The sequence below is a fragment of the Simochromis diagramma genome, unplaced genomic scaffold (assembly GCF_900408965.1).
Source record: "Simochromis diagramma unplaced genomic scaffold, fSimDia1.1 OVJJ01000802.1, whole genome shotgun sequence".
In the NCBI taxonomy this organism is placed as follows: Eukaryota; Metazoa; Chordata; class Actinopteri; order Cichliformes; family Cichlidae; genus Simochromis; species Simochromis diagramma.
The window spans coordinates 17,546,554-17,663,149 of NW_024387492.1; the positions used below are offsets into that span (position 1 = coordinate 17,546,554).

The 116,596-nt window shown below is 40.5% G+C and overlaps 5 protein-coding genes, 5 non-coding genes and 1 pseudogene across 20 annotated transcripts; all 11 read left to right on the forward strand.

Moving 5' to 3' along the window:
- Positions 1-2,005: 2,005 nt before the first annotated feature.
- Positions 2,006-8,057, forward strand: LOC120725568 (annotated as a pseudogene).
- Positions 8,058-8,122: 65 nt separating this feature from the next.
- On the forward strand, positions 8,123-17,983 carry LOC120724711 (DNA (cytosine-5)-methyltransferase 3A-like). The gene is made up of 4 exons (XM_040017046.1): positions 8,123-8,168; positions 8,705-8,774; positions 8,948-9,066; positions 11,456-17,983. Exons 1-4 carry the CDS (start codon positions 8,161-8,163, stop codon positions 11,640-11,642), a joined length of 384 nt encoding a protein of 127 aa, XP_039872980.1. The 5' UTR covers positions 8,123-8,160; the 3' UTR covers positions 11,643-17,983.
- Positions 17,984-19,893: 1,910 nt separating this feature from the next.
- Positions 19,894-46,961, forward strand: LOC120724709 (dihydropyrimidinase-related protein 5-like). The gene is made up of 14 exons (XM_040017040.1): positions 19,894-20,019; positions 30,168-30,282; positions 32,329-32,478; positions 38,773-38,931; positions 40,619-40,798; positions 40,881-40,949; positions 41,399-41,443; positions 41,527-41,602; positions 41,694-41,850; positions 41,991-42,132; positions 42,893-43,035; positions 43,161-43,368; positions 44,105-44,282; positions 44,374-46,961. The coding sequence occupies exons 2-14, from the start codon at positions 30,172-30,174 to the stop codon at positions 44,457-44,459; spliced, it is 1,704 nt and encodes a 567-aa protein (XP_039872974.1). The 5' UTR covers positions 19,894-20,019; positions 30,168-30,171; the 3' UTR covers positions 44,460-46,961.
- Positions 46,962-50,766: 3,805 nt separating this feature from the next.
- LOC120724707 lies at positions 50,767-64,345 on the forward strand. 8 transcript variants are annotated; one of them, XR_005693977.1, is made up of 8 exons: positions 50,767-52,650; positions 53,658-53,840; positions 54,287-54,365; positions 54,560-58,680; positions 59,938-60,118; positions 60,983-61,059; positions 62,434-62,542; positions 62,645-63,368. XR_005693977.1 is itself a non-coding variant. In XM_040017036.1 (7 exons), the coding sequence occupies exon 7, from the start codon at positions 62,700-62,702 to the stop codon at positions 63,603-63,605; it is 906 nt and encodes a 301-aa protein (XP_039872970.1). In that variant the 5' UTR covers positions 50,767-52,650; positions 53,658-53,840; positions 54,287-54,365; positions 54,560-60,118; positions 60,983-61,059; positions 62,434-62,542; positions 62,645-62,699; the 3' UTR covers positions 63,606-64,345. The 8 variants fall into 8 exon arrangements, 4 of the variants coding, with proteins under 4 accessions (XP_039872970.1, XP_039872973.1, XP_039872971.1 ...); XR_005693976.1 differs by having other exon boundaries at positions 54,560-60,118; XR_005693979.1 differs by having other exon boundaries at positions 54,287-54,321; positions 54,560-60,118.
- Positions 64,346-66,513: 2,168 nt separating this feature from the next.
- On the forward strand, positions 66,514-78,172 carry LOC120724710 (microtubule-associated protein RP/EB family member 3-like). Of its 4 annotated transcripts, none has more exons than XM_040017041.1 (8): positions 66,514-66,634; positions 71,047-71,113; positions 71,478-71,605; positions 71,688-71,833; positions 72,370-72,529; positions 74,071-74,201; positions 74,927-75,073; positions 76,662-78,172. In XM_040017041.1, the coding sequence occupies exons 3-8, from the start codon at positions 71,485-71,487 to the stop codon at positions 76,728-76,730; spliced, it is 774 nt and encodes a 257-aa protein (XP_039872975.1). In that variant the 5' UTR covers positions 66,514-66,634; positions 71,047-71,113; positions 71,478-71,484; the 3' UTR covers positions 76,731-78,172. The 4 variants fall into 4 exon arrangements, with proteins under 4 accessions (XP_039872975.1, XP_039872977.1, XP_039872976.1 ...); XM_040017043.1 differs by having other exon boundaries at positions 71,481-71,605; XM_040017042.1 differs by lacking the exon at positions 66,514-66,634 and adding an exon at positions 66,641-66,760.
- Positions 78,173-80,390: 2,218 nt separating this feature from the next.
- Positions 80,391-94,435, forward strand: tmem214 (transmembrane protein 214). The gene is made up of 17 exons (XM_040017667.1): positions 80,391-80,645; positions 86,981-87,174; positions 87,377-87,527; positions 87,623-87,757; positions 88,646-88,728; positions 88,979-89,084; positions 89,518-89,599; positions 89,761-89,862; positions 90,003-90,144; positions 90,340-90,431; positions 90,554-90,602; positions 90,782-90,889; positions 91,402-91,519; positions 91,602-91,695; positions 92,008-92,176; positions 92,439-92,590; positions 93,403-94,435. Exons 1-17 carry the CDS (start codon positions 80,492-80,494, stop codon positions 93,530-93,532), a joined length of 2,061 nt encoding a protein of 686 aa, XP_039873601.1. The 5' UTR covers positions 80,391-80,491; the 3' UTR covers positions 93,533-94,435.
- Positions 94,436-94,818: 383 nt separating this feature from the next.
- Positions 94,819-94,906, forward strand: trnay-gua. The gene is given in 2 exon segments: positions 94,819-94,855; positions 94,871-94,906. It is a non-coding gene; the product is annotated as a tRNA-Tyr (tRNA).
- Positions 94,907-95,100: 194 nt separating this feature from the next.
- On the forward strand, positions 95,101-95,173 carry trnaa-agc. Its single transcript has one exon. It is a non-coding gene; the product is annotated as a tRNA-Ala (tRNA).
- A 666-nt stretch (positions 95,174-95,839) lies between these two features.
- On the forward strand, positions 95,840-95,912 carry trnaa-agc. The gene has a single exon. It is a non-coding gene; the product is annotated as a tRNA-Ala (tRNA).
- Positions 95,913-97,140: 1,228 nt separating this feature from the next.
- trnaa-agc lies at positions 97,141-97,213 on the forward strand. The gene has a single exon. It is a non-coding gene; the product is annotated as a tRNA-Ala (tRNA).
- A 3,979-nt stretch (positions 97,214-101,192) lies between these two features.
- On the forward strand, positions 101,193-101,265 carry trnaa-agc. Its single transcript has one exon. It is a non-coding gene; the product is annotated as a tRNA-Ala (tRNA).
- The last annotated feature ends 15,331 nt before the right edge of the window (positions 101,266-116,596 follow it).

Consider the following 116,596-nt stretch of genomic DNA (forward strand, 5'->3'; position numbering starts at 1 on the left):
GTGGGGGGAGCCTGAGGCTGCGTACACACCTCCACCTGCAAAGAAACCACGCAAAAACACGCAAGAAAAAGCAAAGATCAGAGAGGTGATCGACGAAGGGACCAGAGGTAAAAATGCAAAAAAAAAATAGAAATTGAAATAAATAAAAAAAACCTTTCTTTTTATTTTGTCCATTTAGCATGTAAAACGAAAACACAGATGTTGTTTAATATTCCGCTTTCTTTTAAACCCACACTAGGCTGATAATATCATACCTTCTATTAAACTTGTATTGTTGTTATCGTTTATATGTATTTGAACTAACTTGTGTTTTGTTTTCCAGAGAGACTTATATTTGAGATCAAAAAGAAGACCAGGAATATAGAAGGTAAAAGCATCTCCAGTTGTTTAACCGTCATTCATATTTAAACCAAAGAAGGGATACTTTATTTTCTTTCTAGTATTTCTTTTGTCTTAGCTTTGGTTAACCTTGGATCCAGAAGATTCAAAGTTGAGTAATAACATGACACAAAATATTAATAAAGGATTAACAAAGATTGACACAATCCTTTAAAAATGCTTTATCTCCTTAAACCGGCATTTGGTTCGTAGTTGTCTCTCAAATTCATCTAATAAAAAAGAATGAAGGACTATTATTAAGCTTTCGCTTGTTAAGCATAAGCAGTAAATAAATCAGTTTTACTAGATCTGTATAACCTGCCTTCAATTGGACCAGCCAACGACTGCATATCACTCCTACTTTTTCTGCTCTTTCCTGTAAAATTTAGAGTTCATTTTTTATTAATTTTAATCACACAAACCCTATACGGCCCCAGATTGTCTTAGCATAGCAGATGTGCTGAGACCTTATTCCAGCAGTCTGTCTCGTTATCTGATTCAGGCCTTTTAACTGTCCCTACATTTTAGACAAATAGCTGATGTGTTTACTGTCTACAAAATGTCAAAGTACATATAAACAGACACTTAAACAAACTAACAAATGCTGTAGATTTAGTTTGTCTGTATTTTCTCTCTGTTTTTGTTCAGATATCTGCATCTCCTGTGGAAGCCTCAATGTCTCCCTGGAGCATCCTCTGTTTGTAGGAGCAATGTGCCAGGGCTGCAAGGTGAGAATCCCTCTTTTTATTATTTATTTTTATATATTATTTTCTTAATTGCTTATCCAGCCTAAGGTCACAGAGGGGCTGTAGTCTATCCAAACTGTACAGGCGGCGTGCACTCAGACAGACAGACAACCGTTCGCACCCACATGTACAGCCAATTTAGAATCACCAATTAACCTAACAAGCATGTCTCTGGACTGTGAGAGGAGGCCAAAGCACAGGTTGGTCATGAAAGGTTAAACATGAAAGGTTTCTCAGTGTGGTCAAATCTGACTGTCCCATAGGTGGATGAAGGAGTTAGTTTGTGAAATTAGTTTGACTATATTCATACATTTTTCAGCATCACAAGTTTTCCCAATAATGCTACGTACAATTGCACTGCTGTAGCTTTTACTGCAGAGCTTTATTCAGTGGTGTTAAGCTACAGCTTTAAAGGTCTCATATATAAAACATAATGCTTTAACTCTATAACACTTATAAAACAAACAATGAATATTTGGCACTTCCAGGTGATTTTAAACTGAACTTACTACTGAGTTCAGGTAATCAGGTAGCATGTGATTGGTCAAAAGAACTCACACGATATGAGCATAAACAGACCCCAGACAGCCCCAGAATACCCCAAATCTCAGCTGTTATGCTCAGATTCTGCATGTTCAACATGAAGGTTCCTGTGTGTACAGTTCTCCAAGGCTGCAACTAATCACTCTTATTATTATTATTAACTGAGTATTTTTGCCTGTCAACATGCAAAAGTGAATGAAAAAACAATCCAGACCACAAAGATATTAAGAACAATACTAAATAATACAAAGAGTCTCAAATTCTCACATTTGGGAAGCTGGAACCAGAAAATGTTTTTCCATGATAAATTTCTTCCAGCAACAAATATCTCACCCAGTATGTGTGGAAGCTGCATTTCCCCAGGGGAAAAATCCAAGCAGCTAGGTGTTTTGGAAGCAGTGACAATATTGTTGGAACATCGGTTACATATTGGTAATCTGTTGTAGTTCACAGGCATGTAAAAATAAACTCAATGAACAGAAGGAGAAACAAAAAAAAATTGTGTTTTGCTCCTCGGCAGAACTCGTTCCTGGAGTGCGCCTACCAGTATGACGATGATGGCTACCAGTCCTACTGCACCATCTGCTGTGGAGGCAGGGAAGTGCTCATGTGTGGCAACAACAACTGCTGTAGGTCAGTATCAGGGGTTTGCAAACAGCAGCTTCTTTCAGCACATTCAGGTCCTGCTAAGGTTTTCAATTTCACATGTACAGAAACAGTTTACACCTAAATGTCCAAACGTGATAAATCACTTTCTTTATTGGCACAAAGCTCATGTGGATTTGTTTATTTCAAAAGAGAGTACACAGTTGATTTTGGCATCTCGGCTCTATTCCTTTCACTGCAAACAGAGCAGAGATCAGACATGAAAATAATGAGCTTCAGTCCAAAGTGTTTTTTTCAAAGAACTCTCTGCAGTCCTGTAAAAAGCCAGGTACACCTCTGTATGACTTAATGAGATCCTCATCCTAGTAAAGGAATTTTGGTTCACTGTTCCTTACAATGTTATTCACGTTCACTGAAGTTTCAGCCATTCTGTTGTAGAGCTGCAAGAATGGGCAAGGATTTCAGTCTCTAGATGTGCAAAGCTGGTAGAGACATACCCTAAAAGACTGGCAGCTGTAATTGCAGCAGGTTTGGGGTGTTTATGCTGATATGCTAAATTGAGTGTTGTGCATTATGGCCAGTTATCTCCACTTTGGTCTTGAATGTCCAAAGGACTTTGTTCCAGAAGTCTGTTGTTTCTTCAGATTTAATTTGTAAACCTAAGCCATGCTGCCATGTTCTTTTTAGAGAAAAGAGGCTTTTTCCCAGCAACCCTTACAAACAGGTCATACTTTTTCAGTCTTCTTCTAATTGTACTGTCAGTAGAGTTCAAGACGAAGCCTACGAGTCTTTTTTATTTTTGGAATTTCTCTGAGACTTGCACTGTTCAAAGGCTGAACTTTATTTGTTACTTGACAAAGACATATTAGCGAGTGGGTAAATAGACATGAGACATGATGAATTGCTGTGTGTGCATTTAGGTGTTTCTGTGTGGAGTGCGTGGATCTCCTGGTCGGGGCTGGCTCGGCAGCGGCAGCCATCAAAGAAGACCCCTGGAACTGCTACATGTGTGGACCCCGCAACACCTACGGCCTACTGCGACGGCGGGATGACTGGCCCTGCAGACTACAGCATTTCTTTGCCAACAACCACGAGCAGGAATTTGTAAGTTTGAATGCTCTCTTCCTACAAAACAATTTCCCTTACTCGGTGGGCTTGAATTGCCTTGTTGGTTGTTAAGAGTGTCAGAGGTGATAAATTAGTAATCTTTTATTATCACATCTTGTAATTGATTTGTGTGGATTGTTAAAGAGCAAAAAAGTTTGTCCAGATCTGTTTTTAACACTGTTTTCATAATGTAGGAGAGTCCTTCTAGAAAAAAGTGGCACCATATTTGATGAATGAAGAGAGATCCATATAGATATCATACATGCATACAGACAGTCAAACACATGGGTCTTTCACTCCTGCATACACACTCCTATACAGACATATCAGAAGAACAAAAGGCCAAAAATAATGGGTGAAAGATTAAGCAAAAGCTAACCCAGAGAACTTAGCTTTTAGTGATTGTTTAAAACAAACCAGTGATTTGGCTGACCTGATAGGCCGAGGAAGGCTGTTCTAACATTTGGTAGCTACAACCTCAAAAGCATGATTGCCTCTTTTTTAAAATAAAAGTGTGGAACAGTTAGGAGATGCTCGTGCTTCTTGTAGCTCGCTGCAGATTCTCAAATCTGCTTTGGATCACAGACCTGTTGTAGAAGCCAGATTTATTTCTGTTTCACTTTGCTGACCGGCTGCCAGACATCTGTTTCGAGAATTCCTGACACTTGGTGCTACACAGCTTCAAGTCCAAAAATTTTCCTCCAAATCAGCTCTATCCTGTCCAGATGCTGCCCTTCATATGATGTCATATCATATCACATGATACGCCATTCATATGTGATGCCTATAGTTTCTTCCAGATCTCGAGTGTCAAAGTTCCCTTTAACTGCCATCTGTCAAAGGGTGGAAACACCAGGCAGGAAGCACTTTGATATCTTGCTTTTGTTCTGCGTTACCATGAAGGCTGAAGGACCAGAGAATTTATCAACTGTGAAAGTCTTAATGAAGATTAAAGACCTCCATCATAACATCTAACACGTTAATGAAGTCCTGATTGTTTCAGAAGTAAGGGGATTCCCAGATATTTACACATGCCAGTGTGAGAAAACAAAAGCAGACATATTTTCTTACTTTCACTTCAGAAATCAGCAAATTCACCAGAGAATTCTGCATATGACTGTAGATAATATGACAGTAGATATACCTTCTTATGTGCTGTGATTACAATTTGCAAGTTTAATAATTAGCCACGTCACGACCGAGGATCAACAGGTAGGAAAGAATTACCACACATAACTAATGCAGCGAGTTCATCAGTTATAAGCCACGAGCAAGTAAAACAATAAATAAAGCAACCAAAGTTCCAGCGAACCGAATGACCCGGTGGAAGAGAGAGGCTGCGAGTTCGAGCCCACATTTATAGACGAGCAATAAATCTGTTCCCATATCCAAACAACAACACGAAGAGGGCGTCTGTGATTCCCGCCAGTTAACAGATGTTTAAACATTTACAGGTGTCTCACCTCATTAGCATCCGTCCAGATCATTACCAGGTAAAGCACATTAAAGCCTCCTCCAGGCTAAGGGGTAGAGGGGGTGCCTCAGAATTCCTGTCAGGATTCATTAACCTGCAGTTCAACAGCAATTTATGGATCAACGCTAGCCATCATAACCACAATACTAATGAAAAACTAATTAAGGCTGCATAAATACGGAGTCTGGAGAATAATACTCGTTTTCAAATGTTTGTAGCTGAAGTTTCATTCTTTCAGTCCCTACCATAGCCCATTTTTAAAAATGCAGTTTGAGAATAGCTGTTATGAAGCATGGGGGGGCTATGACACCGAAGTGTCACTGTGTAAGTGGTAACATCAAATTCAGACGGCTCATTAAGCTGCTTTTATATTGTATTAATAAACATCCTGCTCTTCGGTACTGTATTTCTTCTTACAGCAGCCTGTGAATATCAGGCATCTTATTTAAGCTCACATTGCATGCTGTAAGTCAATGGATTGTGCTAAATTTAATGTATCTGCCACTTTACATCTTATCTCCTGTCATAACCTTTATAGAACTTTGAAGTGTGAATCATTACAGTTAGCTGGAAACATAATTATCTCTGGAGATCAGTGTGGGTTACGCCTCCAGGGCTCGTCAGCTCTCAATATCCCCGAAGGTTAAGCACATCAAAACAGATCATGATCACCTTTAATTATTGATATTCTCTCCTTCTTCTTCTTCTTGACTTTTTTCTTTAGTAAAGAGCAGATCATTATCAGGAGAAGCTCTCTGCCTTTGCGTACCTGTAGAGTTTGATATCTCATTTGATCTCCTCTTCCTCTTAAACCCTCTCTCAGGAGCGGCCAAGTTGTATCCTCCAGGTTGCAGCAGAGAAGAGGCAACCAATCAGAGTCCTCTCTTTATTCGATGGCATTGCCACAGGTTGTGTAAGTGCTGAGCGGCAATTAACCACTATTCTCATCATCAATAAATTATTGATTAACAGGTTAATATGATCCTTTATCCTTACGACTAGTGCCATCATAATCAGGGTGTGTTGCTTTAAATAAGAACAAAAAGAAATATAAAGATATCTGTCACATCCTTATTCCATGCAGTTTAAGTCGCAGAAAACAAGTTTGGTGCAGCTCACGATATTCTCAGATTAAAATCTCTTCTTCATTGAAGAGCTTGCATTGAAAATGAAATAAAAAATAATACAGATACACATAAGACAAAAATAAAGCACAGTGAATTTAATGGTACACTGAGAAAAAAGTGGTTAAGTGGAAAGTATAAAACAGAAATGTGAAGACAAAGTAAGATTTACTCATCCATCCCAAAGTTGTCAAAGCAGTTTAAAAATGAACACGACAAACATGAACAGCTGGTATTGGCTCAGCCTGGTGTTCTGGACTGTGCGGGTTTAAGTATTTGTTATAAATGCTGTATGTTATAAATGTTGTTTCACCACATTCTGTTAGAAGCTTTGGGTATTTTGGAAGGATTTATATCTATTTTAATTCAGCAGAAAGCAGGCCACTCTGCTGCCTAATGTTGTCCCATTAAAGACAAATCCCTTAAAATAGTCCAATGACAATAAAAAAAAACAAAAAAAACATTGGCGAGTACTATTCTGCCGGTAGTCACTCTGAAGTTAAATCCCAGCTTTAAAAGATAAAAATTTATAATAAGATTCAAGATTGTTTATTTTTCACATGCATAGTTATACAAGTACAAGACGCAGTGAAATGTGACCTGATACGCTCCTCGACTGTGCAAAGAGAGAGAGAGAACATTATATACAGTGAGTGAATATATACAAAAGAGGACATTATGTGCATGCAGTAAGTGAGTGAGTTATATACATTATTATAAATAAATAAAATAAATAAATCTGAGAACGTACATTGTGTGAGTGGGGTGTTAAAAGTGTCTTGTGCCGTAGTGAAGCAGAAGGATCAGGAATGATATGCGAATGTGGTAACAATGACTCCTGTTCACTCGCTTCTCTTGAGCCTCTCTGTTTTTGCTCGGATGGGCGCGGATGCCTTCTGCCTGATTGCAGAAGTGGAACAGTTTGTTGCTGGGATGGGACGGGTCCTTCAATATCTGAGCTGCTCTGGACCAGCATCTCCTGTTGTAAATGTCCTGTAGGGAGGCGAGAGCAGCCCTGCAGCAGCGTTCTGCTGTACGGATCACTCTCTGAAGACCTTTTTGTCCTTAACAAAGCTCTTCCCATACCAGGATGCAATGTTCTGTGTGAGGATGCTCTCCACAGCGCCTTTATTGAAAGTCCTGAGTTGAAAGTCCTCATCAGTTGTAAGGCAGTAGTTATGCATTAGGTAACAAGCAATAAATAAGTAAACAACTAAAAAGGTGCATAGTCTGCGCGGAGCAGTCAGGAAGGCGTCTGGACGTGGCCGCGCCATCTTAAAACCTAAACCCTTAAAGAGTTTTTAGCATGATGTTTGTGTGTCTGTCAGGTCTTCTGGTGCTGAAAGATTTGGGCATCCAGGTCGAAAAGTATGTTGCATCAGAAGTGTGTGAAGACTCCATCACTGTCGGCATGGTTCGACACGAGGGACGCATCATGTACGTGGAGACGTACGCACCGTAACTCGCAAACATGTAAGAGAAATCATTATTGCTCCTCAAACCACACGTAACCAGAAAAATTTCCTCACATTATGTTAAAGGCAGTAAACTTTAACGCGCTGTGTTTCCACCGGCAGATCGATAAATGGGGACCATTTGACCTGGTGATAGGAGGAAGCCCCTGCAACGACCTTTCCATAGTCAACCCTGCAAGGAAAGGACTTTATGGTAGGAAGCGCTCGTATAATCATTTACTTTTTGCTCGTTGTGCTAAATGAAATAAGGAGGCTGAACTTTCCCTGTCTTCCTTCAGAGGGGACCGGACGGTTGTTTTTTTGAGTTTTACCGTCTGCTGCATGAGGCGCGGCCAAAACCCGGCGACGAGAGGCCGTTCTTCTGGCTGTTTGAGAACGTGGTCGCTATGGAGTCAGCGACAAACGGGACATCTCCCGCTTTCTAGAGGTACGGCACACAAACCCACCGCAGTTATTCTGTAAGTGAAATTTAAAAAAAAGCTACTACAACTACATCCCCACAGGACATTCTCAGTTGTGGTACAGAAGGTTGCTAGGATCCATTTATCAATCCATCCATTAGTTAGGACAAAAGTAAGTCTTCAGGGCCGTGGTGCAGTATGACATAACATTCATATTCCTCTTCAGTGTAACCCAGTGATGATCGACGCCAAGGAGGTTTCTCTGCTGCCCACCGCGCTCGCTATTTCTGGGAAAACCTGCCCGGCATGTCCAGGTGATACAAACAACACAGACACCACAGGTTTGTTCACTTTATTTCAGTAGGAGAGATCATTTGGAAGAACTGAACATGATTTATTGAGATACAGAATTCAATACAGTTGTCTGGCATTAGTCTCCGATGACCCATCGTAGCAGAACAAAATCTCAGTAGTAGCAGGAATTAGAGGACAGGACCCCCCAGAGTCTAGACACTGGTGGTGGTGGTGAAGATGGAGGCTTGCACGGAGCTCTGAGTCACCAGGATGAGGCGGAGATGGGGAGGAGGTGGGTTGCACTAATGTGCATCTGAGAGGCAAAAAGGCAGAAGTGCAGTGTGAAGGGTGATTGACTTGGAGAAGGTGTACAAGAACATGATTGGATTAGAGCAATGATGTCAGTATTGAGTTTGAAAGCATAAGAAAACGAAGCAATTAAAGAACAGACAGCAGCCGGACACCTGGGAAAGCCAGCTGCAGGGTGATTACAAGTTTTCCTTACTGAATTGAAAATTGCAACTCTTCTTTAGGTGTGCTTTTCTAAATACTGCAGGCCACTGACACCGATGGCAAACGACAAGCTGGACCTACAGGAGTGCCTGGAGCATGGCCGCACAGCCAAGGTATCCACTGTGTGTAGTGTGTGTGTTTGTGTGAGAGAGTGTGTATTTGTGTGTCTGAATCACAGAAAGCTGCTGTTGAAATGAGAGTAGGCTGTAGGATTAAAAGGGATGCGTGTGTTGGTTTGTTTGTTTGTGTCTGTCTGTGCGTGTTTGGTTCTGGATGCTAATTCCAGTTTGAGAAGTTGCGTACGATAACGACACGCTCCAACTCTGTGAAGCAGGGGAAAGACGAGCATTTCCCCGTCTACATGGACAACAAGGAGGACATACTGTGGTGCACCGAGATGGAAAGGTACAGGAGCCGCGTGTTTGTGTGTGTGTGTGGTGTGTGGTTTTTTTATTACCTCTTAACATCCAGCAGGTGACTGCAGACCTCTAAGGGTAACGGTTTAGATTTCATTTTGACCATATGGGTCTTCTGTATTTACATTTAGGCTTACCTAAAAAAACTAAAATCCATATATACATACCTGTACAGGTGGATGTTAAGAGGTTAATTGTTTTAAGCATGTTCTTGCATGAAAGTGAACTTGTTTGAATTATTAAAAGAAGCTATATCCTGTCAAATGGTCACATGGTGACATAGTAGGGTTGAGATTGTAATTCAAGCATGTTAGACCTGAGATCATGTACGTGTCTCGCCTCACCCTCAAACGGTCGCATCAAATGGCCGGCCCTCCCTGAGCTTAGTTCTGCCGTAGGTTTCTTCCTGTTAAAAGGGAGTTTTTCCTTCCCACCTGTTGCCAAGTGCTTGCTTATAGGAAGTCATTTGATTAGTGGGGTTTTCTTTCTCTTATTGTAACATCTTTGTCTTACAATACAAAGCTCAATATGAGATTAATGGGGCTAAAAACTTATGATGTAGTTGTGCCACATGTTTAACTAACAAGATTTCCCATTTCCTGAAATGAAATTGTGTCTCTGCTTTTACTATTTGGTAATGAGGGACTACTATTTGAGAATTTCAATATATGTAAATTGTAAAATGAGAAGTGGGGTTCATATAAAAAGAGGGTGATTACTAAATGAGACACAGGTGGAAGCAGTCAAATTCAAGGGTAAATGAATAATTTGACCGCGTTTCAATGGAGGAAAGAAACAAAAGCAGGAAGTAAAACATTAAACAAAAAAGAATCAAAGCAAATGAAAAGCAAACATTTAAGACACATAAACATTCACATACACACACTGTAAAGGACTACTTCCTGAGATCCCTTTTAGACCACTGGCTGACCTTAGTCAAGACCACAACCATCATCCCTCTTCCCAAGAAAAGCCAAACCACCTGCCAAAATGACTATAGACCAGTTGCAATCCAATCATCACAAAGTGCTTCAAGTGAGTGGTGCTGGCCTACATTCAGAGCAACATCACAGACACTCTGGATCCCCTGCAGTATGCCTACTGGCCCAATAGGTCCACATCAGACGCCATCGCTGCTGCCATTCACTATTTCCTCTCCATCTGGGAAACAAATACTCATACATCAGGGGTACTTTTTGTTGATTACAGCTCCTCCTTCAATCCCACACAAACTCACTCACAAGCTGGCAACACTCGGCCTGCACCCCACCCTATATGACTAGCTACTGGACGTTTTGACTGGTAGGGCCCAGTCCGACGACACTGCAGTGATCGGTCGCATCACTGGAGGGGATGAAGCAGCTTACAGGAGAGAGTTGGCCGGTCTGGTGTCATGGTGTGAGGACAACAACCTCACCCTCAACACTGACAAGACAAAATAGATGATAGTAGACACGAGGAAGAAGAGGAGCCATCACCAGCCGCAGTTTATCCGGGGCCTTGAAGTGGAGAGGGTGAGCAGCTTTAGATACCTGGGCGTCTACATCTCTGAGGACCCTCACCTGGACACTGAACACCAAACAGGTGTCAAGAAGGCTCAGCAGCAGCTGTATTTCCTGAGGAGGCTGAGGAAATTTGGTATGTCGGCCAAGATCCTCAGCAAGTTCTACAGCTGCATTGTGGAGAGCACGCTGACCAGCTGCATCACTGCAGCAAACGCCTGCAGAGAGTATAACAGCTGCTGAGAAGATCATCAGGACTCTGCTGCCCTCTCTGCAGAGCATCTACCATCACAGAGTCCAGAGGAGAGCTTTATTCCATCCTCAAAGACCCCACACACCCCCAACATCGGACTGTTCACACTTCTGCCGTCGGGACGAAGGTTTAGAAGTGTGAAATCCAGAACATCCCGACTCAACAACTCCTTCTTCCCCACTGCTGTCAGACTCTTGAACAGCTGAACTATTTTAACAGTAATAATTTTGCACATCAGATCATCTTACATATTAAACCAGCATTAAGCTCAAAGCTCTTTTGCACACCAATCTATTTAACACTTCAGTTTTTGTCTCCATTTATTTATTTATACTATTTGCATTTTATCTGTTCCAATTTTATTTGCACATATTAACCAGCATCTGTGTGCTGGACAGCATTGCATTGCACAGAGAAATGCTTTTCTTTGTCCTCATGACAATAAACATTTTTGAATCTTTGAACGACAAAAAACTAACAACTATAACAAATCAAATTCAAATGAAAAAAAAATCTTCTTTTAAGTTTAGGATCACTAAGTGATTTGAAATATTTCTTGGCTTTGCTTCACAGACCTTTTTCTATTTAAAGTCTGAAGTAATGATCTGTGTGGTCTGTTTCAGGGTGTTTGGTTTCCCCGTCCACTACACCGACGTGTCCAACATGAGTCGTCTGGCCAGACAAAGGCTTCTGGGGGCGTTCGTGGAGCGTCCCTGTCATCAGGCACCTTTTTGCTCCTCTGAAGGAGTACTTTGCCTGCAACTAGTCACACACACCAACTCCCTCCCACGTACAGACACACACATATAAACAGAAAACAGACACTGATAACCATACACAGTGTACAGTCAGTACATGAAGGTTGGCTGACGCAAAATGAAACAGATGACCGGACATAGACACACAAACACTCACATACACACTCTGTAAAGGACTGCTTCCTGAGATCCCTTGTAGACCACTGGCTGACCTTAGTCCCCTGGTGCTACCGTGCTACCACACACACATACACACACACACACACACACACACACACACAGGTACAGTTTTCTGTCATACACAAACTTCCTGTCCGACCTTGAAACTGATGTCTTCTGGCTTTACTGTGTCGTATCAGCTGGAGTTCAAACCTCCAGGGGGCGCCAAACTAACACAGATGCCCTGCCTTTTTTCTGTCTTTAAGATCTCTATGAATACGTACAAACAGACCAATGAGTCCCGCAACACTTTACTGTATTCATGTGTTGTGAAAACAGAAAGACACACAAACACACGTAACATTCGTGGTGCTGGTCAGGCAGTGATACAATCGAAATGGTGCCACTTTAATACAACACTTTTACAGATTTTGGTGCTCTTGGAGACTGAATGGTCTCTGCTTGTTTCAGTCGCTGCCAGTTTGAGTTCAAATAGACGAGCAGGTGGAGGCAACAGCAGGCAAAACAGGTAGCTGTGAGGTTTAAGGATTGAATGAGGGTGCAGGAGAGTGTCCAAAAGGAAGATAACGCAGCTTAGATTTCTTGATGCATGCTCCAGGTAAGGAAATCCCAAAAAGTTGATTCTGGACATAGTGCTTTCAATGGGAGGAACGTTTCGTTCGAGTGAACAGCGGAAGTGGAAGAACATTGTACCACAAAGAATCCAGTAAAGCTGGGAAGACACCTAAAGGAAGCTCCAGGTGATCCTGGAAAGAAGGACAACTGCTACCTAAGCAAAAATGTTTATTGATCTTTATTTTTCAGGAGTAATAGAACAGCTGAGACGTGTTTTTTGTAAACACCACGTCTCGGTAGCTTTCAAACCCTAAAACACCCAGCGCCAAAAATTGCTCCCCCCAAAGGATCAGGTCCCCCAGCACAAACAGAGTAATATAGTGCACGCTGTTAAATGCCAGAAGGATTGCCATGATTCATACATTGGGGAAACCAAACAACCTCTGGCTAAGCGGATGGCATCTCTGAATTGAGGAGGAGGCCTAAGAGTTCATCTTTTCACTTTCATGCTGTGATTGCAGTCATTCCCCAACTCTCTGTGAATGGTATGGCAATTTGCATGTTTATGATCATGAAACTGACCTCACAGTCCATTGTTACTCACTGGTGCTAGTTTTAGTCATTATGCAAAGGTACTGTTTATAAAGTTGGGGAAACCTGCAGTCAGGTGAGACTGAGGAAGTCACTGAAAATGCTACGTCCAGATGAACAGAATCAACTTTTTTGGACCAGCTCAGATTAATATATAGAGCATTTTTCTTAGTGTGACTACAGCTTAATAAGACTATAACCTTTAAATGTTTCTTAAAGGAGGAGGATGCTCTTGTGCTACAAATAATCCTTGCAGGTGAATTTATACCTCAGTGCAAAAAAGAAAAAGAAAAAGAGATCCACTTTTATCTAAAGCAATATGAAGTAATAAAATAAAACAGAATTTTATTGGGATGCAGCTGTGGTTTGAGGAGTTTATTTTACTTGTTAATGTTTGATTTTTGTATTTTTCAGTAGTTTCTTGTGTCTCCAGGGTGGACTTACTATTATCACTTTAGTTTCAGTGTTAGTTTTACTTCTCCTTATTATGAAATGTATGGTAGTTTTTATCATGATGGAATAATACAATACAACAAAACAAACACAGAGATGAAGACATCCTGGTGTCCTCAACCTGGTTGACAAATTGACTAAAACCGAAGACAGTTGCTGTATAGTTTAATATTTTATATAGTTTTGTAAGTGTTTTGGTTAGTTTTCTTTTTTATTTCAGTGACCTAATTTGTGGTTTAGTTTCAGTTAACTTTAACAGCCTTATTGTAAGATCAAAATGCTGACATATATAAAAGCAAAAAACCCTCTGAATGTAAACAAAAGTTGTGAAATTTAACAGAACTAGTACAGTAGAAACATCCTTGCTGCTGTCTGCATCCTCAGTGTTTAGAGTGCCCTCTAGTGGGAGACAACCATACTTCATACTGCAAATGTACTCTATACACCGTATATAAAACACAAGCTACTTCTGCTTTCCTCACAACAAGCAAACCATCTCTGTACTGTACTGATTACTTCCTGGTGGTTTTCAGACACTAGGTTCACGAATGCTTTTAATAATGAAAATATTTCCTCGTGTTTCACTTACGCTGGGATGACAACTGTTAAATGACTTTGGTGCTCATTTTAAATGTAATATTACTCTGATGTCACTCAGCTGATGATCATCAGGAACAAGTAGATGTCATCATATTATACCAAAGTTTGCCTCGTTAACATTATTGAAGGCAGAAGACGACGTTCATTGGATGTTAGGTTGATAGATTTGAAGTTAAATTCAAGTAATCTCAAATTTAACTTGATTATCTTTTGACTTCCTCTATTTCTTCAAGGTAATGTTTAGGGCTAATGGGAAATTTCTGTAAAATGTTATGCTAACAACTCTCCAGCATCATAAATTCCAAACATTAAGTAAATAATTTAGTGTTTGAGTGGATTTGAGATCATGAAATGCAAATATATTTATTGTTTAGGACTTGGCACAGTATCCTCCAAATGTGTACTAACTGCACTAACGCCAATGCTTTTGTTGTCTGTTTTTGAACTGGCATTTGAACATAAGATCCAAATACTGCCAAGACACCAAAGTAGAAACTGGATTTAGCTTTTGTTTCATTCTATTCATATTTTATTTTTTATATGTACAGTGAACTCAAATGTATACTAACAGTATTCTGAGTTTCATATGAAAATCTCACCTCAAAATAGAAGTGAACAGTTTTAATCAAACTTTTTTTTCTTTAAATTCACATCAACTTAGCAGAAGAAGGTCTAGATCAGCTGATTTTGGCAATTCCTTAAATGTGTTAGAGAGAAATCAGCCGTTGGTGAAGTAGGACCATGTAATACCACTTTGTACCACAAGATAGCACATCAGGTTTATGTATTATTACTTAGGCTGGCAGTCTGGCAAATGAAAGGAGTAAATGAATGAAAGGCCTCTTGAGGAATAAAAGCAAATATCAGAGGGTAAAACCATATCAACAGAGCCACATGGAAAACACTGCCCCCTGATGGTGAAGGATTTAGTTAAAAGCTGCAAACAGCTGGAAAAAGCACCTTTAAAGAGAAAGCCCCTTGAGGCATTTAGTTGGACAGTTTTGAAATACTATCTAAATTAGCTTTAATTTCAAAGGTCACTGGGACATAAAAAACAGAAATAAGAAAAAGAAAGAAGGTATTTTTCCCCTGGAAGTTAAACTTCTATCAACATAGCAAAATTCCCAGGATCTCAGTTCAGGATGTCTGTGTCTCTGTTTATGTGCTTTCAATCTCCAACTCCAACCATAGGGAATATAAAGGACAGGATTTTATCCATCAACTTAAAATAACCAGTAGTCTTTTCTTGCATTGCCCCCTGCTGGTCATTCAAAAAAAAAAAATCCAGGTTTAAGGCACTTCTGTCTTTTACAGAATGAGGTTAAACTCATTCTGCAGGATTATTTCTGCCTGCAGAGCACCATCGCCTCCGAGAAGCATTAACCTAAAACATTAGTGGTTAGAAGTAGAAGACATTCAGCATCCTCTTCTCAGCAGCATTTTACGCTCCCTCCTCTTACAATGCAGCTTCTTTCTGTGCCTCAGCTCCACTGTCAGTTAAGTGACTAGTCTGCCATCCCCCTGGCACTCGTTCTCCCCCTGTGCTTCACAGGGATCCAAAACGTCCTACAGTCACCGTTCTGCATCGGCGTCGGCTGAAAGCAGAGGCCGACTTTACTCTGTGGACAATATGCTGGCTTTCTACTTCCTGTGACTGAAACAGATAGCCCTGTATAAATAAAAAGAAGCTTCCTTATGTAACACAGGTTCAGCTGTGTGAGCCTTCTTGGGTGTTTCATCTGCCTTTCACCCAATGCATGCTGGGATGAACTCAGCTGCTCTGTGAAGAGGAAATGTCATCCAGTGTGGTGGCTGTATTTATTACACACACACACACACACACACTATGAGAAACAAGTTCATATGTATGTTTTATTTAGACAGGGCTGCCTTTAGAGAAAACACTTCAGTCTGGTGCTTTTGGTCCTCGGACGACCATCTTTTCCAGGAAGCCTTCCGATCCTCAGACCTTCCTCAGATACCAGCTAACAACTGGACACATGCAGTCTATGCCGTCTCACACACACAAACACACACACAGACCTTCACACAAACATGCACAACCTCTCATAGCCACAGTAAGCCAGCAGGTTCAAAGATTTTGTTCCATCGTGTTTACTCTCCGTTTCTACAACCAACCTTCAGGTGCTTTTTAAACTCTGCTCTTTTTTACAGTGCTCTTCCTGCAGGTCTCACACACACTCACACTCTCATTTGCTGGAAACAACCTTCACGCTTCTCCTTTCGCTACAGAACACCCAACACCGCTACACTCACACATGCATACACACTGTGTTCTTGCCGGCTGCCTGTCCGCCATCAGGCTTTCCGCAGCGCTGCTGGCTGTGACATCATCATGGCCCCACGACGCTTGGTGCTCCCAAATCCTGCCCACCCTTACCCTAATCCCTCCCTCACTCCAATAACCCCACCTCGCCCTGCCCTGCCCCTCCCCAGGTGCTGCATGTCAGTCAGTCAGTGTAATCTCCGATTCCATGTTAGATTAGGGAGTAACGATAATAATAATATGGTAATAATAATTACAGTAATAATCTGTTATTGTGTGTGTGTACTGTTCCAGGTTGGTGCTCAGTTCAGTTCAGTCTCAGCCTAGAGTGGAGAGAGAGAGGCTAGAGAAAGCATATATTACAGTTAGTATAGTGACTTGTTCTATTTTAAATTGTTGAAGCTATGAGCCGCACGATGCTCTCAAACAGAGACGGGTTGAGTTAAAGCTGTCTGTAAAAGCTGAATTTCCACTGGCACAAGGCAGTTCCCAGTCTGGAGGTCCTGAGACTTAAGAAATGTATTAATAAAATACATGAGCTTCACAGAATTTTATCATTTCAGATTTATTTAAGGCCGTGTGCAGATCTGATCCATGCCAAAACATTTAAATCAAATTTAATAACTTAGTTCCTAAAGTTTTGGTCATCCTCTGAACCAGAAATCTGAGCTTCTTCGGAAGCTGTCAAACAGTTAAATAACTTCACAACTTTTAGATGGGGATATTTATATCTAGATGTATATACACGCCAAAGTAGCAATAAGATTAAAGTACCTGCCTAATATTGTATAGGCCCCCCTCAATCTGGGAAGTTTAGAGGCCACATCCAAACATCAGGCTTGTTGTTGCGTTCCTCGAGCCATATTTGTGGTGTGCTGAGGGAGACCACTGCCATTGGGGAGTGCCCTTGCCATAAAATGTGTGAGCTTGACATGTAAGCCATTGCTTGGTGGGTGTTTTGTGACAAAGTGACACCTGACTGAATGCCAGGATCCAAATTTCTCAGCAGAGCTTCGCATTAAAAGCGTGATCACTCACTGCAGCTGCCAGCGGTTTAAGTCTTGGGGCTCACCGGCGTTTGTTATATTTGCTCTGGAGGCTGCTGGTTCAGCACAGGCATGATGATTTTCAGCCTGTTTACAGTTTCCAGCTGTTTATTTTCCTTTTCTCCAACACGTCTCTGTGTGAGAGCTCCATGAGGGGGAAAAGTGTGAGGAAAGGAGCTGACGTTTTTAAGTGATGGGTGATACGGTGATGATGTTTCTGTTCGCCTATCGACAGCTTTTAGGCTGAGTGATGCGCTGTTTTAAACACTGATACACTTTCAAACACACACATACATACACAGACAAACACACACTGCTATGACACAGAGCAACCGACGCTCACACGCAGAGATACATGCACAACACCTACAAATACAATGCTGTGGCGCATGCAGACACTCATCTCATGGACTAAATGTAAGATGAGCTTTTAGGAAAAGGAGGACCTGTTGGTGTTTCAAAAGGTGCTAAAATTTTATCTGAAAACAAGAAAAATTTATTGTTAGGAGTATAAATCAAGTTTGTCTTTACATTTACTGTATTTATGTTTGCGGTAGTGAAGAAAGGCACTATTATTATTTTACTCTTGTATGAATATGAACTAATTAAAAAGGCATTTTAACTTTGTACTTGAACAGTGTAAGAAATGAACCGTGAATAAACAAGAACTGTTTATTGTGACTATCTGCTTAGTGTGTCTACCTATGTGGCATTTGGGGGTGCTATGTCTTAAAAATCTAGATGTAAAACTACAGAATATGTTCTGGATTTTCATGGCCAAAACTGCCCTGTAATTATAAAATATAAAGTTTTCATTAATTCACAGAAAATGTGCTTTGTTCTGTGAAACCACCCAAAAAACAAACAAACATACATTTCTATAGCAGATAATGAAAAAACAGGAACTTTCTGTTGTTTATCTTGTTTACTTTGGTGTAGCATAAATGACAATTACATTTTCCAAAGCTGTCCAGTGGGCTCGATTGCTCGGCCGATTCTGGTCACCGGGGCCTACGTTTGACACCCCTGGTCTAGCAGCTTATTTTACTTCTCTGATGTCAGTTTTCCACATCGAATCAAACCAAAACTGCTGACCACATTTTTCTCATCACATGTTGGAGAGGAAACCATCAAGAATGAGTCTGCAAATTAATCACACTGGTCCACAGCCAAAAGGTTTGTGAAATTATAAAATATTTTCCCAGTTTTGGGTCTGAAAGTGAAGAATCTGCAAGTACTCCAGCTCCTCCAGAATGATAAACATAACCTACAACAAAGTAGCTTAAAGAGAAAAGCTCAAAACAAATTAGACCAACAAAAGATAAAAGGGAAAGTAACTCAGTTGAATCTAAAAAGTGAGGTAAAATAAAATCTAATAGAATACTATATGTAAAGCATATAAAAATCTATGTAAAAAATAGAAATGGCTCTCTAGTTTCAATAAAGTGAACGATTACTTCAAATGTTATGAACAGATTAGTGGGAAATCTATTGATCTGGATCCATTTACTATTTTTCTTCACATCTATCTGCACAACTGACGCTGGCTATTATTTACAGTTTTGTTATAATGACAACAACCAAAAAATGCCCATAAATAAATAACAGCAAAGAGCTTAATGAAATATAAAGAACACACATTATTGACTGGAAAGGTCTCGTGAACCACAAGTATTTTTGTTCTGTGTTGGGGTTTTTTTTTGTTTGTTTGTTTCTTGTTTGTTTTTTTGTTTGGTTTTTTTTTTTGAGGGGGGGGGGGGGGGGGTTGTTTCTCCCAAACTAGAGCCCCAATAATCATTAAAGTACAGATATCACTTACATGAATACTATGAGGTATTAAAGTTCACTATTAATTATCACATGAGCCAATTTGGACATAATTTTGTGCTTTGGAAAGACTTGTGAATGCCTGACCTGTGAATCAGCTGTTCGTTTCCTGCAGGTTGATATTGCAGGTGTATTCAGTATATATGTGCAGGTCACAGGCTTGTGGTTCGACTGCTGTTAATTAATTCTTCTGAATTCCCACCACAGCGGCTGCAGCCAGCCAAGCTGCCAAAGAGGGCATCCCTGTCTCCACACTGTGGCACTTCAGCTCCATATTGTTGCATTCAAGTGCTCAAAGTAACCTCTCAACGCTGTAACTGCCCCGTTCGAGTGCACTGGGTCAAAAGCAACAATCACACAAAGAGCCCGTGTCAGCCAGGGTTTATCTTTTCAGAGATCATGTCTAAAGATTAAGCAGCAGAAGATAAATAAATCAAAAATAAAATGTATTTCTGCTATTATTTTGTTAATATATAATCAACATTTCAGAAATATAATCAACGAAAACAAATTTAAACTCATGTTGTAACTAAAGTGGCCTAAGATAGTAATAATAGTCAATGTTTCGCTCAAATTATTTTATTTTATAAAATAAAATCGGATGCTAATTTTACATTTCTGACCGCAAGTGAAGGTATCACGACTACAGCCGCAGAAGACACGCCCCTTTCCCAAGAGGAAGAGGAAACGCCTTCCACAGACTAAACTCCCCTCCCATTGGTCGGTTTTCCGGTTTCTCTCATTCGAACGGCCCCTGATTGGCTGCTGCCGGACGGTCGCCGAAGAAGCGTCTGCTGCTCGCGTTGTGCCGGCTGTCCTCGCGCACTCGGCCAGTGCTGGGCATCGGAGACAGGCTCCTGCTGAGTAGGATCACGGAATCTGCGAACCGGGTAAGAAGACAGAAAATCCCACAAATGAGAGGACGTCAGGCTGTAGAGCTGTTGACCAATCGGTAGATTTTATCACCTATATCATAATTAGAGGCGTTAAAATCCCTCTTTATGCCATTTACATTGGTAACGGCATGGTTATAACGAACATGAATCAGTCTCTGTAAACGAAAATTAGGCAAATTTGGCAGATTTTCTATATTTTGTTACATTTTTGCAAATCAGTGACGTGTTTCTGCGTCTAAATTAAAATGTGAATGAATTAACTCAACGTTTTTCCTTCCAGTAAATGAATGAAAAAACATTAGTTTCGCTTAAATGCTGTGAAAAAATGGAAAATTGGCGGTGATGTCGTGAAAATGGTATCGTGTGGTTTGGGGCGATGAAATATGGGTGAGATGTGAGTCTGTGTGTGTGTGTGTGTGTGTGTGGCGTGCCATCAGTGCTGCAAGGCTGTGTGTTTGTTATGTAAGTCCCTTTTACGTTATTCTCTCTTCTCCCAAATTTATTGAGTCACGGTAATGATGATGATGATGATAATGAAGGGGTCTGTCTGTAGCCGTGGACACTCGCTTGTATGCACGATGTGTGAGCGCGCATGTGCGTGTGCCAGGAGTCCTTGGTGTGTGTGTGGCTGGGTACAAAACGTGAACAGGTGATTTAAAATCCAGGTTGTGCACATTATTTGGTTGGAGGGTATTCCTGGGTGCTGCAAATCCTTCAGGTACACCACATTGATCTGAATAAATCAGAGGGCGTCCTGATTAGATGATTTAACTGCTGCCCTACACATGGTCTGTTTCCATTAGGAATGCAATGGTTGTCTTCTAGTGTTAATTAGGGTGGTGGTGTAGCCTTGCCTCAGCTAGGTTTCTGAGTTTGCATGTTCTCCCGGTGTATATAACAGCCCTGTTTTCATGTAGTGGTTTACTTTTCTCTTATTGTGTATGCAGGCAGACTTATACAAACGTCACGCCTACAGGGCTGATATGAAGATGCCAACAGTGATTTATGTACCAGATGGTAAACATCCCTTTTAATGCTCTAATTTTGGGTATTCCTAACATGTAAGGGATTTCCTTGGAGGTTGCTGCTTGGTTCTTATAGGCCCTTATAGTCAGAGCTGTTGGTGTAGTCTTTGGGTTTCGGCTGGTCATGCATTTTCTAATTTTTGTATCCTTGATTGAGGCACAAATGTGCAATTCTGTCAGTTTTTACCACCATTTCAATGTGCAGGAGCTCAAAGTTTTACCACGTTAGAGAGGACGACTAGACCACTTCATGGACTAGTGGTCAGGTTTCCCGGTTTTCACCCAGGTGGCCTGGATTGACTCCCAGTATAAGAACTTATATTTTATGAACAAACATTTTAATAAGAGGACATAAAGAGCACAGGTTGGTGCATAGGAGTGGAGGAAGGTGCACACAGGTGTACTCCATATTATGCAGAAGGTCTTGATAATCTAAGATCAACTGCAGAATGTAGCAGCATTGCACCTCTAAGATGACTCTTGACATCACGGGGTTCATGGAAGAGTTAAGCCATTGCTAGATGACTGTGAAGATACTCTCTGTTGATGAGGGTGTATCCTCTGGACAGAGAAAAGAGGTCAAGGTGACTTGGTGAAGACGCATAGGAAAGTATTCAAGGTAAAAGGTTTGTATTCAGTGGCCAGACATGGAGTTGGAAAGGATGTACTGTGGGTTAGGTTGGCTAAGGATAGAGATGGAAATGTATTAATAAGTGAAGAGAGTGTGCTGAGAAGACTTTAAGCAGCTGACGAATGAAGAAATTCAGAGAGAGAAGAGGACTGTTAGTGAAAATGGGGGGCAGAGCATTAGTAAGGAGGAAGTGAGGGCAAATATGATGACATTGTTATCTGTAGGTGTAAGAGAGGTGGAGGTATGCTCTGGAGAGTGGAGGAAGGGAAGACAGTAGAAGCAAGACAGAATACGTGTGTGTGAATGAGAAGGAGACAGGTGTAACAGTGAAAAGGTAGATGAGTTTAAATACCCGAGTTCAACCATCTAAAGCAATGGACAGCTGGGAAGAGAGTGAAAGGCAGGGTGGAGTGGGTGGCGATGAGTGTGAGAGCTGATTTGTGACAGATAGAAAGCTGCAAGCGTGAAAGGGAAGGTTTACAAGATGGTAGTTAGACCTGCTGTGATGTAGGGTTTGAGGTGGGACAATGGAAGATGATAAGCTTTTTATTGGGCGGGAACACGATGGAAAGGATTAGAGATGAAGACATCAGAGCGACAGCTCAGGTTAAGTGTTGTGGAGACAAAGTCAGAGAGTGAGGCTGAGATGGTTTGGGCATGTGCAGAGGCGGGGTGAGCTGCCAGGAAGGTGGAGAGGAAGACCACGGAAAATGTAAACAATTTCACCTTCAAATGAGAAGAGGAAAAACTCGAAGAGTAGGTCAGACCGAAGGTCAAAGGTCAGACAGAAAAAATACTGGCAAAATAAATTTTATGTACAGCTCTTGGCGTTGAGTTTTTTCTAAATGTATAGTGTGATTAGGGGGCGTGTAGAGACAGAGATGCCCCTAATCCTCAGAGTGATGCCCCAGTTACCTTATTGTCTGTTTATCTGTGTGTGATTCAGTAATGCTTATTCATGCATGAACCTGCAGCAGTACACACAATTCTTCTGTGTGTGTGTGTGTGTGTGTGTGTGTTTAGTATCTATCCCTATTCCTAAGTGGCTGTAAATTTGCTGCATGTTGGTTGGCTTTTTAAATAGCTCTAGTTTTCACACATGCACATATGCAAGGTAATCCAGACATACACACACATGCACCCACACACACACACACACACACACACACACACACACACACACACACACACACACACACACACACACAGAGGGAGACAGAGAGAGAGATACTCCTCCCTGTGGCAAATATCAAGCAAGAGTCATCAGCTGTCTGGTCCTTTCTTCTCACTTACAGCACACACACACACACACACACACACACACACACACACACACACACACACACACACACACACACACACACACACACACACACACACACAAACAGACATGTGAGCATGTCAGCAGCTACCATGTGAAATGTAACAATTTATAAACATTTTTAAACAACTTTTTTCATCCTTCCTCTTTTCAGCCGTTTAAACCAAGTTTGAACTTATTTAGGAAAATGCTAAGTTTAAATTTTTTTATTGGTTATTAATTATTTTAAAGCTCTCACCACACCATTTTTATCAATCAATAAGAAAAAAATTAAAAGAATCCAGACGACATTTTATGGAATTTAAAATCAAGACAAACTCCCTGTTTACATATTTTCCATTAAAAAACAGTACATTTCCGTACAAAAGAAAGTAAATCATCATAGCATCTCTCCTCATTTTCATCCCTCCTGCTCATCCAACTGCAGTAGAAACACTGGTTTAGCTTTTGTACATTTTTATCCAATAAATAATTTGCTTTCTAAATGGTGCCTCCAGTATAAGAGTTCAGGTTTTATTCATGCTGTGAGGTAGTTGTGTCTTTGTATTACCATGGTGTCGTGAATCTGTGTGCCACACACAGTCCCAACTCACTCAGCCTGCTGCTCCTCATTTATTATTAATTAAGTCCCCCATTAAAAAAGTTTGGATGGAGAGGGGAGGAAACTAGGGTGTGTCTCGCTGTGTTAGACTGTGTGCAGCTGATGTTAGTGTTTATCTGTGTGTGTGTGTGTGTGTGTGTGTGTGTGTGTGTGTGTGTGTGTGTGTGTGTGTGTGTGTGTGTGTGTGTGTGCAGAAGCAGCTGGTCCCAGGGTGCGTGAGAAATGCTGCCTGGTGTGTGTGTGTCTGTTATACCTGCTGTGACACAGCAGAAAGTGAACACACACACACGCACACACACGCACGCACAAACACACATTGAAGATGTCTAAAATAGATGCTTTTTTTCCTTTGAATGCAGTTAGCGAGGAGCATTAGAGGCGACCTCAGTTTCTCCTGACGATTTTGACTTTCTGTGCACACAAGGCCTGAATTTCAGATCTCCCGTACTGATGTAAAAGCACAAGTCTCGTGTTTTTGTGTGAAATGGAAATCAGCTTTTGAGAGCAGATAGTGTTAAAATGGGCCAGTGGCTGCTTCCCGTCATTACCCCTCACATTGCATCATGTCACATCGCAGCTCCTGACTGTGCGTTAAGTCTCATCTCCTCGATCACCTCATGTTGCATCACATCTCTTCAAGCTGCTTCATGTTCTCCATAAAAGTCTGTTTCATACATAGAAAAACATCCTTTGTGGCAGCACATGGAGCAGATAGGACAGGGCTGGGCAATTTATTTTCCCAAGGGAACATGTGAGAAACTGGGACTGTTGTTTCAGTAAGGCCTGGTTATAGCTTCTCGTTGCCTTTACAGCTTTACAGGTAAAGATTCAGATGTCTGTTCCTGCTCTGCATCGGTCATGATATTATCATTATCTCAGAGGGCGATTCAAATTTCAGTCCTTAAAAACAGTATTCGGCTCTCCACAAACTGAGCTTTACCTCTGATTTCAGTAAATAAATTCTTGGAAGTCTATGTCTTGTTAGAAAACATACATCTTGCACAAACATTGGTTCCAGTGTATTTGCAAAGTGGCTGCATTTGCTTGCAAAACCCCTCCACAAAACCGCTGTCCAGTCAGGGACAGACCTGAGCTAGAAGGAGTTCTGCCAGACAAACAGTGATGAAACCGCAGCCCGAGCGTCTCTTTGTAAATATCGCAATCAGTTAAAATGCCACCAACAGCAGATCTATGATCAGTCACTTGTTTTATTGTACAACAGTTATCATCATGCTTCTTCAACTTTGATATTTAATAAGCAAATAGAGAAATAAACCTGTAAACATAAACTTAAGAATCCACTAAAATAACTACTACTATTACTAAATTTAGTTTAATTTTTACAAATTATGTCCTATAAGTCTCTGGGAATTTGGACAGTTATTTAAGTATTGTCTAAATTAACTTTAATTTTAATGCTCATCAGGACAGAAACGCCATATACTGACCCCCACCAGAAAAAAAAGGCTTTTTTTCTCTACACAGTGTACTTTAAACATCGGCCCAGAATTTCTCAGGTGTTGCATCCTGACTAAACCTGAAACTAAACCTTTCACAAAATCTATCATTATTATTATTATAACTATTATTATTATTATAAATCAGGCCAAATATTTAAAGAGTAAAAAAGTTGTTATTCCCATATGTAACATAAAAATAACAAAACCATGAAGTAAAGTGGACACTCAGGACCAATTAACAAAATTACACATATATAAATATTTTTTTCTTAGTTTTAAGAATTGAATGTTTATATTTCAGCTGAGCTTTTAGCTTTTTAGTCAAAGTAACACTTTTTGCAGCCACCGTTTGAACTATATGGCAGGAATATGGCAGAACTGTATTAATATAGTAAAGTAAGCTATTGTCAGTTAGGGTTGCAGCTAAAGTAGGCTTCGTCAACTCTGTTACAGGTCAGATAAAGCAGCCAGCCAGTATTTTTTTTATATATACTCCATTCCTTGAACCTTTGGTGAACTTACTTTTAATTAAAGGCGTTATTTTCATTTTTGGAAGTTTAATTTCCTTTGTCCTCATATTCCTACAAACACACAAAGCCACACAAAGCCTCCAGTGTCCGATGCAGAAGTCAGCGTTCCCAGTCCCACACCCAGTCCGAGTCTGCAGTCTGTGTGGGTTTGGACTGAGCTGACTAGAAAATAGTGACAACAGCAGCACCAAGTTAAGACATGTAGACATCACTGTCTTTTTCTCTGACAGCTTAACTATTTCTTTTCCTCACCAAGTCATTTTCTGAAGTTTGGGGACTGGTGTTTTGATGGTTTGTCCTTTCCAAAACAGATGGGACACTGTCTAAAATCGAAATTAAAAAAAAAAGAACTGAAGCATCTGTGAATCATCTGAACCCGTGTATTTAATTAGAGGCACCACACTGTCAATAATTTCCTTTTTTTTAATTCATATGTTCTGACACATATATGAAACAAGCATTTTTAGTATTTTAGAAGTAACTCTTTGAACCACTGTATGGGAAACATTTTTTAAAAATTACAAATATTTTTTCTCAGTGAAAAGTAACATAATACTTGAAAATATTATTGAAGATTCAAAGAATTTGTTTGATGATGTAATGCACCTTTAGCACCAGGTAGCTAATCATATTTCGACTAGTCCAACTTCATTAACCTTCTAAATGTGTCGTTTCCTGTCTTTGTTAATGTCCAGAGTTGCTGCAGTGGGGTTTACTTTCGTTTTTTAGAAACACTTCAGTCAGGGATAAATGGTGTATCGTCTTTAGATGTCATCTAGCCTAATGAATTTCTAAATCCAGTTTTTCATTAATTCCTGAATGTTCAGCTTCCTTGTAACACTCTGACAGCCACATTGATCATATTAGTACTTTATTCGAACCAGCGCTGCCTCACTAAAGGATGGCTAATGATGCCAGACTTAACAAGCCAGTGCCAAGCTCCAGTCTATACATATTACACAATAGGACAGCTCTGTAGTAAAAAAGGGGCCAAGAACCATTTAGTAGCTAAAATCTTGAACGAAAAAACTATGATAAAACACGAGGCAGACGTAAAGTTTCTGTGTGAAATACTGCAAAGTATGCGTGTATGTGAGCGTTGACTTTGTACCAAGTGGAATTCAAATGATAAATCAGTCTTGATGCTTTAGTATGCCTCACCATACCGTGTGTGTGTTTGTGCGTGTGTGTGTGTGTGTGCGTGTGTGTGTGTGTGTGTGTGTGTGTGTGTATGGACGCCTTTTTTCCGCTGAAGGATCTCCAGTTCCCGTCTCCCGGGAAACCACTCTTTTAATCAGGCTGCCAGGGCTTTAGGGCACTGCTTTCCATACCGCACAGCGCTCCACCATCGTGTTTACCACTTTATCTTTCATCTCAGCACAATAAGCTACTTCTACTCTTCTTCTCTTTCTTTGGCCATTGTTGTAAATCTCTAGTTTCTTTTTTTTGTTTTGGACTCCATCTTCTCTGTACTCAACTGGACTATGATCTGATCCCAGATGATTTCTGCTCAGCGCTGCTACAGTAAAGCCAGACAGTATGAATGAATATTTTTCATAGAAACAACAATATATTTCAGAAACTTTCCTTAAATCTATGTTTAAAGCTTCTTGTTACCCCCGGGCTTCATTATTAGCAAGCTGGCAAAACCAAAGCATTTCTCTTTCCCATTGGTCCAAATTTCTCCTCATCCAGTGGGGGTACAAATTTCTCTCCTCATTATTCTGTTCACTGTTCTCTTCCTTCCCCTCTTCTCCCCTCTCTCCTTCCTCTCTCTATTCTCCTCCATCTCTTTGAGTTGATTCTGTGTGACTGGGGCTCTATTGTGTCTGGCCATCAAACACATTGCATACAGCCACCCATGCAGAATACACACATACACACAAAGACATGCTTATTGGAGAACCTCTCAGTTTGTTGATCCTATTAGGTTTACTCAATCTACTTTTTATTTCAATGATCATCTGAAAGAAGAACATAGTGGACCACAGATTGCAAAAGCTAATAGTTAACCACACTGTTTTGATGTGCAGTGTAATTTTAAATATGTAGTGAGTGTTGCAAAGGGGGAAAATATATTTAAAACAAAATAAACAAAGAAGTTGTGATTTGTAGAAAGCGGATATAAAACCAAGTCAAGTTTAAAAGCCAAAGAATAAAACATGGTTTTAAAAATGTTGGTGGTGATGAAGCCAGCTGTTTCAATTTTTTAGGCTCAAAGAAACAATCTCCCCTATGCTTTAAATATGTTTAATTTAATTCAGAAAAGGTCAGATTTGGTGTAGTTTGGAGGAGAGGCAATTTTAATGATTAGAATTATTGAGTGGTGTAATATATTATTATATATCTTCATTTTCTATATAAAAAAGAGTTCATCTGAGAAATCTTCATCAATATTGGGCATCAAGTGTTGCTTTAGGGCTTCTGCGGCAGTAAAAGACAAGCAATCAAAATGACTGGCAGGTGGTGTAGAACAGCGGTCCCCAACCCCCGGGCCTCGGACCGGTACCGGTTTGTGAGTCGTTTGGTACCGGGCCGCGAGAGTTGAGGCTCAGGTGTGAAATTTATGGTTTTCAGGGTTTTTATTGGTTTTTATCTTTATTTTTTTTTAAATAGTTTTTATCATAACCCGGTTTCCCTTTTCCCGTGTGTTATGAATATATCTTCTGTTTTTTGGTACCAGTACTGGTTTTATTTTGTTGTATTCATCCGCAACACCTTAAAGGCCGGTCCGTGAAAATATTGTTGGGCATAAACCGGTCCGTGGCGCAAAAAGGTTTGGGGACCGCAGGTGCAGAACATGTAATATTCAGTATAACCTGCTGATATGTTTTGAAGCTTCAACAGTTTTTAAACCCAGGGGTACACATGGTCACATGAACATTAAGATTTGTTTGTAGTCCATCTTCAGCACATCGTAGTTTCACCACAACTGCGCTTCCACTTGGCTCAGTAATTTGAGCCAAGTGGAAGTTCGATCCTCTGAGCGCTGTGTTTGTCTTTTCCTCCTTAATATCTTTCCCATCCTCCCTGTGACGTTTTCCATTGAGATCAAGGAAAAGTGGTTTGGAAAAGGTATAGGAGGTAATTTTGGGTCTGTTCAGCCATAGCCTTGGTTTGTTAGCCATGGCTCATTGCAGAAAATTACAATGTGGTGATTACAAGTGGAAAGTTACAATAAAGCCAAAGCCAGTAATTTTAAAGAACATGCATTATATATTTTTCTATGGTGATAAAGAACTCCACACTGCTTTCCATTTCCCTCACTTAACTAATATAAAATAAATCAATCAAAGGATAAGTAAATAAAAAGACACTTTAAAACCTCACAGAGGATCAACTTTACTGCTGTAACTGGAAAAGACTTGGAAAGGAAACACCAGGATCCCACCCTGAATAGGATTAGATGAAAAACACAAACTGGGTGTACTGGGTCTGTGTAATGTAACACAACCTAGAAATTATCATAGCCACAAGTAATCATTATGCACACAAGGACCACCGGGCATTCATTTTGTAAACTGCTCATACAGCACAAATGCCTGAAATTAGGTGAGTTACATGTCTGCTAACCACAAGTCTGGATCATTAAAATTCACTTTGCTGTAAAGGGAATATTTGAAGAACGAAGCGCAGGAACGTACTGTAACCCTTGTAAAATTACCGATTAATATACTCATTTCCTTTTATAATGCAACATCAGAAAATAGTGAAAAATGTGTTTAAGTTTTCCTGAAATACTAGTACCTTTATTTTATTAACTACTGTACTATGAAGGTCTCATACTATGAATAAATTGTTATAAATCATAATAAATTGTAATAGTAACAGACCTGCTGTTCTCTACCGGTTGTTAGTTGTTAGTTCCTGATCCTTGAAGATCCTTGAAGAAACATCTGCTTTCCATCTGTCCTTGCAAAGTGCTGATAATCTGTTATTCCTGCAGATACTGTAATAGATTTATAAATTATAGATCCACTCCTAAATATTTTATAGACTGAGCTGACACACTTTAAAGACGGGAGGAAATGCTTCCCAGAAACTGTAACGTGTAACTCAGCACAAAATACAGAACACAAACTTTCATTTGTTGACTTTGGTTTTACGAGTAGCGGTTGGTTGCAGAAGGACTCCACACTGGATTCCTGAAGTTGAATAGACCAGTACAATGCCAGGGTTTAAGTATTGCTGTGTAAAGCAAATTAAACACTGGATAAAAGCAGTAGTTCCAGCTGAGAGCTGCAAGATTTCAGTTAGTTTTGTTCAAATCAAGCAACTTTTTCTATTTAGAACAATTAAGTTCGCACTGCAGAATTTAATTTAAACTGTTACCACCAAAAGGTAGCACTCGACTGGTGGGTGTGTTAAGATATTTTAGATCTGAGCTTCTGTTTCACTTCTGATATTTATTTTTAGTCCTACTCATATTTCCTTGAGTATTTAGTAGTTTAGTTAAATACAAAACAAACATTACTCACTGCACCACCTTATGGTAAGGACTGGTATTGCGCAACGTTGTTAACATGCTAAATATCGTGTACTTGAATTTACTTGAATACCTTTTTATCTTGTAGGACTATGGCTGCTAACATGGGGTCCATGCGTATCCTCATCAAGGGGGGAAAGGTGGTCAATGATGACTTCACCCAGGAAGCAGATGTCTACATCGAGAACGGCATCATACAGCAGGTAAATCACTGTTATGTACACATGTTAAATGTGCACGTGTGCAAATGTATTTTTACTTGCAAGCACATTTTTCCACGTGTCATACAGTAAAAACTTTTCATCGCTTTCACACTTTCGCTGTCCAGTATATCTCCAGCTGTTAGCATGACTCATTTCACAGTAATAGCATGAAGAGAACCACTCGGTCAACTCTGTGGCTCCAAACCATGGTACTATAATTATCTCACACAGTGTTGTCATGGAGATAAGCATCGGTTTATGTGGCGAGGACGCCTTTGAATCAGCTGTACTGAAACGTTCCAGTGTTGCTGCAGCTGTTGAGCATTTACACACTCTCTGTCAGTGCTTACTTCCATCACCACAGACAACAACAGCTATTTTTTTGCAGTATTTAAAGTGTCGAAGCTGAGCGAGTCATACTGTAACCAACACGTTCTCAGTCCCAAAGCGTAACACTTTACGCTAACAGTTCTAATATTAAAAATGGGCAAAGTTTTGAATAGTGAGGTCAGCGTGTGTAAGCATGCAGCCTGATCTAAGCTGTCATACAAAAGGGGAACATCTCAGGCTGTGAGACCTTTTTGTGAGTTTGTGCCAATCAGAAGAAAACCACCTAGAAGTTGAGTTAAACTGCAAATATGCACAGCTCCTCTGGTAAGAAGAAAAGATTACCAGGTGTATTAATGTTCATGTCAGCCTGTTTAATTGTCAGCATTATCACAAAAACAGTTACCAAAGTAATTAATAGTCATTCTCTATGGACTGTGAAAGTATGTATTTCAGTATGGATGAAAATGTCAGATTGGCTAACAAGCAATAGATGACACATTCATGCTTAGAGCTATAAAGTCAATGTCAATTTTATTTATATATCACATTTCACACAGTTATAAATGACCTCAATTCAGCAGGCAGCTTGTTCCAAAGAACAGGACCACAGTAATTGAAAACACCCTCAGCAGCACATCTAATTCTGCACCTGATTACCTAAAAAATAAAAATCTGAAATTAGTTTGGTTTAATATACCAAACAAAATCCCTAAGAAAAAGAACCTTGAATAACCTTAAATTTAATGTATTAAACAATAATTAATGGATTGTATTAAAAGTAAATGTTTGTTTCCTTACATCTTGGCCTGATATAGGCCCAGAGTTTGGTGGTAACGCAGGTTGCAATTAAAAAATATGGAAAATAGCTACTTGAGGTTGCTAGGTGAAACTAATTATAAAGAGGTATAGAGTGATGTAATGAAAACCTCATTGTGATTGCTTTCCTCACTAGTAGATTGCCACAGTTGCAGTCTGCATGGAAGACTTTCTCTGCAAACACTCGTCATTTATGGCCCTTTTATGGTCGCCGTTCTCGCACGAACTGTACTGTACAGCAAAAGTGAAGTCGCATTCCCTGGCACAAGCTGCGTGATTTCTTTGCTTCCTGGTTTTCACTTCTTCTCGTCCTGTCCAGCGCTGATGTCATCCCGTCTGAGTGACTGTTTGTGTGCGAAGTGACTAATATGGCAAGCATAAATGGGTCCTTACGCTCCTTAACAAGAAAAACAAAACAAAAATATTCTTCTGAAAATGGTTAGGCACAAGACGATCCTGAAAGTCAGTGAAAATGCAGATAATGTCCAAAGAAACACTTAGAAAGGTTGGCTGTGGCTCAGGAGGTCGAGCAGGTCATCTGCTAATCGGAAGGTTGGTGTTTTGATCATTGGCTGCTCCGGTCTGCATGCTAAAGCAAGCAAGAAACTAAACCCCGAGTTGCTTCTGATGTGTTCATCGGAGTGTATGATCAAAGGCTTTTAGACATAGAGTAATAGTAGCTCAAAAGCACTATAAAAGAACCAGTGCTTCAGAAAACCTACTTAAAAAAGTCTGGCCTTTTTGGAAGCAAAATAAAAAGAAATTTGCACAGTGATTTACATCTTGGTGACCAGTTTCAGCTAGAAACGATTACTGTGTAGCTGGGCCTTTAATAAAATAAAGTGATAATAATGTGAAAATAAAGTACTGTAATTCGTGTGTTTGTGTTTTCTGTGGCAGGTTGGAAAGGAGCTGATGATACCAGGCGGAGCTAAGGTGATAGATGCCTCTGGAAAGCTGGTGTTACCGGGCGGAATTGACACGAGTGTGCATCTGCAGGAGACCTTCATGAACGCCACCATCCAGGACGACTTCTACAGTGGGACCAAGGTACACACGCTGTAAACACACTGCTCAAACACACTCACACACAGGGCTTTGCTGTGAGCAGGCTCGTCAGCATGCCTGTGATTAAACACATTTCAAGTCTGCAGACAGCTGTCATGCTTTCTCCGTGACTCTGACGTGTCTGCAGTGAAATATTGAGCCCTGCTTTTAGCTTCATCAGGACTAATGAGCACATGTTTTCTCACATTGGTCTTTCAGGAAGCAAACACCTGTCAGCAGTTTCTGGTTGAAAGCAGAGACTTATCTTTTTTAGACACACATTCACACAGCTGTTTAGTTTTCATCTGTTCTGGGTGTATTTGTTAATTTCCTATGAATGTCCTGCATGTTTTCCACTGAGTGCCCGAGCAGCGGGGATGATTTCATAATTAAGAGGTTAAGAGGTGTTATTGTTGCCTGCAGTGGTATGCATGTGTTGGAGGATGTTCTCAGCTTGTCTGTTTAGATGCTGCCTGGCATGCCTGACAGTTTTAGTCAAGGGCGTCAGCTGTGGACGCCAACAGTACAGTATCAGCAAAAGATAGTCATGTGACAAAAAGTCAAAGTATATGTGTGTGTTGTTGTAGGTGATTGTTTCATCAGACACATCTAATAATATATTACATGATAAATGTAACGTGGAGTCCCCAGAAGATGATGAGTAAGTTTATTTTTTGTTATTTGGCTCTGCTAGTGTACATTTGCATGATTCACAGTTCAAAATGATCGTATGTACAAATGGATAAATACAAATGTGTCTTTCACTGGGCCTTTGTTGAACCCTTCTGCCTGAAACAATCCCCTTTGCCCTGCTTCTGATTGGCTCTCCTTTAAACAAAAGCTTGGAACAGTAGGCCAGAACTGTGGCTGAGACCATATTAAGGATACATTTACATCATACAGAGCAAAGAGTAGAAAAAACTGTCTGAAACAGAGAATTTAGATCTGAAATCTGAATTTACGGCTCACTGGGATTATTTAGGACTGTGCCAGGTGTCACTGACAGTGGGCTGATCTATTTGAATAAATCTGTGTTGTTCTGTGCTCACGTGTTCATACGCCAGCAGCAGTGACCCAGCTGATAGCAGCAGAGCTAACGTAGCACCGAGGAAGTTGCAAAGGGTCAGCAGTTTGGAGGTTTTTCACGCCTCTGGGGCCAACTGCTTTTCTTTGTGTTAGTGCAATCATTTTTGACAAAACTAAAAACTGTGGTCTAGTGACGGGAAAGGTCACACTCTATCTTTGTCTTTTTGTTTCTCACTCGTGCTTTATGCATCAGTTATTAACGTTATTGCTGCACAACTGTGAGTCTCACATGTGAAGAGATGAACTTCTAGTGATATTTAGTTTAGTTTCAAGTCACCCTACTTCAGGTACTTCTGTTTATTCCTCAATTTATTTTTTTATGTAACATGAGAATCGACACCTTCACTAACTTAAAATATAATCTAAAACATAAATACATCCAAAAATATCAGTTTAGTTATTTGCTATTATTGCTGTTAATGTATTATTACCACTTCTATGACTTTAAGAACAATAAGCACACAATAAGCTAAATGAGCTAAAGGAGCAGGTATTTTAACTAGTTTTTTTTTATGTTGCTTTGAAATTTCCCCTGTTAGGCGTAGCAAAGGTACAGGAAAAGTGGTGACGTTAACCTGCAGATGACCCACAATGACAGCTTTTCTTTTCCTTTTTTACTGCCATTAGATAAAAGACAGACTTCAGCAAAGTGTCTGTCCCACAGTGTCGATTAGAATCAATCAAAATGCGGGGCACCGTGTCAGTATTTGGGGACGAGGCCTAAAAATGTTTTATATTAATGCTATTCTCTCCACCCTGCCCGCCCAGCTGGTCTTTCTGCTCAGTGTAGCTGCTGACGAGCAAGTGATTGTCTGGGGGAGATCGTCAGCAGCAGTTTTAGTATCTTTTCTCCTCGCAGCCTTGCCGGCATGTTTGGAAATTATGGTGCACATCATAAAATAGCGGCGGTGACTTTGCTGTGCTGTAAGAGGAGAGAAATGAGGCTGAAGACTGGTGACAAACTGGTGCCAGTTCTCCCCCAGCCCCCACCGCTGCCCTCGCTGCCATGACAACTAACCCGCACTCTTAGCATGGAAATTTCTGTGTGTGTGAGAGAGTATGTGCACACATGACCGTGGTAGTATTGTGTGGTTCCTATGGTGACTGTGTTACCGCAGCAACCACTCGTGTAATTGTGATGAACCCCTAAACTATTTCCCCCCTCTGCATCCCTCTCTACCTCTATTTTGTAACTGTCTGCTCCCTCTTCTGCTTTACTTCCTTCCTCCTCTGGTGCCTCCTCCTGTTCCTCTGCTTCACCCCGATTTATATAACACGCTGTAATGGTGGAAGGTCAAGAGGAAGAACGTGCTGCCCAGATAGAAATGATCTGGAACTGATGTTTTAGCTTCTTTGACATCATGCTGAAGTCTTTTCAGCCATTCTTAGCTGCTTATCCAGGTGAAGGTCACCAGACATGTAGCCAGTCCATCATCAGAACCTTCTTTCTGTGTCTGCCATGCACTGTATATAAAAGATCTGTAAGGTCTGTAAAGGGAAGCCAATGATGACCAGCAGGGGGCGATGCTGACCACTGCCCCACATATGTAGATGCAATATTAAAAACCGTGAACTCTTTAAAGTTAAAATAAAAATGTTTCGGCCTCAGGGGCATCACACTGCCTGACAGGTGACGGGTTTGAACAGTTAAAAAAGGCTTCCAGGCGATATAAACTACAATCGAAAAGCACAGCTGTGTCTCTGTTATTAAATACTAACAGAATAAAGTGTGTGATCTGCTCTCACTGTTATCCACAGTCAGTCTTTACAGTGTAACACTGATCAATCACATCCAGCTAAGCAGATCTGCTTTTTTTTTTTTTTACATAAAGCCTGAAATGTTGCCTGAGCTGTATCTGTCACAGCAGGCCTGGCTGAGATCATTTAAACGTCTCAGCAGGCTGAACTGTAGCAATGAAGAGAAGGAGGAGGGTAGTGGAAGAAGGTGAGGTGCTCGGCTGTAATAAGAAGTACGAGTGGAGCTGATAGAGGCTGATCAGAGGGCTGGAGCAGTAATCTGTCTCACACTGATAGCCTCTCCCAGAGTCTGACACACTCTCACCCCCTCACAGTCGCTTTCATATGTAAAGGAAGCTTCAGGCACTCATGTGACAGGATTTCTGTGTGCTCGTTGGTTCTTCTTGGAGGAAAAGTTAACTCTTTCTTTTGTACATTAAAATCTTCACAACTAATGCTATTTTTAAATGATTGTGTTCGGTGTGGTTTCAGAATGAATCAACTGTTAATAAAAACATTTGAACTGTTATTATTAGATGTAACTTTCTCTTGGTAATCTGTTAAAATACTCCAGCTTTGCAGTTTACAGTTTAAAATCCCAAAAGTATGGAATTTTTCAGGACAGTCCATATTGCTATTGATCTTTATTAGTCTATAGATGTTCTTCTACTGGGTTTCAACTTCTTTTACTCCTTCCTTCATGCCTGCCGCCCTCTCGCCATCTCTTTTACTTTCTATGCAGGGGATTATCTTCACAGTAGGGGTTAGGGGTCTTTAATGGAGCAGGAGATTCATATTACGCACCGCTTGTGGTTTATGTGTCAGTATGTTGGGTTGACAAAAAGAGCTTTTAGGTCAAATCCACTAAGATTAAACGATGTTGGTTGGCTGAACACACTGTCTTTCTCCATCACTGTTTATGTTTTGGTATGTTTAAATTAAAGAGTTGAAAAACGATCCACATGCTTATATCACTGCTCTTAACCAGATGTTAAATAATCGGTGCGCACTGTGTGTTGATTTGACCTGATATTCTGGTATCTTTAGGAATTTATAATCTACAAATCTTCTACTTAAGTTATGTGGACACATTCACAAAGCCTGTGTAATGATGTCACTGGAGGGACGACTCATTTTGTTGTGAAATATCTGAAAGCTTGCAAAAGGATGCACAACTATCCTGGGCTTAAACATGCACCTGGCTGGTATTGTTGCTGTTGCCAGCAGATATGCTCTGTGCTGTCTGCAGTGAGCGAGTGATGCTGTGCTTCTTGAGTCTCCACAGCAGGTTAGTAATTTAGAACAAGCTAAAATTGGATGTTGTTTCGAGTGTTTGTAGTTGCAAATGTTGCTTGAAAACAGCGTGAAAAACATCTCAGTTCTCAGACAGCTCCTTTATTCCAGTTTGACAGAAAAGTCTCAAACTGTCCCTGAATCAGTTCACACTGATTATAGCAATGTTAGCTCATACTGTCGTGTGCGTAACATGGATCGGTAAAGATGCAGTGATCAGGGATTTCTTTTTCCCTTTACCTCCTGTTTGCTCGCTTGTTTTCTCGGCTCTGCCCTCTGGGATTTTTTAAAGAAGGGGGCCGGCAGTAAATCTTAATTGAGGCCAAGCAGACAGACAGCCTAAATCCCACAATCCCCAGCTGTGCATCTGTGCCCCCCGCTTTCTCTCTCACACGCACACATGCACACAGTTACATGTAGTGACAGTGATCAATGACATACACTCTTCATGCACACATATGCTGAGACCTTCAATGCTGACATTGCACATCACTCGGACTGGTTTCTATGGTAATGAGAAATCTGATAGCTTACTGGCCGACTGAGCTTACGCTCACAAGCAGGTGACCCCGCCCCCCGTCTGTGAGACACGTCTGGAGCCCGAGGCAACGGCTCCACGTTGGCACAGAAACGTTCTCATGTAGTCACATTTTATTGAGGTTGGGCTGCAAAAATGATGGTGGTTTAACGTCATTTTGATTGTCGATGATGACTAAAGAGCAGATTACAGCTGTTTCACACCCCACCTCTTCATTTCCTGTTTTATATGCGATTACAGACGTTCTCCCATCATGCCTCGGTGTGATATTCCTATTAGAGGATATTGGATGGGTGAATGTTTGCGCAATTTTGGATGGAGAGAGGAGGACAGGAGGAGGAGGAAGAGGGTGGGGACGTGCGACAGGCATGGCTGAGCAGTATCTGTTGTCATGGTTACACAAAAGTGCATTCACCATTGTAGCGAGGAAGACGAGTCACTGCACACAGCTTCCTTCACTTCTTCTAGTCTATCGTTGTTTCCTCATCCTCTCTTTTTCCCCCCATCTGTAAGTTTGCTTCCTCTCGCCCACTCCTCTCCTTCATTAGTAATTTCATCTCTCATCTTCTCCAGTTCTCTGTTTCCTGTGGAGTAGAAGTGAGGGAGCCACATTTAGCAGCAGGAGCCATATTCAGAAAGCTTACGTTTGTAGTTTTTGAGGTTGTGAAGTATTAAGACGTTCACACGTATAGCTACACTAGTGTGAAGCCTTTTGTCAAAACTTAATGAAACCAATGTTGTCACACTCTAGGAAGGAAAAAACACTCCCTCCTCACTGGCATGAATGCGAAGTCACGCTCTCCCCTCCGTGTACTTTAAAATGCAGCAGCTGAGCTTTTACTGGTTTTAGCAGACACTGTCACATCAAATCAGTGAACGCCGGGAACGTTGACCTCATATGAACCAGTTTACAGCTCTTCAGGTAAAGCTCTTCTGGCTGCCTCAAAATCTAGACTTAAATATAAAGGTGAGCGTGTTTTTGCCGCGAGGGCCCGTCAACTTTAGAACATCCTGCCTGAGAAGGAGAAGCTCCCAGACTCAATGATTTCTGTAAAACAGTTCATCCATCCATCCATACTGCTATGATTGCTTTTATTCTTTTATTATTTATGTATTATTTACCTTTTGCCTTTTGCATTTTTGCATCTCTTTTACATTCTTGTTGTATTAACGTCAGCTTCACTTCATTGAATCTGTTTTTTTTTTACTTACAAGTTGACCTAATGTTTTCATGTACCTGCTGAATATACAGAACTTGTAAGTTCTGTATATTTATACAGCACCCATGTTTGTACGTGCAAGTATTAAAAAATTAAAGTTATTTTAAAAAGACTTATCTCTCTTTTTGTGTCAGGCTGAGATATTTCTATAGAGAGGGCAAAACAGTGATAACAGTACTAAATAAGGGCATTTAGACTGAGAACAACACTGAAAGGAAAATGAAACAGTGGCTACAAGAGAGTCAGCGCAATCAATAAAGAGCAGAGCATATGATGAACAGTTGATAAGGAAGGACTATTGTCACCAGACAAACAGAGCCTGTGCTGGACATTGGTGTTATTGTCCTCTTTCTAATCAGTCTTTCTTTTCTCTTATTCTGCCCCCCTCTCTGTCACCCCTAATCACCCTCTTACCTCACCCAGGCGGCTCTGATGGGTGGTACCACCATGGTGATGGCTCTGGTTCTGCCTGAACAACACTGCTCCCTGCTGGACGCCTACGAGAAGTGCAGGGCTCTGGCCGATGCCAAGGCGTGCTGCGACTACGCTCTGCACGTCGGGCTGACCTGGTGGGGACCAAAGGTAAATTTAAAAAACGTACCACCAAAGAGCTTGGAATCACGTTGGTAGCATATATCATTATTTATTTTTGTGCTCTTCTGGCGTTTATCATCGTTGAATGAATAATAACGCAGCCAGCCGTTTGTGGGTGAAATATGTAATGACCTAGATTAAACCCGCACAAGAACTGGGTTAACACACGTGCTCAGTGGGCACATTAGGCAGATTCTATGAGTCAAGGTGCCTCATTCAGCCTTTGGCTTTAATGTCTGTCCTACATCATCTGCTGACTTTGTGCATGTGCCCAATCTCATTGCATATTGTTAAACGTTTCATGCCAGAATGAGGTTTAATACAACACCTGTCCAGCAGAAAGCTTTGACTGGTAGTCATTCTTGTTTAAAAAATGTCAACACAATGTTTCTTAACACATTTCAGGGTGTGTGTAGTAAAGAGAGAAGACACAAAGGCAGAAAAACAAGGGTGAGGCAGTATCTGGCTAAAAATACCCACGAAACAATAACCCAACAGAGCTTGGGCAGAGAAAGTGAGCCTGGGCAGACCGTCCAACAAAGACAAACTTAAAGACAGATAAGACAGGGGACTAATTACACAAAAACAAAGCTGAACACCAGTGAAAACAAGCAGGGCGGGGCAGATAATAATAAAGGAGGGCAAAAGAAAAGAAAATCAAACTAACACAACACAAGAGAGAAAACTGACTATCAAAGTAAAACAAGGACATGAAGTCTTAATTTATACTTTTATTTATACTTATTTATACTTTGAATCTATGTCGAGTCTGCATGGTAGTCTATCCTAGTGTCCAACACCATCATCACCCAAAGAATGGTTGGCAGAAGGTTTCTCTCTTTGAATTGATTTGGACAATGATGACAGAGGTAGCTGAAAATATGTAGGAGAAATTGAGCTAGTCACTAAAATGCTGCATCAGCACGATGTGTGGTTGCAGTTCTAGTGGAAGTGATGTTACAGCATAGCTTTTTCAGAGGGCTTTACCATACAGTGGATGATCTATAGCATAAATTAATCCAAATGTATAAATCCTGATTAACACTAAACAAGGTGTCAGAGAAAAGGAAACAAAGACACAGAGGCCGGGTCCACAGACAAGGAAACACTGCAGAGAGAAACAATAACAGGAGAGAATAATAATAATGATAATGATAAAAAATACTCAAACTGTCATGAGCTGTAAAAGTAGATTAATCATTATGGAAGGAAGTAGTTTTGTTCCTTTCATCAATACTCCATCATGACTATGACGTGACCTTTATGGCCCATTCACCGCAGCACAGTTCAGCATTTTAAACACTAAACTGTCTAGTTTCCTTTTACTGCTGTTTGAATGAATGAAATGGATTCTTCTCAGCGGGGCTGTTATAGTCACCAGTGTAAAGGCAGTGTGATCTCATTGTGGCAGGTTTCCAAGCTCATTTCATGCCCCACAAAACAAACACACACACACACACACACACACACACACACACACACACACACACACACACACACACACACACACACACACACACACACACACACACACAGTTTCTCTTTCACTCCATGCCCACATTCCCAATGCCCGATGCACTAACTGCCTTTACATATATAAGCTGAAGCTTTGCAAGCACTGAACTGTAATCCAGAAACATGACTGCTGACCCTGAGACCTCTGAATCGTCCTTAGGTACGTAATGAGATGGAGACCCTGGTGAGGGAACATGGAGTGAACTCCTTCCAGATGTTCATGGCCTACAAAGACATGATGATGCTGCGGGATTCAGAGCTCTACCAGACTCTGCAGACCTGTAAGGACATCGGTGCCATTGCCCGAGTCCACGCTGAAAACGGAGAGCTGGTGGCCGAGGTGCAAAGACAAATTTTCTTTTCCTTTGACGTCGAAGTGAAATCACAAACCTGTTTTAAAATGAATGTGTTTGTGTTGTTAGGGTGCCAAAGAGGCTCTGGATTTGGGCATCAGTGGGCCGGAGGGAATAGAGATCAGTCGACCAGAGGAGGTAAATATGCAGTGGACAGAGGGGTGGGGGGTTTTTTGGAGGTAGCGGTCGTATCCTAATCTAAAGGTCAGAGGATCAATCTGCTCCTGCAGTCTACAGTGGCACTGAACACTTGGACTTACGCCCAACACATCCATTAGAGTGTGAGCGGGCGTGATATTAGACTAATGTGGGACTATGTGAATGTGGCTGATGTGTGAAAAAGCACTGATAAAACATAACAGTGGAAAATAAAACTATTTTCCTTGATGTTCCCTTAAAATGCTGATAAAACCTAATTTTGAATATTAGGAAGGTATGTTTAGGGATCTTTCCTATAAATGTAAAACAAAACCAAGTAATCATTGTGGCCTTGAACTTTTTTTTTGTAAGATATTTGCAATAAATATTAAAATGTTTATTTATTAAAGTTGTTATTTTGTGATTTTACTCTGTCTTCTTGTCTGCAGCTGGAGTCTGAGGCCACTCACAGAGCCATCACCATCGCCAACAGGGTAAAAACATTTTAATATCCAGTCTGTGTACAGTTATTGATAAGTAATTAAAGGACTAATTAAAATCTTTTGTGTGACCACAGGCTCGCTGCCCAATTTACCTGGTAAATGTGTCCAGTATGTCTGCTGGTGATATGATCGCTGCTGCTAAGATGCAGGGTGAGCTTACAGTCCGATGAAGACAAACTAACAGTCACCGTGACGATGGAGAGGATGAAAGCTGACTTTTCTTCACTTTTTATAATTTCAGGTAAGGTGGTCCACGGGGAGACTACAGTTGCTCACGCAGTGTTGAATGGGATGCAGTATTACCACCAGGATTGGGCTCATGCCGCCGCCCATGTCATCGTCCCTCCGCTCCGCCTCGACCCAAACACACCCAGCTACCTCATGGGCCTGCTGGGCAAGTATGTGTGCTGCACTCACATCAGCATGCTGTACTGCTTCGAGTAAACTGATCGCAACAGCAGCTCAGTGACCGGCAAATGGTGCCGTGGATAAAAACGCTCCTCTAAACTAAACGTGGATATCCTGTTTCCTGTTTCAGTGACAATCTGAGCGTGGTGGCATCAGAGCACCGTCCGTTCAGCACCAAGCAGAGAGCTTTGGGCAAAGAGGACTTCACCAAGATCCCTCATGGAGTGCCTGGAGTCCAGGACAGGATGAGCGTCATTTGGGAGAGAGGAGTGGTACGTACACACATCAAACGCGCACATAAAAACCTGAGATCAACCATGAACCACACAATTTATCATCCACAACCAGTGGATGTGGAAGTTCTGTTTTGACACCATGTTGGTAAGTCTTAGTTTTCTGCACGCTTTGACTTTATTTTCAGTCTGTGTTTGTTTTTGAAGTTCAGTCAACAGTCAACAAATGAGAAAGTGAGGATTGAACCAGTTAAACAGAAATAAAACTTACTTGTTAAGTTTTGTTTCTGTTTATAAAACTTAATGAAAAGTTTGAAGCTTATCATAATATGACAAGCACTGGCGATATCTTCTACCATTAGCATCTACATGAGGCTCAAAGCTTGTATCAGTTACTGTGCCAAGATATTTCCTCTACTCCATAAACTCAACAGTCTGAGAGATTGCTCAGTTTTATTTCCAGCTATTTGCAATAAAAATTAAGTATTTCTCCAGTGAATGAACTCATACTACGCCATCTTGAACTGCAGCTGGTGATGGATGTCCATGTTCTGCTCTGAAGCCTCTATGAGAAAGACCACTTTACGAGCACATGAAATAGATCTTCTGCTCTAGCTAGAGTGGCCATGCAGCTCTCAGCTGATCTCCAGAGCATCATCCAAGACCTGGAGTTAGAGTTTGTCCGATACTGGGATGAGATTCTCTCTGGGGAAGCAGTTGAAAGACATCATGGTCTACCACAGTAGCGACAGAAATAAAGAAGTTTTGTATGATCGGATGGGCTTTCTTTATTTTTAAGGTTACAGGGAAAATGGATGAGAATCGTTTTGTGGCGGTGACGAGCTCCAACGCTGCAAAGATCTACAACCTGTACCCGCGCAAAGGCCGCATCATCCCCGGGGCTGACGCTGACGTGGTGGTCTGGGATCCAGATGCAACAAGGTACACAGCTGTAAATAAACAGGAATCGCCTTTATTACTGGACTCAGCCCAAAGCATAGGGACACACATCCATCACTTTCTGTGTGTGTGTGTGTGTGTGTGTGTGTGTGTGTGTGTGTGTGCAGGACAATCTCTGTGAGCACTCAGGTGCAGGGCGGAGACTTCAACCTGTACGAAGGGATGCGTTGCCACGGCGTCCCTCTGGTCACCATCAGCCGGGGGCGTTTGGTGTGTGAGAACGGCGTGTTCATGTGCGCCGAGGGCTCCGGAAAGTTCTACCCGCAGCGCACTTTCCCCGACTACCTCTACAAGAAGATGGTGCAGAGGGAAAAGGTGCGTTCACTGTCATCACTTTATTAACACTGATTCCAAACCTGCCTCTGTGTGTTGTGAGTGTTTCCACTGATAATTAAAACTCCAGGGCAGGACAGCGAGATCCAGGCTGAGCTCTGCTGTGTCAGCTGACAGCAAACCTGCCACAAACACTCCCATCATGATGTGACTGACTCCACCGATCTGACAGCCCATATAAAGGATTTAATGCTCCCTGTGGAAGCCAGCAGTGTGTTTTCCTGCTGCTGCCCCTGTCTGTGAAAGCCCCCCATCCCAGCCTCTCCACTCTGTTTGCTTTTAGACCTGTTTATCTCAATTTATTTAAAAAACTCGTCACAAAAGTACAGAAACTGTTTTTATAAGAACTTATATTTACAGTTCAGTTCAATTTCAGGTAGTTTACAGAGTGAGTATGTTCATTTATAGTTTCAGGACACATGTTTTAGTACAAATAAAAGTACTTGTGCCTTTTAGTTTTAGTTTTTATTTCATTTTAATGATTTTTGTGAGTGCACAAGATCTTTTTATTTTTTCTAGTCTAGCTTTTATTTTAATTCCAGTTTTTTTTCACACCTTGTTTTAATTTTGTGTTTCTTCCGTGGAATTTAACTTGGTTACTTACATGTAACAAATTTTAATCAGTATCAATCTTACAGGAGCAGCTCAACTGGCTGTTATTATTAGGTTAAAAATGGCTAAACATCCTAATCTTACCTCTCACCTCATCGTGTTTCAGACTCAGGCTTACAAAGGGGTGGACAGGGATCCGTACTCTGGTGATGTGGCCAAGGTTGCGAACACCATGAAGAAGGAACTCGGTTTGGGCCCCATAGATGGAGAGACGCCCAACAAAGCCTGCGGTCGAGTGCACTCTGGAATCCGAGACCTTCACGAGTCCTCTTTCAGCCTCTCAGGTGAGCTCTAATAAAATCGTCCTTGATTATGGTGACGTTACAGGGAAGTCCTCGATCAAATTTAATAGTCCGTACGTGTTTTTCCTTTCAGGGTCTCAGGTCGACGACCACATCCCGAAGAGGTCCTCGGCTCGGATCCTGGCCCCTCCCGGCGGCCGCTCCAGTGGTATCTGGTAACCGCTGGTGTTGGAGCTTCATCCGTCCGAGCCGCCGTTTTTTTGTACATTTCTGAACAACCAGAAAAACTGCACTGATTTTCAATCACAGGATAAAAAGTAAAGATGGCAAAAAAAATTCAAGCACGCGTCTGTGATTGGTGACGAAACGCCGATGATCAGAGATTCTAATCTGTGTCTTAATTGGAGCGACTGCTCTGATCGAAGGGCTGTCTCTGGATTTAAATTGTTCTGCCAAAATCGAGCTGATCATACTAACTCTGATAAAGTCCGCTCATTATCACCCTGCCTGTATCGTAAACTGTGAAATGTCAAAACCAGTACAGTTTTTCATGGTTAGAACTGAAGTGATGTCGACCGAATTATTTAAAACTGTATCTATTACACCCCCGTCTCTCACACACACACACACACACACGCACACACACACACACACACACACACACACACACACACACGCACACACACACACACACAGACGTACACTGTAGACACCATAGCTTTAGACTCATGTGAAGATGTGTGTGGGTCCTGTTTGTGGTTACACCGCCCACTCGGCGTCCCGCTGCATCGTGGGTTCCTCAAACAGTGTTTTTGTTTTTGATGAACTGCGCCGTGTGGTGATGAAATCCAACTGCTTCAAACACCGTGGCCTCGTAAAGAGACACTCTCTGAACATCCCCGCGCTCTCACTGCCTCTGACTCGGTCACATGTCCCAGAAACATTCCCACCTCACCCGCAGTTATGGAAGAACTCAGCCTGTGAGCTTAGCTGGGATTATAACTTTGGCCCCAAACCTGGTCCACTGTCCTCGTCTCAGGGGTGTCTGTAGAGCTCACAGAGTGCATGAAGGGAACAAAAACACGTTATTTAACCTTCGAGTGACTGAGTGGAGTCATTTATGTGTGACCTTGTTGTATTTTTTAATTATGAAAATGTTTCCTTCCAACTTTTTATTTATATATTTTTTTTACAGAAATGGGTGCGCTGAGGATAATGATATTTTTTAACATTAAAGGCTTTGATTTAAAAATTATCAATTAATGTAACATCCATGTCTTTGACTGTGGGAGGAAGCCCACACAGGCACAGGGAGAACATGCAAACCACACAGAAAGGCTCCAGCTGCCCAGGGAATCTGACCCAACATCCCTTTTCTCTCCCTGTGAACCTGTGGTGTAAACTAATATCTCATACATGGCAGAAACAGTAGAGGCATGATAGACACAAATAGATCCACTATTAACAAAAAGCTCTCTTTAATAAAATATATGATCATGACTTGATCATACATGTTATTCAAAGGTTTTTTTAATAATGGCCGAGTCCAGTCCGGTGATTCAGTCACTGAAACGTCTCGGTCGCTTGAGGGTTAAACACAGAACATGAAGGTGTGGTGAAAACTTAAAAATACTCGTTTACTCCAGGATGTGACTCTTGACTTACAAAGCTGCAGTTACTCTTTAATTATGTCCCATAAATATGAGTCCGTCAGTACATCCTACAGCCTTTCTGCGACTCTTATTGCTCTCTGGGTCGCAGGTTCAAATAAATGATTAAACCAGCGTCTGAACATGACTCAAACTTGAGTCTATTTTCATGCATTTAAGGCTCTGTTAGAGCAGCAGGATGCTTTCTGTGGCTCTGACTCTGACTTTCTGTTTTTATTAGACCGTGAGCTCCAGCACAGACGCTCTGTAGTACACAGTAATAATAAAGGATACGTTAATAGCAGGAAAAATGATAATAAGGGCAGCTTCTTAGTGAGAAACGTCAGGTACAAGAAAAGCTATCGTTGTGACTCTTTGAGGCAAACAAGTAAAGGGCATATTTTGGATTATGTTGTGTGTCAGCTCACTGAATATTTTCTGTGCATACTAATGAGCCTTTGCACACTTTTCACACTGCAGTCTGAACACACACCAAATACCTGAGACCTCAGAGTGAGCAGAAATCAAAGAGTGTTGCTGAGACTGAGAGGCACGTCGTGGACCAGCTGTAGGAACATACAGCGAGATGTTTCCAGAGCAGTGAGTCTCCACAGAGCAGGACGATTGAGCTGCACAGGCTGACGATAAACCACTACTGATCCTCTCATTCCTGCCTACCAGTATTATATTTATACATGATCACGTCTTGTTGTCCGTGCACTCTATATATTTAGGATGTTTGTTTTTCTATTCCTGTTCAAATGTGCCAACGTGAATCACCTGTGCCACACCGACACCCATGCATGAAGAGCACCACATGAACAGGTGAGGAGGAGGAGTGAAGCTCCCCCCGATCACCGCAGCTTCACACAAACTGGTGCTGTTTTTCTACAATTACCTACGACAACGGCGTTGTTTTACTGTTGGATGGTTTTGTTGTCCTGAAGGCGCTGTGGCGGCTCAGTGGCTGTGCGTGTTTGTAGATTCTCATTGTGTTGGGAAGTGAACATGTTGAATCTGTAAGTGGCTGCTTGTTTCTTACCACAAGAATAACAGCAAAAGAATAAAGTGAGAAAAAAAGACAAATCTGGGTCATGTTTCTTTTTTTATGTGAATGTTTTAGGTCAGAGTTGTGTAAATTAATTCACAGGTACAATAGAAAGAAAGAAATTTCATTCCTGAGATTTCAGGGATACAGGACCGTAGCCTACATGTACACATAGTTACATAAGTATAAGAAATGAGCACATACTGTACAGAACAGGAGCGTCTTTACTTTAAAACATAGGTATAGAACATGTAGTCCATGGGCCAAAGCCAGAGGATCCGGTCAGGCCCACTGGGTGCTTTTGAAAAATGTGCAAATTATTAAAGTCAGAAAAGCACAAAAACTGTTCCTGTGTGAAAATATATGCATGTTTAAAGTATTTCATCTGAGCTTTTGCATATATAAGCACACCTTTGTGCTTTTGCAGATGTATGAAGTTTAAGACAGGTGTAATGAGAGTGTACTGAATTTTGTAAGTTGATGTTTAAATATGACTCTTTTCAGAGTGTACATCTTTACCATAACTACTTTTGTCATTTGCCGAAACAGAAAAACAAACATCACTTAAAACAAACACGACTTTAGTGTTAGTAACATTACTATACTGTGTTTTATTTTTGTTTTTTACTTCTTTTGGCCTTAATAATCATTGCGTGAAATTCTGACATTTTGACAGCCCCATACAAATTTACAAAATGACTGTAATAAACTCTTTTCTATACCTTTTTATTCAAACAAACAACAGGAGGACCCGCTTTAATAGATAAAAGAGAAAGGACTAAACTTTATTTAAAAAACAAACAAAAACAAACCCATCATGGGCCCAACCCACATACTCAACTCTGCTGCTCAACCCACAAATGTATTTTTCTAACAAATGCTGGAACATTTAAGGGGAAATAAACAGGCCTTCCAATGTTATAAGGTTTATTGCCAAGAAGCATTGTTACAACAACGGAATAAGCATACAAGCACAAATTTCCTTACTTTCTGTGTCAACTTTATATTTTTTACTGGTTCTCATCATTGGGAAGATGGTATGTTTGTACTGATTGTTTTCTTATTTGGAGCACTATCTGGAGTATAAATTACCACTGTGGTGTACTGCCATAAATGGACCTGAAGGTACTTCAGTATCCACAAATGTGCTTCAGGGGACAGAGCACAGGGTAGATTGTCTTCAAGTGCACACAGAGTCAAAGTATGGGTCTATATTTAGTCTTTTAGTTGTACCTGCTGTGACATAACATGTTACAGGAGTCCTCACCCAGAAAAGAAGAATTTTCCTCCTCATAACTTCCTTAGAAATCCTCCAGCGAGCAGCAGATTCAGATCTATTCAGATCTATCTCTATCTTACTAACTGCTGCGCCACAGTGCCATCTAACTATGTGTGAACAATAACTAATGAGATCAACATGCAACACACTTCAACAGAAGCACCATTTACATGCAGATACGCAGAAATGGTATCCAGTAATACTAGTTAATCTACCCGTTGTGTGGCTGTCTGATCACATTCATCTCACAACAAGTTTGCATACTTTCACTTTTCGATTCTAGCCTTAATGCCTGAATACATGTTAGTTTTCTGTCATGCTCAGTGGGGAAAAAATATTTAATGGTTGAAATCAGGTTGAATTCAAGTGCAAGTAACATTCTCAACTACATAGTGAAGCCTTTATAAAGGCCATGGCTGACCGACCTGATTTAGCCATGAAAACGTCCATGGCTGTCCACTGCTTGGTAGGTGTTTTCTAGAGACACCTACTATGACAGGTACTATAACAAAACCAGTTTATTACTCTATCGTTTGTTTTATTCGTATGTCTATTTGAATTGTATTCTGCCATGGTAACAACACTGACATTAGAGTCAGATACAACAAAGACTCACCTGAACCATGATGTCCCATTTTAGGTAAAATTTGTTCAACCAGTGAAGCCTCATGAAAAGGCAAAATATTTGTTTTATTTCTGGGTAGAAGTACTGTTTTTTGACTTGGAAGTACTCTGAGTTTGTTACAATTGAAAAGTAAGCTGTAAAAAACAAATCCAACAAAAAGAAACACAAAGCAGCATCTCAGGGGTGTCTGTAGAGCTCACAGAGTGCATGAAGGGAACAAAAACACGTTATTTAACCTTCGAGTGACTGAGTGGAGTCATTTATGTGTGACCTTGTTGTATTTTTTAATTATGAAAATGTTTCCTTCCAACTTTTTATTTATATATATTTTTTACAGAAATGGGTGCGCTGAGGTTAATGATATTTTTTAACATTAAAGGCTTTGATTTAAAAATCATCAATTAATGTAACATCCATGTCTTTGACTGTGGGAGGAAGCCCACACAGGCACAGGGAGAACATGCAAACCACACAGAAAGGCTCCAGCTGCCCAGGGAATCTGACCCAACATCCCTTTTTTCTCCCTGTGAACCTGTGGTGTAAAGTAATATCTCATACATGGCAGAAACAGTAGAGGCATGATAAACACAAATAGATCCACTATTAAAAAAAGCTCTCTTTAATAAAATATATGATCATGACTTGATCATACAGGTTATTCAAAGGTTTTTTTAATAATGGCCGAGTCCAGTCGGGTGATTCAGTCACTGAAACGTCTCGGTCGCTTGAGGGTTAAACACAGAACATGAAGGTGTGGAGAAAACATTGTTAAGTTTGCCGATGACACTACAGTGCTCGGACTTATATCCAACAACGATGAGACAAACTACAGGACAGAGGTGCAACAACTAGAGTCATGGTGCCACGACAATAACTTGGTCTTAAACACCAAAAAGACCAAGGAGATCATTGTAGATTTCCGGAGGAAGGGTCATAACAACCATCTGCCTCTCTTCATTGGCAGTGAGGCGGTGGAGAGGGTGAACAGTTTTAAATTCTTGGGGGTAACTGTGACCGAGGACCTGTCCTGGGGCAACCATATCACCTCAGTTGCACGGAAGGCCCAACAGCGCCTCTACTACCTGAGGAGACTGCGGAGCGCACACATTCCCAGATCTCTGATGTTGAACTTCTACAACTGTGCCATCAGCAGCGTTCTGACGTATGGATTTCTAGTGTGGTTCCCCAGCTGCACCAAGGCCGATCAGCAAGCACTCCAGCGGGTGGTGAAAGAAGCTGGCAGAATTATTGGAACAAGTCTGCCAGAGATCAGTAATATCTTCCCCACTCGCTGTCTGAGGAGGGTGCACAGTATCCTGCGGGACCAACATCACCCTGCGCGCCACCTTTTCCACCTGCTGCCCTCAGGGAGAAGGTACAGGTCTATACAGGCCAGAACATCCAGACTGGCCAACAGCCTGTATCCACAGGCTGTGAGGCTCCTGAACTCTCTGCCCCCCTCTCACGGACAATAACCATATCCAACTTCTTAATAGCACTGAACTGGTCTGCATTGGTGCATCATATCTTTATTCTCTTTCCCCCTCCTGCCCCCCCCCCCCCCCTTTCTTAAATAGATAACTATCATATCTGACATCATATCTCACAGTACAATAATATTGAATGGGTTGCATTGTTGTACTTTGTCATGTTTCTCAGGTCTTTGTCTGAATTTCTTATGAACATTACTTGTCATGTTCTCATGTTGTTGCTAAGGATTGTCTTATTGCACTGGAGTCACACTGGGTTAAATATTTACACTTGGGTTTTAAGGGGTATTTATTATTTTCTTCATTATTTTATTTACGGGTTGTACGGAAGCCCCAAACGCAATTTCATTGTTCTCTGACAATGACAATAAATACTTAAAAATTTTAAAAAAAAAAATTTAAAAAACGTAAAAATACTCATTTACTCATGGATGTAATGCTTGACTTACAAAGCTGCAATTACTCTCTATTTATGTCCCGTAAACATGAGTCCGTCAGTACATCCTACAGCCTTTCTGCGACTCTTATTGCTCTCTGGGTCGCAGGTTCAAATAAATGATTAAACCAGCGTCTGAACATGACTCAAACTTGAGTCTATTTTCATGCATTTAAGGCTCTGTTAGAGCAGCAGGATGCTTTCTGTGGCTCTGACTCTGACTTTCTGTTTTTATTAGACCGTGAGCTCCAGCACAGACGCTCTGTAGTACACAGTAATAATAAAGGATACGTTAATAGCAGGAAAAATGATAGTAAGGGCAGCTTCTTAGTGAGAAACGTCAGGTACAAGAAAAGCTACCGTTGTGACTCTTTGAGGCAAACAAGTAAAGGGCATATTTTGGATTATGTTGTTTGTCAGCTCACTGAATATTTTCTGTGCATACTAATGAGCCTTTGCACACTTTTCACACTGCAGTCTGAACACACACCAAATACCTGAGACCTCAGAGTGAGCAGAAATCAAAGAGTGTTGCTGAGACTGAGAGGCACGTCGTGGACCAGCTGTAGGAACATACAGCGAGATGTTTCCAGAGCAGTGAGTCTCCACAGAGCAGGACGATTGAGCTGCACAGGCTGACGATAAACCACTACTGATCCTCTCATTCCTGCCTACCAGTATTATATTTATACATGATCACGTCTTGTTGTCCGTGCACTCTATATATTTAGGATGTTTGTTTTTCTATTCCTGTTCAAATGTGCCAACGTGAATCACCTGTGCCACACCGACACCCATGCATGAAGAGCACCACATGAACAGGTGAGGAGGAGGAGTGAAGCTCCCCCCGATCACCGCAGCTTCACACAAACTGGTGCTGTTTTTCTACAATTACCTACGACAACGGCGTTGTTTTACTGTTGGGTGGTTTTGTTGTCCTGAAGGCGCTGTGGCGGCTCAGTGGCTGTGCGTGTTTGTAGATTCTCATTGTGTTGGGAAGTGAACGTGTTGAATCTGTAAGTGGCTGCTTGTTTCTTACCACAAGGATAACAGCAAAAGAATAAAGTGAGAAAAAAGGACAAATCTGGGTCATGTGTCGTTTTTTATGTGAATGTTTTAGGAGTTGTTGATCTCAACTTATTGATTTCTTAACTGGAGCACTGTCTCCTCCAGATGTGGAGTATAAATTACCACGGTGATGTACTGCCATAAATGGACCTGAAGTTACTTCAATATCCACAAATGTGCTTCAGAGGACAGAGCTCAAGGCAGATTGTCTTCAAGTACACACAGAGTCAAAGTATGGGTCTATATTTAGTCTTTTAGTTGTACCTGCTGTGACATAACATGTGACAGGAGTCCTCACCCAAATTGCTGCACAGTGCCATCCAAGTATGTGTGAACAATAACTGATGGGGTCAGCATGCAACACACTGGAACAGAAACACCATTTACATGCAGATACGTAGAAATGGCATCCAGTAATAGTGGTCAATCTACCCGTTGTGTGGCTGTCTGATCACATTCATCTCACAACCAAACGTCAACAAAAAGACAAGTTTGCATACTTTCACTTTTCTGTTCTAGCCTTAATGTCTGAATACATATTGGTTTTCTGTAAATCTCAGTAAAGAAAATATTTTAATGGTTGAAATTCACTCTTAGTGTTGAACATCAGACACACTTTTTCATTTCGAAGCTGTTTTGCACATCAGTGTGTCGTATGTAAACCTGATAAACAGCATTCTGCCACCATGACAGCATTGGCGTCATCAGCTGATATATAAAGATGCCCTGTGGTTGAGTCAGATACAACACAGTCGCACCTGAACCAGGACACCCAATCTCCTTTGTGCCATTTTTAGGTGAAGTTCATTCAACCGGTGAGTCAAACCTATCAAAACATCTGTTTTAAAAGTAGAATTACTGATTTTGAATTTTGAAAAAGTATTGGATTGTAATAACTCAGTGTGAGAATATTTATAGAAGTAAAAGTCCTGAAATCAGAATCATGTTGTTGCCTGACTAAGAGCTTCATCATGAGCAGATTATCAAAGGTATCAAAGGCGTCAGTATACCTTTTGTAAATCTTGCTACCCTACATGTTGAAATGAACAGCTTTTGGGGCTGTCAGGCCTTTAAATCCTTGTAGCTTAGTTTTTTTTGTAGCTTGGTCGATGGTTGGATGAGTGAAGAAGAAAAAGTTATTTGGATAAATTCAGAATTTAGTTTTGTGCTATAAATCTGTGCACTGTGTGTAACACTGAGTAATGCTGTGTCATACTAATGGGCCATGTTGTCGAAGCTTCTCATGTTTTCTAAAGCTTGAACATCAGACATAAGTTTCCTTTTGGGAGGTGTTTGTACATGGGTGTGTTGTATGTAAACCTGATCAACTGCATCCTGCCATCTTAACAGCATTGGCGTCGTCAGCTTGCTGTCAGGTGATAGAATATATAAAGATGGACCATCGCAGATTCAGAAATAACACACAGTGACGATGTCCAATATCTTTGGCACCATTTTAGGGTAAAATTGCTGAATCTTTTCATGCCTTCAAAAGTCTTCAAACTGAAGAAGCCATTTATTCTAAAAAAAAATATATTTTTTAGAATAAAATATTTTTGTAGTATTTACATGTAAAACAGTCACATAAATCACAAAAGTCACATAATTCACTGATGCTCATTTCTACTCTCAGTTTATGTTACTCTTACAGCGTTATTACTCTTACACCACATTAGTCTTATTGTTGACTGCACTGTTTTTAATAAATAATACTTTTGCACCTTTCAGAGATAGATACTTTGATTTTATATCTGTGGTCTTTCTGGCATTGTTTACGTTTGGTTTCACTCTTCTGTTTTCACAAATTTACTTTTTAATCCAGATCCTCAATACATTTCGGCTTGGGAAACACATCCATCCATCCATCCAGTTCAGAGTCACAGGAGCACTCTGTCACTATCCCAAATGCGCTCTTTGACTTTGAGAACTGTGAAGAGGCTGAGAAAGCAACACAGCAGAGACCTGCGCATCTGCAATTCAGAACATGTAGAAGAAACATCACTGAGTAAGTAAAGGTTCCCAATGTATGCCTAATGTATGCCTAATGTATACTGAAGCTACATCATTAACCCAATGACACATTTCCACAAGTCTTTCTCCGTCTGCATGAGCTAATAAATGTTCCAAAAATGTTATTGAACCTTACAGGAAACCTTATGCAAGGTGCAAGTAAATAAAAAGAAAGTACTGATGAATGAATAGATCAGAGGGAGGGGTGCAAGAACAACTAAGCCAAAGCCATTACTATTGTTCATGCGCTTTCAATGGCTCGCTTGAACGTTTAGATGACTCATTGTCATGTCATTGATTCTAGCTGCTCATTTCCTGTTGTTACAATTGAAAAGTAAGCTGTAAAAAAACAATCTAACAAAAAGACACAAGATTTTTTAACATGTATTCATGTATACACCACATGTAACTCCAAATAACCAAAATGTTTCTACCCTCCAGTTGAACCGAACCCACGGAAGCTCCACAGCTAAAAGGCAAGCATCAAGTTAGAGTCTCTGAACATCAACAGTACCTTCAGGTTAGTTTACTGTCAGTCAGATTATAAAATAAGCCACTAGTTTGACTGAGAACAAACTTTAACTAAGCTGACAACGAGTTAACATATGTTTGATCACCTGGGTTCTCCATATCTTACATGATGATTTAGCTCAGCACTCATCTAACAATGTTTCAGCGCATTGTTGTAATAACTGTACTGTGTTTGTACTGCAGACTGAGCATTGACCAGGACAACACAGATAATCAGGCCTAACAACAGCAGAGGAACGTCACCATGGCTAATTTAGATCACACAACTGAAAACTTGCGTATAGCTCATCTGAACATACGCAGTCTTAGAAATAAGATTCCTGACGTTCACCTCTTTTTAACACATTATGAAATACATGTGCTAGCTCTCACTGAAACTCATTTAGGCACAAAAATTAAAGACTCTGAACTAAAAATAGACAATTACAAGTTGTACAGATGCGATAGAAAACATAATAATAATAACTGGTATCGAGGTGGTGTAGCTCTCTATGTTCAAGATCACATTCCAGTTAAGGAACTGCTTTTCTCAGATCTGCCTAATATAGAAATGATCTGGGCTGACATTTACCTGCCACATACCAAACCAGTTTTAATCGGATGTTGTTATATATCAAAAAAATCCAATTTTAAGTATCTTGAACGTATGGAGATATCAGAGACAGACCAAACAGGAAGACACATTTTCCTGCTGGGTGACTTTAACAAGAATTGGTACTTAGAAAAAGATAGAAACAACATTGAGTCTTTTTCTAAAAGGTGTGGTTTAAAACAGGTTGTAAACTGTCCCACCAGGTTAGAAAACTGTATTGATCACATCTACACAAATATTCCAGAGCTTTATGACTCACCATGGTCAGTTGTCACAGGCTGTAGTGATCATAATCTTGTTATTGTTGATGTAGAAAAAATAAAAGTACCCCAAAGAATAAGCATTCAGAGGTCATACACTAAGTTTGATAAAAACAGTTTCATTCAGGAAATTAAGAGAACATCATGGAGTGAGGTAATGAAAGAAGAAAAACCTGAGAAGGCTTTATCCAGGTTTATTGAAATCTTTATGGCAATAGCAAACAAGCATGCTCCATTAAAGACAGATCATCCTAAACCGTGGTGGTGGTCTGCAGACATAATAAGTTCAATACAGTTTAGAGATAGAGAACTTGCTTCTCACTCCACAAGAAAAGCAAAGCGTATGAAGACAAAGATTTTAAAGAAGTTCAAAGAAATAAAGAAGGAACGTTTTTCTCCTGAATCTGAGGAGGTCCCTGAGGTTCCAACAAACATGTTTGATGTGTTTTATCAGTATTATACTGATGAATCTCCACGTTTTAGTTGTGAACCCCTGCCTTTGCCATTGTTTCAGGGATCTGAACTCACTTTTGTGACAGTTAACAACAGCAAAATTAAAGATTTGTTAAAGTCATTCCCGGGGTCTTTGACTCCTGGTACAGATGAAATAGATGCTAGACTGCTAAAAGTTACTGCTCGGTACATCTCTGCTCCCATACGCCACATTATGAACCGTTGCATTGCCTGTGGTGAGTTTCCATCTCAGTGGAAGAATTCCAAAATATTACTAGCTTCACAGAGCAGAAACGCTGATTTCAGGCCAAAACATGTCCTTCCTGTTTTAAGTCAGATCCTGGAGAAAATTCTGGTGGAGCAGATGACGGAGCACTTTACTAACAATAAACTGTTTGCTCAGCATCAAAAAACTCTTCACGAAATGACACAAGACTTGCCTACAGAATCTAACAATGGTGCAGAAGGAGCTGAATTCGAGGAAGGATTAAATTCCTTCCTTGACACAATCAGTCCCAAACAGCTGATTGACAATTTAAAATTGAATAATTTCTCAAAAAGGGCTGTTACTATGATGAAAAGCTTTCTCTCTGACAGAAGACAGAAAGTGTACTACAACAGCTGCCCTTCTCACTGGAGAAAAGACTGTGGGCTTCCACAAGGAAGTTGCCTGGCTTACTTCCTGTTCTCTGTTTATACTGTACAAATGACCTGAAACACCTTTTTAATCATATCTTCAGTTGTTATGGAAGGCAGTTACTTCATAATACATCACTGAGCTTATACCCATGAGGAGTTACAGAATATGTGGAGAAATGAATCACAAGCCCTGAGTCACTGGATAAAACAAAACAAGGTGGCCAAATTTATCCAGGGGGTAATTGATATTCATCAACTCCTCAGATCAACGCTGCACTTGAATGTGAATCAATTTTTTCACATCCAATTTTTAGAAGTTGTAATACAGAACGAGCATATTTCCTGGTCAGACATCCGCAAGAAAATTAAAAAAAAATTGCTTTGGTATGATCAGGTAATGTTCTGTCTCAGGAGAGGTGGGTAATTTTGTTCTTTCATTAGTGCTCTCTCAATAATAGGACTGACGCCGATGTACCATCCATTGCTGACCACACACACCTTGGTTTTCAAGTTGCTTTTGCTAGGATTTATGTTTGAGTTATGGTTTGCTGAGCATTTTGATGTTAGCTTAGGTTATGACAATCACTCTGTGAGTGTCTCCTTGTTCATGCTATGACTCATGTTTTTGTGTTTTGTTTTGCTTTTTCACTATTTAACCCATCAACACAAATAGTTTGTAAATGAGTGAATTTTTATTTTCTGTTTTTCTGGTGTTGGCATACTTGGGTTTGTAAAAGTTATTTTTTTCAGGTTTCAGCTAAACTGTGGTTTCTTTTTCTCTGTAGTTTTGTTTTGTTTTTTTGTTTTCTCTGAACTCCATTCATGGTCTGTAAACTGGCAATAAAGTATTTAAAACTTGTCCAATGATTACACGAGTTGTATTCTTCTAGAACTTAACATCATCCACGCATCCAACAATGGCTCAGAATTTTAAAACAGAGAAGTATTAGGAATATTTGGTTTTTAGTTCATGGTATTTGAATATGCACAACGAAATGACATTTTGATCCAGCTAGCAGGGATATCAGGTGCAAAAGCAGGTTGGGTTAAGTGTGCATTTATTAAGAAAAAGTAATACAGAACATTAATAATTATTTCCCCAGGAAATGCTAATTATCAGTTATAAAAATGCTGATAGTTCACAGAGAAGCAAAGTTGAGTACTCAATTAGAGCGTATAGCTTGACATATGTAAATCTGAAAGTAACTGTGATTATCTTTGTGAAGTTTGCAGGCAAAACCAAATCCTACAGCTACGTTGGATTGGTTGAGAAGGTTGATGGTGCTGACACTGGTGCAAAGTTTTTAAGGTGAAGTCGTAATAGGCCTATGAATGGAAAGCCCATCTTCACTCTCAAAGAAAATGATGACAGCGACATCCCAAGAGAAGATGCACATAAAGAAATAACTACCCACACCACAAAACTTGGTGGTACAGCCAGAAGGGAGCAGTGGGGAAAATCAACAAGTTCATGCGGTGCTAGGCCTTGTTTAAGAAAAGGGACTTTTAATGTGCTCGTGTGGCAGAACTGGCTTGTATAAAATTGGTCTTTGACGTTTGACGTTGTAAAATAACTTTAAATAAACCTTGGATGAGTAGTTTGGTGTTAAATTTGTCTAGCTTTTATATAGCATTACAGTTTCTGATTTAAAAATATACTGTTTTGCTTTAATAATCAGTGGCACAATTAACCCAGTGTATTCTCTCCAAAGGCACAACTTACACACTGGGGGCAAGTTGTGCCACAAGACCACTTTTTTCAGAAAGCAATATTTCTTAAAAACTATATTTCAAATCCAAAGTGATTGTTCCCAGGGATGCACGACATCCTGATATATATTTATATATTTTAGTTGGGAGCATTACTGTCATGGCCTCCCATTAAAGTCACTTTAAGTTAAAAACTGACACAACTCACCCCACTCTCCCCAGTATGTCTTTCTGTATTGTTTTCTGCCATTTTAACAACACTGACATGACTGAGTCAGATACAACACAGACTTACCTGAGCCACGACATCCTATCTCCTTCACACCATTTTTAGGTAAATTTTGTTCAACAGGTGAAGACTCATGAAAAGGCAAAATATTTGTTTTATTTCTGTGTAGATGTATTGATTTTGGACTTGGAAATACTCTGATTCTTGGTGCCATGTTCTCGAAGCTTCTTGTGTCTTCTAAAGCTCAAACGTCAGACACACTTTTCAATTTGGGAGGCGTTTGTACGTCAAACTACGTCATATGTAAACCTGACAAACTACATAAAGATGCCGTGTAGTTGAGTCAGATACAATACAGACGCACCCAAGACAGGACGTCCAATCTCCTTTGTGCCATTTTTAGGTGAAGTTAATTCGACTGGTGAGTCAAAACTATCAAAACATTTGTTTTATAAGTAGAATTACTGATTTTTGACTGTGAAGAAGTGTTGGATTGTAATCATTCAGTGTGAGAACATTTATAGAAGTAAAAGTCCTGAAATCAGAATCATGTTGTTGCCTGAAAGCTTCATCATGAACAGAGTATCAAAGCTATCAAAGGCATCAGTATACCTTTTGTAAATCTTGGTACCTTACATGTTGTAATGAACAGCTTTTGGGGCTGTTGGGCCTTTAAATCCTTCTAATCAAATGTAGTTTAGTTTTTTTTATCTCGCTTGTCAATGACTGGATGAGTGAAGAAGAAATGGTTATTTGGATACATTTAGAATTTAGTTTTGTGTCATTGCACAAATCTGTGCCATGGAAAGGAAAAGGTACGTCTGGTGTTCAAGCTTTAGAAAACAAGAGAGGCTTCGAGAACATGATGCCCTAGTATGACACAGCAATCTGCTCAGTTACGCAGTGTAATACTGTAGGCAAATATGTGCGTGGTGCAAATTGCTGTACATAACAAAGTGTTGAGTAAGGCAGATTGTTGTGTCATACTAGGGCGGCATGTTCTCGAAGTCTGTCGTGTTTTCTAAAGTTTGAACGTCAGACATACCTTTCCTTTTTGGGAGGTGTTTGCACATCAGTTTGTTATATGTAAACCTGATAAACTGCATTTTGCCATCATATCAGCAGTGGTGTCATCACCTTGCAGTCAGTTGATAGAATATATAAAGATGCCCTGTAGCAGATTCAGAAATAACACAGAGCGAGGACAACCGATCTCTTTGGCACCATTTCAGGATAAAATTCTTAAAGCTTCTCGTGTCTTCTAAAGTTCAAATGTCAGACACACAACCTCTTTGGATTTTTCTCTAATTGTCATCATTTTAAAGAAAAACTGAAGAAGCAATTTATTTTAAAACAGATTTTTTAAAATTATTTTTTAATGCAAAACAGTAGATTGAAAGTCACATGATTCACTGAGGCTCATGTCTACTCTCAGTTTACATTACTCCCTGTATCACTATTATTCTTTTTATCACTCGCACAGCGTTATTTTATTATTCCTAGTACCACATTAGTCTTTTTGTTGACTGCACTGTTCTTGATAAATAATAACTTTGTATAGTTCAGAGTTTGATACTTTGATTGTATGTCTGTGGTCTTTCTGGCATTGATTACCTTTGGTGTCAAACTTCTGTTCTCACAAATGGACTTTTTAATCCAAACCCTCCATGCTTTTCAGCCTGGTAAACACATCCATCCATCCATCCATCCATCCAGCCAGCCAGCTCATAGTCACAGAAGCACTCTCTGCCTATCTCAACTGTGATCTCCGACTTTGGGGACTGTGACGAGTCTGAGAAAGCAACACAGCAGGAGCCTGCACATCTGCAGTTCAGAGCCTGTAGAACAAACATCACTGAGTAAGTGAAGATTCTCATGTCCACAATGTAATGGTTACTGTTTGGCCTAATGTTGACTGAAGCTATGTCCTTAACCCTTTGACACATTTCCACAAGTCTTTCTACGTCTGCACGAGCTGATACATGTATCAGATTGCAAAAACTTTATTAATCCTTACAGGAAACTGGCTTTATGCAAGGTGCAAATAAATCAAAAGAAAGTACTGATGAATGAAGAGATCAGAAGGAGGGGTGCTAGAACAACTAAGCCAAATGGCTGCATTCTATTCAGAGGAATGTAGCCACTGTTATTGTTCATGTGCTTCAATAGCTTGTTTGAACATTTAGATGACTCATTGTCATGTGATTGATTCTAGCTGCTTGGTTTTTGAAGTAACAATAGAAAAGTAAACTGTAAAAAACCTCCATTAAAAATACACATGTTAAATTGCACTTTAAATTTCTTCTATGACAAGGACTGTGTCAGAAATAAATTCTTACTTCTCCATTCATTGCACTGTTATGGGCTAACAAAAGAGTCTTTAGTAGCATCAAAAGAGACCACAAGCTTATCTTTCTTCCACTCCAGCTCAGCTCTTGTTAAATGACATTTACATGTACAATAAACCATCACAAGATATATTATATATAATATATAAATATATATAATATCAGTCTATGATTCTATATTTTATTTAAGCCTAAATAAGTGGGGTTATTTCTATCTCTACAAGAATCACCAACAACTCAAAACACTTTGTCAGAGATAACATCACAGCTTCATTGCTTCTCAATGACTTTCCTCTGTGACAAAACAGCATAGTACATATTTACATCTATACACCACATGTGACTCCAAATAACCAGAATATTTCTAACCTCCAGGTAAACTGAACCGATAGAAACTCCAGAGCTAAAAGACAAGCTTCAAGTTAGTTTCTGAACATCGACACAACCTTCAGGTGAGTTTACTGTCAGTCAGATTATAAAATGAACCACTCTCAGTGCGCCCCAGGGTAGCTGTGACTACAATGTAGCTTGTCATCACCAGTGTGTGAATGTGTGTGTGAATGGGTAGATGACTGAATGTGTAAAGTGCTTTGGGGTCCTTACGGACTAGTAAAGTGCTATACAAATACAGGCCATTTACCATTTACTAGTTTGACTCAAAACAAACTTAAACATGAGGGACAAATCAAAAGAACACCTTTAGCGGACATAATGGCATGCTCCTGATGAGATGAGGGATGGTTTGAAAATGTCTCAGTGTTAGTTTTAGTCTTTTCAATAATTTTTTTGTATCTTTTATTATTGTGTGGAGGTCATCTGTCAGAGGCCAGCTTTAGGAAAATCAGTAAATGTATTACAATAAAAACCATAGCTCCACACCTAAAAGGCAAGCATCAAGTTAGAGTCTCTGAACATCAACACTACCTTCAGGTTAGTTTACTGTCAGTCAGATTATAAAATAAGCCACTAGTTTGGCTGAGAACAAACTTTAACTAAGCTGACAAATCAAAAGAAGACCTTTAGCAGACATTAGGGCAAGGAAGGTATCCAGCAGCATTATAATAGTTTTATATTTTCCAATTAGTTTTTTTTTACATTTCAAGTTTTTGGTTTTAATTTAGTTCACTTCACTTAGTTTGAAAATGTTTCAGTTTTAGTTTTGCACTTTTCAATTAATATTTGTATCTTTTATTATTGTGTGGAGGTCATCTGTCAGAGGCCAGCTTTAGGAAAATCAGTAAACGTATTACAATAAAAACCATAAACCTTTTGAAAGCAGTTGACTTAGTGTTGTAGACATCCACAGTGTTAATAAACAAGTTGATCAATTACTCAGCAATATGATATGATATGATATGATATGATATGATATGATTTTACTGGATTTTTTTTTTTTTTTACCAGACTAACTTTTACTAACAATAATCTTTTTTACATCAAGTTTTAGATTATATTTTCGTTTTAGTTAACTATAATAACTTTGGTGTTCAGGGAGCTCTACTCCCAGATCTACATCCAAAATAAATTCAAACTTGTACCCATTGCACCCAATTATTGTTTTTCCAAGTCATTAAAGATCCATGCTGTACAATCATTCCACCCTGGAATCAAACAGATGAAAGAAGTCAGTAAAATCCCCAAATTACCATGACATTCATGCCCATGATGAGTGTATATAAACTTCTGATGACAATTAGTTAATATATATTTGATCACCTGGGTTCTCCGGATCTTAGGTGATGATTTATCATGATTTAGATTACGTGAATTCATCTAACAATGTTTCAGTGCTTTGTTGTAATAACTGTGCTGTGCGTGTGTTGCAGACTGATCATTGATCAGGAGTGGACAACACAAGCAATCAGGCCCATCAACAGTTGAGGAAGAGGAAAGCTCTGAATCATCTGCTCAGGAGGACAAACCAAGACCTCAGCGGTGCTTCTATCTGTCTGTTTAAGCCATGGCCAATTTAAGTCCCACAGCTGTAAACTTGTTTCAGTTCATTGTTATAATAACTGTGCTGTGTTTGTCTTGCAGACTGAGCGTTGACCAGGACAACACAGATAATCAGGCCTGACAACAGGAGAGGAACATGGCTGATTTGGATCCCACAACTGAAAACTTGCGCATGGCTCATCTGAACATATGCAGCCTTAGACATAAGATTCCTGACATTCACATCTTTTTAGAATGTTATAAAATACACGTGCTAGCTGTCACTGAAACTCATTTAGGCATAACTGTTAGAAACTCTGAACTAAAAATAGATAATTACAAGTTGTACAGAAAGGATGGAAAAAAGAAAAACAAAGGAAAAAGGGATCGGGGTGGTGTAGCTCTCTATGTTCAAGATCACATTAGCAAACACATTAAGAAACTGTTTGTCTCAAATCTGCCTAATATAGATCTGATCTGGGCTGTCATTAACCTGCCACATACCAAACCAGTTTTCATAGGATGTTGTTACATATCAGAAAAATCTGATTATAAATATCTTGAAGGTATCAAGATATCAGAGAAAGACCGAACAGAAAGACACATTTTCCTGCTGGGTGACTTTAACAAGAATTGGTACTTAGAAAAAGATAGAAACAACGCTGAGTCTTTTTCTAAAAGGTGTGGTTTAAAACAGGTTGTAAACTGTCCCACCAGGTTAGAAAACTGTATTGATCACATCTACACAAATATTCCAGAGCTTTATGACTCACCATGGTCAGTTGTCACAGGCTGTAGTGATCATAATCTTGTTATTGTTGATGTAGAAAAAATAAAAGTACCCCAAAGAATATCCATTAGGTATCCTAAACCCTGGTGGTGGGATGAAGATTTAATATATTTAATAAAGGAAAGAGATGATGTAAAAAGGGATTTAACTATAGTAAAAGAAAATAAAGAAAGTGACACAAAAAAAGCAAAGAGTTTACGCAAAAAGATTTTAGATAAGTTCAAAAACATAAATAAGAAATATTTTCCCCAAATTCAACCAGAAGATATCTGATATTCATCAACTTCTCAGATCCACATTGCAATTGAATGTGAATCAATTTAATCACATCAAATTCTTAGGAGTTATAATACTGAACCAGCATATTTCCTGGTCAGACATCTGCAAGAAAATAAAAAAAACTGTTTTGGTATGATCAGGTAATGTTCTGTCTCAGGGGAGGTGGGTCATTTTGTTCTTTCGTTAGTGCTCTCTCAATTGTAGGACTGAGGCCTCTGTGTCATCCATTGCTGACCACACACACCTTGGTTTTCAAGTTGCTTTTGTCAGGATGTATGTTTGAGTTATAGTTTGCTGAGCATTTTGATGTTAGCTTAGGTTATGACAATCACTTTGTGAGTATCTCCTTGTTAATGCTATGACTCATGTTTTTTTTCTTTTCACTATTTAACCCATCGACAGAAATAGTTTTTAAATGACTGATTTTTTGATTTGTGTTTTTCTGGTGTTGGTATACTGGCATAAGTTATTTTATTCAGGTTTCAGCTAAACTGTGGTTTCTTTTTCTCTGTAGTTTGTTTTGTTTTTGTTTTCTCTGAACTCCATTCATGGTCTGTAAACTGGTAATAAAGGATTTAAAACTAGGGCTGGGTATTGTCACTGATTTCTAGAATCAGCTCAATTCCAATTCACAAGGTTCGATTCAATTTGAATCAGGGAAATTTTCCCTCAGACAGTCAGAAATATTATAATTCTGATCATTTATCAGTACATATCCATATTGTTATATCTATGAAGAGAAAGCTGACACTTGTGAGACTATCAGAGGTGTAAGCGTCACAGCAGATGCCTTTTTGTCAAATTAACTGAGCATAAAACACAAAAAAACACGAAGGAGATTTTCCTGGCCTGGCTTTTTATAGCAGATAATCACCTTAAAAATATTCTGCAATAGAACAAATACGGAAGAAAACCATGAATTAACATATGAACATTACCTTATGCTGCTGAAGTGAAGTGCATCAAAGTTACAGAATCTTAATTAGAGAGACAGCTAAGCATTTTGCAATTTCACATGATTTTAAAAAGTTTAAATTTCTTCAGTATTGAACAGCAGAAATGAGCCTTTCTTATTGTAAGTCAGTAAAAATTAAAAATTAAAAAATAAATAAATAAATAACAACAACAAAACAGAGGCCGACAGGGCTTTACATAACAGTAGACTGGTGGGTAATAAGCAAGTGGATAATGCAGAAAACAGAAATTTTTAGATGGAAAACTACCCTTGAAGTAGGGGAGACCGGGGATAGTTGTAACATTCCTGACATTTTTGGCTGTAGCTTTGAGCTCTTTTAAGGTACTGGATTCAAAATGCAATGCAAAGTTTTTACATGTCTCTATGAAATAGTAGAGCTATTTTTTTCTGCAACGCACTTACTAATTGCATGGTATGGTCTCAAACACAAAGAGAGAAATGTGACAATTAACCCCATGGTCTGGGTTATGTAATCATGTCATCTTTTTTATTCAACACCTGAATGCACTTATAAGAACTGATGTAGCTACAGCTAATATTTGAACATTATAATGAAGCTGAAAAAATGTAGTTGTGCACCAGCTTCATCAACTGCACTGTATGTGTTTGTGTCAAGTTTTTAATCACTATCAGAATCACAGTGATGACAGATGTATGGCACCCTTTGAGTGCAGACCTCATGAGCCCACAGAGTACAGGTCAGGCACTTAACCCAAGCTTCTGGGGGAATGTAAGCATCGCAATTCCATTGCTCTTGCAGAAGTCAATGGCTGCAGTTGGCAGGTGTGAACTGTGGTTATCCATGGAAAGAATCACTTTCTTTACGGCTGACCTTGGTGTGGTTTGCAAAGTGCTTCAACTATAGATGAGGAACTCTGTTTCTTGCATCCATCCTGATTTATTTCCACTATACTTCCTACTGAGAATCTTTCTGGCCCAGTCCTCGAGGATTTGTCCAATGACTTTGGATATTTACATCCATGTTTCACTACAAGCTGATATGCCAGTTCTTTTACCTGTAATTTTAATCACAAAAAATGTTAGTATTTCTGCTATACTATATTTTAAATGGCCACCATTACAAATTTCTAACTTTTCCCTACCTTATCCTCTATCAATTCCTATTGCTTACCTCACATGGCCATAGTCAATAAAATGCATCTGCAACCCTCATCAGGTATTCTGTTAATTCTTTGTGAAGACCTTCTTTCGACTATTCAATTCAATTTCAATTCAATTCAATTTTATTTATATAGCTCCAAATCACAACAAAAGCCACCTCAAGGCGCTTTATATTGTACAGTAGATACAGAGAAAAACCCAACAATCATATGACCCCCCTATGACCAAGCACTTTGGCGACAGTGGGAAGGAAAAACTCCCTTTTAACAGGAAGAAACCTCCAGCCGAACCAGGCTCAGGGAGAGGCGGCCATCTGAAGGAAAACAGGATAAAGACATGCTGTGGAAGAGAGACAGAGATTAATAACAGATATGATTCAACACAGAGAGGTCTGTTACTTTTTTTCTTAAATTGTCTGTGTTTGTCAAAGGGTGCTAATTTTTCACATGTGATAGAGTAACTGAATTGGGCATGTACAGGATGAATCAGAACGAAATTAACATCTTATAGTTTCTATCCTATCCAGCTCTTTCTAAGAAGTCAGTTTAATAGTCATAAGGTTTAAATTGATCTCTCTTATCCTCGAACTAAAATTCTTATGTGTTTACATAGTTCAGACCCACTTAGACTGTAGTTCAACAGGGTGAATACAATGTTTAAATGCCACAGTGAGGGCTTCTTCCAGAAAAAAATACTGTGCCGCAGTCACGCTGCTAGAGTCCGTCTCCATCATGGCCGCTCAGTGGACACAGTTTCACTGAAACTCCTGTAAAAATGTAGACACTGGATTGCGCATGCGCATTGCCGGTGGCTTAGTGGGTCGCAATCTCGCGCAACTTGCTTGGGCGACAGTCGGGGTTATAGCAACGGAAAGCCCATCAGCAGAAGCAGCGGGACGGCGGAGAGAGAGACGGCGGCAGCTTCAGTGAGTAACAAGAACTTTATTAAAAACGGCCCTCCGCACGGCTCAGTCCGTGCTGTCTAAACCACTTTATCACGGGATAAAGACTCCAACCGTCCCGTAGGTGACAGCCAGTCGTTGGCTGGTAAGGTGCGTGTGTATTATCGAAAAGGCCTCCAGAGGGGGGTAACGTTAGCCTGTAAAAGTCGCGTTTTCAGTTACGCTCGGATGTGTTAAAGTTAGCGGATACAAGTGTAGGGAAATAAAATAAGCTGGAAAAACTGCTTATTTAAAACAACAGTAGCCAAACACCCACGGAGCCCCACCACAACCTGCGGGGGGCGAGCAGTTAGCCGGGAGCTAGCTGATCGGTCTGAGCAGCGCTGAAACGACTGTAACGTCAACTGTCAAAACACCGAGCCGTGAACGAAGTTCAGCCCTTAACTGTCCAACAAACCATGGTTTATAAACTATTGCATTACCAAACTTTTCATAGCCTGCTTAGATCAAACTATAAAATGCAAAATTACCTCTGCTGATAAAGAAATACAGTTTTTATCAGATTGAGCCCCTTATCTGATTAAAAACCTGTTGACAAAGAGCTCTTTATAACTGCTACAATACGATATTATTTCAAACTAAGCAGAAGTGTCCTGTAAGTCTGAAGTTTTTGCCAGTCAATTTTAACTAGTACATCTTCTTTTAATTAGTAAATTGTATTCTCTGTTATTTATTTATTTACTCTTGTTTATTTCCCGACAGTACGTCAGACTTTACCAAAAAAAGAAAAATACTATCACTTTATAGGTCAATCTATCAGCATGATTTATTAGTAGCTTCATAATTAACCCTTTAAATGTATAATAGAAAAATATTTGCTAATTTAAGCTTTACATTAAATGTATGGGTTCTATTAATAAAAAAAAAAAGAGAGGACAGCTGTGTCAGCCAACGATTCTTTACAATAAATCTGAAAATGTATCAGGACAAACCAAGCAAGTTTTTACTGGCACACATCGTGTCTTTAGTTGGAGCTGTGTAAAATACCAAATATAACATATTTTGAAATGCATAAATAGTATTTTTGAACCAGCAAGATGATTCCCTTGCTTAAAACTTGACATATCTCACCATGGTGTGCACAGTGTGCTTTTTAAAAGGAAAATCAGAGTACAGTGGATTAGTGGAAGATAAAGTAGAAGTTGTAGGCCTATAAAATTATCTACAGCAGATCAACAGCATTTTTAAGAAACAGGAAAAAATACAGTAAAGACCTAACACAGGACCTGAGAGAAAATGCTGAGATATCCCAACTTACACAAGAACAGGACTGAAAATTAGTGTCAGTAGGTCGCATGTAGTGATGAGTCCAAATTAGGAATTTGTGTTTCAAATCATCATCAATATTTACAAAAGAGAATGAGGAGAGAGGTACAACAACGAGTGTCTACAGCCATCTGTACAACATGGTGGAGGCTCTGTCACGTTTGGGCTGCATTTCAGTCAGTAGTGTTGGAGATCTTGTCACATGTATGAAAGGTGTTATAGAACCAATTTTTTTCACACTCAAAAATTGCTTTTTTAAAAATCTGTAAATTATAGTTGTTGTTTTTTTTTTTAATTTTATTTGTTGTTGATTATTAGGGTTTGTTGCTGGATGAAAAAGGGTCCTTGATTAGTATACTAACACGTTCAATCTGTTATCTTTTTTGACAGTAATTTCTGAATTTCCCATGTTATTTTTACTCTGAAAAACAAAAGTGTCTTTTATAATTATTGATGTGGTTTGTTTGTCATCATGATCATGAGCAGCTATCATGTTCAATAATGAAGACTGTTCAGTTGCAGAGCTTTGATTAAAATTATCTTCTAAAATTATTATATGTGTATTTTACAGTGTTTCAGTGCTGCTGGGTCAAATTCATTGGTCCGGTTACACTTTTTATGAACATATTTCTTTTGTCTATATTGTAGAGAGTCTCTAAAACTAACATTACACAAAGCAAAACACAATCAGGAGCTGAATAATGTTACATCACTTTATTTATCATTCAGACTCACATTTTGATGGTTTTTCATTTAATCTGAAGGTTATCAAAGTGTTAACCCTGTGTTCCTATCAACATAAAATGCTTATAACATTTAAAAGAAGACCCAAATTTATATTTGACTTCAACAAGTGAAATAATTCCAGAAACAGTTGGCTGTTATATGTGGATGGTGTTTGAAATTTTCTGGAAATTAGAATTATAATAGAAGGGAGTTGTCAGATTTTTTTTTTTTTTTTGGTTTGACTTGGACATTTCTCTGGAAATTTCTGGATATTTGTTTTATGTTGCCTTCATTTCCACACCTTATATCCTGAATATATAGTACTCCCTCCCCCCCCCCCCGTGTATTAGGGATGTGTGACAACGGCTCAAGGTTATGTCACAATAGTTTAAAAAAACTTGTGATAATGATATTTCTGGTGGTATAAAATAAATCGGAACAATGTATTATTATTGCTTGTAGCTTGCAAGTAGCAGCATTTATACGTGTTAGTAAATGAAGATAATTTTCTTTCCTTCTTTTCCAATGAACTACTGTCATTGATGACACATTACCTAATCTGAAGTGTGAATCTACTGAAACAAGGTGCCAACAACAGCAGCATTTCACTATATTAGCAGTGACACAGCATAAGTTTAATGTAAGAACAAAAGTAGCGTAGTTAGTATCTTCCCTGGAATTAAGGATGGATTAGGTAGAAATATATTATAAATTTGCTTGGCTTAAAAAGAAAAGAATCACTGATTGAAAAGAATCAATCAGTGGATCAAAGTCCACACGCAAACCTGATTGAAATGCTGTGGTTGGATCTAACAGAACTGTGTATAGATGAATGCCCACAAACCTCAATGTACCAAAGCAATGTTGTAAGGAAGACTTGGCCAGAATACCTCTACAGCAATGTAAGAGACTGATAAAGTCAGACAGAAAACAGCTACTTCAAGTGCTGAAAGTAGTCCTACAGACTATTGAATCACTGAGTGTATTTAGTTTTTCACAGGACTCCTGAGAAAACTTTCTTTTTCACATCACTGCACGTTGTCATCACCTACCAGTCTGATCCAGAAAAAAGGTTCTAAAAACCTACTAAGTTGAAAATCCATGACAATCCGTGTCCTTATATGACCTGAAACTTGTGGCCAGCTTGGGTGTTATTTTTGCTGTGCTGATAAGAAATAAATACAGTTGTGAGTTGTTGTAGTACCGTGTCACTCTTGAATAATTTGCCTGAACAGTCGCATTGACCTGAAAGTTGTTTGAATAACTGTCAGCTTTGCATCATGGGTGGTTGAAAAAGTCACAGAGCAGACTTCATTATTTAACTGCTTGGAGTTCACAGAGTAGTTGAACTGTAGTATTTTATGTGAGGACTCTGTGTTCAGACACTGAAATAGTGGAATATTTGGCAGATTCACTGGCTGCAGTCAGGAAGTGATTGTTCAGCACAACATCCTGTATTGTGTTTATTTTGGAGGACGTCAGCTCACAGGAAATGCTGTGGTATTGTTGGATTTTTCCTTATCTCACCTGTCAGTGTGATGTGTCCCTGCTGGGTTGGTTTTTATGTTTGTCTGATGCACCTACAGGCGGTCTGAACTGCGATGGGCAGAGCATGTTGAACCTGGGCTAACAGGATTAACTGGGCAGAGATTAGAGGCCCGGCCTCAGGTTTTCTGTGGCATGTCCCTCTGTAACCCTGGCGAGGGGTAAACCTCCATGACCTATTTTTATGGTTTGCACTTTGCAGTTTATGTATTTTCTTGTTTTGCATTCAGTTTGGTTTCAGTCAGTTTCTATTAAGAGTTTACTCTACTTTATGTTTAGTTTTTATTGTTTAAGATGTTCTTATTGAAATTTCACTGATTATTTGTTTGAGACCTCAGAAATTTGCACATATTTACGTCAGAACTGAGTCTCCCATGTTTGGGGTGCAAAATGTAGCTTCACTTACAGCATTTTAATAAAGTAGCCACACCACAGTGTTTCACATATGTTTATGAAATTATGTAAACACCTCAAATATCCAAAGATGTAAAAAAACGGATCTAGGAGCTGTGCCCTAAAATCAGCAAGAAGTCAGCCAGTTTGAATTTCTCAGTGTTTTAGTAGAAATCAGCACACAGATTTAATCACATGTATTTCATATTTGGTCAGCTTGAACTAAAGACCTTAATGTTGCTATATTTTGTTGGTTTTGAATTTTCTTTAAAGGGTTAAATCATTGTGACTTGGTCAATTTCAGTGTTTCAACATAATTCTAAAACTTACTTACGTAAACATGTGCCCAGACAGTTAAATTAGCACTTTTGAGTAGATGATTACCTTATGTGAAGTATAAACTGTAACCGGGCTGATACTGAACATGATTCCGGTTCTGTCTCCAGGTCTTTGTATAAGTGGTCAAGCACAACCCAGTTCTCAGCAGTACGCTCCAACACACACCCAGCACAGGTGAGTAAATGTGTGTTCCCATATGTTTTATTACAAAGCATGCAAACTTAAATAAACGTAATAAAACATGAAGATAAAGATGTAATAGGTTATTCAAAATTACCAAATGGTGATTAAAAAAAAGGTAAATAAAATAAAAAAGATCATGAATTCTCTGTCATTTAACACGCTCCTTTTTGCCACGCTCCTGGATACACATATTCTTCATTATGTGGAGTCGCTTACTTTTACTTTATATAGATATAAACACATTTTCATAGATTAATCAGACTTATGTGTCAGTGAAAAAAGATTGTCTGGAGCCTTCAGATGTTACACTGATGTTAATATCTTTACATGTGCTTGCGTGTTTGTGGGTGCCTAGCAGGAGGATGGCGGTGAATGTCTACTCCACCTCTATGACCATAGAGAACCTGAGTCGCCATGACATGTTGGCGTGGGTGAACGACTCTCTGCAGCTCACCTACACAAAGATTGAGCAGCTGTGTACAGGTAAACACACACTTCTCGAGAAAAAGCTTCAAATTAAAATAAATGTTTTTCTTGACTTTGTGCTCCTGTTCTGTTTTTTCAGGCGCAGCTTACTGCCAGTTCATGGACATGCTGTTTCCAGGCTGCATATTACTGAAGAAAGTCAAGTTCAACGCAAAACTGGAACATGAATACATCCACAATTTCAAGGTCTTACAGGCTGCGTTCAAGAGAATGACCGTTGACAAGGTGGGAACAGGGAAACCAACTGCTGTTTGTTCTTATTATCCGAGGTGTCATATCTGTACTTTTATATTAGTTATAAGTAGTTTATATTAGTGGCTCATCCCTTGCTGCTCTAGCCTACATGCCAAATAACCTTGCACAAACTTGGACTAACCCTAAGCTCTTAGAGGCATCCATCAGAGTACGAATGTTTAAGTAGAAAAAGCATAGCTAAAACAGCTTGAGTGACGTTGTATATAAGAACCACTCTGTTTACTATTTAAGTCAGTACAGTTAAAGTACTGTGGCACAGTCTAAATTGTTTTTAACTGTACTGTAGATAAAGTTGTCTTTAAAGTTGTCATTCTATTATTATGAATGTGATTTTTTTTTTTTAGGATCATTTACCTTGACAGAAGGAAGCAAGGTGATAACATGCAGATCATCTTAAAGATGGCTGCTGTTACCCCAAAATGACAGTTATTGGAGTATCTAATCCCAAGATTCCCTTTTCTGACATTTCAAGAATGTTTTTTTCCTGCTATTTAAAAACATTTCAGATCATCCCGGTGGAGAAATTGGTGAAGGGGAAGTTCCAGGACAATTTTGAGTTCCTTCAGTGGTTTAAGAAGTTTTTTGATGCCAACTATGACGGGAAAGAATACGACCCTCTGCTCACACGGCAGGGCCAGGAAGGAACGCCGCCTCCACCTAATCCAGGTACAACACGACATAGTCAGCTGTGCGTGAACCTAAACCCTTCATTTTACTTCTCTCACATCTTCATGCTACCACATCCCCACCTCTAACCCAGGTAAACCTATTCATCATAAACCTAAAAGACCCACTCGCTCAGGTAACATCCCCACCATGCAGCATGTGTGTGTGCAGTGTGTTACTCAGTTTATGGAGTGCTCTATACTGGCTGGTTGTGGGCAGCACTAGGGGCTCTAATTATCTGTCTGCCAGCTCCTTCCTATTAAGTAGTTCGGCTCTCATATTACAATTTTAGTATTTCTTCTGCATGTACAGCATTAATAATATGAAAAACTTTAAGGAAATATTTAAGACTGTAGGTCAAGCTTCTTGAATGCAGTATTTTTCCAATCTTTGAAAAATGCTGCTTTCGTAAAGTTATTGTCCTGTGAATAGGCTCTGTTTCCTATTCTTAGCTGACAGCAGTGGTACCCACTGCTGTCAGCTTCTGCTGCTGCTGTAGACTCGAGGTTCTATGACTAGGCATTCTCTCCACTGTGACATCGGACATCAACACTGCCTTTTCATCCAGAGAAGTGCCACTGACTCAGTATTTGCCCTTTTTTAAGGCCAGTTCCTGTAAACTCTAGAGATTGTTGTGAGGGAAAATTCCAGTAGATCAGTTTCTGAAATGTGTAGTTCTGAAATGGTATAACAGCCCATTGGCCACCAACAAACATGTCATGTTCAAAGTCACTTAGATCATCTTTCTTCATCACTTTGGATCTCAATTTAAACTTCAGTAGATGAAGTCTACATGCCTAAATGCACTGAGTTGCTTCCATATGATTGGCTCATTATTTTTTAGCATTAATGAGCAGTTGAACTGGTGTACCTAATGAAGTGGCAGGTGAGTATATGGACTTGAGTTCTGATTCAAAGCTGTTAAACATCAGAGCTGCACAGCCCGTGTTCTCTGAGTTTTGGTATTTTGTAGTGAGTCACAGCATTAAAAAGAGAGGCGTACTAACTGACAGTAATATACCTCAAAGTGGAACATCATGTGGCCTTTAAAGTATCCTGAATACAAATGGGAGGATTATGTCCCAGCCCTGCCCACAAAGAACCAATTACCAGGTGAAACAGGAAACACATTAGCTAGTCATGCTGTTTCACTGATGCATGCACAATATAATTTCATGGCAGTTTGTGGTGTCTACACGCTAAAATAAAAATGTGTACTGTTTCCTTTTCTTTGGTTTACTCAGTCAATGTTGTGAATTAGCATGGTATGTGTTCAGTGCTCTCATGAGATTTACTGAACAAACACCACTCTGGATTGAGCCATTAAGAGATGTGATGTTTTGTAAAATTATAACTTTCTGGGGAATTAAAAGGATCTTATCGTATTTTTTAGCAAAATTAGCAAACAAGATATTATCAAAATAGCTCTTGATTAGTAAACTTACATCAAGAAGGATTTTGTTCTAAATACTCAGACATACTTAGGGGCTGACGAACTAAATAGATGTATAGACATGTAAACATGTGCTTCTTTCATATAGGCCCCATGAGAACATCTCCCACAGCACCAAAGAGTGTCCCCACCCCGCAGAGGCAGATAGCATCAGCCCGCAGGAACCCTCCTGTGACACGTAATGGAGGAGACGCTGAGCTCATAGAGCTCAACCAGCAGGTACCGCTGCCCTGATAACTTTTCAAGAAAACCCTGTAACAGAGGTCCTGTGCAGCTCTCACATCAAAACTGTATAATTACTCAAACCCTTCAGCATTAATGAAGTTGGTAGTGGTTTGGAAGCTTCCCAGATTTCTTTTTTCAGTGTGAGTACTGGTGCTGGATTCTGATTACTACTCCTTAAGAACCAGCCCACATTTCTGCTGATCTGCTCTGTGACACAGAGTCACTAACAGACCCAGGAGTACTTTTGGATGGAAATCTCTTAAGTCACTCTGCAGTGTCCCTCTCATAGCTACACATGTCAATAGTTTCAACTTTGGACATAGAAATTTTGTGCTGCCACCTTTTTGGCAGTGGAACCAGTCTTGGAGCTGGTTCCTTGTTTCTGTACCAGGACTGTGTGGGTGGGAAAAATGCAAGAGTGGTACAACAATTTAACTTTGGAATGTTTTTCTGACTCACACAAGTCAGGCTGAAAACACTGAAAAGGTTCTGATGTGACCAGCTCAACAAATCTTCACATCCTGTTAGTTGACTGTGGACATTAGTACACAAAATTTATATGTAGCTTTTTTCCTTAAAACGCTGCAGCTTTGTGAGCATGTTATGATATAATTTCTTCTCTTTTGTGTCTTCTATTTCTTTGTTTTTATTGTTGAACAACATTGTTGTTTCAGCTGCCTCCCTCATCGTTTTTTTTCCACGGTTGTTTCTGGTCATAGTTGCTCGATCTGAAGGTGACCGTAGACGGGCTGGAGAAGGAGAGGGACTTCTACTTTGGGAAGCTGAGAGACATTGAACTCATCTGCCAGGAGAATGAAAACAACCCAGTTTTGAGCAAAATCATGGACATCCTGTATGCTACAGAGGTAAATACAGGCCAAAATGTTTACTTACATTCAGCAATTACAGCACAGACCAGGAATTTGGGGGGTTGGACTGGTCTCAGGCTTTCATAAAATTTCTTGAGATATTACAAGAAATCAGACGATATGTTTGTTGGTTGTTAGAACATTTATTTCCCACAGTATTCAGATTAATTCCTTATCCCCTGACTTTACCGAAGGCATCACATATTTATGTCATCTGCAGGCTGGTGAACATTTGAATAGTCAAATGTTCACCAGCCTGCATTCAGAGTTACATGCTCCACACTGCTTGCAGTCATGCACATGTTTTCAGGTAATGAGCCAGTTATAATTCCTTGAATTCCTGATTATGGAATTTTAAACATTTTAGGCTGATCTGAGCCATGAGCAAAGTCCAGTTTGTTTACCTTGTTTGATCACTGTGACACGGTTCATTTGGATTCAGGCATGTGGTACGATGCTAACAGTGGCTGAGCATAGACCTTTGACACATCTGAAACTACAGCTGCTTCTATGACATAATAATAGTAAGACACAAGAGAGGACAGCTTGTCACTGCTTCCAAAAATGGCTCTAATTAAACCACAAGATGCATAAAATCACAGACCTTCTGTGTTCTCTGTGAGTGCTTTTCAAGCACTCCCCAAAGCTAGCAAGTGTGAGGCAGGAGGGGTGAGGTGCTGGGACAAACTCAAGAGTACTCTGGTACTCTTTGTTAGGTGCATTATGAGTGGAGACCAGCGAGGGAGTGGAGGTGGGGTGATGGTTGTACTTTCCATGGTACAAGACCCATGTCAGAAAGATTCAAAAATGAATTATACATTTATTTAAAGTGTGTTTGTAATATTACGAGGAAAATCCCATATTCCACCTGCCGTACGTATCTCATGATTATTAGAATAGAATAGAATAGAATAGAATAGAATAGAATTCAACTTTATTGTCATTGCACATGCACAGGTACAGGGCAACGAAATGCAGTTTGCATCCATCCAGAAGTGCTTTAGTGATATAGATATATTACAATATATATTAGCAATAATATAGATATGTGAGTATATTACAGAAATGGGTCTATTATGGTATGTTATAATGTACACGGTATGAAGTATGTTGTGAATATTCTATAACTATAAGTATGTACAGGCTGTAGTGAGTACAAGCTATGTACAGGCTATGAACAGGATATAAATATGAAAAACTATACAGAATATGAAATAAATAACTTTACAGAAATCTGAGATATACAGTTATACAGAAATGGGAACTATGCAAGTTGTAAACAGTTGTAGGATTAATTATTTGATATGGCTGCATTTTACTACTTTCTGTAATCCATCACAGCATTTTGCAGCCTTTACCTAAATCTGGTTAGATTACCACAAAATTAGAAATCAGCCTGTCAGTAAAGCAATAAAGCACCTCAGTGAGGTACAGAGACATCTGAGTGAACAGCTATGTGTTTTAACGTATTGCTGCAAGGAGGAAATCTTTAAAAATACTGAGATTATGAACAAATGTAGCAAAAAACTTATGAAAGATGACCTGCAGCTGGTAAAGCCTGAAACACTGATCTTATCTTTTCCAGGAGGGATTTGCACCACCAGAAGATGATGAAATTGATGAAGGAGCACGAGGAGAACACGAGGAGTACTGAAATCTTCCTCTCCTCTTTATCACCGTCACCACTCCTCCACCTCCCTTCCTTTAATCTGACCTTAATTGCCATTTTTGCCCCTTTTTGTTTTCCCTCTAATTAGTTTACATTTTACAAACTCCCCTTACTTCGCCTGTCTTGTCCACGGCTGTCCATCTCACAACATGTTTGTTGTACAGCCTCACTTCCTTTCCAAACTCTTACTAGTAAAGGACGCTTAACCCGGACCGGTCTGGACTCGGACCCAGCAGCCTGGCTTGGCTTACTCGACTTGTTCTAATTGATGGGACAACTGTACTGCGGGGCTTCTCATCCTGCTGGTGTGTCGCAGGTTTATAGTTAACAGCAGTGAGATGACAAACAGCTCTGGAGTGCTATGAATCTGTCTGATGAGTCAGGTCACTTTCTCCCATCATGCACTCTGATTGACCACACACAGACACACATATTGATCAGGGTTCTCTGCAAAGTTTATACATGAAACCACACAATGTTTTCCACATAATGTGATCAGCTTTAGAAGATTTTGGCTGGAAGTGGCTCAAAGTGAGATTATAAAAAGGCGTTAAGCCTATCCAGAGAGCAGCATGCACGCTGCACACGATGACACATGTGAACGTTTAGCCCACAGACATATCACAGACTCTGAAATGCTCACATGTATGTCGTAAAAAAGTAATCATTCTGAGGTGAAGCATCACAGATATGTTTTTATTCATTAAGTCGTCCCAGCACAAAGGGTTTGCTCATGAAACTGTCCAGACAGCTTGTTTAGGAGCCATTAGATGTATTTATGTTTTTATTTATTTATATTTTTTAATCTGCTCTAAACAGTTTCTGAAAAAACACAAGATGGGGTTTGTAGAAACTGAAGGTCTTGCACTAAATGTAGCAAAAAAAGCTGACTGAAATGATCCAAAATGCCAACATGCAGTGACTGGCTACAGCCAGAACGACACAGAAAGATGCAATTTTATATTTTGTAGATTTGTTGAAAAAGACTTGTTTTTTTTGTTTCCTTTGCATTGATTTCTTCAGTGGCCAAGTCAGAGGCATAAGTTTAAACTTATTTAAATGTCAGGCTTTGAATTCTATCAATGAACAAATGTAAAAAAGAAGACTATAGAGGACACTACTAAATACTAATGTTTGACCGTTTTAATTGAGTTAAACATTTTAGCTGCTATCACTACTCTTCTGTTGTTGTATTTAATTGAATTTTCATAAGTCGCATAGCGTTAACACACCACAATGGCTGCCATGGAACTAAAGGTTTGTTTTTTGTGATTGACAGCCAGGCTGAGTGTGATTGCCATTAGTTGGATCAGTCTGAGAGAAGAGAACATCAGACCCTCTCTCACCTTGCCATGGCAGCTGTGTGATAAACTTGCATCATTTGGATTTACTGCTGGAATGAAATAAAGCTATGAGTTTCAAGAAAAGTAACAGACCTCATCACTGTGTGCTGTCTGCGGCCGTGTTTTTACAGAGATATAGACTTTATTTAATCCCATACTGGAGAAATTTCCTTGTTACAGCAGCACAAGGGACAGGAAGAAAAGGTAAATTAGAGACATAATAGAAAAAAAACAAAAATAGAAAAAAATAAATAAGAAAAATAGTAAACAAAATAGCCACAATACTGTACTATGCACACATGGTTACTACATACAGTAAAATACACCAAGATTTTACTTTTTTATATGTGCATAAAGCGCAGTGGGAATGATAACAATATACATGCATTTTTAAACAGTATTTCTCCTGTCTGGGTACGGTACAGCCTGACTGCTGTCGGGATGAAGGACCTGTGCAGGATCAGTCCTACACCGTGGCTGTTAAATATACTACTCAGAGACCCCACAGTCTCATGTAGTTCCTGTTTTCTATTCATTAGGAGCAGCGTTTTCTATTTACATCATTTTTGCTTATGCAAATCAGCAGCATACTGATCACATCACACACACAACAATCAGGCCCAGCACATGTTTGCTAAATGTTGCCTCCATGCACCTCCGTAGAAGTCAAGCAGTCAGTTGCATTGATATCTCTTTGGACCTCATATTGAAAGTTACAGTGAAAAGTTCAACAGTTTGAATCAACTCCAGATCTTTTATCAGCTTAATCTGAGATGAAATAATGAGGGAACGGTCTCCTCAAATATTTACAGGCTCACATACTGGACATAGTTCTACAACAATGCATAGGTCTGCCACTATGTTGCCAAGAAAGCTTTCACACATGGAAAAATATTTATGAATCAGTAGTGAGATGTTTTACGACCTACAAAAGAGCAAGACACACTGAGACGTCCACTCAGTTTCAGGATTATGCTTCCACTTACAGTGAGTGGAGGAGGTCTGCTGAGGGATTTGGGAGGTTTGTGCCAAACACTAAGCGACGCTGCAGGATGTACTTGACCGTCTGTTCCACAGAGATGGCAGCCAGACAGAAAACTGCAGCATGCTGATGGTTTAATTGGACCTGGCAGTTATCAGTGATGATAGCATAGAGGATGAGATAATGAACTTTTCACAGGCAAATGGAAATGAGCTGAATGTTTTTATTCAAAGCTGAGCAGTAGAGTACCTGATGTTCAGCTTCCTGTTCACAAAATAGAAAACAAGCCTTTGAATTTTACCTGTTTGCTGAGCCAGGAATGGATAATAATGGACAGAGGCAGTGATTCAAACATCACAGTTTGAGTGGGATTTTTTAAAGCATGCAGCTTCATGATAGAATTAGTTATGTGTCATATTTAGGATTTCAACTATTGGCATATATTATTATAATCCATATATCTTCAAAACGAAACGTCAAATTTTCTAGAGGCTGCGATGACTACAAATTATTTGTTTACAAATTATTTGTTTTGTCAATTATGATCCAAAACAGATAATTGTAACACTTGAAGGTAGAACCAGTGAGTTGGACTAAATCTAGAATATCTGATGCTCTAAATATGCTTTAGAGATCATTTTCACAATTAGGTAATTATTGGTTAATGAAATGACATTAAATGCCTAATATTGTCTGACTACTAAAATAAGGTAAAATAACAAAATGGTAAGTTGTATGGGTGAGAGGTATGAAAGAGGTGTGGTAGAGATTGTGACCGGAAAAAGAAAAGGTACATAGGTGGGAGAGTGGAAATTGTGGACAAAGGATGTTGGAGTTGGAGCTCTCGGGCAGGATTAAAAGAGGACCACTGTACTCTATAGAATCTAAAATGGCTCAATAATAATTAATATAGTATGGCATAACAAAATAGATAAGAGATAACCCCAAGGATATTAATTTTGGTATTAAGTTAAAAAGTATTGAAATGTAAGTTTTGCGCTAATTCTTTTTAATTTTTTTTGAAAATTTAAAAACAGTTATCAAAAAGCAGTTGCTGTTTATTTTACAATAAATTGTAGATTTTTTAAAATGTATTTTATTTTTTTTTAAAACCGAACTCATATTATTGTTGTATTTAGTTGTGTTTAAAATGAATCGGGGTCGTCTATGATTCCGTCTTGAAGACGCGTTTAATAAATTCCTTATAACGTGTTTAAACTTGTTCCGTTCGGCTACGAACACGAAAGTTAACGGTCCAAACGCATCACTCTGACGTCATGCCGACATAGAGACGTGGCACGCGGACAGTTAAACGCTCAGAGCAGTTTACGCAACGTCCTCTCGTTCATTCAGCAGAAGGGAGGAAGGAGGCAGGAAGTCACGGTACCCGAACTAATAACAGCCCATCTGGACCCGGAGACATGGCTTCAAATAACGGCTCGGTCGGAAAATGGGAGGTGGTGAAGAAAGGCAAGAAAAATAGCAACAACTCCGGCGGAGGAGGCAAGATACCGGCCGACAAGAAAGCCAGCGGAGGAAGGAAAGCCCTGGGCGAATCTAACCAGCCGTCCAGACGTAAGTGAACACGGCCCACTGCTAGCTGCTGAAGCTCAACTTCACGCAGCATTACTTCCTGGTATTAATTTTATCTCACACTGTCTGCGGTTTTACCAGCTCAGCTCTGAGTGGCTCTACCTTAAGTCCGTGTGTCGGCGTGAATTTTAAACTACTAGCTGAGCGGCCTTTGTGCTTCGTGCGGCTAGTTAGCTCGTTAGCAGTGTCAACAAAGTGAACGTCAGCACTGAGAGAGTCTGTCAGCATGTGTGAGACGCTTTTTGACCTTTGACCTCCCTTCAGCTGCTCTTTCGAACGAGCCTGAAGGTGTTTTTGTCATCTTGGAGCTGATCGGTATGACGTTAAGCAGCATTAGTTTGTTTTTACCTCGCCTACAGTGATGGCTGTCATTGCTCTGGGGGTAAATATTTAACAACGTGGCCATTTAAATCTTATGCTACACGTTTAGCCATGGTTTTACTTCAGCTTTATGCCTCGTAAACAGTTATCACTGCTATTATCATCGTTTATATAAATAGATTAAACTCGTTACTCTATTTTGTTATTACTTCTGACTTTATTTTGTTACTTATTTAGAAGGACTCCTATTAGTAACAATACAACTTACTGTTCCTGTTTACCTATAATCCTCGAGGTGATCAGTGTCCGAGTTATATTTTTGTTTGAGCCTTCTGGTGTAAAGGGCAAGTTTTTATAAATCAGAAGATGTAGGGTACTTTTATGAGTGATCTTTGAAAAATCAGAAACCTGGATGAGCTTTTCAATTCCAATTTCACCTTTAAGAAACCCGGCCACCCAGTCCTGCTTCTATCATCTAAACAATATTGCAAGGATACAACAATACCGACACTCCAGCTGTCACTTACGCTTTTCTTTCCAATATTTAAATTGTTGTCATGCACTTTTAATATGTTTCAATCAGAAATAAGGGTCTGAGTACCCCTAAGTGCACTACATATGGTACACTGTTGTTTAGCTTGTGTCTTGGTGTTCTGTCCTTGGGATGAACCGGTCTTTGAAAGTGATGCTGGATCTGAAGTGCATTGGGATGCTATGCTTAGAGAAAATGCTTGTTCTTCTTTACTTTGAACTGCATACGTTGTTTCTACAGTAGATGATAACCACAGTGAAAACAAATAATATAAATAATATAAATAGCTAATTTTGATTTTTAAAAATGTTTTTCTGCTAATAACTTTTTATCGAGTAAAGTTTACTCAGGTTTTTACTTATGTCTTCTGATCAAACATCGAGTGAAGATTCTATTGACATTCCTCACATGAATAAAGTCACTGGAGTGTTGGATCTCAAACTTGTCCTCCTTTTATTACTATCAGTGGCAGCAGGAGAATTCTCATTGTTAACCAGAAATGTCAAAGTTGGAATAAGGTGCTAAACTCAGTAGTTTGATTTACACCTTTAAAAATTGGAAAATGAAACCTAATTCGGTAACGTTGCTATGACAAGTTTAGACGTGCAGTTAGGTGATATTAATACTGAATTACCAGCAGCTTCAATCTACCACATTGCTGAAACATTATGTCAACCTAATGATGTTTTATTTTTACTGAGTATGAAGCCCATACTGAAGCTGGAGCTCCTAATCTACTTATTCATTTTTTTCTGCCATGTTTTAAGAACCAGAATTAATTTGTGTTTTATCAAATCTTACGTACCAAACAAACCCTGCTGTTCCCTCTGTTTAGAGTCCCGCCCGGTGTCTCCTACTATGTCAAAGACTGACAAACACCATAGTTATCTTTATCTGTGTTAGAAATGACTCTTCACAAGGTCAACATATTATTTACTGACCTCTGATCAATTTCTACCCTTAAATTGACCAAAATACTTTCTGTTCACTAAATCTAGCAATAGCAGCTTGAAGAGGCTTCACTGAGTCTTTTGATTTTTGGATGATCATCACAAAATGATTATATCTCACTTTGCTGGAGCTGTTTGTTTCTGCTTCATTTTTATCACTGAATCTTACTGTCCAAAGTCTGATCACTGTGGCTGATTCAGTGGGGAAGTGGTGTAAAGCTTTAGTCTAAAGCTTATAAGAAATAAACCTGATCTGTTTAGTAAATGAACTCTCCAACACTTTATGTGAATCATTTTATTAACACAAATAACATAATCACACATTCAGAAAGATATTTTGCCAAATCTCAGTTTGTTTCTTAAAGGCTTTCATCAGGACTTGATCATGAGGCTGTTACTTTTGGGTTTGTGGTTTTGACACATAAAACTGGAGGATTTTTTTTTTAAACTTTGGCCTGGAGGGATTACGTATGTGGTTGAGCAAGAAAAGTGTTGCAGCAAAATCAGGCATTATGTAAGTGTTCAACAGATAAGAGTGTGAAGCTTGGATCACAGAGAAGAGTGGTAAATGTCTCTGCCTTTGCTCTTTGCATTATTTAAAAAGCCCTTTAAATCAGTGATGTTTATGATTGTGCGTACCTGGCCAGCGACTGCAGATGGGAATTAGCTAGTAGATAAATCTGGTACAAGACATCTTTTCTCTTATGAGGTCAGTGTTTTGGTCCCTGACAAATAAAGAACTGCTTGTATGATAACCATGTTCGACTTTTTGTTCCCACATGTCTAAACATGTGAGAACCACAAAGCTTGAATTTAAGGAAGCTTAAAAACATCATCTCAGCTATTATTGGCTTTTAGTGGCCCGTGGATTAGGGCAGTAAAATTTGTTCTTTTTGGTATTTTGTCTTGATAGAAACTATAATCTGAAAGCTGTCACACGTTAATGATTTCTGCTAATATGCTTCTTGTAGTAAATTACACCAAAATGATCCCAAAAACTGTTGTTTCTTTGAGATGGTTTTAAATAGTTTCATACAACTGAGATGAAAAATCTATTATCAAAATGACTAGTGAGTCTGACTGTAGACAGTAAAATGTGAGATCCTGTTAGTTGTTGTTTCACAGTGGAGCTTTTGAGCCCACTCATAATACTACAGCTTATAGCTGCCTACCCCGCATCAGCCTCGAATGTAAAGCATAGGGTGAATGACTGCTGGAAGTCATAGATGTTACATTTAGGCTTATGTTTGAAATACTAATTACATTGCAGTGTTTCCCACTAATAGAATTTACTCAAGCGACACACTCAAAGATTTGAGTCATGAAAATATATTCTTCGCTCTTATTTTGAAAGTTTAGCTAGCTCTGATCCATCACATGTTTTGCGATTTGCTGGCTTTGTTGTCAGTTCTCTCCTTGAAATCTTTCAGCTATCCGGAGTCCTTCGTCTCAGTCAGGCTAATTTTAACACCACCATCTTGGGCTTCAGCTGGAGACATTAGTCCTCTCTCTGCTGTGGAGAACCCACATAAGATCCAGAACTAGAACCTGCAGCAGGTGAAGAACTGGTCACTACGCTGAGCTGACCGAGTTTGGAGAGCGGAAAAAGGACTGCTGTCATCAGCAGCAGTCCAGTGTGAGGAAGTTACTAGAGAGCCAGCAGCACAGTCTTGTGACAGTTCATGAAATGGTCACAACATTTAATCTGTGGATTCATATTTTGGGCTCTCTCTCGTACTGACTTGTATTCATGTACACAAAAAATGAAAAGAATATTCCCAGTTTCAAAGATTGGGGAAAAAGGTGACATTTAGGCTACGTTCACACTGCAGGCGAAAGCGCATCAAATCCGATTTTTTTTTTTTTTTTTTTTTTTTTACCCTATGCGACCCATATCCGATCATGGTCTGACAGTGTGAACGGCACAAATCCAATATTTTCAAATTCGATCTGGGTCACTTTCGTATGTGGTACTGAATCCAATACATATCCGATGTTTTAGAAAGCGACTGCTGTTTGAACGGTCCACTGACACAAGACAGACGCCAATTATCAGCGCCAGAGAAGCGCCCGAGAAGACATCGCGAATGCTTCCTGGCCATCCAGTGTAGATATCAGTGAAACTGTTGGGAAGACAACGTTGGAGAGCGTTTGCTGTCACATTTTTCTTTGTAGTGTGAACAAGCAGACAAAAAAAATCGGAATTGAGCATTAACACCTGCACCTTAGAGAGAGCGGGGGTTGAATAATTTTACTGCTCACACCAGAGACCAGTTTGAGTCCCACATGGGAAACATTTTTACACTTCAGTTGGATTATATTAATTGTGTTATTTAATTATTTTCAGAGCTCAATGTTCGTCCAACTCCCTAATCTCAGAAACATACAGATAAAAATTGAAGATACGGCATGATTCATTCAGAAAAATAAATGTTTAGTACGTTAAACCTTCTGTAATCCAACCTTCAAGTTAAATTTTATTAGCTTTTTGCTTCTTATTGCTCTAAAACTTTAGAATGCCTTCCCTCTTTGCTGAGCGAAGTCAGTCACCCATGCTTGTAAAGCTTGTACACAAGAATTTCACTTGCATGTGCTGTACCAGTGTACCTGCACATGTGATGTGACAATAAAAGTGACTTGATTTGATTTTGATCAGGACACTTCTGTCTTTGTTTTGAACCGTTTGTCATTTACAAGGACTGCTGGTATTTCCCTAAGTCTGCAGTCATGTGCTTCTTTTTTTTTAAAACAGATGTTAATTGGTTGGTTTTAAGGAAACCAACCACTTCACTTAAAGTTCCCTGTTCACTTAGACTTTACGTGATTATCCACTGCAGACAATAGTGCACAAGGTCCCAGATAAGGTTGCAAGGATTTCTGAGTCATATGATGCCATGAGAAAAGACATTTCAAGCTCCACATTTTGTTAAAACCTCGATAATTAACCAGGGAGTCTACTGTTTCAGCAGAATCATTCCATGAAACATCAGTTTTATCAACCTCCCCCACCCGCCATCACCCTCTCAGAATCAGCTGATTTATTTATTGGGTGCAAAAACATTGGTATATTTGTTGAAGCCTTGCATAATTTCACCTCTATATTAATGTATTTTCAGAGTTATAGGTCTGTGGTGGGCTGAAATTCAGTGTTTGTTTTTTTTTATTTAGTTTTATTTATTTTCCAGTATTTTTAGGCCTCATACAAATTTGTTTTTGTTTTTCATTTCCCAGCTGAAAAAATACAGATGAAACTGCCATGCAGGCCACAAGAAAACAGCTGAGCACTAGATACCAAAGATTACAAGACTGTAAATATAGACAGGTCTTTCCATGCCTTGATCCTAAAGCTTTGATAGTGGTAACTTTCCTCCCTGACTTGAAAAATGCTATAACAATCTTTACAGTTTCAGTGATCAACACACACAAGCACACATTCATGCAGCATTTGATTGCATACTATGCAGCTCTTCTACTATCACACACACTCACATGCCTGTTAAACCTCTTCATATGTTTCTCTCGTTATATTTTGAGCTTCTCTGTAAAACATGGCACACTCATGTTTGAGACTAAAAATAGAGACATGCTGACTCTAAATCCACATGTGTGACTAAAACTTGATTTGGTTCAGTCCAACTTCTATTTTTCTCATGATAAAGCACAGCCGCTCAGTTACGATCACAGGTAGAGTTTAAAAAGGAGCTCCATTCTGAAACGGAGTACAGGAAAGAGACAGCACTGTGACTGACACGATGGCCTGAGTTGGAATGAAGGAAAACATTTTTCTAGAGCCAACAGAAGCAGCCCATATTACTGTGATCACTATAAATGCTTCATAGGTCAAAGGCCAATTTGAGTCGTTCGTCAAATCACCTCATTAACCAGCTTAAATTTAAAGAAAAGTGATCTTAGTTCCTGCCATCCACCCCTGGTGTGTTTTGCACACAAAATGACAAAATGGTGACAAAATGATTTGATCACCAACAGAGTAAAAACTGGTAAGCAGTTAAATTGCGCTCTGATTTCCCCACAGTCTGTAAAGGTGTCAGATTTATTCCAAGCTGCAGGTATTTGATGGGAAATGAATAAAAGCAGAACAGGGTCAATTTCAATGTATTGCCACTTTCAGCCAGTGAGAGAGCTTTGACATCTTATAAATACAATTACTTGTTATTGCCTTTATAAAACATTGCAAATAAGTATTGATTTAATATCAAAGTACAGGCTCTAAAAAAAAATAAATAAGGCGTTCTTAACTTTGTATAGGTCCTCAAAACTGTTTACCAGAAACACACAAGGGGGAGAGCTGGAATGCTGTTGGTGCTTAACTCCAGTCCTTTGTGAATTGTATTGAGTGTGCCACAAATATTCCTTTGGGTAACAGCCCATTACACAAGGCGTGGAGGGAGGGCAGAAGGGGGTAAGCAAGACGCTGAGGAGAGTAACTTGATTTTTAGGACTCAGGATAGAGGAGTCACTGCATTTCACTGCAGCTGCTTTGTTTTGTCCTTCAGCGCCCGTGAAGATGTCAGAGAGTCTGTATGACAGCTTGGAGAAGGTGGGAAAGAAGCAGAACAAGGAGCAGGTTCCTCCACCATCCGAGCCTCAAAACAAGAAGCCCTCATCAAGTAAACCACCCAAGAAGTCGTATTCGAGCAATACAGCCTCTCCCACAACTTACAAAACCCTCGAGGAGGCGTTCAAAGCGGTCAGTATTTTCTTAAGTTGACTGATATTAAACTCAATGGAAATTTAGTGAAAGAAATGACCCGAAATGATCTCTAAACAAAGCAGCATTGTTACATCTTCAAAGCCAACTGTCACATGCTGAAACCGATCTAGCCTTTGCTTGGAGGGTGTGTTCTTTTTGAGACTCCAGTGCTGATATTTTTCTCTTGTCCTGTCTTCAGCTGGATGTTGCAGACCTGAAGCAGCAGTTGGCTCGCAGTCAGACCCTGTTTCCAGAAAACCCTTCGGTTTGGATCAAAGATCTGGCTGGATACCTCAACCTCCATTTAACTGCCCAGGACACGGAGCCCACACTCAGCAGCCACCCTTATGGTCAGGCAGACTCTTATTTTGATATGCCCATTTATTTATCGTGCGGTTAAAGCATTTCAATACTTAAGTCTTCCTGTTTGTCTTTTCTGTCCCAGACTACCCATACTGCCTTACAGGAAAAGAGCTGAGGGGCGTGATCAAAGGCCTCATCGGACGTTGCAGCAGCGCTCTGCCAGATTTCTTCGACCACTGTGTTTACACTATGCTCAGGGAGTTGGACAGACAGTCAGGTAAACCCAGGAGAACCTCTTACATCCTTTTATTGATGTGACTTTACTCAGTAGAACATTAACAGACAGGAAAAAATGTGCCAAGATACCAAAGCTGCAGAAATCTCAATAATAAACTTAAATGTTCTGTAAGTTGAAATAATATTCTGATTGAATATAAAACATATAAAACGTTACATATAAACCAAATAAATACAAGCAAATAAACAAGGGGGTAAATAGGTGGGGGGGATGTGGGATTTATGCCCAGGTTAGTGGTTGTCTTTGACCACAAAAACCATATCACCTCAATGGCAGCACAGATAGAGGTGAAGAGAAGGCCAGGTGGTGGACATACTTGTCTGCCTCACAAAGCCCACAAGGTAGCGACAGGCCTGAAGCCAACATCTGAAAGCAGATGAGATGAGAGACCCTGAAAGAAAGGCAGCTGCAGGCAATCATTATGTTCCTTCCTTGTATTCACTTGCAAAAAGCTTTTGTTGTGTCTAGATTCATCTATTGATCTAGATTGATCTTTGCACGAGCTAAACTAAACAAGCTTTTAGCGAGGAGCAAAAGTGCACTGCTGTGAAAGAAAGTGATGTGTCTTGTGGTGTGACTGTCTTGGCTGTCAGGGGACAAAAAAACTGTGATCTTTGCATAACAGTGCAAAGATCACTGTTATGGTTCAACGCTAGGGTGGGGTCAAAACCCATCATGACTCAAACCTCAAATTACCAATGTTTACCTTTTAACAAACTTTAACCAAGAGCAGTCAGCAAGGTCACCAGGATGCCTCATGAAATAAAGATTTTACCCAAGCATTGTTTCAGTTTTTAGTTAAAATTCATAAAGCAGAAAAAGAAGCCGAAAGTACTAATACCTAAAGCTTATTGTTTTTATTTCCAGGAGAACCTCTACATGGCTACAGAGTTTGCATTCAGGCAGTCCTGCAGGACAAACCCAAAATAGCCACCCAAAATCTGCCAGAGGTGAGTGTGTGACTGTCACTCCGGCAAATAATCAGCAGCTTTGCTACTCTTTTCCTGCTCTGCATGTTATTACACTAAAAGCTCAAGCTATATTTTTCCTAACTTTTCTGGACATGTGTAATATTATCAAATTATGTATTATATTTTCAAACTGGTAGTTTCAGAGTGGGTATTGCTGGATTTGTCTGTTTGAATAATTTTGCATTATTATATTGTAAAACTCTGCCTTCTCCTTGTTCCTTTTCTGCAGTATTTGGAAATGTTGCGGTCAGTTCAGAATCGTCCAGTAAAGTGTTTGACCATCATGTGGGCTCTGGGCCAAGCAGGATTTTATGATCTCAGCCAGGGTCTAAGAGGTAATAAACACTTTTACACAGAGGCACACAATAACTTAAATATTTTACATTACCGCATATCCATAAAGCCCAAAACTGCTCTGAACAAATAGGCATTTGCCCAGTATTAGTCCAGATCTGTCTGTTTTCCCCTTTCTCCCACTTTCCCAACAATGTGTTAAGACAGACATTCTGGGTTGGGGTTCACTGAAGCAACAGAGCACATTAGAGCAGTAATATTCCCCCCTGATAGCTGCTGGTGCTCCAAGTGTTATTAGTTAGTGTGACTATATTAAATGTTTACAGTGCAAAATTGCAATGAAAGTTAGGGGGAAATGGTGTCTAAAATTACTGATTTAGTACAAAATCACACCCAAAGTGTGATTAAATATATTTATTTTCACTTTAACAGAAGAAAAGCTTCCTAAACTAAAGAAAATGTTATTTGTTTCAGTGTGGCTGGGCATCATGCTCCCTGTGCTGGGAGTGAAGTCTCTGTCCTCATATGCCATCGCCTATCTGGAGAGACTTCTCTCGTAAGTCTGACTCAGAAATCCATGAAATTTCTCAAATTTCTTCATCTTCCAGACACTTCCTTTCCATTCATTTGTAGTACTTGAACTATTAAGATCATTACCAGTGATACCTTTAATTTGAATGTCATGGATATTTCAACATACTTTAATTCTTTTCCCAGACTTCATTCAAACCTGACAAAAGGATTTGGTATTATGGGTCCGAAAGAGTTCTTTCCTTTGCTCGATTTTGCTTTCATGCCAAAGAACGCCCTGTCACCAAGGTAAATGTAAACCAGTGCAAACACAGACCAACAGCAAGACATATCAGACTGTTCATAATCTCTGTTTGGAAATAAAAGCATTGCAAAAATGTTATCTGCGTTCTGAGTCCTAATATATGTTTTTCTGTTTTTTATTACAGTCTGCAGGAGCAGCTGAGGCGTTTGTATCCTCGACTGAAGGTCCTCGCATTTGGAGCCAAGCCAGAGAACACGTTGCACACGTACCTGCCGTCATTTCTGTCCAGAGCCACGCCACACTGTCCTGACGACATGAAGAGGGAGGTGAGACCCACAATTCTGTATATATTACTGCTGCTACTGTACTGTTACAGCAGCCATCACAACACGATCTTTGACAAAAGTGATTAAATAAAGCAGAACTGCTCAATAAAATTGTGTTCTCACTAAACGATGTCAAAGAATACATTATGAGTAAAATGATTAAAAATTAACCGCATTGTCTTCTGCTTCTTGCAGCTGCTCAGCAGTATGACTGAGTGTCTGTGTGTGGATGTTCAGAGTTTAGGAGTGTGGAGGCAGCTCTACACCAAACACCTACCCCAGTCCAGGTAACCTGTGGACCATTTATTTTTTTTGTCTTTTTATTTATGATCACATCTCCACATAAGGTAAACTGTACAAATGAAGATGATTTCAAACTGATTTCAGACTCACTGCTTTCTTTCCTCAGTTTACTTTTGAACCACTTATTAAAGTCCTGGAACATCCTTCCACCAAAGGTACAAGTGCTGTCACGATGTCTGTTGGCTCATAAACCAAACGCACCTCCCAGGGATACTGTTATTTAAACATCAAAGCCTGTGTAACCTGATTAATAATGCAGTTTTAATGTAACTTGTATTTTTATTGTCTTTTAATCCCATCACTGTGTTTTACTTGGACTTTTTTTTGTTTTTAGCTTCGGAAGAACCTCGAGGAAACGATCCAGTCTTTTAGAGTGACCAACGAAGAAATGAGAGACACCATTGAATCTCATGACCTTCAGGAGTGCAACAGCCTGTGCCAGGTGAGCAACTCAGCCTGTTCATGTTTGTTTAAAAGGAAACTCGAGATTTCAAAAAAGTCTGGGTTAGACACGAAGATAGTGTAATATTAAATCATGAAGCACCTCTACAATATGAAAGTGAGCAATATTTATAAAGTGCTGACAGAAGGCATAAAAAGCTTAAAAAAATTAAGATATAAATTTAGGAACTAAAACTAAAGGAATGAAGAGAAGAATATTAAATTGAAAGCCTATTAAAGAGATCAGTAGTGTTGTGCTATTGGAACGACTGTTTTGGGACTTACTGGGTAGTTTCCAAGCATTAAGGGCAGAGTTACTGAACTGGAGAACCTGGTGAGTTGCAGATGGGAGTACTGGAGAGATGAATGCATGAATGAGCATGTGCAACTCCTCTTTAAAAACTTCTTCTGACATTATCCCTGCTTCTTGGGCAACAACTAGAGATGTATGGAATCATAAAGCTAACACTTGGATTATGAGCCTTATTTGACATGTGCTTTGTGTTTCTCCAGAATCTGCAGGTAAAGATGCGTGGTCACGGGTTCCCCTGGTTCAAGCTGTTCCTGGTTCTGCTCGTGTTCGTTGCCGGCTTAATCGCCCACGACGTCAGATCAAACGGCTCTGTCGCAGGTCTGTCAGAGTGCCGTTTACTCACCATATTCGCCTATCTTTGTATCTGTGGCGTACTCATTGTGTTTATATTACGTTTCAGATTCCATCACAGCCAGGTATCTGCACTCAGGGATCACAGCTGTATCTCAGCAGGCCTGGAGCAAAATAACAGTCTACTCAAAGCAGGGCTTCAGGTACGATCATTTCTAGTCAACAGAGCCGACACTTAAAAATGATCCATAAAATCTAAAACAAGCTTCTGACTCACTTCCTGATAATGCTCAGGCACACAGTGTTTTATTCCCTGTGGTTTGTTGGCTTTTATTTAGAATTCTATATTAATATAGATTTATTAGATTAACCTGCTGTTCTGCCATAAAATGATTTGCTTTTAAAAAGAAAATTTAAAAAAATGTATGACTTTTTCTTTTCTTCCATTTTTCCTCTAATGAAGATTGCAGTTATGATCATTATTGTCTGTATTGTGTGTTTTGTATTTTCTGTAGCTGGTTGGAGACAAACACTCCTTATTATTACTCTGAGTGTGTCCGGGTTTTGGGTCCAGTAATGGAACAAGGTTTGGAAAAGGCAAAGTCAGCAGCTGTCTTCATCTCTGAAAACACCTCACGGTTTATTGTCTGGGTTAAAGAAACCACACCTCTTGTCATAGAATGGGTAAGGCCATGGCTACAGCTCCACCTGACCTTAAACATTTAAATGTTGAAGTACAATTTTTTTTTTTTGGGGGGGGGGGGCTGAAGCACAGCTTTCTGGGTGCATATTAAACAGTCCAGCTGGATTATCATTTCATCCTTTTGTGGATTTATTTGTGTTTATACTGTGTCACTTTCCCCCTTCATTAAAATTTTGAGCATTACATAAGAAACTACCAGATAACCCCAGTCTGACTCTGATTGTCTTACATGTCTTTGTCCAGGTGAACACCAACACCCCAGAGAGTGTGTTCCAGGCTCTGGCATATTTGAAGGAGCTCCTCATCTTCCTACATCAAAACTACATCCTGCCAGCGCTGGCGTACACATCTAACCTGCTACAGAGAGCATGGGCCAACTTAGAGGACTCTTGCAAGTCAGTACTAACAGCAGCTCTTTAACAGTTAATCTTTATTACTACATGCCTGAGTGTGGGGGAGTTTAACCAGGGTTAAACAAGAAGAACAGCACAGCTTGTATTAGAATAATCTGACTAAAACGAAGACACCTTACCTCTGGGCTGACTAACTATAAGAATCTGTGGCACTGCTGCAACAATGATTTAACTATGAAGCCCTCATTATGGTGCTTGTTGGGATGAAACGTGATTCACCTTTACTTATTGCTGTGTTTTATTGAAGCCACTGAGAAATGCGTGCAGGTTACCAGTTGCACTGACAGCTGTAGTGACATGCCAGTTTATCCTGCTGGAGTTTGGACCTCGTTCCTATTTGTTCTTTAAAGGGAGTTGCTCACCAGAGTTTTTGGCAGATCTTTGTAGGCTTTGTCTGTGTATGTTTCTCCTATTTGCACAGTACCGTCACAGCACCACACACATTTCACTTCTCAGCAGTGTGTTCATCTTCTGTTTACTGGAGCCAGGTAGTTGCACCCTGCTGATAAACAATTGGACTATTTTTCCATTCATTCATCCTCTGACAACTGTCCAGGTCTCGGTTGTGAGGGCAGCAGTCTAAAGCAGAGATGCATCAGTGGCCATTTCCTTGGCTGTTGATAACCTCTGAGGTGATTGACAGATGAACTCTGTAATGATCTGTCAACCAGTTATGAGTAGTGTAGTAGCCAAATATGTTTGTTTGTATTGTTTAAAAGGAACTAAAAGCATCATTAAAGCTGCAGTGAGTGATTTTTTTTTTTTTTTTTTTTTTTTTACTTTCTCTGTTGCAGTGGGGAGGTGTCTGTATCATGTCTGCAGGGCCACGCCTTGTCCTTTACCAACTCGACGTGGCAGCTACTCCAACACACGACCTCGGCAATCAAGACATGGGCCCAGGATTTGCTCACTCGAGCGGGATAACGCAATACACACACACAATATGCACACAGGAAGCTAAACACACCAACACACACACTCTGGCCCAGCGTGAGTCTGTCATGTCCTTTGTGACGCAAGTGGATGCCGCAGGGTCAGAGGGAAACGAGCTCACTCAAAAAAGACCCTTTTTGTCTCTTGTTTTGGTTAAATTTTAAAATCAGTTTGGTGTTGTTTAGATGTTTGTTTTTTTTTCTATCAGCCTTTTTGTCACTGCTGGATACGGAGGTTGTACCCTTCTTTCTCTCTCCCTGAGTTTTATACTGCAAATTTCAGCCACTGCTTGAGCCTCTGGGTTAAGCAGGTTCTGTAATTTATAGAAAATATAGGTTTGTAGATGATTTATAAAACGTTTTTATTTAAATATAATAAAAAAAAAATGTTGTGAAAGTTGGTAAAGGCAGGAAACATGTCAGAAACGTCTCCAAGCCACTGAAAACCTCATCAGAGGGTCAAGTCATCTTCAACACCTGGTCCTGTGTGTGCAAACCCCTTGTCATACCTAACTAGGGAGTTGTGTCTCCGGGTGGATTTGCTCGTCCAGAGCACAGTCGTAAACACAGTCTTTTCACATCAGTCCAGAAGAAAAAATCTGTGTGTCTCGTCTCTGCTGCTTTGTTTCTGTCCCGTTTTCTAATGCTTCACCTACCAGCAAAAGCTTCTCGCCCGAGCTGCGAGAAGCACCGACATCATGTACCTGAAGGTCAATGCGTTTCTGTGTTTGTGTCTGCGTGGATCAGTGATGCCAGCGTTGTCATCCTGTATGCTGTAATCTGAGAAATGACATTTTACTTAACTAACCCCCCAGTCTGTAAACAAGATGATATGGAAGAGACTAATGTCTTACTTTGTAATGTAAAATGATTTGTAATAAAGACTCCAACCCCATTGCAGTGTTTTTATCAGCTGATTTACCCGAGTGTGCCACGAGGTACACAGCAAATAATAGAAACCACCTTGTTAACAGTTGTCTTGTCATGACTTGGGGCTTTGCCCTCAAACTTCAATTTTGCATGTGTATGTTCTTATTAAAATATAATTATTAGATATGTGTATTCAGGGTCATCTTAAGAAGAAACAAATTTGTCTCACCACGTATTAATATAGATCAAGATGAGAAGAGTACACTGGGAATGTATTTTTAGTCAAGTGTCGCTGATTCAGCAGTCCTCTTAAAAACGTATCTTGCCCCAGTAAATCAATGTTTTCCTCTCGCACGCTTAGTAGCGCTGCCGCTTATAGAGAAACACTGTGGAGTGATGTTACCATCCCCTTCGATAGCTCAGTTGGTAGAGCGGAGGACTGTAGAGGAGTGCGATAGACATCCTTAGGTCGCTGGTTCAAATCCGGCTCGAAGGAGGTGACACTTTTTTTTTTTTTTTCTTCTTCTTCTTTCACGGTGTTCAAGCGCAACGATCGAATACAGATTACATGGTAGATACGGTTCATTAGCCGAACCAGCACCATTGCCAGCAAGCCAACAGACTCTGTTGGCTATAGCCCAACTCGATTACATAGATATATATTATCAGGTTGTGAGGCAGCGCACATAAGGGGGATTAGCTCAAATGGTAGAGCGCTCGCTTAGCATGCGAGAGGTAGCGGGATCGATGCCCGCATCCTCCAAAGTTTTGTGTCTCGTCGGTTGGCGTGAGTTTGTTTTAACTCTCAAGTTGCAAAATGCAACCAACCAGACCAATTAGAAAATATGGTTATTTTAAAAATTGGTAATTTTTGGGGGGGAGCTGAGACACAAAACATAAAGAAGATGCCAATGTCACATTTACATTTTCACGAAAGTTTTTGCGACGAATTTCACTGAAATCAATTCGTTCGACACTTCAAACTTAGGCAGTCTTTGTATAAGCTATTATAGGTCCCTGCTGTCAACACGTTATCACCTTCAAAGCCTAACATTTTAAGCTAGGTGACAAATCGTCGATATCTTACGCTTCCGGGGACCCAACATCAGCAAACAAGAGAACCGTTTGGAATGAATATACACATGTACACTCGTTTTACTTACATCTCTTTGGTAAACACTATATAACATGCTGGTTAATGTTAGGGATAAGATTATGGTTAGGGTTTGGGATACGGCTAGGACTGGAGTACATGGCTGGAACATGTTTTACCTCGGGAGCGTTATTGTACTGGATTTCATTGATAACCCGGCGCGTAGCATAAGAACGCGGAAGCTCACCTGTCGCGCTCCTCCGGAACATCGCAGGACTTGACAAATCGTCAGCATATCACGGGTTGGTACTGCGAACGGGCTCTTTCTGAAGCAAAGGGGGATTAGCTCAAATGGTAGAGCGCTCGCTTAGCATGCGAGAGGTAGCGGGATCGATGCCCGCATCCTCCAAAGTTTTTTCTGACGCGTAAAATATTTTAAATAGAGCATTTTAAATATTCATGTGATTTAAAACTATTTATTGTTTATGGAGAGTAATACATTTTAAGAGTACCGGGTAAATCTGTAAAGCAAACAGGAACTGATTGATTAATGATTATTTCTTTATGGCAGTGTATATTAATGAAATATGAAGTTGATATAAACAGAACTTTAAATAAATCACCCTAATTAGTAGAATGAAGAAACGACCTGAAATAGAGAATAAACTTATTTGAATGTTTATGACTCCCCGATAGCCGTAGATGTGTCTGTGCTGCCGCCTGGAGGCACAAGAGAGAAGATACATCTGCAGCTTCAACGTTTTCTTTAACACTAATAACTATGGCAGAGCACTGAATGTATAGAAGGTGGAAAGAGAGGCATTACTATGAGATAACTGTGAGGTAGAGTATTATCAATTGGTAAAAAGTGCAAATGTAATCAAGCGCACATGAAAAATTAACTAGCTTTACAGCTTTTTGTATTAAACTGTGTAAAAAGTTTACTTGCATTGACTTGATATTCTGTGCATGGCGTTTACAATGACTAAAAAGTTAATGTGAGAGACAAAACAGAAGACAAAGAAGTCCAGACGCTTTTTCTTTCCAAGCTCCTTAGACTACAATGACCTGGATGACTGAGAATCTTCACAGACAACAAGACAAGACGGTGCAACACTAGACAGAACAGGACAATACAGAGACAAGACAGTGCAATGGAAATTAGCAAATTACTAAGAATTGTGCAAAAAGACACTTGGTGTCTGAAGCTGTGCGTGTGTGGAGGAGCAATCCCAGTTCAAGGTCCCCTATGTGTCTAGACTCAGCACTATACGGATGGACTCTCTAGTTTGATATTTATTAAAACAATGGAGGAGTGAACCAGTCACAATTAAACAAAGACTAATCCTAAACTAGATTTACTGCCTGCTTCTTTTGTTTTTCTTTTTAACTGCCTGGCTCTTTACTATCTCTTAAATCCCTGTGACTAGCTACCCCTACCAGACCTTACTGTTACTGGGCTTTCATTAGTCTGTCACGACACTCAGGAATGTATCCTTCACAGAAAAAAGCAACGTAATCTTTAGCCATCACCAATGGGCGATTGATATAGTCTGACAAATAATAACAAATGTGTCTTGATATTGTTTGAGTGGCACACGTCATTGCATTGTGATCGTGCTACAGTACAAGACACTGGGGGATTAGCTCAAATGGTAGAGCGCTCGCTTAGCATGCGAGAGGTAGCGGGATCGATGCCCGCATCCTCCAAAAGGCCGTAGCTTTAAGCATCAACACAAAAACATTTCCTTTCCACAATAAACAAATGTTCAACTGTGTTCCGTTACCCCTGGTTAAGTAAGGTTACACTGGAAGGTTGACACCAGGCGACTGTGGAATGGACTGTGCTGCATCACTGACTACAAGAAAGACAACACAGTCAGTGTTCAGCCCACTGCATCTCTTGCAGACGAGCTTAACAACTTTGACGCAGACAACAGAGAGCATATCCTCTACCCTCAGGAGGACAGTGAGGCTGCAACTTTAACTCTCAAAACAGAAGCTGTGAGATGGATCTTTAAAAAGGTCAATCCTCACAAAGCTCCAGGACCGGACGGCATCCCAGGCCGGCTACTCAGAGTGTGTGCAGACAAGCTGGCAGAGGTGTTCGCCAACATCTTCAACCTCTCCCTGAGGCAGTCAGTGGTCCCCACGTCCCTCAAAGCATCCACCATCATTCCCGTTCCCAAAAAATCAGTGGTCTCCTGTCTGAATGACTACCGTCCTGTTGCACTGACATCCGTCATCATGAAGTGCCTAGAGCGACTGGTCAAAGGTCACATCTGCTCCTCCCTCCCTGAAACACTGGACCCTCTTCAGTTTGCCTATCGGACAAACAGAGCCACAGAGGATGCCATCGCCCTGGCAACGCACACCACCCTCACTCACCTGGAAAAAGGGAATACATATGCAAGGATGCTCTTCATCGACTACAGCTCGGCATTTAACACCATCACCCCCTCAAAACTTGCCACGAAGCTCGTCGACCTTGGGCTGTAAACACCAACCTGCAGATGGATTCTAAACTTCCTCACAAACAAGCCCCAAGTGGTGAGAGTTGGTAAGCACACCTCCTCACCACTCATCCTAAACACAGGTACGCCACAGGGTTGTGTGCTTAGCCCCCTCCTATATTCCCTGTTCACACACGACTGTGTTGCTAAACACGAGTCCAACATCATCATCAAGTTTGCGGATGACACAACCATCATAGGCCTCATCACAGGCAATGATGAGACGGCCTATAGAGAGGATGTGATGACACTGCACGAGTGGTGTCTGGAAAATAACCTGACTCTCAACATCAGCAAAACTAGAGAGATGATAGTGGACTTCCGGAAACGACCAGTCAGAGAACACCAGCCCATCCACATCAACGGTGTCAAGGTCGAAAGGGTCAGCAGCTTCAAGTTCCTTGGAGTCAACATCACCGAGTACTTCTCCTGGACCCAACATCACCTCAAATGTTGGGTGTGCGATCGAGAGCTTGCTGACGAGCTGCATTACAGTTTGGTACGGAAGCTGCTCTACCAGCAGCCGTAAATCACTACAGAGGGTGGTGAAGGCAGCAGAGCACATCACTGGCACGAGGCTTCCTGCCATTCAGGACATTTATCTCCAGCGATGCCTCCGTAAAGCACACAGCATCATCAAGGACCACAGCCACCCAGCACATCAGCTGTTCTCCTTGTTACCATCTGGCAGACGTTACAGGAGCCTGTCTGCTCGGACTACAAGACTTAAAAACAGTTTTTACCACCAAGCCATACGACACCTCAACCACAACACTTAAACACACACAACACAGCACTCAGAAGCTACCCTGCAGCTTCACAAGTACTCTGTTTAATCTGCACTGGTCACTTCACTTTATTGTTATTGATATTTATATTTAAAAAGTGCAATACTGTAATTTTCTGCTGCTCATTCCTCCCGTCATATTTCTTTTCAAGATTTTCTTATTTAATCACTAGTGTACATATATTTATATTTATAGATACATATATATTTAGTCATCTTTTCTCTTTTACCACGTCTCTCTAATATTTTGCTCTTTACTATTTTCCTATTCTTTTTTTTTATTATTTTATTTTACTTTATTTTATTTTCTTCTACTGTACCATGCTGCTGAGTGACTGCTGCTCGTCAAACACATTTCATTGCAATGTTGACCCTGTGCTAACTTGCATATGACAAATAAAACTGAAAACTGAAAACTGAAGGAAATGCTATCCCAGTTCAAGGTCCACATGCAATTTGTTTAGACTCAGCACTGTGCTTATACTCCCTATATTGACATTTATCACCCTAAAACAATGGAGGAGTGAAATGGTCACTATTAAACAAAGACTTACCCTAAACTAGATTTACTGCCTGCTTCTTTTGTTTTTCTTTTTAACTGCCTGTCTCTTCAGAAATTGGCACATTGTTAGTACATCACCTGCTGAACTTTCCACTTCCATTGATGTCAATTTGCATTAGCCCTTAAATGCTGTTGGTACCTACTGTGTTATGGGCCACAATAAAGACTAAATGAAAAGAGTTACACCTTGGTTGGGAGGAGTCTGAGCTTCTAAAAGTGGGGAATTAGAATCTCTAAACAACAAATCAGAAAAGTTTGATTTTTCAGATTGAAAAGATTGATCCAATCACTCTGAAAAGACTTTCTAACAGGTCCTCTCCCTTTAATGTCTCACAAAAACTGAAAAACATCCCTGATCATCCTAAAATAATATCAGAAAGATGGCAACTTCTTCTTCAGCAGTGACATGTGTAACTTGCAATCAGAGGGGGATTTGCTCAAATGGATTAGTGATCACTGTGAGACCTTGGGTCACCCTGTTTACATGCTTAACTTAATAACTAGAGGTGCAGTACTCTAATACAAGTCTTCTTTAGTGACCTTTAACTGATCACACATGCTGTGGTGTTGTAGAGCTGCAGATGCGCAGAGCTGAGAACGGACACACGTGGGCTTCCCTTATGGAAATTATACTGGGATAGTTCCTCCTTTCAGTACGCCACAGTCAGTTGTTTCCTTTGGCGTTTTAAGACGAGAGTAGCATTCGTGTGATCAAACACCCGCATCCGTGGGGGATTAGTCCCAAACAATGGAGGAGTGAAACAGTCACTATTAAACAAAGACTTATCCTACACTAGGATGTATCCTACATGATGAGTCAAGGAGGCCATTTACGTGAAAAGGGAAAGACCATCTCTGAATCGAGGAGGGGGCCTAAGGGTACATCTTTCGCCATCTTACAATGCTGTGATTGTAGCCATTCCCCAACTCTCTGTGAATGGTACTCATGGACGATGATCAGTGGGCTTTGATCAGTGGTTGTTGATCAATGGTCATGAGAATTTGCATAATTATAATGAAGGAACTGACCTCCCAGCCCATTGTTCCTTCAGTGGGCTGGTTTCAGTCATTATGCAAATGTACTGTTTATAAGATTTGGGGAAACCTGCAGTCAGCTGAGACTGAAGAAGTCACTTGGATGAGTGACGAAACGTTTCTCCCACAAAACACTACATCCAGATGAACAGAATCAACCTTTGGAGATTTACTTTCCTGGATGATTAAGGATGCATCAAGACTATCCCACACTAGATTTACTGCATAAATCAATGGCCTTTACAATATTTGAAAAGTTCATGTGACCAGGTACCCCTACTAGAACCTAAATGTCATGAAACTACTTTTGGAAAGAGGAGCAATCCCAGTTCTAGGTTCATAAGCAAAGCCCTGGTGTGTCTGTACTCAGGACTGCATATGTGCAGCTCTGAAACACCACAGATCATGGGACATGTGTAAGCTGCAACCAGAGGGGGATTAGCTCAAATGGTAGAGCGCTTGCTTCGCATGCGAGAGGTAGTTGGATCGACGCCCGCATCTTCCAAATGAGTGTTTCACTTTAAACCTCATCCTGAAAACATTTAATTTGCCGAGTGAACAAATGTCTTAAATCCCTGTGACTAGCTACCCCTACCAGACCTTACTGTTACTGGGCTTTCATTAGTCTGTCACGACTCTCAGGAATGTATCCTTCACAGAAAAAAGCAACGTAATCTTTAGCCATCACCAATGGGCGATTGATATAGTCTGACAAATAATAACAAATGCGTCTTGACATTGTTTGAGTGGCACACATCATTGCATTGTGATCTTGCTACAGTACAAGACATAGGGGGATTAGCTCAAATGGTAGAGCGCTCGCTTAGCATGCGAGAGGTAGCGGGATCGATGCCCGCATCCTCCAAAAGGCCGTACCTTTAAGCATCAACACAAAAACATTTCCTTTCCACAGTAAACAAATGTTCAACTGTGTTCCGTTACCCCTGGTTAAGTAAGGTTACACTGGAAGGAAATGCTATCTGCTGAACTTTCCACTTCTGGCCTGCAAGCATTGTGAGGGTCAAGTTTTTAGAAGTTCAGCTACTCAGCACCCATCTTGAAATTAACGTGAGTATCTTCAGGGCAGTTATTTTGAAGCATCATCTTAGTTAATGGTTCAGTTATCATGAAGACAACGTACAGACAATCCAGTCAATGCAGTATTTAAAAGTAGTTGCTGTTTAGAAAGTGTTACTACATTTATGCCTGCTTCTCTTCAGCAGAGCTGGATGATAAAACTATGCAAAGTTAAATGTTTCTGTGTCGTTACAATCCCACTTGGAGGATGCGGGTATCGATCCCTGGGAGAATTTAAATTGTATCACTTTTGTAGCAACTCTGACAAAGGAATCATACCATATGTTAAAATGTATAGCTCTACAAAATACACACCAACCAAAAGATTCCTTTGATCGATTCCCGTAGGAGACACAAATCTTTTTGGGGTTGAGTCTATGGAAGTAAATCTACCTACTAAACAGCCAGAAGGGATGACCAACTTCTTGTGAGGTATTGAAGGGACATAGAGACAGCAGGGGAGACCCGAGGCGGCCGCAGGTCCGAGTGTCAGGTGAACTGAACTTCAGGTAAGAAGTTATGACCTGCAGTCTATCTGGGTCAGATATAAACCAAGTTTAGGTGCAGTTTATTTTCTTTATGCTGACTTTTTACAGTCATTTACAATAACTCTCGTACTGTGTACTAGCTAGCATGACGGAGTTTCTATACAGCATGGGTGCTATGATGTTACTGATAGTGAACTTTATTTTATTCATAAGGTTAGTTAGTAAAGTTGCCAACCATCCCGTAAAAAACGGAATCGTCCCGCATTCGGAGAAAATATTACGCGTTTCTTATTGAGCTGAAAAGGAACACAGTTTGTCCCGGACTTCAGCTAGAATGGAAAAAGACACAAAGCTGGATTTATTCTGCGTCTTTACGCTGTCAGCTGCCTCTTCTTCTCTCATTCTCTCCCCTTCCTCTCCTGTTGCTCCTTTGATCATGAAACTGATCATTGATCAGCTGATCGGCATTTCTCTCTTGTTTGTTTATCGCCCACTTTGCGTCAGAAAGAAGAAACCAGCCGATGTCGCGCTAAACAACAGCAGCACGTTTAAGCTCAGCTGTTGTTAGAATGTATTTAATATAAATTTCTACTATCAGCTGATGTTTGCTGGAGCCACAGCTGTAAAGCTGCTGGTCATGATATCGGTTTGGATATGTGGTGAGAGGGAAACATGAAGATGAAACCAGGAGATGTCCTTACTGAATCATCAGAGCTGTGATGGAGAAACAGGTTTACCTTTTAGGTGACATGAATGAGTTGAAGGGAAGTTATGAGCTGTTTCTGAGAAACAAATAACACCAGGATCCTTTTTTAGGTAGCTGACAGCTGGTAACTGTGCAGGGGCGGATTTAGCAAATTAACAGGGAAAGGGGGGCACAAAGAAATACTTTTCTTTCTTATTCTCATTTAAAATATCTAGTTTTTAATAAATAATTATCTGAATCTTACAACCAAAGTTGTTATCTGATGTAAAATGTATAGAGATCACATATATACCAACATGACAGTGTACATCACTGTCACAACAGCGTTTGTTTTCATTCAAAGGCTTTATGGCCTTTCCTATAATACCTGGTGGGCCGGTCTCTAGTCTAAATGCCAATGCCGATTATTTGTTCCAGTCCAGCCCTGCTTACTAGCCTGACTCGGAGTTGAAGATGCCAACATCTACCTGCTCAATCATGTCTACGCCTATGTTTTTTTTACTTTTCCAGTCGATTCAATGATTGGATGCTTCAGTGGGGGTGATGAGATGGAGTATTGGACTGTGGTGGACTCTTTGGTAGAGAAGCATCTAATGGTGAAACCCCAATCATCTGTAGCTCAATGTGACAAACACAAGCAAATGATTGTGGACTTTAGGAGGACCAGGAAACCAGCGACACAATGTTCAATCCAAGGAGTCGAGTGGAGTGTGAAGTGGAGGACTTTACACACTGACAGTAAACTGGACTGGGTTATAAACACAACTGCATTGTAAAGGAAGGGTCAGAGCCATCTCCATGTTCTGATGCAGCTGAGGTCTTTTAATATCTGTTGGAGAATGGTGAGCATTTTCTATGAGTCTGTTGTGGCCAGTGACATACTTGCTGTTGCTGAGAACTGAGGGTTGTTGATGCAACTCATTGAACTGATCCACAAGGCCAGTAACGTTGTGGACTCTGTGCCAGAGTAGCAAATGTTGCCTAAGTTATCCAAATGCACCACTGAACAACACAGGAAATCGCTTGTGTAGACTCAAATGTCATCATTGGACCCGACAAATCTTTGTAATCCAAAAGTAGATTGAATTTTGAGTTTCCCACATCTCGCATTTTTTTAATGCTTCTATTCGTTATTTTAACTTCATGTTTTTGGTTACTGCATGGTCAAAGCCAGAAATTTCTGGGACAGAGCATGATCATGATCCACCGTAGGACTGCGTTTCATAGGCTGCTCATGTTCTGTTGCTGGGTTGTCTGGCTCAGGTCTTCGTAGCAGAACAGAATACTCATTCCATTAAAACAGTACTGGGGCATCTCTGTTATTTATCTTCCTTTTCCTTTCAAATGTTTTTGGCTGAATGATCTGATCTGGAGCTATGCGCTCCACCCGCACTATGTACAATGCAGGTAGAGCACTGCTTTCCCCTCCCGAGTCGCCTGACTGTTTGCCAGAATCTCTTCTAGGCAGTACAAAAGTCTTTTTCCATGGCCTCTCCAAACTCCTCCCACACCTGAGTTTTTGCTTCAGACACTGCCCGAGCTGCGTTGACCTGTTGGTACCTATCAGCTGCTTCCAGACTCCCACAGGCTAACCAAGTCTGATAGGACTCCTTCAGCCTGGTGGCTCCCCTCACCTCTGGTGTCCACTATTTGGTTCGGGGTTTACCACCACGACAGGCACCAACCACCTTGCGCTTGCAGCTCAGAGCAGTGGCTTCCTCCCCCATCATCTCATCCACCTCACCACTAGGTGGTGCTCCGTTGACAGCTCAGGGCCTGTCTTCACCCAAGTGTCCAGAACATGTACAAATATCTGTAAAAATACAGCCATTAATGTGGTTGGCATTAATACCTACCTGCAAGCTCACATAACCTGGAGAAACAAAAGAGCAATAATAAATATGAATGTACCACGTTTTAGTACTATATTTGGGAAAATTTCAATACAGTATAAATTGCTATGTCAGATAGAAGATAGAAGAAGAAACAAAAAAAAAAAAAAAACTGAAACCCATCACCAATGGGCACACTGCCCTTTCTGTACCAACAAGACTATACATGAGTACACAAAGCCAAGCCATGGAGTAAGTGAGATTGGTGTTAAAGAATTTGACTAGCCTGCAAAGAGTCCTGACCTCAACCACACAGAGCTCCTTTGGGATGAACTAGATTGGAGACTGCAAGCCGGGCCTTCTCGTCCAACGTCAGTGTCTGAACTCATAAATTCTCTTCTGGAAGAACGGTCAAAAACAAACTTTCCCATTTATGTCCCTCTTTTTGTCTTCTAACCTCTCTGCATCTCATGGACAAAGATGTTCTTTCCTGCTCCTCTACTCTTTGAATTCTCCATGTGCAAAATAGGTACAGCCTGGAAAAATTCCTCATTATGCACACGGCTAACCACACGAAAAAGGTTTAATTTTCAACAGGGTTCTGTGCCATGTCAAGACTGATATTTTTTTTTTTTACATTATACATGCCTGCATTCAGCTATATTAGAAAACTGCTTATGTTACCATTGTTATGCAGACGGTACCTTGTTATATATATGTAGAAAGATAAATTTGGTCCTTGTGGAAAGTCTTCCCAGAAGAGTTAGATGTTAGATAGCTGCAAAGAGTTTGCCAACATAATATAAACCCTATGGATTAACTCTGGGATGACACTCAAGTTCATATGCATGTTACTTTACATTACTCTCAGAATAAAAGGTGAGTCTGTGGGTATTGGCACAGAAGTGAAGACAGTTTTGAAATATGAGGAAATACTGTTTTTATCATCTTGTGATTTAGGATATTAAATGTGGTCAAAGTGATAAAACCTAGGGACTTTATCTTCTCGTTATCAGCTATTTTATAACTTCTTACCAAAAATCATCTTGTTATATGGCTTTTTTATGGATGGCAGGAAATCAGCAGGATTTGGAGTCAACGTTTGTTTATTGATTAACAAAATAAATAAAAAGAGATTCATATCAAACTCAAAGGGAGATGAAAATTAAAGATAACCACTTAATGTGTTCTGCCACACAGCTTCAGTCAGAAACTACATTTTATTTGTCAATAAGCACATAGCAGTATGTTTGGTCTCTCATCCTTCATAAGGTCACACTGAAGCACAGACATATAAATCATAAGAATAGTGTCAACAGATTTATTCTAAAAGACACTTCTTCAGCTGAGAGTCGGAGAGTAGAAACACACACGCTGCAGTCTTTACTTGCAAGGGCGGTCACAGAGCGCTCACACCAGAGTGGGGGCCCTGTGATGTGCGCGCTCTGTTCTTGCACTTGTCTTTATTTATACACAAAAAGAGTAATACAACAGTGAATACATTTGTTCAGTGGAATGTTGATACGTGAGCATGTGCGTATGTGGTTGTGTATGTGTGTGCGTGTGCGGTTTGTGGGAGGCAGCTCCTTTTCCCGGTAGGGAGTGAAACTGTTTGTTCAGCTCTTACTATTGCTGTGGAAAGAAACTGATAAGAAAAGAACAGAACAAGTCTTATAGTGAACAATCAGTCTAAGTCATCAAAAGGTCATCATGCATGCAGTATTCTATCACATGTAAACTTATATCATTAAAAGCTTATACTGACTACTAAGTACCATTTTCTATTGACATTCCCTCCTGTTGTCACGTATAACTTTTAAGTGAGATATCAGTATGTAACATCTTGTTGTACATTTTCTGTCACAGCATCATTAGTCACGCAAAGTCTTCATGTTCCAACAGGTCGGGGTCATCATCATCATCGTTTGTCACGGCTATGTATGCAGCAACAGTGGAAACAATTATGCGGTTAAGCATGAACTTTAAGCATGGCAGTATACATGTTACAAAAACACAAAATAAAAGTAAAAATACTCCAACTCCAATGAGTAGTCTTTTTAGCACCTGTAGCCAGGAGCCAGTGTAAAGCCAAGAAAACCAGTCACTTGTATCACTTACATAGTCCTGATTTTGGGCCTGCTGGATCTGTCTCAAGGCGTTCAGGGCGTCAGTCATGTTTGATGAGTGTACATTGTCTGGTATGTAAGTGCAGCAGGTGTTGTTAAAGATGACGCAAAGTCTATATGTCAGGTTGGGTATCAGACGCCACCTCTCTGGGGACATCTCAGGCCCTCCAAGGTTTGGAGGCCTATCTCCCCCCACCACTTCCCCTGCCAGTGGCGGACTCCCTCAGGTGTCGGTGCGTTGGTGGTTCTTTGTGTCTGGGGGTGGGCGTCCGGGTACACACTGGCTCACTCCTTGGCGGCCGCTTATCGGGGCCTGGAACCTGGGGCTCGCTCGGGCCACCTCGGAGGTGGGGTGCCCCCGGCCTCTCGGCCTGGGGCTCGGTCACTCAGGCACAGCTGGCTGCCGGCGGAGCTCACGGGCGCGTCACTGCAACTCCCCCTGGCTTCTGCTCCGCGGCTGCTGAGTGAGCCCTCATCTGGGACTCTCCTCAGCTCTTACTGGGACAGTGGCGCGGCTGCCCCTCTGTTGGTCTTCCTTGGTCTCTTGTGTTCTGGGGGCCTCTGGATGGCTGGAGTTTTGATCTCCTCCATACCTGCTTCATACCCTGGAGGATGGGGCTGTGGCTCCCCACACTCCCTAGCAGATCGTTACATGGAGAAACCTTTGGAATGCAAGCATGCTGATCCACACAGGTATGCACACAGGTGTACACACGGGTATTCACAGACGCGGACTACAGCTTTCTTGGCTGCTGCCTCAAAGCACATTGTGCGCTGTCTATCTTGCGTGCTGCACAATATCGTTTATTATTTAGTATCTACTGATATCTACTGCTAGCTAGTTTATTGTGATGGTGCCGTTTTTTTTTTTTTATTATGTTGCTCTTTGTTGTTTGCTTTCTCTTCTGTTTTTTTTTTTCTCCATACAGGTGATCCAGGTGTTGTTGTTTTGTTTTTTTTTGGTTTTTTTTGGTTTTTTTTGTTTTTTTTCTTTCTTCCCCCCCCTTCTCACCGTCTCTTCTCCCCTTTGGTTTTCTTTCTCTCCCTCTCTTTCTTTCATTCTTTCTCCCTGTCCTATCCCCCAGTCATGTCTGTCCCGTTTGTAGCAACTGAAAATAAAATAAATTCATAATTATAATAAAGGTCAATCCAATGGACCAATATGGCAAGGCCATGATGATCCACTTGGTAAAATAAATCCGCTTGGCATCTTTCTTGGCCTTAAGACAACAATTCTGATGGCTAAAGATCCAAACGGGACACAAAAAAAAAAGAAAAAAAAGATGACGCAAAGTCCCCCTTTCTCTGCTAGTATCATGTCCAGAGCTACTCGATGTTGCATCACTGCAATTCGTAATGCATTGATTTCCTGGTTCTGCTGTTCGTTGAGCTTGCACGAAGCGTTCAGGAAAAGTCCAAAACGGTAGTCCAGAGTTTCAATCCTCAGCATGTTCTTTCCGGTTCCCACCCAGGGGAACAGTGAATGGAGTACTTTCTGTCTGGTAGTCCATAATTTGAATTCCTCGGGTACGTCGCTCCCCCATATTGGGTCATGTGGTTGAATTTCAGGGGGCGTTGATCTTCTTTTCCGGCGTACTGTAGAAGTGGTGTTTACTGTGGTCATCCTGAAAGTGTGGTCTGACAGGAATATGAGAGCACATGTTCCTGTCCAGCCTGGGGGCAGTATGAAATATGCCCATTGTCCACATAGCCAGGCCATTCCTTGCACCCAGTATGTGCCATTAGATGGTCCAGTCGTGTTCACAGGGGCACCTTCTCCTCCTCCAGCGGTCCGGTTGCAGTTAGTGGTGTTTCCAAGCGGCCTGTTACCTTTGTTTTGCTTATAGCACATGGAGTGGTTCTTTCCTGGTGTTTGGTCCAAGAACACTGGGAAGTGGATGGATGTATTCCGGTTTGTCACATTGAAATTGATCCAGAAAAGTTGATCACATGCTCCTTTATCAAGTACAACATCTTCAATGGTGATTTTCTTGTGTTGTAACCCTCCTAGAAGGTTGACGTGAAGCGTGTAAATGATAGATGGGTTTGTCTTGTCGATGGTGATTTGGCTGTGTTGGAATCCAATGCCAGCGAAGCCAGCGGCACACTTGGCTTGAGTGTTGTTCATATATTTACCATATAGTGTGGGGTGTGTCGACGTGCTGGGCATATGAGAACAGACATAACAGTCTGTATTTTCCGGTTCTGCCCTGGTCCTGTCGTGGATATAGCGGTACCAGGCATTATTCATCCAAGGGTGGATGTGGTCTTGTGTCATGTCACTTAGGTGAGAGTTGTCATGCGTCCATCTTTTCTGTCTGCCTTGTGGTTTAGCTGTTGTCGGCATCAGCTGTGTTGCCGGTCGACTGCCTACAGCTGCAGTAATAGTATGAATGTGACAGACCACTCCTGGGCATGTTGGCTCCATTCCCCAGTGACTGGACTTTATTTTGATTACAGTCCTTTCGAGACTAAGATCAACTCGGCGAACACTCTGTCATGACTTCTCAAGGGCCCTTTAATGAGGTAGGAAGAAATAAGCGACTGCATAAGTATCCATTTTTTCCTCACGATGGATGTGTGATAAGAGAGAAAGTGTCTTACAGTTGTCTGCCCCTGAAACCTTTGACTCTTAAGTGTAAGGTATTCAGTTGCTCTTATTAAGTGAACATCGCTCTAAAAGCCAATAAGCCTGACAACATGCCAGCTGGATGAGGAAAGTGCTTTTGGAAGGCTGACAAAAGGGATGCTGTATGAAGGAAATTCTCTTTTGTGATAATATTTTGTACATGCATTTCTGTTGACCTGTCAACTTAGCGCATTATGAGCTGTTGTGCAAATTAGTTGGTTGATACTGGATTTGGAAAAATGACTGGATTATAAAATAAGTGAATAAGATGTAACAAGGGTTGAAATTATTTTCTTATTTCTAGTGTTTGGAGGAAGGTTTTATCATGGCACACATCTGTTTACATGGGAGGAAACTCCTTATGTGATATGACATTTAGCAATTTGCAAATGTGCAGCACATCAGAAGGATGACTCTGAAATTACAAAGGGAAACAATTTTGCTGACAAAGCTGCAAAGGCAGCACCCACAGTCTTATTAACATCACATGAAAAAGACACCATTTCACTATCTGTACTGCAGGGCGAACAAAATCTTCCCAAATCATTACACAAAACATCTGCTTTAGTGAGCCATGGTTTGAGCCATGTCTCAACGGGACGAATGGTCTTTATGATAAACCGACAATTCTACACTATAAATTTTGAAACTTCAGCAAAAGAATATGTAAGAACATGCATTACCTGCGAAAAACACAATACCCAAGGTAACTTAAGACCAAAAAGAGGACATTTTCCTACACCACCTCACCCATTTCATACAATTCACATGGACTTCATTGAATTGAATGAGTGTCAGGGCTCAAAATATGCTCTAGTAATCATAGATGTTTTCTCAAAATGGCCAGAAATCTACCCAGTGAAAAAAGCAGACGCAATCTCAGTTGCAAAGTGTCTATGCAACCATTTCATTCCAACATATGGCATTCCTACTCTGATAAGATCAGATAATGGAACCCATTTTGTAAATGACGTGATCAGCAAAGTATCTGAAGCACTAGGTTTCAGTATAAAACACCATTGTGCCTACCATCCACAGAGTGCAGGATTAGTGGAAAGAACAAATGGCACTATAAAACAAAGGCTCAGGAAAACAGTGGAAGAAACTGGCAGACCATGGCCAGAATGTGTAGGCCTAGTCAAAATGTGGATAAGAATAACACAAGGAAATAACAAACTGTCCCCATTTGAAATTATACATGGGCGACCTTTTTCACTATCAGTTATTAGTGAGCCACTAGATAAATCAATCCGGCTCGAAGGACCAAAATAAATGTCAAGAGATTTATTCTAAAAGACACTTCAGCTGAGAGTCAGAGAGTAGAAACACACACGCTGCAGTTTTTACTTGCAAGGGCGGTCACACCAGAGTGGGGGCCCTGTGATGTGCGCGCTCTGTTCTTGCACTTGTCTTTATTTATACACAAAAAGAGTAATACAACAGTGAATACATTTGTTCAGTGGAATGTTGATACGTGAGCATGTGCGTATGTGGTTGTGTATGTGTATGTGTATGTGTGTGCGTGTGCGGTTTGTGGGAGGCAGCTCCTTTTCCCGGTAGGGAGTGAAACTGTTTGTTCAGCTCTTACTATCGCTGTGGAAAGAAACTGATAAGAAAAGAACAGAACAAGTCTTATAGTGAACAATCAGTCTAAGTCATCAAAAGGTCTGTCACAATCAGCAGGTCTGAGTGTGTGTAGAGTGAAGGGTGGACCCAAATGCAGACGAAAACAAAATGTGAAACATGACTTGAATAACAGAAAACGAGCCGTTTATTGAGGCTGGCAAAATAACTGTAAACAAAAGGCAAAAGGCAAGGCTAACAATAAACTAAACTGGGTGAGCTAAATTAACTAAAAACCTACAACAGGAACATGGACTTGACATGAGGAAACTTGACACAACTTCTTGGCTTGCAAACAAAGCAGACGGATCTGACAATGACACACTGAAAACAGAGGACTTAAATACCCAGGAGGTGATTAGGGGAAGAGGGAACACATGGAAACCGAGGAAAAAATTAAAAAAACAAAACAAACAAAGATTTCAAGTGGAACCCCAGACTAAAACACAAATACATGAGACCAAATAACACAACCCTGGGAGACAAGGCAAAAAGTCAAATACTCAAAGTTTCAGGAGGCCGGCCCAGACGTCGGCGGCACAACAGTCCATAGGTCATTAGTTCAGGGGGCCGACAAGGACAACAGCAGCACAAGAGTTTGCACAGTTCAGGTGGCCAACCAGGAGGCCAACGGTTCAGTAGTCCATAGTTCAAGGGTTCAGGGGGCCGGCCACGAGTCCAACGGTGGCGACGGAGCAGATCAGGAGGACGACAACTTGGAAAACGGCAGTGGCGAAGTGGGCATGGCTGACCACACTTGGAGAGCTTGGTCGGCTGCCGGCGGCAACTTGGGCACGTACGAAGACGGTCAGGGGCTTGGCTGGCGGTCGACGGGGGCGTGGGTACGTACAAAGGCCATCGGGCGGCTTGGCCGTCAGGCAGCTAGGCAGGTGGTTGACGACGTGGACAAGAACTGGCTGGTGGTCGACGGCGTGGACGATAATCCTTGGATGGTTTGGTTGGTTTCCGTCGACAGGCTGTTTTGACAGGCTCCGGAAACAGCCGTGCTGGACTTGAACGTGGCTTGGCAGGTGGAAGGAGCCCAGGATGAGGCGTGGCAGGACCAGGCGAGGCGTCGTCCTCTGGCTGGGTCGCGTCGAGACCAGGCGTGGCGACGACCTCTGGCTGGGTCGCGTCGAGACCAGGCGTGGCGACGACCTCTGGCTGGGTCGCGTCGAGACCAGGCGTGGTGACGACCTCTGGCTGGGTCGCGTCGAGACCAGGCGTGGCGACGACCTTTGGCTGGGTCGCGTCGAGACCAGGCGTAGCGACGACCTCTGGCTGGGTTGCGTCGAGACCAGGCGTGGCAACGACCTTTGGCTGGGTCGCGTCGAGACCAGGCATGGCGACGACCTCTGGCTGGGTCGAGACGAGACCAGGTGGCAGCATGGCGGCTGCAGGTGGTGGACCAGGTGGTGGCGCTGCAGCAGATGTTGCAGAATGCTGGACGGGCTCAGCTGAACCTCCAGCTGGTGTGGCATGAGGCTAGACGGGCTCCTCGGGCCCTCCAGCTGACACTGGAAAAGGCTGCACAAACTCGAACTCAGCCCCTGGCTCCAACCTGGCCTGGATAACAGTCCCACAGCAGCTTAGCTGAGCCTCATGGCTAGCATTTCCAGTGCAAACAGTCTTATAATTTGGCTTCTTGGAAGCATAGTTCGTGGCATGATCAATGCACAGAGAAGCTAGACAATTTTGCAAAGGGATAAGATGGTCCGTGGAAGACTTGGCCGAAAAATTCTCAGTCTTAGTCATTTCAAAATCATAAACAGTCTTTTTATAGCCGGGCCCATGAACTGGTAAGGCAGTGTTAGTTTTAATATTCACCTTGGAAAAAACACGAGGAGCCAAAATATAGTCACTCACTTCAAACCTTTGTGAGGTACGTTGATGACGTGAACGCCGCTTTTTTTCTAGAAGCAGTTGTGACTGAAGCAGGGCTAATTGTGGGGTCTGGCTCCTCATCCTCTGACCACAACCTTGCCAGAAATGAGGCTGGAGATGTGAAGTCTGAATGAGACTGTGAGGGTGAGTGACTAATCCGTGATGGCGAAGAGGAAACTGGCGAGCTGGGGGGCAGTGCCGACACTGAAGGGAGGGGCGCTGTGGCAAACCTCAGCGAGCCGACACGGACACACTCAGGCTCGAGAGGCAGCGATGGAGATGACTGGTTGTGGGGTTGCTGTGACTGGGAGGTGCTGGAAGCCATTACATGACTCGACAGTTCCTGGGCCTGCAGCATCTCCTTTATCCTTGTAAAAGCATCAACTATGGCAGGTGAGTCCGGGAGCTGGGGGAGGCGGGGATCCCTCTTCATAATAGCCTCAGCGACGTTCACCATTACAAGCTTGCTCTTCAAATCGGGTGCCGTGAGTACGCGGTTGAGGATCGCTTGGAAACGAGCCATCTCCTCCAGACACTCGGTGAGAGCCGAGTCTGCTGGGTCCATGACTGGTCAGATCGTTCTGTCACAATCAGCAGGGCTGACTGTGTGTAGAGTGAAGGGTGGACCCAAATGCAGACGAAAACAAAATGTGAAACATGACTTGAATAACAGAAAACAATAGTGATGTGACGTTCTGTATCGAGGCTTCGAAGCTTGTGTCGAGTAATGGAGGGGGCGTTTCCGCGATGCGCGTATCGAGGCTTGCTTCATTTATGGGAGGAGCTGAAAATGATGACGTCCGAAGCCTCGCTGCCCGGCTGTACCACGTGACTGGTTCATGAAGAGGTTTGAACTTTGCCGCGAGCTATGACAGCGATATAAACCCCTCAGACTTCATTCAAAATGTGGGTGTTTGATGGAGAGTTGCGGTTAGTGAGAGTTTGTAGACAGTTTGGAGGTTTATGAGAGTGAGGAGAGAAAGTCAGGAGAGAATGGAGCCAGCTAAGAAGAGGAGGATGTCCTCCCCTGTGTGGGAACATTTTGATCTTATTCCTCCCAACAAGGTATGTAGATTTCTACAGAAGATGTATTTTCATAATACTGATGGTGCAATAAAACTTATGTTAAGCTGTCGTTACTTTTGTACAAGGTGAAGTGTTTGCTATGTGCCAGGGAGCTGGGATATAACAACAACACCTCATCCATGCTTAGGCATTACAGAGCTTTGCATGAGAATAAGGGGAACAACGATTGTGGAGCAAGACCAGGTGAGCCATCAAATGCCATGATAATATAGCATGCAGTAATGTTACTAAATGATATAACAATATTATACAACTGTAATAAGTTACGTGTGTGATATTTATATTTGTGCTTTGTTTTTGTTGTCTTTCCTCAGGAGAACAATCTCAAATAGATGAAGACCTGGTTAGCATGGTGATTGAGGACTCCCAGCCATTTAGCATTGTGGAGGACAAAGGATTTAAAAGATTTGTTAAATCGTTAAATCCTAGCTATGTTCTCCCCACTAAAAAGGCCATAAAAGCAGTGGAAATTTAGTTTTTACAGAATAAAATGTGGGCAGGACTGAGGCTCAAAGCCTCAGTGTGTAGCTGTCTATACCTCAACGTTACAAAAGCACAACCACTGTCCACACCCCCAACCACACCTCACCTCACAGTAAATGATCATTTCCATTTTAAGCATTTCCAAATGATCATTTTCCATACTGCCAGTATAAATACACACAGTATACTGCCATCACTACAATATACATGTTTTACACACTCCTTTTGTTGTTGACATTTACAGGCTGTGTGCAAAAGGCCACACTCTTCAAATTCATGCCAACTAATATTTTTACGTCCAGTAGGTGTCCTACTAGAGCAAATGAAGCTTCAAGAAGCTTTGCGCTGGGGTGAACCAATTGGATGAAAAGCTTCAGTGCTTCATGAAGCTTCATCTGCCCATCACTAGAAGATGAGCCGTTTATTGAGGCTGGCAAAATAACTGTAAACAAAAGGCAAAGCTAACAATAAACTAAACTGGGTGAGCTAAATTAACTAAAAACCTACAACAGGAACATGGACTTGACATGAGGGAACATGGCTTGCAAACAAAGCAGACGGATCTGACAATGACACACTGAAAACAGAGGACTTAAATACACAGGAGGTGATTAGGGGAAGTGGGAACACATGGAGGAACAGCTGACTGATATGAGCCTAATGACAGGACATGGGAAGTGAAACTAAATACAATGAACAAAGAACACACGACTCCTTCAAAATAAAACAGGAAACACTGAAACTAGACATGACAACACAAGCTTAACAGACCTAACACGTGATGAACGATACAAGAACTCAAACATAGAAACCAAGGAAACAATAAATAATAACTGCCTTTCCTTAACTAAAGCTAAATAGGAATGACACAAACTAAACACATATCTAAAATGAGACAAATACAAAATGAACTCAGAGCGCTGGGTCAGACACCTAGCCTGTGACAGAGTCATCATGCAGTATTCTATCACATGTAAACTTATATCATTAAAAGCTTATACTGACTACTAAGTACAATTTTCTATTGACAAATAGAAACTTCAATTTTTTTTATACTGTCACTTGGCTTCTAAAAGAGCTTTTATACTGATTATTAGGCAGTGCTGGATAAATAGGTTATTAAAAGATAAATATGCTGTAATCTGTAAATGTTTTTTATGAGGTTAGGGTTTCAACATGACGTCAAGCACCCCAGAGGTGTATAATCTGGTATAATCCCAGTATAAATGCTCATAAAGTTATTGCCAAACACCACCTTTTAAGAAGACATTCAGATGAAAGGAAAGATGCCGAATGGCAGTCAGAGCTAGAATATTCCACTAAACCTGGTAGTATTTTCGAACTGTGCACGAGGTAAAGATATTGTCTGTGTGAGAGAGAGCGAGAGAGAGCATTGACCGTTTGCTGTGTTGTGTGTGTATACCAGGATTGGAGACGGAGGGGCAATTCCAGGAGGGGGGTTACGAGCATGGGTGTCTGTCTGTTCAGTGACAGGTTGCTTCTCCCAAAGACAAGAACCAACAGACTTAAAAACTCCTTTGTCCCACACGCCATCAAACTGTTTAACTCCTCTCTGGAGGGGAGAGGGAGGGGAAACGGGGACAAATGAGGGGGGAACAAGTAAGCTGTAGTGCCTTTTCATTGTGCAATACTTTTTGTTAATAACCAACGGTGCAATAGACTTCAATACTTGAAATGTACAATTCCCTTGTATTCTCATTCCTATTTATTCTATTTATCCCTTTTGTATACTCTTTATTTATATACAGTGGGGCAAAAAAGTATTTAGTCAGCCACCGATTGTGCAAGTTCCCCCACTTAAAATGATGACAGAGGTCAGTAATTTGCACCAGAGGTACACTTCAACTGTGAGAGACAGAATGTGAAAAAAAAATCCATGAATTCACATGGTAGGATTTGTAAAGAATTTATTCGTAAATCAGGGTGGAAAATAAGTATTTGGTCACCTCAAACAAGGAAACTCTCTGGCTCTCACAGACCTGTAACGTCCTCTGTAAGAAGCTTTTCTGTCCCCCACTCGTTACCTGTATGAATGGCACCTGTTTGAACTCATCATCTGTATAAAAGACACCTGTCCACAGCCTCAAACAGTCAGACGCCAAACTCTGCCATGGCCAAGACCAAAGAGCTTTCGAAGGACACCAGGAAAAGTATTGTAGACCTGCACCAGACTGGGAAGAGTGAATCTACAATAGGCAAGCAGCTTGGTGTGAAAAAATCAACTGTGGGAGCAATCATCAG

Excerpts from the sequence above, each read along its gene's own strand:
- LOC120724709 (XM_040017040.1), top strand. The coding sequence starts at position 30,172 with ATGGCTGCTAACATGGGGTCCATGCGTATCCTCATCAAGGGGGGAAAG. Across the intron at positions 38,932-40,618 it reads TGACCTGGTGGGGACCAAAG|GTACGTAATGAGATGGAGAC; the intron begins GTAAATTTAAAA and ends AATCGTCCTTAG. Across the intron at positions 43,036-43,160 it reads TGGGATCCAGATGCAACAAG|GACAATCTCTGTGAGCACTC; the intron begins GTACACAGCTGT and ends GTGTGTGTGCAG.
- LOC120724707 (XM_040017036.1), top strand. The coding sequence starts at position 62,700 with ATGGCTGATTTGGATCCCACAACTGAAAACTTGCGCATGGCTCATCTG.
- LOC120724710 (XM_040017041.1), top strand. The coding sequence starts at position 71,485 with ATGGCGGTGAATGTCTACTCCACCTCTATGACCATAGAGAACCTGAGT. Across the intron at positions 74,202-74,926 it reads TCATAGAGCTCAACCAGCAG|TTGCTCGATCTGAAGGTGAC; the intron begins GTACCGCTGCCC and ends TTCTGGTCATAG. Across the intron at positions 75,074-76,661 it reads ACATCCTGTATGCTACAGAG|GAGGGATTTGCACCACCAGA; the intron begins GTAAATACAGGC and ends TATCTTTTCCAG.
- LOC120724711 (XM_040017046.1), top strand. Across the intron at positions 8,775-8,947 it reads AGCATGGCCGCACAGCCAAG|TTTGAGAAGTTGCGTACGAT; the intron begins GTATCCACTGTG and ends TGCTAATTCCAG. Across the intron at positions 9,067-11,455 it reads TGGTGCACCGAGATGGAAAG|GGTGTTTGGTTTCCCCGTCC; the intron begins GTACAGGAGCCG and ends GGTCTGTTTCAG.
- tmem214 (XM_040017667.1), top strand. The coding sequence starts at position 80,492 with ATGGCTTCAAATAACGGCTCGGTCGGAAAATGGGAGGTGGTGAAGAAA. Across the intron at positions 89,600-89,760 it reads TATCTGGAGAGACTTCTCTC|ACTTCATTCAAACCTGACAA; the intron begins GTAAGTCTGACT and ends TTCTTTTCCCAG. Across the intron at positions 92,177-92,438 it reads CACCTCTTGTCATAGAATGG|GTGAACACCAACACCCCAGA; the intron begins GTAAGGCCATGG and ends GTCTTTGTCCAG.